The sequence below is a fragment of the Sciurus carolinensis genome, chromosome 4, assembly GCF_902686445.1.
Source record: "Sciurus carolinensis chromosome 4, mSciCar1.2, whole genome shotgun sequence".
In the NCBI taxonomy this organism is placed as follows: Eukaryota; Metazoa; Chordata; class Mammalia; order Rodentia; family Sciuridae; genus Sciurus; species Sciurus carolinensis.
The window spans coordinates 38,705,300-38,812,739 of NC_062216.1; the positions used below are offsets into that span (position 1 = coordinate 38,705,300).

A 107,440-nucleotide genomic window follows, 5' to 3' on the forward strand; every position below is an offset into this window, starting at 1 on the left:
AAGTGTTCAACATCTCTAGTAATTAGAGAAATGCAAATTTAAAACAACTCTAAGATTTTATCTTACTCTAATTACAATGACTATTATCAAGAACACAAACAATAATAGATGTTGGTATGGATGTGGGGGAAAAGACACACTTTTACACTATTGCTGGTGGAGCTGCACATTGCTGCAGCCAATCTGGAAAGCAGTATGGAGAATCCTCAGAAAACTTGGAATGGAACCACCTTTCACTAGTTATCCCACTCCTCGGTTTATACCCAAAGGACTTAAAATCAGCATACTACAGTAACACAACCACATCAGTGTTCATCGCAGCTCAATTCACAATGCCTAGATTGTGGAACCAACCTAGATGCCCTTTGATTGATGAATGGATAAAGAAACCATGGTATATATGCACAATGGAATATTATTCAGCCATAAAGAAGAATAATATTATGGCATTTGCAAATAAATAGATGGAATTGGAGAATATTATGATAAGTAAAATAAGTCAATCACAAAAAACAAAGGCTGAATGTTTTCCCTGATAAGTGGAGAATGATATATAATGGAGGTGGGAGTTTAGGGAGAGAGAAGAATGGGGGAACTTTAGATTATGTAGAAGGAAATGAGAGGGAGGGGTGTATGAAAAATGGAATAAGACAGACATCGTTACCTTATGTACATGTATGATTACATGAATGGTATGAATCTACATTGTGCACAACCATAGAAATGAAATGACGTACCCCATTTGTATACAATGAATCAAAATGCAGTCTGTAAAAAATTTAAAAATAAATAATTTTAAAAATATTTATTGAAAGACATTCACTATTCAATCATATGGAAAAATCTAATCTATATAAGGAAACATAAGGCATAAGAGATAGGTGTGGAAGGATATGGAGGAAATGTGTTTGATTTATCTAATGATATCTATCATGCCACTCCAAATTATTTTTTAGTTGAAACAACACGATCGTTCATGTGCTTTTCTGAAATTTTGGCAGGACTTATTGAGGACAGTTTATTTCTGTTCCATTTGACATTATCTGGAGTAACTCAACTGGTGTAGAGGTGAAGTTCTATTCTCAATATGACTTGCTCATATTTCTAGCAAATTGATGCTAGTTCCCTTCTGGGCACTCAGCTGAAACTGTAGCTAGAACCTCCGTTCTTCCCCACCTACCTGTTGCATAGGCTAAGCTGGGCTTCTCATTGCATGGTAACTGAGTTCCCAAAAGAATATATATTAGGAGAAAGTGTTCAAAGAAGATGAATCCCAATGTATAAGTGCTTATCAGGCCTTGGTAATCATGGTTGGCAGTTTTAACTTCATGCTTTCTAATCCCCTATTGACCCAAACTAGTTACATGACCAAGCCCAAAGTCAGTGTAGAAGACCCTGTAATGGTTGAATACTGAAAAGGAGCATGATTCTTTGGGACCTTAAGCAACAATCTACCACAGAAGGATGACTAGAGAGTTATAATATAAAGAAGATACCTGGTTCTGCCTTCAAAGACCTTATGGAGATAAAATCTTGAAGACTAGTAATTTTATTGCACATCTCAATGGGTAGATGTGGGTGACAATCATTTACTCAGCATAGTTCTTTATGGTATTGCTTTATAGAGGTTATAACTGAAAATTAGAAAAGTGTGATCAAGAGCCCAGTAACTACAAGATGGTTGAGTGAAGTCTGGACCAGAAGAGAACAATTTGCTCCAAGATGAAAACTTATTTCTGTTTTGTCAATTCTGTAATCAATTCAAGTCAGTGACAAATTCCAACTTTCTGAAACAGTTTTATAACTTGTTTGCATAAAAGCCATTGTGGTAACTAGTGTTAGGTCCTTAGGCAAATCACTCACCTCTGTAGGTTTCATTTTCCTCATTTCTCAAAGCACATTGAATTACACGTCCTCTAAAGTTCCTCCCGCTTGTGATATTTCACTGTTTAACAATCTGGTTATAATGTCATTGCACATCAGTAATAAAAGAGTGTGAGTTCATTCCTTGGCACGCACATTCCTTTAACTAATTGGAATCACTACAGTCAAATTGAGAAATGAAATAGTGAGTCTAAACTTTCTCTAGACACACCTATTTGATCCCTAACAGGTACTGACTAAAAAAGTTAACTGGAATGAGTGAGGGACTGGCTCTTGGCGTTGTGACAGCCAGTTCCTTCTCTGTTGGGAAACTTGGTTTCCTGTTTGATCAAGAGGTTGAATTCTGCCTTGCTTCATTCACAGGTCTGCAAAAAAAAGAGAAAGCAGGATAAGCGTTGGGAAAGTGCTTAGCTTCCATCAAGGATTAAAGTTTCTTTTTCCATGCGTCTTACCACACTGCTCAGATCTGACAGCTTTGCAACAGTCCGCAGAAAGTAGAATTCACTGTCAGTTTAAGACCGTATTCCTTAACTTCTGAAATTCCAGCCCCGCCCACAGTAAGCCCGAGTTCCCATCCTTTCAACTTTCTCCATTGTTAAATCCGTGATCATTTCAATGAAATCCAGGAGAGCATACCGAAAAGTTTTTAAATGAGACATTTTTAGACAGCACTTTAAAACACTGCACTGAGAGTGTCCTGGTTGTCCCTCGCCCCCACCTGGCCCTTTCCACTACGTTTGCTCTCCTTTGAATGCACCAAATACAAACGCCTTATTTATTTTTTTTTTAAACTTCAGTTTCACTTTCGAGATTGCAGTAAACTCACCACGCACATTTCCCTGATGAAAAAGGTCCGTATGTGAACAAATGAAAAACAAGGAAGGGGCAGCCGTCATCAAAGGGAAGGTACATATTTTAAATTTATATGGGGGGCAGGATATGTAATGCGGAGTAAAGTCAGAATGCACGTTGATTTTAGCACTCATTTGTCTTTCTTTGATCCGGTGCTTGAAATCGTGTCAGAACCATTCAACAAGGAAAATGGAAGAAATGGAATGAGACAGGTATGGCGAGAAACAGCAAAAAATATCTAACTAAGGTGATAGAACATTTTATGCGGCAATATTTTAAAAAAATTCTTTTCTCTATAGAGCTCTGTACCTGGAAATACACATTAGGGAAGCTATGGAAATCATTTTACAACTTTTTTTTTTTAATCACATTTTTTAAAAATTTCACATTCTAGGAGGTTAGAAAACTTTCTCCTTTTCTCAGTTTTGTTGGAAAGGAGACAGGAGCTGACCTTTTTCAATAATGAACTCGAAAGGGAAAGTTCTCTTCAGATATTCCTAGGAGTACATAGATGACTTTCACCTAATGAAGGCAAACGGAGAAAAATGAGAGTTGGAAAGATGTTCAGATGTGTGGAAAGATCAGAAATTAGCATCAGCAACTGTGGGGTACTCCGGTGAAAATAGAGGCAGCCTTCAGTGTATTAAAGTTTCAGCAATTCCAACTTTACAGTTGTGACTATGTGCTGGTATGTGTCTTCCTACAGGTACCTGTGTATCAGCTTAGAAAAAAAAATATTGCAAGGTTTACAAACCATACTGTACAAACTAACCTGTAAATAGTGGTTAACTCCAGGTATTGTGGCTCTAGACTCCATATCCTAACCATCATGCAATACTATCAGCTATCAAAATGAAAAGTAATTTTATGCACCTTAAAAAACTTTCCAAAATTGTAAGGCATTGTGAAATCTTTTTCTTTCTTTCCTTCATTTTCTTGTTTCTGTTGGGTCTCATTCAATAGCAACTAGTTCTTCACTCTGATTTCATCCTTAAGTGTATTTTTGTTTGTTTTATTAAAGCATGTGCTACAATAATTTTTCCTATAGGTTACATGGGTATAGTTCTATTTTTTGTTGTCGTTGTTGTTGTTTTATTTTTAATTTTTGGTACCGAGTATTGAATTCAGGGATACTTAACCACTGAGGCACATCCCCTTGGCTGAGTTTCTCAGGGCCTCACTAAATTGGTAAGGCTGGCTTCAAACTCGTGATCCTCCTGAGTTGCTGGGATTGCAGGTGTGCGCCTCTGTGCCTGGCAGGTTATATGGTTATAAACTTACTGACTCTTTGCAGAGCTGAAAATATCACTTCCCTTTCTTTAATTGTTCAGCTGGTCATGAGATTTTAGGTTCAATTTTCAACATTTTGAAAATTTATTTGTATTGTTTTCTAGTGGTTTGTGTTACTAATGAAGAGTTTTATACCAATCCAGGATCTCTTTCCTTTGGGAGTAATTGGTTGTATCTCTCCATTTAGGACTTTGTGTGTGTGTGTGTGTGAATGGTCACCATCCTGAAATTTCACAAGGTTCTTTCCATGTATTTTCATGCATCCTGCTTATCACTTGGTAAGTGTTTCCCTTCAAATGAAGTGTGCTTTCAAATCAGGGAATGTATTTATCATCCAGAGACATGCTTTGTAAATGCAGTAGTCCTTCTAGGTAATTCTGATCTCTATCTACAGCTGGTTCAGAGGAATAAATGTCCCTTGAACAAGGAGAAGAATACTCTGCAAGGCTGTACCTCTGAGTTGATAGGTAGAAGCAGGAAGTCCTTATGGTACTAGGAGAGGTGAGGTTGGGAAGAATCTCAGGTGAGAGGTCCAACACTTCCAGAATGTGTCCTTTCAGCCCCATATTCTTGATGCACCTGACCAATCTGGTAACTGCATCCTTTCTACCCAGGGTTATAATGTTCTTCTTAACCTCTGGATATAAAAATGGTATACAGTTTTAAATATTTAGTATTATAAAGTATTATAAAGACTGAAAGGCTGGAATATTAGTTTATAAAAGCTATTTATTTTCCCTGAGGACTAAATTAAAATATCAGTAAAATTTAAAGTATATTAGTATAACTCTTAAATACTCAGATTAGTTCTATTTTCCTAGAATTAGTCACTGAGATTATTTTATTCTCTGAAATTTACCTAGAATTATTCTTGTGTCATAATTTTTAGGTCTTATAGGAAATCAATTTAAATATTATTACCACTGATTCATTTCACACTCTGAGGATGAATTCCATTTTTTAAAAAATATCCCAAAGTGGAACTAGGTTGCTGATCATACCAGACAACACTACATTGGGTACACATTCCAGCAAAATAAAATGTAACTCTGTGTGGAGATAAGAGTGGTTTTCTCCAGCTGATTAAATTACCATTGGAAAGCTATTTATTTAACATGTACTTGTTTATACAAAAACAACTATGTTCTCAGGCATTCTTGTAGGAACAGGAAACTCTATGTGGAATAAAAGTAACCATGGTCTCTACTATACCATTACATTCTAGTGAGGAGGAATGATTAACAAGTAAATAATATTTACTCATCAGCCACGGGATGAAAGAAATGATCTGATGAAAGAAAAGCAAAATGAGAGGATTTTAACTTCAGATTTCAAGATTTACTATAAAATTATAGGAGCCAGGTACTGGGCATGCCTGTAGTCCCAGAGACTCTGAGGTTGCAGCAGGAGGTTCATGAGTTCAAAGCCAGCCTCAGCAACTTAGCCAGGCTATGCTTCTCAGCGAGACCCTATTTCAAAATAAAATATAAAAAAGGGCTTGGGGATATGACTCAGTGTTTAAGTGCCCTGAATTCACTTTCCAAAATAAAAAAATATATATATAGTCACCAAAACATTGTGTAAAAACTGACAAAGGTAGTGGAAGAGAGTAGATAGACAACCCAGGAATAGACGTACACTGAGTGTCTGGTTTTTAGGAAAGGCACAGAAGCAGGAGCAAGAAGGAAAAGTCTTTTGAAAACTATATTCTAACTGGATATACACATGAAAAACCTGACTCCTGCTTCACACCACACATGAACATTAATTTGTGAGAAATCATAGACTTTCACATGAAAGTTCAAACCATAATTTTTTTAAAGGAGAATATTTTAAAAGTTCTGGAGCAGGCAAAGTTACTTAAGACACGGAAAACAATACAAAGAAAAGAAAAAATGTTTAATTAGACTTCATTCTAATTGAGAAGATATTCACAAAATGAGTAAGCAAACCACAAACTGGAAGAAAATGTTCATGAAATATGAATCTGACAAAGGACTGATACCCAGATATATAAAAAAGATTTGATAACAATACTAAAAAATAAACAACCTAATTAATAAAGGAACAAAATATTTGAACTTACAATGGTATATATGGACAATAAGCACATAGGAATTTTTAGATGTGGTCAGTCAGCAGGAAAATGCAAATTAAAATTACAATTACCTACAGATACATACTCACCAGGAAGATAAAATGAAAGGAGTAATTGTACCAAACATTGATACCAATTGGCCCAGACATCCAAATTCCAAGTATTTATCTGAAAGAAGTAGAACACATGTCTAGGAAGATTTGTACAGGACTATTTGTGACAAATTTATTCATAATGGTGAGAAATTTTAAGCAATCCAGGCGTCTTGTGACATAAACATGGATAAGGTATGCTACTCAATTAAAAAAGAAAGAAAAAAGCTATAGTACTCCCTCCTTACCTGTGATTTCTCTTTCTGTAGTTGTCATTACCCATGGTCAGTTGTAGTCTGAAAATACTAAATGCAAAATTGCAGAAATAAATAATTTGAAGATTTTAAACTGTGCACCATTCTGAGTAGCATGATGCAATCTCATGCCGCCTCACTCAGTACCATCTCAGACATGAATCATCACTCCATCCTATGTGTCCATGGTGTATAGGCTACTCACCCGTTATCACTTAATACTTGTCTTGGTTCTCAGATTTCCTGTCACAGTACCACAATGCTTATGTTCAGGTAAGCTTTATTTTACTTAATAATGATATCAAAATGCAAGAAAAGGAATGTCGACAATTTTATTTAAAAATTTATCAAATGTCCTCAGCTTACCACATTGTTGTCTTTATGAAGTTGTCTTTAGGAAGCAATGCACATTCAGTAGAAACTGTATTTAATTTTGAATTTGATTTTGCCTGGGCTAGCAATATGTAATACAATAATCTACAGCTCCCAGTCAGCCACATAATCATGATAGTAAACAATCAATATTCTATAGGATACTGTGTTGCTAAGTTATGACGTTTAGTAGACTAGGTGTATTAAGTGTGCTTTTTCCTTAATAGGATTTTCAACTTACAATGGGTTGATGTAATCCCATTGTGAGTTAAGGAGCATCTGTTTGTTGTTATAATTGTTCTATTTTATTGTTAATTATTGTTGTTAGTCTTTCACAGTGCCAAATGTACAAATTATGCTTTATTATAGGTTTGTATGTATAGGAAAAACATGATATATAGAGAGTTTGATATTATCTGTGGTATCACATGACCACTGGGGGTCTTGGAATATATCCCACTGATAAGGGAGGACTACTTACAGAAATACTAAATGTGAATAAAATTCAAAATTAATATGCTAAATGAAATGAGACTTATGAAAGAGAATGAATATGATGTGTGGAAGACACACCAAACTAATGTAGTAAGGAGAAGAGCAGTGCTTAACTCCGGGAAAGTAGGAGTGGGAACAAAAATGAAATAAAAGGGATGGGAAAACTCTGTAGGGTTTGCACTGCACAGGTGTGTGCATTTGTCAGAACTCAGAGATGTACACTGAAGATGTATTTCATTAAATGTGAATTCTACATCTAAAGAAAGGCTTTATAAACAAGAAACACTGTAGGTAAGAATGTACATTCTGGTGAAGTAATGATGGATAAGTAGATATATGATAACACAAGCACGGTCACTATAAAGTTATGGTGCTATATATTTTAATTTTAAAACGTTGGAGAAATTGATTTTGGTAGATGCATACAATGAACAGAAGAATTAACTGTGGTATATATATAGCAATGAGAATGGACAAATGCTTTTATTATGGAAATTTCTATACGTTTTTTAAAGAATTAATACTGCCCAAAAATATACCAAGAGAGAAACAGAGTATAGTTGGTTGAGTGCAAAAAAGGGAACCCTGTGCCTCTTAGCAGGTGACCCCTGAATGATCAAGGCAACATGCTAATATATATATATACCCTTGTAAATAATGAATTCTACAGAATGATGTCTACATACTATATTTTTCTTAGACATACATGCCTATGATAAAGTTTAATATATAATTTAGACACAGTAAGAGACTAATCAAAATAATAAGAAAATAGAACAATTATAACACTACACTGTAATAAAAGTGATGTTAGTGTGTTCTGTCTCTCTAAAACATCTTAATTCCTCATTCCTCATTGCACTATAATAATATTTTTATATCATGGTTTACCACAAGTAACTGAAACTTCAGAGAGTGAAACTGTGGCTAAGGAAGGATGAGTATAAGGCACAAGTTGATTAATATATACTACACAGTGACTAAACCTTTGTATAGGAAATAACAAAGTGCTAGCTTTGGGAAAGGAGGAGGTGATGACTGGAAGGGGTCATGAGGAGGATTTTCCAGTGTCATAATCCTTTATTTCTTGAACCCAGTCACCACATGGACATGCTCATTCTGTGAAAATTCAGCAGGTTGTTAAATTTGTGATTAGTGCACTGTTCTGTATGTACTTAAATATAATTGCTAAAATCTAAAAACAAAAAACAAAAAAACAATGTAGGTCCCAGTATGCAAAAACTGAGTTCATGTCTGGGAACATAAAACAAAAAGAAAAAAGAAAGGAAATATAAAATTTACCCTTGGAGAGGGTTACGCAGGAGGGCCATTGTCTACCTAAACATAGTTCCTAAGAAGAGGATATAGAAAAAGTAGGAAAGGAAATGATTCAAGTAATAATGTAAATTATGGAAGCTTAAGGAAAACTTGAACCTTCAGATTGAAAATACTGTAGAGCTTATAGCTACATTTTAAAGGAAAGACAGAGCTTGAAATATCTTTGTGAAATTTTACATTACTGAGGACAAAGAAAAGACAGTCAAATATTTTTAAAATGAAACAGAGAAGAAAATGAGATGTCCTTCATATTAAGGAAGGAAAATCAGATGGATATCAGACTTCTTACCACCCTGGACAATGGATGGCGATGAAATAATGCTTTTATAATTGTGCATCAAAAGTACTTAAATTTCAAATAGGCTGCACATCAAAATCATTGAAGACAAAAGGAACAAAAGAAAGACATAAAGAACGTAGGGGGTGGTGGTAAAAGAACTTCTCAAGGAGATACTCTAGTCAGAATAAAAATATTTCAAGAGAAAATATACTTAAATCCATAAGACAGTAGCATCAACCCAAGAGTACAGTACAGTAGATTCTGTGATGATAGTTGTGCAGCAAGCTATATGTATCCATCCAACCATCTGTCCACCTATCCACCCATCCATCCATCTGCCCACCCACCCCTCCAACCACCCATCCATGCATCCAGTCATTCACCCACCCACCCAACCCGTTCATACATTTACCTATTTATCCAAACTGATGATTCAGCATATGATTAAGAGGGTAGATGATCTTGGTACCGTGAAAATGAAGCCTCATATAATTCTTACTTTAACAAGAATTAAACAGGGGGAACGATAAACTTTAAGGAAGTCATGGTTCAAACAGCAAACCAAACAAGACATCATTCTGAAGAATTGGTTAGTTATAAGGGGAAATAATCCATGTTGCCTTCATCATTACAGGGTTACCTGCTAAGAGGCACAGGGTTACATCTTTTGCACTCAACTCACTGTACTCTTCTATACTCCTGTTATATTTATGGGCATTATTAATTCCTTAAAAACTGTATTGAATACAAAGATCCCATAAATTAAAATCTTACTTCCTTTCGTTTCTATGTGTAAAGCTGTGATTGGCAATTTAGACTCCTCAAAGCACCCATTTAGAACATCAAATGGGACTTGTTTCATTTATAAGAATCACTAATAAAAAATATCAAAGTAGCTTATGTAATGTTTCATAAGAAATATTATTTATTCATTATATAAATATTATCATTAAAACTCCCAGAATCCTTTGGCTTTTGTCAATGATATACTAGCAAATGCTGAGTGACCCATGGATACCCCACAATTCAGGACTTTCTTTTCATTCTTTAAAATAAAATTGAAAGCAGACCAATTTGAAAGGACATGGATCTCCTTGTAGGAAGATTGTTGGAAGTCATTCAGGGAGGATGCTGGTTGAGGCTCAGCCTGTGAAGGGAGTCATGGGCTGGCTCCTCCCCCAAACCAAGGTTGAGTTAATAAGAAGCTTCTGGAATCGTTTTCACCATTCTTTGAAGTTCTTTGAATTTCAGTGATTTGACCCCACTGGTGTCCTCTACTATTGCCTTCTTGTTTAGTGGTTAGTTGTGAAAAATCTCATGATACACATTGTCATTTTCATAGGCTTTCTTTATAAAGTGACAAATTTATCAAATAGAACATAGTTATATTATGCATTTATGGATGGTGAGATTATCATACTGATTAATAGTATTAGAAATCCATTAAAAGCAGCTTTATGCCAAGTACTATAAAGCTATCGTACCTCTTTTAATCCTCCCAACTGTTTATGAAGAGCTCCTCTCTTTAAAGACAAGGAAACTAAGGCCTGAGAAATAAATTAATTTACCAAAGTCACAAAGCAGAGGCCCCAGGAACAGAATGCTGTTGATGTAACTCCAGGATCTCTCCTCTTAACCACTATGTTTCTCTAAGTTTTACTGAATCTACAATAATTAAATACTTGTAAATGACATTTGTGATCTTTAGGTTTTCCAAATCAGTCTAGACTAAGAATTGCATGCTTAGTCATACTTTCAGGATAAAATGCTAACATTTCTTATGGTGACAATGCCAAGCAATGGTATAGTTGACAGTTTTAGGAAATATAAGCATGGAAGAAGTGTGGCAAAAACACAAGAAGGTACATTGCTCGTATCACAAAACAAGGTTCCAGGAGATTCTGTGTAAAGTTGGGTTGATGAAGAAATAAAATTTTAGGTGTACTCTTTAAAATCACAAATATAAAATAGAGTAAATAAAATTCAAAACAAAAGAAAAGTTGTAAAGAGAATTAGAGACTAGTGTAATTAAATTTCTTAGTAGGAAGAAAGTGCTTAATGAAAGTCAGTAAAAACATCTATGTCCATTATGTCCTATGAGCCTAGAGGACATTATGTTAAGTGAAATAAGTCAGACACAGGAAAACAAATGCCATATGTTCTCACTTACATGTCAAAAAGAAAGCTGTTGATCTCATGGAATTATAGAACACTGGTTGCCAGAGGCTGGAAAGGGTAGGAGTGGTAGGGGGAGAGAGGATGGTTACCCAGTAACTTCTGACTTTCTCTACAGCACAGTAGGATAATGGTGGTGACAATAAAGTAGTTGCATGTTTCAAAATAGTTTGTAAGAAGGATTTTTAATGTCCTTGACACAAAGAAATTATAAATGTTTGAGGTGATGGATATGCCAGTTACTCTGATCTGAGCATCCCACATCATGTGCCTATATTGAAAAATCACACTTGTACCCCATAGATAGGTACAATTATTTTGTGTCATTAAATAATTTTTAAAAGAAATTTTAACTAAAGTTGGCTTGTTTTAATTTTACATAGAGTCTTCAAAATTATAAATGATGCAATAGATTAAATAAAATAAACAATAACTAAAGAAAAATGGTGAACAGAATAAGGACATAGTGTGATTATGTTCTTTATTTTTCTAGTGAGAAGTAAATGCTTAAAGTCAACGAAGATAAAAGAATAAGTTTATGAAGGTGACCATGAGAATTTAAAATAGAAACTGTCAAGAGAGGTTACCTTGGAAGATTGCAACTGGGTGGAGGTAAAGGACATGAAAGGAGTTTATATGTTTCTCTTTTTCATCTTTCTGTGTATTTGAATTATTTTCATGTAATGTACTACTTGTGTAAAATATAGCATAAAAGTTGTAGGTAAATAACATCATACATGGTCATGTTTTAGTTGTATTTTACAAGGACTACACAATGCATGTTAAAGTATGTATTAATAAGGATGTCCATTGTTTTTTTATATTTCTTTCATTGGGCAGAACCATGAGACTGCATTTACCTTATCATATTTACTTCTTTTGGGGACTATGGCCTCATTGGATTCTGTATACACTCCTCACCAACAAATGCACTGTGAGACATGAAGAAGCTGACTGCAGTCATCTAAAGTTGGACTGAAATACCTGACGGATCATCCCAACAAACATAACCACTGAATCTTTCCCATAACAACTCAGAAGATTGCCCCCTGCCAATTTTACAAGATATAGCCAACCTTGCAATCTTGGATGGAGGATTTAATTCCATTTCAAAACTGGAGCCAGAATTGTGCCAAAATCTCCCTTTCCTGAAAATTTTGAACCTCCAAACAATGACGCTATCTCACCCTTTCTGATACAACCTTGGCCTTCTGCTTGAATTTGACGGAGCTCCATCTAATGTCAACTCAATCCAGAAAATTCAAAACAACCCTTTTTAAAAACCAGAAGGTAAGGTGAAAATGACCATTTCCATCTCAGAATGTGAAATTATGTTGTCGATGTTAAGTTTTCAAGTCACTTATTCATGACCTAAGTGTCAAGATAAGAGTAAGAAATATGGTCTACCCCAGTTGGAACTGGGGGGACTCATACACAGACAGACCATTGTGTTTGAAACTGTTTTCAAAATTATAGTCAAATCAGTTTCAACTCTTAATTTTAAAGAAATCTTCCTCTTTTGCTTACTCCCTCTAAAAATAGGACTTAGATACAAGAAGTAGGAGTCATCAAACAGGAAAGAGACATCAGATTGCCCCATGAGGATCGTGAAAAATAAATTCACAAGCTGATGACTTAGTGTGAGAGATAGTGAAAAAAAGTTGAGTCCCAAATTCTGACTTAAATAAGCTAACAAGTTGATATAATGATAAAACACATGATTCAACTAAAATTACCTACTCTTGATTTAAGAAATCTCCTCAAAGGATTACATTTCCAATAGCCTCCACTTCTTTCTTTTCAGTACTTTGTTTAAATTTTAAATCTGTGAACAATATGTGCTTTATCTATAATTCTGAAGCAATTTTTAAGTGTTCTCTAAACCAAAGTCATTTTCTAGTCTTTTTGTTTTCCTTCATTTTATGACCTTATAAAAAATGGAGTATAGTACCTCCTTAGAGGCCAAGAGTAACATACAAATTTAACTATGCTGAGAAACCTTAATCAATTGATTTGTTGACCAGCTATTCTAAATCTTTCTTGTGCCTCCTTAGATTTTCTTGAGGATGAATGTCTTCGGACACAAATACTTCAAAATCTGATTTGAGAAAATTATTGACAAAAATGTTATTTTTCTTTTTAAAATATTTATAAAGTCTTATTCTCTTTGATGGGAATTATTAGATTCTTTCTTTATCTTTTACCTGAGTTTGAAGTTAACATGTTCAAAAGTAACATGGAGTGATAAAACACCCCACAATTCTGACAAAAGAAACTTAACATTTCTGTGCTAGTTATGATCCCAAATTTGTGTAACTACAAATCTTTCTCAATACAAAATCTTTCTAGAATTTCATGGATGGCAAAGTTTTACTCATGTTTCTTAAAGTAGATGTTACTCTTTTTTCTGTTACTTATTTTCAAAGCTAATGCTTAAGACTACATATTCGGTAAGTCACATGGATATTCCTTGCATCATAAATACTTATTATAAATGAGTAAATAAGCTATGATTTTTTTCTATAATACATAAATAAACTTAAATCCTTTTATTTTGGTAAGAGAAATAAAGTGATTCTACAGGAAGAAACTAACTCCTTGCCACAAGTTGTTTTTAATCACCACCAAGGTGATTTATATGCCTATTATTGGTTCCCTACAGAAAAATAGGTGACATTTTGATATTGATATATTTCTGAGACTTAAATTTAGAGGAGCTATTTTTGAAAGTGAGACTCTAACATATATATTGTTTTTCTTTTACTCTCAGAATTTGATCAAATTAGACCTGTCCCATAATGGTTTATCATCTACAAAATTAGGAACCCAACTCCAACTGGAAAATCTCCAAGAGCTTCTATTATCAAATAATAAAATCCATGCACTAAGAAGTGAAGAACTTGATTTCCTTGGCAATTCTTCTTTACAAAAATTAGAGTTGTCATCAAATCAAATTAAAGAGGTAAGAAGTAAGGTAGTTATTTTGTATTCTACCTTTTAGTGAGTATCATCCCTACTGTGTCCACAGTTAAAAAACTAAAGAAACCCAGCAGGGAAAAATTGTGTAACGTTTACAATATCTTCCAGAAATGCTGCACACTTATTGCTTGGAGCCACTGATACTATCGCCAAGACAAGAGTTTTGGTAGTATTTAGGAGATAAATGGCACTGCATTAAAATCCCTGTGTCCTTAGAGGTCAATTCTTTGACCTTGGGAAACTTACTAGTCTTATTTTCCTTACCTTTAAAATGGAAGAATACTCTCTATCTCACAACATCTCTGAAAGAATTAAAATAGGATAATGACTAAGAGTACAGGTCTTAGAGTTGAGCTAGCTGGTCCTCTATGTAGACTTTAATCTTTTAGTAGTGTAATGGAGGCAAGTTATTCAAGTTTTCTCTACTTCAGTCTCCTGGTTTTCAAGCTGGTATAAAAATAAAGGTACTTCATAGGACCATGTAGTAAAGAACTTAGTACAGTGACTGTTGTATAGTAAATGCTCAAAAAATGATAGCTTGTACTATGTTGTTATAAAGACCATTTAATGTAGTATGTCTAGTTAACTATCTTCAGTTGAACTATTTTCATACACAGATATGTCTATATTTTACATATGTTTTATACTTTTGCAGAGTAAGGAAGATTGGAAGCCCTTAACTAAAACAGCTCTTAAAAGCTATATTATTTTTCATATGAAAAGACCTTTCAAAATTATCCTGAGGTGACAAGGAAATATTTTTTGAGCAAGCAACTCATTTTATTCTTTAAACAGCATAATTTTTGGATTAAAAATTTATTGTCATTATCACATACAATATGTAAATAATGAGCAATAAAGAGGAAGGCTAATAAAAATCACTCAAATCTACAATCAGAAACAAGCACTTAGCATTTGGGTATACTCATAATTATTGAATAATTACAAGAAAAACAGCAATAACTAAAATTTACCCAATATCTAACATAGTGCCAAGCATATGACAAATTTTTTTTGATATTTTATGTATAATAATCTTTTAATCAACTTACTCTGATGGTCTTTTTTCATAAGAGTAAATTCAGATGTAGAAGGGAAAAGTGACATACCTAGGGTCTTCCAGGACCCATATAATTACAGAGCACAGTTTCTGGCTGTGTGACCAGAGCCCATATTCTTATTAACTGTGCTACATTGCCTCTTGAGGGTGAAAATGCTTCTAACTTTTTAAAGTTAGTGTCATTTCATATACATCTCCCATGCAATTAGGAATTATTCAAAAATTTAATTTTAGTGGTGGCAAAATAATGCTACCATGTAGCTGTATCCTATTAATTTAATAATTCCTGCTTTGCATTCTAACTCCAATTATTTTCAAGGAAACATGCTTTCTTTCACATTTTTTTTTTTTTTGCTCTCTTTTTCCATCACCCAAACATCTCACAAATAACATATTAGAAATCAGAACTCTCTTGCTCCCCTGGTGGGTTTAACTGTCAGGGACTGGATACAGTCCTCTCTGGATTCCTTGTCTCCCTCCTTCTCCTCTCATGGTCCAGCACTGAGTCCCAGAACAGCCAAGGTTTCTGAGAGGGACATGAGAGCAGGAGGAAGGGAGACACGGTATAGTAAAATAAAGTCAGGAGAAAACCTGGGTAGAATTACAAAAAGATAGCTGGAACCCAGCCGTCAGAAGGGAAAGTGTCTGTTACTATTTCAGGATAAAAGCCATCCATTTTTTCCTTCCATGATGTTCACGACAAGCTGTCACCAAGATGAAGCCAGGATCTGCCCCAGTGGTGACTTCACAGATAGAACATTCATTACAGTTATATCAGTGTGATAAATAAAAGTACTACGAAGTCTCAAATAGGAGATCTGGGATAGCACCCTGAAGAAGCAGCATCTAAACTGAGCTCTGAAAACCAAAGAGAAATAGCCAGTGGCCAGGGTAGTTCAGGGGCTGGAACAGGTAGATGCTATAGGCACAGAGTAAGGAAAAAACTATGGATCCAGGGGATGAAGAGAGAGGCCCTGGCCAGGGAATGTAGTGAAAGGGGAAGGAAGACCAAATCAAGAACTGCACTGAAGTTTTCCAAGGGTCATTCAAAGCCTATTATATTTTGGTTATTAACTTTTTTCCCCCTCCATATTTAGTTCTCTCCAGGTTGTTTTCATGCAATTGGAAAACTGTTTGGCCTCTTTTTGAACAATGTCCAACGGGCTCCAGTCTCACAGAAAAGCTGTGTTTAGAATTATCAAGCACCAGTATCCAGAATCTCTCTTTGAGTAACACCCAGCTGTACAGAACCAGCAACACGACTTTCTCTGGACTCAGACGGACAAATCTCACCATGCTCGATCTTTCCCGCAACAACTTAAATGTGATCGGTAACAATTCCTTTGTTTGGCTTCCACATCTGAAATATTTCTTCCTGGAGTATAATAATATACAGCATTTGTCTTCTTACTCCTTTATGGACTTTCCAATGTGAGATACCTGAATTTGAAGAGATCCTTTAACAAACAAGGTATTTCCCTTGCTTCACTTCCCCAGATTGATGACTTTTCCTTTCAGTGGCTAGAATGTTTGGAGTTCCTTACCATGGAAGATAACAATCTTCCCGGCATCAAAAACAATATGTTCACGGGATTGGTAAATCTGAAATACTTAATTCTATCCAACTCGTTCACAAGTTTGCAGACCCTAACAAATGAAACATTTTTATCACTTGCTCATTCTCCTTTACTCTTATTCAACTTAACCAAAAACAAATCTCAAAAATCGAGAGTGGTGCGTTCTCTTGGTTGGGCCACCTAAAGGTGCTTGACCTGGGCCTTAATGAAATTGGGCAAGAACTCACAGGCCAAGAATGGAGAGGTCTAGAAAATATTTATGAAATCTACCTTTCCTACAACAAATACCTACAATTGACTAGCAACTCCTTTGCGTTGGTTCCGAGCCTTCGTCAACTCATGCTTCGGAGGGTAGCCCTGAAAAATCTGGACAGCTCCCCTTCGCCTTTCAGCCCTCTTCATAACTTGACCATTCTGGATCTAAGCAACAACAATATAGCCAATATAAACGACGAACTGTTGAAGGGTCTTGAGAGACTAGAAATTCTGGATTTGCAGCATAACAATTTAGCACGATTGTGGAAACATGCAAACCCTGGTGGTCCTGTCATTTTCTGAAGGGTCTTTCTCACCTCCACATCCTGAACTTAGAGTCTAATGGCTTTGACGAAATCCCAGTCAAGGTGTTCAAGGACTTATTCGAACTCAAAAGCATCAATTTAGGACTGAATAATTTAAATGTACTTCCACCCTCTGTCTTTGATGACCAGGTGTCTCTCAAGTCCCTGAACCTTCAGAAGAACCTCATAACATCAGTTGAAAAGAATGTGTTTGGGCCAGTTTTTAAGAACCTGAGTAACTTAGATATGAGCTTTAACCCATTTGATTGTACCTGTGAAAGTATTGCCTGGTTTGTTAATTGGATTAATCAGACCCATACTAACATCTCTGAGCTATCAAGTCATTACCTCTGCAACACTCCACCTCAATATCGTGGATTCCCAGTGATGCTTTTTGATACGTCATCATGCAAAGATAGTGCTCCCTTTCAACTCCTGTTCATGATCAATACCAGCTTGATATTGATTTTTACCTTTATTGTACTGCTCATCCAATTTGAGGGTTGGAGGATATCATTTTATTGGAATGTTTCAGTACACCGAGTTCTTGGTTTCAAGGAAATAGATGGACAAGCAGAGAAGTTTGAATATACAGCATATATAATTCATGCCCATAAAGATAGAGATTGGGTCTGGGAACACTTCTCCTTGATGGAAGAAAAAGACCAATCTCTCAAATTTTGTCTGGAAGAAAGGGACTTTGAGGCAGGTGTCCTTGGACTTGAAGCAATTGTTAATAGTGTCAAAAGGAGCAGAAAAATTATTTTTGTTATAACGCAGCATCTATTAAAAGATCCATTATGCAAAAGGTAGGTGAACATTGTGAAATTTTAAATATGCATCTGTTTTTCAGTTAAACTTCCCAATATTACTACTCTTAGCTAAAAAAATTTTGAAAATAAAACTGAAAATTCTGATTTTTAGTGGCAGATTGAAGCAGATTCCACAAAGAATTTTGATTGTTGAAGTTTTGGCTATTAGAATCTGTATAATGATTATTGACTTGTTTATTATTTATTTATTTATTTATTTATTTATTTATTTATTTATTTATTTATTTATTTATTTTACATAGATTCAAGGTGCACCATGCAGTTCAGCAAGCAATTGAACAAAATCTGGATTCAATTATATTGATTTTTCTTGAGGAGATCCCAGATTATAAACTAAATCACGCACTCTGTTTGCGAAGAGGAATGTTTAAATCTCACTGCATCTTGAACTGGCCAGTTCAGAAAGAACGGATAAATGCCTTCCATCATAAATTGCAAGTAGCACTTGGATCCCGAAATTCAGTGCATTAAATTTATTTAGAGACTAAATTATCTAAGGGATAGTTTTTCAATTTAAAAAGGATCATGGTAAATTTAAGTTTTACTTGAAAGTAATCTGGTTTTCATATGTACGGGTAATGGTGTTACATTTCAGTTCTAGCTCCTCCATGGAAATGTATTTCCCGGTTTCAGGTCTTATGTTGACAACTGATTGATCTAACCCAAATAAATATCTAATAAGAACCTTCCCTACAAACCAATGCATAGTTGATCATTGAGACCCATCACAACTTGAAGTCATTTAAAAATAATCCTCATTTTTAGAAAGTTAAAGTTACATGCGATTTTGGAATAATTATTGTTGGATGTACTTTGAAAGATATTTGCTCTAATGGACATCAGGCTATTTCAGTTGCAGAGGTGTGAAAGTTTAGAAGAGCTTAGTTATATTGTTTTTTCAGTTCAACTTTGTATTTTAGTATCCCCCTGTTGCTTTGTTCAATGTGAAAAACCCTTTTAATTTGCATAGCAGGGGCAGAAATCCTTTTCAATTGAGTTTGGGTTATTCATGAAATAAATATTGCAAGAAATAGTTGCTTATATTTTCCCAATACTTTGTTTCTGCTCCAGGAGAGTAGAAACAATACTACTACTTAAAATATTGTAGAAAGGTTTACTCCCTAAAGGTTAGTCAGTAAGTAGATTGACCTTGTGGAAACGAAAATTCTCTTCCCTGGTCACAGGCTCAAGAGATGGTACTGGTCAAATCGTTTGGTTCTGCTGGGATTCTTTGATTCCCAATCTTAAAAATTATGATGATAAACAAGAAGTTAAGTGATGATGAGCATGATATAATATATTTACATGGGATGTTTTATTGTACCATAAGATAATATGCTATATGTAAGTTAGTCCCTAACTATCTATAAAGAGTATTATTTTGTTTTATTTTTGTTTCATGATAAAACAAAAACTCTAGGCTTGTTTTACAAATAAGAGTCCAATTGTTAGAAATAGATGTGAAAAGTGTTTTGGAATATTCATAGTTCTGGTTATTCAAATATAGGAAAGAATTGAAGTTAAAATGCTACTTTCTGCACTTGAAGTGCTCATTTGTCTGTTGAATTTAGGAAGCATATGAGCTATCACATTTTAATTTGAATACTTTAGTATTCTCATGGCTAAATTCATATGAACTTGGAATAAATAAGATCCATATTACCACTGGTTCTGAGAGTGTGCACTGTGAGCATATGGAGGAATGATTTTTACTTTCACATTATTTGCCAGCCTAACACTCAGACACTTGTTTTATAGCATTTTAGATAAGATTTGTTTTTAACTGATATAATCCTGTTTTATTTTGACATCATAAGATCAAAATTACAATTCCTTGTTTTCTTGATACACTTTGTATGTTATCTACCAAAATTCATAATTCTCCATTAAAATATTTCTAAATAAATTATTTGTTGATTTGTGAAGAGCAGGGCAGGAAATAATTTTGCTTTATATTTTGTGTACTTCAAGTACAGTTGATCAAATGGCACAACTTAAATTGACTTCAAATGCAATTTTTTATAAAGTTGCTTTAATATTTAAAAGGTTAAGATATCCAAAGAATGACTTGTTTAAATGAATACAGATAAAACTAACAAAAGGTGTAAACCTGACTTGTATTTGGCCCACACAGGAAGCAACGTTTCTAAACTTCTCTAGGATGCCTTTTATAATTGTTCTCCGGGGGAGTCCTTGTCCCCTGGGTTCAAGACAAGGGGATTGCAGAAAAAGATGTTTATTGACCTTCTGTTTACTTGCCACAAGTGACTTGCCTTGTTTGAAGAATCCAGGGTGCCACCATGTAATCTGATTACTCCAAGGCCTTCCTATTTTTTCCTGTGTAAAAGGAAACCGAACTGGGTCAGCCTTGAGTTTAAAATAAATCTCAGTATTTAAATTTTACCTAAAAATGATACCTTTCAGATTGTGATAAATCGTTGTAAAAGGAACACCACAATAAATGATGGTAACCATTAGAATGTAAAGATACTTCGAACCAAGGTGTACTTCTGGCAATGTATAGGGACAAAACAGATTGGTGGTTGAGTGGGCCTGGGCACAGGTATGATGAGTGACTGTACTAGGCTCAAGAGATCTTTTTAGGGTAATAAAATTGTTCTCAAATTGAAATGTTCTCAAATTGGAATGATGGTACAACTATGTAAGTTACTGAAAATCATTGAAGTGTACAGTACAAATAAGTGGTCTTAGGGCATGCGGATTATATATTTATAAAGCTCTTAGAAATAGTGTTCACTGAGCAGCTGCATGTGCCTAGCCCTTTTGTATAAAATGATGAGTTAAGTTGCAGAAAATGGGACGGAGGAATTAGGTTAGGAAGTGATTATCCATGGTGGACGTGGATAGCGAATGTTCCATAGAATAGAGGCAGTTCCCTCAAAGGTGGATGGGAATTTGAAGAAAGGCAGAGAGATAGCACAATAAGTAGTAAGAGGGAAGGTAGGGAGGGAGATGTGAACTGGGTATTGGGAGTCGGGATGCTGAAGAGGATGAAGCCATGCTGAGGAAAGCATCACAGAGGCATTTAAGTTGAATGAATTGAGGTATTCTGGAGTTGTGACTTTATGAGTCACAATTGGTAAAACTAGGCATTATAATAATATTCCCTCCTGGAATCTATGACTTAGATTTAGTCAAGTAATAACTAGTTGTACAGAGGAATAGAGCTTATAATTTCTTATCCAACCTGCCAGACTTACTCTCATGTAACAAAGGGATTTTGAAGCACTTAACTGTTTTCCATAAATATATACACTCCCACACCACACAACGTTTTAGTCAATGATGAACTATGTATATACAATAGTTCTGTAATAGTCTATTGCCTAGTGATGTCATAGCCATCTCAGTTTGCATGAACATACCCTATGATGTTTGTGAGACAACAAAATTGCCTGATGACAGATTTCTCAGAACATACCCCCATCATACTGAATCCATGGCTGCACATCTGTGCTGAGGTAATAAGGCATGGCAGTCAACCAATCATTAGTTCCTAAATACAGTAGGTGATCTATAAGCCACTCTTAGCTCTTAGAACCTTCTAACCTTGATTCATCTTCCTGTTTAAGGAAGATTCTGGTTCTGTTATGTGATTTCCCCCCACCAGTGTAACAAACCATCCTCTGTGTGCATTAGACAGGAGCGTTTCTTTTCTTTTCTGGTTTTTTTTTTTTTTTTTTTTTTTTTTGGTACCAGGGATTAACCCTAGGGACACTTAACCACTGAACCACATCCCCAGCCCTTTTTTTTTGAGACAGAGTCTCAGTGAATTGCTTAGAGCCTCATTAAGTTGCTGAGGTTAGCTTTGAACTTCTGATCCTTCTGCCTCAGCCTTGCAAATTGCAGGGATTATAGGCATGTGCCACCATGCCACGCTTAAGCTTTTCAAAAATGGACATTTTCCAGTGTTGTGTGAGAATTTCTGGGCACTCAGTATTAACTTTTTTTAGCTCTCTTTTATCTTAGGTAAGTGCCCCAGAAAATAGACTCTGGGATGGAGATTTGCATGCAGCAGATTTGAGAGATGTGATCTGATTTATAGGGAGTAAAATAAGCTGCATCATGAAAAGGGTGGACCGTGGTGCAACTGCAATTTGCACTGGAGGCCTCAGTCCACCCTGCAGGGAGCCCAGGAGTTGGAGGAGACCTGAGTTGGTGCAAATCTAGGCAAAAGAGCTGGTCTCTCTCTCCCATCACAGTACAGGCAGCCCCAAGGAGGAAGTGTGACTGTGATCAAGACTATGGTCAGAAGAAATTCTAAAGGAGGAACCCCACTGTGAACCCTCAAAGGCTAACACATGTGCAGCTGGAGAAACAGGTGCCTGGATCCTGAGCGGGGATGTCCGTGTGTCACTCCAAGCGCACTTACCTTCTAAGTCATTTAAGAATTAAAATGTACAGCACTCAATCGGCTTCTCTGGGCACTTCAGCAAACTTCCAACCTTTTGAATTTTTTTTTAATGAAATCTTTTCCAGAAATTCTGGAGGAGAAATGAGTTCATAGGTGCAAGAGCTCTCTCTCTCTCTCTCTCTCTCTCTTTGTAAATAGGGCTATTCTAACAGGGCTAATGTCCCCTAGACATAGGCAACCAAGAAACACATCTGTAGTTCAACCAGTTTTATTTCACTCATTGTAGTGAGTGGGGAGACACTCTGGGGTATCTCAGTAAGAGAAAATCTAGTTGGGCTTGGGATGGGTAATTTCAGGAACAGGAAATTAGGACATGGATATAGTCAAAGTTGCTAGAGAAATTACAATCCCTTAGCCAAGTGAAGAGTGCTTATGGTTTTGGAAGGCAGCTCAGTGACCTTCAAAATCACGAAGTGATCATGCTTTAACTTTACATGGTAGGGTCATCTTGTCTTGGGTTGGTATTCTGTGAGGGTGTTTATGTCCAGTAGGAGAATAACATAACCTATCTATTGGCTTGCTTCTGACGGTCAAGATGCACATAAGCAGTTCGCATCATCAGGAAGCAGAGAGAGAGCCCCCACTCTCCAGATACAAAATATATACCCCAAAGCCACATCCCAATTCCAATCTCCTCCAGTCACACCCTACCACTTCAATTAATCCCATCAGGGATCAATTCACTGATTGGGTTAAGACTCTTACAACCAATCATTTCTTCTCTGAACCTTCCTGCAGTGTCTCACATGTGAGTTTTTTGGGGACACCTCTCATCCAAACCATAACACAAACCATAACAACCATCTACAGTCTTCCATGGGTTCAGAGCTTGCACCATACATTTGGATTTTGAGCTTCCGAAACTGTGAGCTAAATATCTTTCTTAAAAATTTAGCTCATTTCAGGTATCTTATTATGGTAATGAAAAGTTAACTCATCTTTATGTGCTTAGAAGAAATACAAACACTGAGGGAAAACCCCCAACATGTATGTATATTGCTGTTATTATTTTCTTTTATAAGCCTCTTGCCAAAATTCCATATGATATGACATGGATAGTGTCATCCATAAATATGGTGATTGAGCTGGAGATGGCCTATCACTACTTCTTCAATGAGAGCATTTGAAATGGTCAAGAAAGGCTCTCTTCTGTTATATTTATAGAGCATGAGGGGAACTATAAGTGGGTAGTTGCCCTTTTAACATGATAATAATGGCTACTCAACCATGGCAGATGCTGCCAATCACCCATCCAACAAACACCCCACTTGTCCCTCTTTCTTGGTTTGTGCATGCCTAATTTTGTTCAAGTAACATCAGGATCAGAAGTAGAGCCCTTCTCTCACACTGGGGTAAGAGCAATGATTATAAGGCATGATAATAATGTTTCCCTTTGTTGATAATTAGTTTATGGATGGACTTTTGATCTAGCTCTGGAAGTCAAGTCAGCTTGAGAAGCTTCTGCAGTGTATTTTGTTCTTTAATGATGAGAAGAGAGAGTGAATGAAATTTCTTCTTGCCTTTCAGCATAGTAGGAAAAGATTGTTGGTACCATAACACCCTAAAAAATGTGTGAGCAAAAAAGAAAAGATCTTGTCTCTGATAACATTGGTAATTCATTGCATAAATCCCAGAAACAATGAATTGTGGGCTTCCTGCTCCGTGAGCTACATAAGCATCTTGGCTGCTCAAACTCGAGTTAGTGAGGAGTTTCTCTGTTACAGGCAGATAAATGCACCAGAACTGCTCATTATTCTGGTCCTCTGCCCTTTCTTTCCTCTGCACTGAATCAGCTGTGACACCCAGTAGATATATTCAGGGTCTATTAATAATCTCTGTGATCCAATACTGCTTTTTGATGAGCTTTAAATTGTTCTTCCTGTTATTATTTTAATACTTTTCCCCTTATAGAATCCAGAGCTTTTAATCAAATATCAAGCAAATTTACCTAAGACTTTATAGAAGTTTTCAATTTTTTTTTCTATTTCTCATGAAAAAGAAGTAGTAAGATCCATTTATTGAAAACATTCGAATTGTACAAAAATTTATTTATTTATTTATTTATTTGGTACCAGGGATTAAACCCAGGAGCACTCAACCAGTGAGTCAAATCCCCAGCCCATTTTATTATTTTATTTTGAGACAGGGTCTCCCAAAGTTGCTTAGGGCCTCACTAAGTTACTGAGGCTAGCTTTGAACTTGTGGTCCTCCTGCCTCAGCCTCCAGAGTCACTGGAAGTAGAGCCACATGCACCATCATGTCCGGTGTAAAATGAAAAAATTTAGAAATAAATGTAGCTATAATTTCCTTTTTTCCAAATCTTTCTCTAGTTTTTTAATGTAATCTAGTGTTACATAAAGTAAAATTAACTTATACTGAGAGCTTGCTATGTGCTGGGCTCTGCTCCAATGAGCTCACATGTGTAAGCAACAATTCTTACAAGGTGTCATTATTTATGTTAGGTCCTATTTTATCCCTGAATTAAGTAGAGAAACCTAAGGAACAAAAAGAAGCCTTGGTAATGACAGAAACCAAATCCGAACTTAGGCATTCTAGCCCCAGAGTCTATCATACTGTAATGCCTTCCTGTGGTGCTCAGTAAATATTAAGTCCACACATGTCTCTCATTGTTGAGAAATTTAAAATTTTTTATCATCGAACTTCACAGTATTTTTCTTTGTAGTTTCTGGTCTTCGTGTCATACTATGTGAGGAGATGTTACTTTATAAACAGATGAATTATTCTGGTTATCTGTTGTAACTTTCAGGTTTTCAAAACATAACATTTCTTCACAGTAATGTGGTCGTAACTCCTAATACTTTCTCAATCATGCATCCAAGCATTGTTATGCACATCAGTAAAAAAAAAAATCAATTTCTTAACCAATATAAGCAGAAGAATTTTATCAGATGAAACACTCCTTTGGCATTTCTAATATTCTGTCTAAAATAAACCCTGTCATGGGTAGATAAAATGATTTCCTGTTTACTCTCATTTTATTATTCTTGAAATATTGACTCAAGCCACACCATCCTGGCGCATCACCTAAGGCTCACTAAGAGAATGACGTGCTCTGGTAATTAATGGAGAAGCCTGGTAGCATCTAATGTCTGGCTGAAAGACTGTTGATTGATGAACAATGGGCATAAAAGACCTACCATCTTGTTAAGAATTGTTTAGTATGTTTGCAATTGTAGGTCATTTTCAAAGGAAGGACCTTCAAACAAAAGGATCAATCATTCCTTCATGTCCCTTTTCACCAGCCTGGCTGTTCAGAAAGCCACAACCACTACATTATCCAACAGTAGTACTCCCCACCTCCTCCTCTGTCACCAACTCCTGTTTATAATTTCTGTCATTCTTCCTATAGATTTGACATATAAAATTATGACTATCATTTTCAATTGTAGCCAGGTTTTTAGGGCAAATGTACCCACCGAAGACTTTCATAGAAGTATCAGCAAAATACTATGATTCTAAAATGCCATCCAAATTAATATCTCACTAGTCTGGTTCCTCTCATAACAAATTGCCACAAACTGGTTGAATTAACACAAGAGATTTATTCTCCCTCAGTTCTGGAAACTGGAAGTCCTAAATTAGGTGTCTGCAGGATCATGCTCCCTCTGAAACCTGCAAGGTAGGATTCTGATCTGTCTCCTCTAGCTTCTGAAGGTGGCCATCCATCTGGTGTGTTCCTTGGTTTACAGCTGCATAGTCCCAGTCTCTGCCTCTCTCCTCACATTCTCACTGTGTGTCTCTGTTCAAATTTCCCTCATCTGAGGAGTACACAGGTCATATTGAATCAGGGGCCCTCCTAACAACCTCATCTTAACTTGATTACACTAGTCACCCCCAATTCAGGTTCACTTTCTAGGTTTCAGGTGCCGGTGTTGACCACAATCCAAAAATATGATTATACTGCAACGAGAAATTAAGATATTTCTGGAGATAAAACAAAGAATCAATCATTCACATAACACTTACTGCAGTATATTGTTATAATGCTCTAGTCTACTATTGCTACTATTGTTGCTAATCTCTTCCTGTGCCTGTTATAAATTTTCATTGGTATATATAGGGGTTGGTACTATCCACAGATTCAGACATTCACTAGAAGTTTTGGAATGTATTCCCCATGAATAAGGGAAATTTGTGCATCTCTACAGTCTTTATATCCAAATAAGGTCACATTCATACAAATTGAGAGTTAGGACTTCAACACATCCTTCTCAAAGACACAGTTTCACCCATAACAGATAGGATACATGCAAACATACGTTAAAAGATACTTTAAACGATGGGATCTCTTAAGAGCACACAGCTTTTGTATTGCTTTATTTATTAATAGTAATCATGTCTGCAGAAGGGAAGTGATTAATAAAGCACAGAAATACCTACCATCAGATAGGTGGGTGTATGTACCTCTATTTTTGCAGAGTGGCTCTTCCTTTTAGCCAGAGCATGATTGGATGATTGGTGCTTATGGCTAATGCTCCTCACATGTGAACCATATGACAACCCCCTTGCATGGATCCCAGGCTCACCTAAAAATCACTGAAACGAATTTGGTCTTAACAGGCATTCCCCACCTAAGGAAAGAGCAGAAGATATAACACTGTGAATCCGTGTTTTATGACTCAGGTTAGTGGAGTTCCATTTATCCTGAGAAGCTTAGCTGGGTCAGGTTTCTGAGCCTGAAAAATCAAGAATCCTGAGATGTGCCAGTAAACTATGCTGCCTCCAAGAGAAACGGAATGAGCTGAACCAGACTTTGCTCAGCAATGGCCCTCCCTCACTGCCTGATCCTTCAAATTGCAGTACATATGTTCTGAATCAGTCAGGCTAAGATTAGTCGATTAGACTCTGAAAACCCGACTTCAGAAATGATCTCCACTTGCATCGAGAGTGTCCTAATACCAAGGATTTAATTGTCTTATGAATCAGAATCAAAATTCTTGTGATATAAACTACAACAACAAAAAACCGGAAACAACTTTTCAATCAATCCTGAAGTGTTGTCTGGAAAAGGTCCAATGCTTCCATGAAGTTCCACACTTTGGACACTACCTGGTGAGTTGCTACAGAAGAGGAACTCTGAGACATGGAACATGCTGTTGGGTCAACCCCAGGCTTGCACTGGAACAGAGGTGGCACAGCTTCCACGTGTGACCCTGACACCTCTACCTCTGGTTTCTCTTGCTGCTCTTGTGTGTGTCTGCTACTTATTTTCTCTTTCCCTTATTTTGATTCTTCACTGTATGCTTCACATGCTGACAACTGCAGACCCTTGACTTTTCCAACATCTGATTATGAGCTGAACCCCTTGCTATGTCTCTTATTTCTCTTATACACACAATCTCTCTGCTTTCTCCAAGCTAATAGTGACTGTGGTGATTGCCACCAACTGTATTTGTTTTCTGGGATGCTCACCTGACACTTCACATATGACAGGAAGCTGATTGTCCCATGCTCAGGGAAGAGCACATCTCCTTCTTTGCCTCTCAGTGCTGAATACAATCTCGAGGAAGAAAAGTGACTAGAACATGTTTGTTGGTGGTGATTGGAGGCAGAAAAGCGATCACAGCAGGATGTCGATATCATATGCAGGAAAGTAGTCAGCTGTCTGCAAGAGAACGCAAAGTTTGGCATTGCCATGGAAATACACATGGCTCAGAATCCAATGTGATAACTTTTTTAAGATGAAAGCATATAGTCGTGAATGACGATATGTTTGTTTATTCACTATCAGATTTACTCATCTCCTTTTCCTTGCCCCAGGCCAGAAAATATATCTCCTGAGATAAAAACAGAATCCTCTGAAATCAATGGATAAACTCTGTCAATGCCTGTTTTAAACTTTGCTCAGTTCTGTCCCTGCAGTGCTGCAGATGTTTACACTTGTACACTCTACCCTTCACAAACTTTCCCTTGTATTAAGTAAAATGCAATTCATTCCATTTAAGAGCTCTTACCTTTCCTGTCTTTGTAGTTTGTATCCAGCCAGTCTGATTAGTTAGAGTTCTCAAATATTTAAGCTATACACTCTCTTGGTCTACTCTAATAGGTGTTTGAACATAGACATGGATTTTGCTAATTCAACTCTTTTATTTGCAATTTTATTTCCAAGTTCTTGGGTAAAGCACCTCCCTGTTGTTCCCATAAGGCATCTTTAGTGACATACTATGAACATGACCGTCAACGGGATGGGAGCAGTGGGCACTGCCTTTCAAGTTTACTCTCCTGAATACATCATTTTACCCACCTGCACATCAGAGACCTGACTCTGACAAAATCACGTTTGCTTGTCTAACTGAATGAATTCCAGAACCTTTTGGAACCAGGATTGTGTTTCCTGGGGCTGCATTCCGCTTCCTATTTCTCACCCTGATCCTGGTGAATCTGGTGAAGTTAAGAGTGATGGAGAAATTTGAGACTGTTCCTTTAAGGCATGAACCAAGGAGGGGAGCCAGTGTTTCCATTGTAGACACTGCCCAGCTACAGTCCCGGGGCCCAATTAGCAGTGAGCTAAGCAAGGTTTTTGTTTAGCTTAGCAACGGTCTGCGGTCTCTGGGGGCGGTCGGGGTGTCTCCAAGCAAGCCAAAGCCGCTTCTGCACGCTAAACCGCGGTGCTGTTGGCAGCAGCAGCGCGACCCTTCCTTGGGTTCCTGGACCCCTGACCCTCTCCTGGCACAGAGGCAGAGAAGGCATTGCTCTGCGCCGAGGGTGGCTGACCTCCCGCTGCCGCTCCTGCAGCTCAGTCCTCTGTGAGTGGATCAGGCTGTGCTCCAAGGTCTATCCCAATCCCAAACCTGAGGAGTTGGGCGTCCAAAGGCTTCCTGGAGGTGGAGGGAGAACCAGACGCCACCAGGACTACACTGTGTCCGGGATCCTCACTCGCCCCAGGGCCACCTCGTCCTGATCTCTGCGGGCGGCGGTGGATGGAGCCCCGCAGCACGGCTCCTGGTGTTCTTGAGATTCTGGAAGCAGCGAGGACATTTCCAAGGTCAAGGCATGAAGGTTGCTGTGTTGGACCTTGGGTCTCTCTTTGCCAAAATCTTCAAGACTTCGACGGCATCCCCCGAGGTCCCCTCGCTGGTCTCCTCCTCCGGCCACTCGGGAGGCGCTGCTGCCTCGGGATCAGCGGGCTCTGGCGCGGGCACCTGGCTTAGCACCACCCCGACCCTAACCCTCTTACCCTCGCTAGCTCCAGACTCTTCCTCCGCCTCGCGTGGCGCGCCCACCACGCTACACCCTCTGCTCACCGCCTCCTACCCCAGGGTCTCCGCCACCAGTCGTGCGGCAGAAGCCGTGGGGTCCCCCTTCTCATTACCCGGTAGCCCAAGAACACCCAAAGTCCAGCCTCTGCTCCTGCCCCACTCCGGCGGCGGCTACAGTGCCACCAGCTCCCCCGCCCACCTGGTGGCTCTGGCGCAGCCACCCCCTGGCTCTGGAGGGGTCTGGGCTGCTCTGCCCTCTGTCGCGGGCCCGGCCAGCAGCAGCGGAGGTATAGTCGCGAGTCCACAAAACCCTCGCCAGCCTGGCCGCGGAGAGCGAGAGCCCAGCGCTTGGATCGCCTCTGGGCCTGGCCCCAAAACACTGGTCCTCACCTTGCCGGACATCGGTGAGGAGTGGACCTCAGACAGCGACTCGGAGGACATCATCGGAGAAGGGTGAGTAGCTGCAAACTCCAGGTGTGACTTTCTTTGGTTGGGACCACCCACCCACCCACATACCGGCCCCCACCTGCCAGACCTACCATCCTAGGCTCACTTCAGAAAATGCGCTTTTTGCAATAACTTCCGCGAACTCCCCTGGGCGTCCTCCTTGCTTTTCAGCAACTTTCTTGAAGTGAATCCTCTGCTGTTTTCCAGCAGAGGAAGACTGAAGGAAAGGAAGAAGTCTGTTTCTCTTCTGCCCGTATGGAGAAGCGTGCATACTCGAATTATTTGTCTGATCTACCGAAGGACTTTAAAGGAGACTTAAAGTCTCTTTCTTTGCCACAGAATATAGCAGATGTGCAAATTGCTTAATAGGAAACCTTGGCAGCAACAATTTGATTTTAAGAAACGATGAAACACTCTTCCTCTCTACTTTCTAAGGATCAGCCCCAACCCTAATCCCGGGTGGGATGGGTTTCCTTCACGTAACATCTAGTTAATTTACATGTGTATCACATCATCTGACTTAAGCAGGGACTTGTTATGCTCAGGGTACTTGGTTTACATATCCCTTAGAGGTCTTGAGTTCTTGACACTGTGTCTTGAGTTACTGCAAAAAGTCGACTAACTCTATGGGAAAAATTTCACTGTGAAAAACACACACATATGCACACACACCACCTTTCCCTAAAAGAGCGGTAATGAATATGTTATTCTTACAACATGTGTAGTTTAGAATGAAGGTGAATTTAAATTTTTTTTTTTTTTTTACATAGGGTAATGATGTTTATTATATTTTTCCCCTCCCCCCCCACCCCTCCCACCCCTCCCACCCCTCCCACCCCTCTTTTCCCTCTACACAGTCCTTCTTTCCTTCATTCTTACTGCTCTCCTTAGCCTAATTCTAAACCTAACCCTAAACCTAATGCTAGCCCCTCCCACCCCCCATTATATGTCCTCATCCGCTTATCAGCGAGATCATTCGTCCTTTAGTTTTTTGAGATTGGCTTATCTCACTTAGCATGATATTCTCCAATTTCGACCATTTGCCTACAAATGCCATAATTTTATCATTCTTCATTGCGGAGTAATATTCCATTGTATAAATATGCCACAGTTTCTTTATCCATTCATCAACTGAAGGGCATCTAGGTTGGTTCCACAATCTGGCTATGGTGAATTGAGCAGCAATGAACATTGATGTGGCTGTATCTCTGTAGTATGCTGATTTTAAGTCCTTTGGGTATAGGCCAAGGAGTGGGATAGCTGGGTCAAATGGTGTTTCCATTCCAAGCTTTCTGAGGAATCTCCACACTGCTTTCCAGAGTGGTTGCACTAATTTGCAACCCCACCAGCAATGTATGAGTGTTCCTTTTTCACCACATCCTCGCCAACACCTATTGTTGCTTGTATTCTTGATAATCGCCATTCTAATTGGGGTGAGATGAAATCTTAGGGTAGTTTTGATTTGCATTTCCCTTATTACTAGGGATGTTGAACATTTTTTCATATATCTGGTGATTACTTGTACATCTTCTTCTGTGAAGTGTCTGTTCATTTCCTTAGCCCATTTGTCGATTGGATTATTTGTATTCTTCGTGTAGAGTTTTTTGAGTTCTTTATAGATTCTGGAAATTAGCGCTCTATCTGAGGTATAGTTGGCAAAGATATTCTCCCACTCTGTAGGCTCTCTCTTCACATTTCTGATAGTTTCCTTTGCTGAGAGAAAGCTTTTTAGTTTGAATCTATCCCAGTTGTTGATTCTTGCTTTTATTTCTTGTGCTATGGGAGTCCTGTTAAGGAAATCTGATCCTGAGCCAACAAGTTGAAGATTTGGACCTACTTTTTCTTCTATAAGATGCAGGGTCTCTGGTCTGATTCCGAGGTCCTTGATCCATTTTGAGTTGAGTTTTGTGTAGGGTGAGAGATAGGGGTTTAGTTTCATTCTATTGCATATAGTTTTCCAGTTTTCCCAGCACCATTTGTTGAAGAGGCTATCTTTTCTCCATTGCATATTGTTGGAACCTTTGTCTAGTATGAGAAAATTGTATTTATTTGGGTTTGTGTCCATGTCCTCTATTCTGTACCATTGATCTACCTGTCTATTTTGGTACCAATACCATGCCGTTTTTGTTACTATTGCTTTGTAGTAGAGTTGAAGATCTGGTATTGCAATACCCCCTGCTTCGCTCTTGCTACTGAGGATTGCTTTAGCTATTCTAGGTTTTTTATTCTTCCAGATGAATTTCATAATTGCTTGCTCTATTTCTGCGAGGTACATCATTGGGATTTTAATTGGAATTGCATTGAATCTGTATAGAACTTTAGGTAGTTTAGCCATTTTGACGATATTAATTCTGCCTATCCAGGAACATGGGAGATCTTTCCATCTTCTAAGGTTTTCTTGAATTTCTTTCTTTAGTGTTCTGTAGTTCTCATTGTAGAGGTCTTTCACCTCTTTTGTGAGATTGATTCCCAAGTATTTTATTTTTTTCGATGCTATTGTGAATGGGGTAGTTTTCCTAATTTCTCTTTCTGAAGATTCATCACTTATGTATAAAAATGCATTGGATTTATGGGCATTGATCTTGTAACCTGCTACTTTACTGAATTCACTTCTGAGTTCTAAAAGTTTTCTGGTGGAATTTCCAGGTTCCTCTAAATATAGAATCATGTCATCAGCGAACAGGGATAGTTTGAGTTCTTCTTTTCCTATTCGTATCCCTTTAATTTCTTTGGTTTGTCTGATTGCTCTGGCTAGAGTCTCAAGGACGATGTTGAATAGAAGCGGTGAAAGAGGGCATCCCTGCCTTGTTCCAGTTTTTAGGGGGAACGCTTTCAGTTTTTCACCATTTAGAATGATATTAGCCATGGGCTTAGCGTAGATGGCCTTTATAATGTTTAGGAATGTTCCCATTACCCCAATTTTTTCTAGTGTTTTGAGCATGAAGGGATGCTGTATTTTATCAAATGCTTTTTCTGCATCTATTGAAATAATCATGTGATTCTTAACTTTAAGTCTGTTGATATGGTGAATGACATTTATTGATTTCCAAATGTTGAACCAACCTTGCATCCCTGGGATAAAACCCACTTGATCGTGGTGCACTATCTTTTTAATATATATTTGTATGCGATTTGCTAAAATTTTGTTGAGAATTTTTGCATCGATGTTCATTAAGGATATTGGTCTGAAATTTTCTTTCCTTGATGTGTCTCTGTCTGGTTTAGGTATCAGGGTGATATTGGCTTCATAGAACGAGTTTGGTAGGGTTCCCTCCTCTTCTATTTCATGGAATAGTTTGAGGAGTATTGGAATGAGCTCTTCTTTAAAGGTTTTGTAGAACTCGGCTGAGAACCCATCTGGTCCTGGACTTTTCTTTGTTGGTAGGCTTTTGATGACCTCTTCTATTTCATTGCTTGAAATTGGTTTATTTAAGTTGTGTATGTCCTCCTCGTTCAGTTTAGGTAGTTCATATGTCTCTAGAAATTTGTTGATGTCTTCAAGGTTTTCTGTTTTGTTGGAGTATAGATTTTCGAAATAGCTTCTAATTATGTTTTGTATTTCACTCGTGTCTGTTGTGATGTTTCCTTGTTCATTCCGAATTTTAGTAATTTGAGTTTTCTCCCTCTTTCTCTTTGTTAGTGTGGCTAAGGGTTTATCAATTTTATTTATTTTTTCAAAGAACCAACTATTTATTTTATTAATTTTTCCGATTGTTTCTTTTGTTTCGATTTCGTTGATTTCGGCTCTGATTTTAACTATTTCCTGTCTTCTACTACTTTTGGTATTGGTCTGCTCTTCTTTTTCTAGTGCTTTGAGCTGTAGTGTTAACTCGTTTATTTGTTGATTTCTACTTCTTTTTTTGAATGCACCCCATGAAATAAATCTTCCTCTAAGTACTGCTTTCATAGTGTCCCAGCAATTTAGACTTAACGGACATATATAGAATATACCATCCAACAAAGAATGAATACACTTTCTTCTCAGCAGCACATGGATCCTTCTCTAAAATAGACCATATTTTATGCCACAAAGCTACTGTTAGTAAATACAAGAAGATAGAGATACTACCTTGTACTCTATCAGATCATAATGGATTGAAATTAGAAATAAATGACAGAATAAAAAACAGAAACTTCTCCAATACCTGGAGACTAAATAATACACTATTATATGATGAATGGATAACAGAAGACATCAGGAGGGAAATAAAAAAATTCTTAGAAGTAAACGAGAACAAAGACACATCATATCAAAATCTCTGGGAATTTAAATTTTTAATGAGCAGAACATATAGCTAGCTAATCTTAAATGGGTACAGACTTTTTCATCTTTCTGAATGCTACGAAGGAATAGTGAAATAGACTAAGAAACATCAGAGGAGCCCATTCACAGCTGAAGGTTTCTGCATTGAGATCCTGCGGGAAGAAAGGCAGGTTTAGTAGCACACCCGACTCCCGCCAAAAAACAAAACAAAACACCCAAACAACATGTTCTGACTGGAGGACCTTAGTTTTAAGACCGACTCATTTCATTCACAATTTAAATAATTACAATTTCACAAAACAACATGACATTCATTATAAAGCTAAAACAGGCAGCTAAATATTATGAAGTTATTTCCTTTCATTTAAAATGATGTATTATGAAATGTGTTTATCAACTTCTATTTTCCCTGAGGAAAATTAATTGCATTTGGAAAACTGGCTAGAGTACTTATGCCTAAAGAATTAGACCATTGTTATCAGCAGCTGGTCCTTAACATTTATGCAATTAAAGATTCATGAGTAAACAGATCTACACACTGACCTTATACTCTGGTCTCAGTGCTTTTAACAAATAAGGCCCAGACTATGCAGCCTGATTAGCAAAAGCAGTGGAGATGGTTTCAATTCTTGAGCATATTAGCCCACATTTGTATTGCCTAGTACTTTATAATAGATATTTTTTGAATAGCACTGTATTTGGCATTGTTTACAGAGGGACAATTCTGTATTAATAAACTCACCCAATTTCACTAAAGGTTAATAAATTGAATTTTAAATGATTGCCTTGAGAAATATGCACGTGTTTGCAAGAATTTCCTGATAAGGCATTTTTCACGTACTACTGTCTATAATAGTAGATAAAGGCATGAAGGCATGGACAGAGACAGAACAGCAGACAAGCCCCGCCCCCCACATTCATTTTTCTTTTTAAATACATAATTTATATATATTAGTGATGATGATGATTATATATACATATATATATCTATATATATATATCATGCATGGTAGGCAAGGGCTCTAACACCAAGCTGTATCCCAAGCCCACGCTCCATTTTTTTCTTAATCACTAAAGTGTAGAAAGGAACAAAAGGAAGGAAAAAAGTACTGAGGCAATTGCTCCTTTTTTATTACAGACCTTTTGTACTTGAAAGTATTTTTTTTCCCTCCTGGATTTATGCGGTGGCTTTTTATAGCAATGAATTAGTAAACGTGATAAGACAACAAATATAAATTGTCTTCCTGCTAGTTCATCTGTCAATTAGCATATAAGTGCTGCTCTTAGCCTGCCTGATTAATGTTAAATTCAACAACCTGGAGACATGGAAAGAGAAAGATGGTTAATGTACAAGTAGGAAGGAAAAAATATAGCATGACTGGGAGGTTGTGAATACATGCAAAAGAAATGGAAACATATCCATCAGGATTATAGATCTAATTTTAAAACTATAGCCTTCAATAATGGAAAATCCTCATTCACAATTTATCTATATATGTAAATATATATAATGCATATGTATATGCATATATATATGCGTTTTACTTTTGACCTGACCCTGTACTTACCTTTGTTATAACTAAAAGTAGCAAAAGTAATCTAAGTAGAAATATATACAAACTCTCTTGCAATTCAGAGTCTCCTCCCCCAACACACCTTGAAGTGGATTAGCACTTGGGTTTTGTCCTTTGACCCAGGGATTTAATAAATGAATGGCCTGTGGAATAGATGCTTACCCTATTCCTTCACAGACATACTGGCTGCTACATCTGAACCAGGGGAGACAATATCGAGTTTTCTTTCTTTACCTCACAGTCTTGCACCCCTAGATAAGTGATTCAACTCTTTCTACCCTCACCTTCACCTTGGGATACATTTCCTGTGTACATTGTTCTGCATTTACCCTGTTTTTCAGTATTCCTCATCCCTGTTCACTGCCTGTTTTGTACCTCTAGTTCAAACCACACAATTACCACATTTTAAAGATCCTATTCATTTGTTTTGCAAATAAAAGAATCCTAGAGGTTAATAGGAAAGTAGGTGGATTGAGGTAATAAGTAGGTGGGCAGTAGGAAAGCAGGTGAGCAGATCAATAATTGACACATGAATGTTGGTAGGTTGTAAATTTCATGTCTCACAAAGTATTCTTAAGTCGTTGCCATCAGCGTGTACTAATTTCTGAGTTCCATTGTTGAAGTCATGTTAGCATGGAAATATTGGAGTGACTGTATGAAGGGTTTGTCAACTCAGCTGGCAATAAAATCACCGGAGTAACTTGTACCTCCGTCTATCCATCACTGAGGCAGCCTAAGATCTGAGTGGAGCCTACAAACTAGAGATCAGTCAAATTGGATTCCAATCTCAAACCTTTGCTCTCTAGTAATTCTGGACAAGTTATTCATTCTTTCCAAGCTATAATTTTTCTTCCTTGATAAAATGGGAGTGATAATAGTTGCTGAAGAGTATTTATTATTAATATGTTTATTAATACTATATTTTAATAATATTATTAATTGAAATAACATTAATTGGTTAACACATGGAGAAGTATTATTTTTCAAAAAAACTTTTCAATGATGACTAAGGAACAATTGTTCAAGGAACAATTACCTCATTTTTGGGACCAAAATGAACTTTGAACACATGTTTTATTAAATAAAATATTCCAGGTAAAGAAAAGAATGAGATATAAAAATGATTCATTTATAGTATCATGTGACTGTAATAAATGACATCTTTTAGTTCAATAACTTTGGAGAACAGAAACAAATTATATTGCATGATAATCTTTCTTTATTATTTTGTCTGCAATTCTCATAAAAGATAAAGGTTAATTCCATTAGCATTACCACTGAGTGCTGTGTAACGCCAAGAAAGAAATGTATTTGCTATATTTGATATGTCCCAAGGTCATAAAAACAATAATTATGATGTGGAATGTGAATCCTTAAAGAGTTGTATAATGGTAACAATTCTATTATGTTAACATAATTTTTAGAGCATAACTTGAAGTCATACTGAAGTTGATTTAAATTCCACTTTATTATTTTTCTTAGAATCCTAATTATGTATTCACATTAGGCACCTTACATAACCTCTTTAAATAACATTTTCTCAGTTATAAAATGGAAATTAATAGTAATATTCAAACAGATATTTTAAAGACTAAAAGATATAATATATATAGAATTCTCTGGTGATTGGCATACAAGCACTCAATAAAAAGTTATTGTTATTATTTTATAGTATTCATTATTATAAATATATTTTTATTTTTTACCCACTTTTGTATGGTTTATTGCTATGATCTGCAGTGAAGATTAATGTGTTATTTTTCAAACATTAATGGTCATCCATCTAAGAGACATACAGAACTTGACTTTTTGAGTAACCAGAGTAAAAACTGGAAATGCATCTTACCATCAAAGAGTAGGGAAAAATTGATGAATGAACCAGGAGAGGTTTCAGAACATACAAATAAGAGAGAAGATGCTCACAGATTGAGTTATAGGGAAAGGGAAGGTGTCAGAGACTTGATTTCTAAAGAATGGGTAGAATTGGGGTACTTACATTGGGGGTTTGGGAGGACATTCTAGGAGACTAAAACTGAGCAAAAGCATGGAGGCACAAAACTACATGGCATGTGAAGAGTGTAATTTGTTAGGAACTAGCTTTTGGGAAAGGATTAACCAGGGGAAGGCTGGAATAACTATGGAATATGTTTAGGCAGGAAGTGGCCTATGTAAGGCTGAGCATTAAAATGATTAATTTCATGCATAGGGAGATACTGAGAGTCTCAATAAATTGTGTGAGAGGTGAGAGTGAGATGCAGAGGGACTTAGGGATGAAGGTAATTAAAAGAAAGATATTGGAATGACAAGTATCATACCTTAACAACACATTGGGAAGGATGAAGAAAACAAGACAAAGTTTTGTATGTCTGGAAGGAAACTGTTGATAAGGTGAGAAGCCAAGAAGTGGGTTGTCAAGTAGATGAGGAATTCACTTGGATATACTCTTGAGTTGAAGTCTTAGGAAAACATCTAAGATAGACATAGAAAATATCTTAGGATAGACATGGACTGACTTGCATGATGGATCTTAGGAGAAAGATGAGGACTGGAAATATGGATAGCTCTCCATCTGTTAGTAGTGAATGCACACAGCAAGCATAAATTACCTAACAAATTACATTACATACAATGCAAGAAACTTAGTGTTCTGTATTTTTAAAAAATTTTTTACTTGTTCTAATTAGTTGTACATGACACTAGAATACATTTATTTTTGATGCCAAGTATTTTAAGATCCTTTCAAATAAGAGGTGTCTCCTCTCTCTTGCTAGACCAGTGTTGCTCCATGTGGGCTCCAACTGTTAGCAATCACTAATTGTTACCTTCTACCTTTCCATGGAAAGTACAGAAAGTAAGGATAAGCATTTAGAAACTTTTACAGAGTAACTTTATTTCTATTGACTCCAATAATGAAATGTTAATATTCATATGTGTGTATCTTTTCCCATCTTATTAGTTTATTTATTTATTTATTAATAGTAAACTTATTTACTATTAATTTATTTTTATTATGTTTTAAAGTATTTATCCAGAATGAATGGAAACTTTAAAAAAAAAATTGGTTGGACATTGCAGACGATTTGAAAAGCCTCTTTACTAGATACTTTTTGATCAAATTGATCAAGAGATTTCAGTACAAGAGGAAAAAAAAAACCCACATGATTATTATATTTTACTCTCCATTTAATATAGGAATAAAGAACATTAACATTATAGGGTAAACAAATAGTTTCCTTTGATGAAAGATGAGGTTTTTCTAAGTTGCTCAAATGTTATGGAGTTGATGCTTAGTTCACAATGACTTTGAGAACTAGGGCTGTCGGAATACAGCCTGTGGCCAAGGATCCACTGTTACAAAGGAGGGACTTTCTGATGCAAACTGCTTTTATCAGAGTTGACCTGGTAAGTCAGTGGCAGTGGCTGTGTAATATCTCATTACAATTGTTGCAGTTCATTATCAACCTCAGTGGCAGTTTTTCTCATAAAGCATAACCTACAGACAGAGGACCTTTGACAAGGAACTTTATGCATATGGCGAGCTCTCTTCTGTGCTTGTCAGTCTATAGTTCATCTTTGGGAAGTGTCCCTGGCTTACAACTAATAGATGGTTGCAATTTATTAATCTGTTTGAATTCCATGGGAAAGAATCATGTCACAGTGAGGTCAGTGGTCTCATGCCACATGAGAGAATTTTCCCATAGTTTAATTTCTATTTGAAACTTAGATTCTGCCAAAGTGTCCAGAATTAAATTCAGCTAACCTAGATTTGAACCTCTTTCTGATGGTTACAACATTGTGTCTACAACATTTGGTGATAGTGAAAGAGCCCACTTGTTCTTTGATGGCTTGTCCTTTCTGAATACTGAAATGACCATAATCTCTTCTTGTCCTTCTTCTTTATGACCCAGGTCTCCTGGGCCCTTCATGTTAGTGGCCTCTGTCCCTTACTCCTTGATATTCCTAGGAGTCCCTGGAGTAAGCCTGCTGCTGTCTCTATTTTTCGAAGTAAAAATTAAAAAATACTTTTGGCTTTCTCATTATGGGCAGAGAAAAGGGAAAATGAAAACACTAGGGGAAAAAATACCAGTTTTCCCAGTTCATGAATGGTTTACCACATCCTTCACATACAGAGTACACTCTTCCTTCCCTCCTAGGGACATATTTGCTTCGTTTAACAACAGCCAAACCACACAACATTTGTGAATATGCATAATTTTACAATCCATAGCTGACAATTTCTCTACATACCGGAACATTTTATGATCTTACAAATAGTATTATAGATAACGTATTTAATAGCACATGATTCATTAAATAGTGTGTATTTATTTGTGAGGTAAATGAATAAACACTATTCATTAAATAAACACTATTCATTAAAATAACAATGAAGGCACCATGTTTTATGAAGCACAGAAAATAGATAAAGGCTTTACAATGATTAAATATCATGGAACTTGGAAAAGAAGTTGATGGTCTTCGGCAATGACAAGAAAAATAGTTCAGGAAACTTTCTCTACTTTTGTTTAGTAAACTGATTATTGTGGCTAAGTTGAACTAAATAAAATGTTCCTTTCATATCTACATTCTTCTTAGAATGAAGGTCTTCTTGCATTCATAACCATAAATTTTGAAATTATATTCAAATAATGTAGCTCTATGTAATGTTTATAATGAAAATGAGGATGGACTTCACCTTGGGAACTCATGATTTGCATCAGTCTTTTAATATGAATGATATTTCAGAGAATGTCACTAGTCACAAAATGTTAATAAAGGTTTTATTTTCAAATGAAATATTTAATTCAAATTCCTAAGATCTAATAGTGCAAAGTCATAGAAATCTTCCATGTATATGCAAGACTCTTCATAATCTAGGTGAAGTTAGAGGTCTGCACCGAACAAAATAATGCAAACACAGAAATTTCATTGCTAGATTAATGAATGAAAAGAAATCCTAGGAAATTGTAACTTTAGTATATGAAATATATTTTAAAGAAGCAGGTGATATATTCTCAAGAAAAGATCTACTTCAGTTAGAACTTTACTTTATGTATTAGTGTTAATATTTTTGTAAGCATATTTACTGATTGATATGAGCATTGCTCAAATAAGTACTATTCTACAAGCATTTGGAATACATATTTCATTTTTTGTTAAGGCACCAAATGCTGCACACATGTTTTTTAGACATTATAACAAATCTCTAAAATATATGCACAAGCTAAGACATTTTTTTCCATTTTACAGGTGAAGAAACTAAGACTCAGAAAAGATAATAAATTATCTAATTCTACACAGTTACTAATGAAAAACATAAGATTTAATTCCAGGCAGTCAGTCTGTATTATCCACACATACACGTAACCAAGGGTTTTCAATGGATTGTTTAAGATAGTAATTAGGATCAAAATCTGCTTCTAAAGTAATTTTCCCGAAAAAGAAAAAAATTAACTCTAAGGAATTCTACTCTTTCCAATTGAAAAAAAATTAAAAATAAAAAAATCATGTTAGTAATTAATCTAAAAGTATCTTCCTTAAAATAATGTTTCTATTAGTACTAATAAGGAAACAAATGCCTAATAAAAAGTTATGACTTTGTAAAAATAAAACATTCAGTCAATCCACTTCTAATTCATCAGAAAATTATGCTTCTTATGAATTATTTTGTGTATATTTAATGCCAAATCAAATATTTTATTCATTCTAGTAAAGCAGATAATGAGCAAGCATTGTCTTACTAGGAAAAAATGGGGAAGCAATTAGATATGGCACCTGTAGGGAAGGCTATCCCTGTGCATTAGCATTTTCTTAATTAGAGGTTTCACTTAAAGGTTTAGAAGAAGCCTTATAATTAAATATTGATAACTGTAATCCTTGCCAGGTACTAATACTCATGTTTACTAATGAATGTTTCTTTCACATAATATTTATCATTTTAGATCTTGTTGGACAGTTGATGTCTAAACTAAAGGACATAATTTTGAAGCTCTGAAAAATAAGTTTTTTTAATTTTAAAATTTATTAAAGTGACAATTTTAAAATTAGCCATTAATTAAAAAATCACAGGACCCTATAAAGATGTAAAAGAAATATTGATTGCCTTTATCTTAACTTTGAAAGGACACTCAAGGCTTATTTTTGGCAACATGTGGTTATTAGTTTATATAGTTTGCTCTCATACTTGCAAATCTTGCCTGTATCTTTATGAAATGGGTTAATGAAAAGAGATGTGCTAATTAATGTTGGGAGACCAGTTCTCCATGGACTTTTTGTAGTCCTGCGCATTCTCTGGGATGTGCCCAAAATGCAGGTTCTTGACTCTTTAGGGATCATTTCTCAGGGTTACATTTTAAATGATCACCCTTCAGAGATGAGGGACAAATTGTAGGCTGGGCATTAGCTGCTGCAGAAGAATGATTGCCCATACCCAGTGTTTGTTGTAAAATAATCAGCAGTTCATGTTGGTATCTCCTTCCTTCCTTCCTTCCTTCCTTCCTTCCTTCCTTCCTTCCTTCCTTCCTTCCTTCCTTCCTTCCTTCCTAGTTGTGGATGGACACAATACCTTTATTTTGTTTATTCACTTTTATGTGGTGCTGAGGTTCGAACCCAGTGTTTCACACATGCTAGGCAAGCACTCTACCACTGAACTACAAACCACCCCATCTGGTATCTTCTAGAACCAAATGCTCACCCCTGTGGGGAACTGGATTCAGGGAAAGAACACAAGTTCTACATTTTGGCTACTACTTTTCTCCTAAGTAATTAAACCTTTCATCTCTGATCCAGGACTCTAATGTTTCTTCAAGTAATCTACAAAATCATGACACAGTGTTTTAGTTAGCTTTTGTGTTGCTGTAACCAAAATATCAGACAAGAACGACCTAGAGAAGGAAAAGTTTATTTAGGACTCATGGTTTCAGAGGTCTTTGTCTGCCAATGGCCAAATCCATGGCTCTGGGCCCAAGGTAGGGTAGCACATCATGGAGGAAGGGCCCAGTGCAGGAAAGCTGATCTCCTCATTGCTCATTGGAAACAAGGAAGGGGAGAGAGAGAGAGAGAGAGAGAGAGAGAGAGAGAGAGAGAGAGAGAGAGAGAGAGAGGAGAAGGGTTGCAGGAAGAACAACCCTTCTAGGGCACACACCCAGTAGTGACCCACCTTCTCCTGCTATGCCCCACCTGCCTACAGTTACCACCCAGTCAGTCCATTCAAACTAGGGTGGACTGATTAGTTTACAGCTCTCATAATCCAATCACTCACCTCTGAATATTCCTGCATTAACAAACTTTTGGGGAACATCTCCTATCCAATGATAACATTCCACCCTTGGTCCCCAAAAGCAAATGCCTATCTCACATTGAGCCCCGTACTGTTAGTGGTACTGATTGAAGTGCATTTGGGCTTTCTGTTAGCCTGGCTCATTCACAGCCAACAGCTTTCCTCAGCAGACTGTCCATGTTACTAGCATCTCTTAACTCCTGGGGTGTCCATTCCAGCTTTGGCTTCACCTTCACAGCTTCCCACATTGTCTTCTCAGAGGCCGCCTCCAGGAAATCCAACTCTGCTACACTTTGCCTGACCTCCCATGCCTTCTTTTAAATTTTTTGTGAAACACCCCATGACCCTTTAACTCCAGTATCCTGCACTCCTGCAGAATGAGCACCACACGGATGGTGTCAAGGTCTGCCACCAGATTGAGCAGTACCTGGGACCCCTGGTGTCATGGCTACAGTGACCTCTGAGTGCCTGTGTGGGTTCAACATGGTGAAATAACTTCCTAGATCTCCCTTTGTGAGCACAACACCCCAATGATCTCAAAGAAAATTTCCCTTCTATATCTTTGAGCCTGCAACAAATATGGTCTTGCAAATTCCCAACATGCCCTCAAGCCATCTTTCTTGTTGTATGTGCAAAGTACTTAGCATCTTTTTGGGGCTATGATTTCTTTAACAAGCACAACTTTCTTGGCCCCAGCTTTACATGCACTTTTCTGGCCAAACTGCAAATATTTTAAAAAATCCTTTAGCTCTGTTTTCTGCTCCCAATTCTCACAGTAAACCTGGCTTAAAGCTAATAGCAATATCATGCCATGCTGTGCTGCCTTGGTATTTCCTCTGCCAGATTAATTCATCCATCACTTTTAAATTCAACCTCACATGAAATCTCGGGACATAGGCAAAATATATCCAAGTTCTTTGCTAGAATATAACAGGAGTAACTTTTAGTCCAATTCCCAATAGAGTCCTCATTTCCCTTTGAAACCTCATGAGCACAATCCACATTCCTATTGGCATTCTGGTCTTCTGAATTCCCACCAGAATCACCATTTAAGTTCCACTACAACATTCTAAAGCTTTTCCAACTTGTATTTGCAAACTTTCCCAAATTTCTCCTGCAGGAAATTTCCAAAAGCTTCTGAAGAACCACATGATCAGGTGAGTCCTAGTAGTGACCCCACTTCTGGCTACCGATTTCTTATTTAGTTAGCTTTTGCATCACTATGACCTAAATACCAGACAAGAACTAGAGGAGACAAAGTTTTGGGGGAGGGGGCTCAATCTTCCACACTCCATAAAATTTGAACTATCTAAAATTTCATGGAACTAGAAGGAGATATATACTCACATACTGAGAAACTTGGTAGTAGCTAATCACTTTGTTATCTGCACCCCCTACCCCCAAACTTGGGCATCCATGGTCAGAAAAGGACAGAATTATGATAAAATTTCTAGATACATTTAAATCATGATTTTGTGAGTAGGAAGTTCAACTATTGTATATTCCTCCAGACTGGAGGCAAAGGGTGGTTAGTTTTCAACATTTTAGCCTTTCCATAGGACACAGTATAGTGATGGATTCATGATAATATAGGTCTATGACAATTATAAATCTTTACTGGTGGCATCTCACCATCTTTCAGTATTTTTTTTCTGTAAACAATAATGGCATTTTGGACTTGCTATTTTGTGACATATGTTTGTCACCCCCTATCTTGAACCATATCCTTCTCACTGAAAGAATACAATGCTAAGTGAAATACCTGCATCCACCTCTGAGGCCCTCTTGACAGTGGGTCTTACAGAGGGAAGCAGCTCAGGCAGTTTCTCAAACACAGCAATGATGCTACTTCTCTGTAGCTGATCAGAGCCAGCTTGGAAACCTGAGGAAGACACTCAATCCATTAGCTGGCCAGCAAGTGGGAAGCTCTGCCCAAGAAAGATTGTAAGTGTAATGAGGTATGTTTCTCGTGAGGATTTTGCATGGGAGGTGGAAGGCAATCAGTAGGCACCGTCCTCTGAGGGCTGTTGTCATGTGTAAATGAGATCAATCACATAAGGTACTTAGAGGAATGTCTGGGTGAAGTATAGAGGCTTAATATATGTTAGGTAATGGATATTAATATTATTAATAGTTGAAGCTGAAGGACACTTCGAGAGAAGGTAAAGAACAGATGCCATGAGATATATGCACCATGAAAAATCAAAAGCTTGGATGTGGAGGCCAAAAAGAAATATTGGGTGAAGGATGAGATGTGAAGGGAGTGACATGAAAGAGCTGAGTCACATGATCATGACTCCTTCACTGTGCTCCAAAGGGTCATACAGTCAGGAGGGTGGGATGATGCCCTAGGGGTTGCCTGGAAGGTTCATTGACTGTCACGCTATAAAAATTCCAGTCCTCAGGAGTCTTCTCTCTTGTATTTCTCTTTGGGGTGGCTTTTCCCTGTGGGATCAGGACTCTTATTTTTAATATTCCTATTTTAATAATTCCAACAACATGAAATCTTTTCATCCTACCATCTCAACTTCCTAGTTGAGATTATTCATTATGAAGGGTAATGTGAGGAGGCTCAGTCCTTGTAACCAAAAAGGACAAATGAATCCACTTTCCCTTCCAAACTTTTATCTTCACAAGTTCCCCTTTCCTTCCTGGAAGGGTGGAATCTATCCATTCTCCAAGTTTCTCTGACATATAGAAGCATGATTGTTGGGAGAAATCCTAGTTCTTGGCTGGCAGCAGTGAATGTCTCAAGTGTGTAGGGAAAACTTGCAGGGAGGAGCATTCTGCTTCGGCTACCTAGGAAAGTGAACAACTGCCCCAAGTTGACTCAGTATTACCAAAAGAACCCGTATAGGAACTGGTGGTCTGATCCCCCATGGCACATTGTGATTGGGCAAGAAACCTATAAAATGTATGACTGTTCCCGCAATAAACGAGTTTGCAGGCTGCTCGCCACAAGTCTGCTTCCACCCAACTCCCGGAGTCTGAGGTCTTGACTCTGCGTCCTTATCTGCGTCTGAGCTAGCCTGGCACAAACTATACATGATGTTTAATTTTATGTGTTAACTTGACTGGGCTAAGGAATGCCCAGACAACCTGCAAAACATTATTTGGGGGTGTGTCTCTAAGACACTTTCCAGAGGATATTAACACTTGAATCAGTGGACTGAGGAAGAAGATATTCCCTCAGCAGTGTTTGAAGGAATCATTCGGTCCATGGAGGTCCTGAATAGAAGAGAAATGAAGAAATTCTCTTACTTCTGAGGCTCAGTTGTTGCTCCCTCCTGCCCTCAGACAGTGGGACTCCTGGTCCTTTGTCTTCAGCTTCTAGAACTTACATCAGCAACACCCCAACTCTTCACTTCTGAATTCTCAGGCCCTTGGCTTTGGACTAGGATTTACACCATCAACTCCCCTAGTTCTCAGGCCTAAAAACTCAAACTGAATTGCACCACTGGCTTTCCTGGTTCATCAGCTTGCAGATGGCAGATTGTGGGGCTTCTCAGCCTCCGTAACCATGTGAGTAGATTCCCATAATAAATGTCTTCTTATTTATATCTGTGTATCTCCAATTGGCTCCATTTCTGAGGAACTGCAACTAATGCCAAGGGGATGAAGGAAGTCTTGCTCTTTATGAATGTGCAATATGTATCACAATTCTGTGGTGATTTTGAGCTAACTTTCCACTTTAGAACTACTGAAGAGGCTTATTGAGGAACAGAGTAGAATTTCATTATGGCAAAGTTGTTAGGTATGTCAACTACAAGAGTTGATTATAGTTGTTACTGTAATTGCTAGGACAGTTATTTCAGAGGCAAAACCTGTAGTTTGTGTGATTTTGTGAGAATCCTCCCTTGCAATAAGGCAGAAGCGTGCTGTTGTTGATTGTAGTAGCCGACAGGAGCCAATGATACGTCTCTTTCCAGCTCCACACTTCGTGGCATAGCTTGGATAGGTTGAAATCAGCCATGCAGGGAGTACTGACACCCTGCAAGTCCTCTAACACCTCAAGTCAGGGCTTTTGTCTCTTCCAGCAAGTTGGTTTAGCAACTTCCTGCTGCTAATGAGTATAAAACATGTTTGCTTTCAAAGTCATCCTGGATGTGACGGGTAGATTGAAACTAAGAGATATTTTTAAAAGAGCCTTTGAGGTTACTGAAAATGGTTCTGTTGTATGAACACTCAAAAGAGATGTTTGAGAGCTTGTACCCAGAAGCCTCACAGTTGGAGTGTGGGTACCAGGTCTATGCTTAGTGACTTTGAATATTTGTTTGTTTCTCTCTCCTACAACATTCATTAGAGGATGGAATTTGCATTCAATGTTTAAGGTTTCATGAGCATTTGTTTTGCTGCAGTTATACCCCTGAATCTCCACGCAAACAAGGATAAAACGACTGTAAATGAAAAGGATAGTCTTAAAATATTCTGTCACCTAATGCAAATCATTGACAAAATTAGCCCTAGTTTTTGGGGGTGGGGATCACACCTCATGATTAAGTGAAAGTTAAGGACCATGATTTTAGGTGATACATGGGTGAGAAGAAATTGTGTTCTGCAGCAGGAGTCATTGCAATTTTCTGTCTTTAAGAGTCAATTTTAAACCTTCTCAGTCCTTGATAAAAGAGCTAATTTTATAGCTAAGTGCAGTAAAAAAAAATAAACCAAACAAAATAATAGAAACTTCTGTGAAACACAAGTTAGCACACAATACTTTTTGTTTTCCTTCTTATAATTAGGATCACATATTTTTATCTTTATTAAGATTAAGGACTTAGCTGTGCATGTACAAACCCTTTACTAATACCCTGATTTTTAAAACCTTTATATATTTGAATATTTCAACATTGTCCTTTGTAAGTACTAGATAATTGATTGCAGATTAAATTCAGAGAGGATTACATATATTACTTTTGACAGACTGTACTAAGGGCCCTAGCAATCTCAGGTCATATTAATCCAATCAAGTATTAAGAAGATTTACAACTGACTTTCAGGTCCTGTGAGGTTGGTGTATTTCCAATTCACCTTAATTCCTGGGTGTGCTTCTAAATTTATTGTTTGGCTTTTCTAGTTGCTCTAGCTGGTGACTGGTCTAAACCAATCTAGTCTATCATTGCTGAAAGTAGAACTGAGGGAATTTTTATACTGAGATAAGGCACAGCAGAGGAGGGAAATCGCCATTCCTCTTCCAAGGGAATCTTCATGAAACAGTTTCCTAATGATTTAATGTCATTAAATTTTTTGTAGAGTTGCATCCTGCTTTATGATCCATGTGGGCAAAAATAGAGGCTTCCAATAGGGACAGTAAGTATGTGAATTAGAAGTATATTGGAGCACACACACACATACACACAAACACACACAAACCCATAGAGCTAAGCTCAACATGTATTAACTAAATGAAAAATTGAAGTACATTAAATAATAAAGACAAACATTCTAATCTTAAACAAACTGAATTTAATATTGACCTGGGATTCACAAAAATCAGGAGCTCTGGACCACAAAAGATACATTTCCATTAAGCACAGTTCAGTCCTTGACTGTAATAAAGAAATAAAGTTGGAGTAGTTTTTATGATATCAGATCAAGTAGTTCTGTTTCTCCACTCTGTGTATATACAAAGAAGTCCCGTGAGTACTTAAGAGAGTTGGCAACCTTCTGCAAGTCAATATAAGGGCCCTCGCCAAGATCCAAATGGACTGGCACCTAGATCTGGACTTCCCAGGCTCCAGAACTATGAGAAATAAGTGTCTGTTTTTAAAGTCACCCAGTTTGTGTGATATTTTGTTACAGCAACCTGAGCTAAGACAATAGTCTTTCAATAAATGGTGCAGAATCACCTATATATCCTTCAAGAATTTAAAAAAATGTGATCACCTGTCTTACCACATATATACAACAATCTCAAGTGGGTTATATTTCTAAATAGGAAAGGTGAAACAAAAAAAAAACTTCAAGAAGAAAATTTAGGAGACGATCATGGCTTGGGCAGGTAACAAGACAATATAATTAATAACCCCCAAATGAAATATTTTAAAATTACACTCTATTAAAATTAAGAACTTCTGTTAATCAAAAGAGAAAAATTATAAAAAATATTTGATTATCCCCATCAAGATTTGCAAGGCCAGCTGACCCTGTAATTATAATTCATTGCTGGAAATAAAGGTTTTTAGAATTTTATTTTGAGTTGAATTTAGTTTCCATTCTGCTTTTATCTATTTTATCTATGAAAGGCCGGAAGACAGAAATAGTAGCTGATTAAGACTTAGAAAACCAGATAAATTTGTCATCTCTATATCAGAGTCTAATTAATCTTAATCATCAGGCAAGTTATCTTGATACAATACTATATTCCAATTTATGCTATTTTTAATAAAAGACAAATCTTTAAAGATGTATTATCTATTTTTATAAATTAAGCCATCTGTGTTGAAAAACACTTGTGCAAAATCAGAAATTCCTAAACTTCATTGAACTTAAGTTGTTATTGAATAAAAAACTCGCTATTATTTTACAGTCGACTACAAAATAAATGTGCAAATTATTATACAATGCTTTTATCATTTAGAATTTTAATTTTATTCAGATTGTGAGACCTCTTTTAGATTTAATCAGCCTTTTACAAATCATAAGTTATCTGTATGCCAATATAAAAGAGAGACTATAGGGTAGGTAAATTCTTAAAAGTTGTCAACATTCAAAGACTCTTATGAAGCCCTTTCCTGCATTGTATTGTAGAGGCCTTTGTCTTTCCAAACAATATTTTCTGTGCTGTTGACACAGGTGAAGCCACATTTTAATAAGAACAAAGGGCTCTTGATGCTCCTAAGTTGACTTTGCAGTTATGTGGAGCCGGGGTGTTTGACCTACCTATGGAGAGTGAATGAAGCCGTCTGCTTCAACATCTCCTACCCTTCCTAGAGCAGTATGGATAAAGGCTAGAACGGGCTCAGGCAGTGTCCCTGTATTTCCTTCAAAGCAACTGACACTTACCTGGAAGATAGGAGGTAAATTTCTTAAGTTGCAATGTATACACATAACATAAAATTTACCCTCTAACCACTGTTTAGCACATAATTCAGTGGCATTAAGTACATTCAGTGTTGTGCAATCATCACTACTATATAGCTCCAGAACATTTTTTGTCATTCCTAACAGAAACTCTATTCCCATTACCTATTCCTCCCTCTCCTAGTCCTTCCACCATTATGCTTTTTGTGCTTATGCATTTTATTGCTCTAGGTATCTTATATAAGTGAAACCATAGAATATTTGTCCATTTGTGTCAAGCTTATTTCACTTAGCATTGTTTTTAAGGTTCATTCTATTGTAGTGTGAGTAGAATTTTCACTCCTTTTAAAATCGGAACAATATCCCTTTGCATATAATTATTTCATTTTGTTTATCCATTCATCCGTTGATGGACATTTAGATGATTTCTCTCTTTTAGATGTTGGGAATAAAGCTGCTCTGAGGACTGGTATACAACCATCTCTTTAAGTCCCTGTTTTCAATCATTTTGAATATATGCCCAGAAATGAGATTGCTGTATCATACAGTGATCTATGTTTCGGTGTTTGAGGAGCTGCCAAAAGTGTTTCCATAGTAACTGCACCATTTGACAATCCCACCAGGAATGTGCAGGTGTCCAATTTATCTACAACCTTGCCAACACTTGTTCTTTTCTTTCTTTGGGAATAGTCACTCTAATGCTTGTGAAGCAGAGGTATGATCTTTATGTTTCAATACAAATACTCCATGATTGCTGCTTAACTAACCCCTATTGTTAGCAGCTAGGCAGATACTTTGGGGAACAATCACCTATGCTTGCTGGGAGTCTGGGGGCAACTGCTGCCTCTTCATAGTTGGATTTGCTGCTGTTTAAGACAAGGGTCTGCAGAAGAACTTACAAGAAACCATCTACGAAATCATGGAGTCACTCTGACTCACTTTCTTTAGGTGATCTGGAGTAAACTTTACTCATGATAACACTAAATTCTTCACCCTGCTGCCATTCCTGTCCACTGGTGTATTTTTTTTTCAAACATGTAATATATGACCTGCTCAAGAATGTGCTGATCTCTACATGTATTGAGGAGTTTTTCCTACATGAATATATAGAAGTTTCCTCGATGAAAATCCTTTGCTTTCTCTGTTCCGAGCAACACTGATTTAAGAATTATTCCCAGTGCTCTCCTTACTTGCTGCAAGTAATGCATCTTTCCTCTCTCTTTTATGTCCCAGTTGTGCTTATGGACTTTGCATTCAACAAGAGGCAAACCCGTTGCACCCCATTATGTTATGAGATGCTATTGATGATAGACACGTCTCAAACTCAAAGATCAGGATGTGAAAAATCCTGATCTTTATTTTCTACTTCTGCAAGTTCTTTAGGCTGGCATCTCCCTGGGCCTAAAATAGAAATCAAGTTGTATGTAAAGCATCTCCATGCCTGGCGCTGTGCTAAGTAGAGGAAGAGTAGGCTCTTGCTTTTCATGGGGGCATGAGCCAAACAGCAAAAGTGTAGTCACCCTGAGAGTGTTTGGCAATCCAAGTTCTTCTTTCAGCTTTGGTCAACTGAGCATCCTGGGGCATGAAGAAGAGGAACCCTGTGTTCTCCTGACTTTTAATCAGTCCCAGGTTTTTCCTAGGTACCCAGCATTGCTGGAGAATTGGACTGTCTTCTCTGTTTGGAAAGAATGGCCTTTGGTTAGTGTTCCTGCCCAAAGATAGAATGGACTTTATTCATGAGGACAGTAGCAAGTTGTAAGAGAAAGCCTGCCTGACTGCTTCCTGTGCTGGCAGTTTGCAGGAGCTCTCGGTCCTTGTCCCTGGTCTGCACTGAGTTAGCTGTGGGCCTCCCTTTCCTCCTCTGCATAATGAAGGCTTTGATTAGCTCCTGTACTCCTTCTCATATTGATTAAATGTCCACTAGGTGCTGAGGTTGGAGGATAGGGCTCCATATGACAAAATAATTGGACTCGAGTAGTTTAGGGGCAGGGGGAAGGTGTGGGTGGGAATGGGGTAGAAAGAATGGTAAAGCAGATAAATTGGAGCTGTGGTTCTCAGGGTGCCATGCTGGGCCAGCAGTAGCAGCAGCCCTTGGTACTGTGAGAAATTCAAATTATCACCCCAGAATTGCTAAAAAAGAAACTCTAGGGTTAGGCCCAGCAATTTATATTTTGATGAGCACACAACAGGTTGGGGTGCATGTTAGAATTTGAATATCACTGAATTCAACTGTAATATGACAAGCAAAATGCAGAGTGGACAGAAGACAGTGACCACTGGCCTTTCTCTTTCTGAACTTGGATTTGTTTACTTTAGACTTAGCAATAAAGAGAAAACTTCTATCTCCCAATTCTTGTATTCTGAAAGTGTTTGTGTGATTGTGATATCTTTTAAAAGGTTTTGACGTTAAATAATAAATTTATGAAGACGTCGTGTGGCAGTGTTTCATAAGTATGAACAGTGCTACAGATAACACAGTTGATTTTCATTATTCTCAATAGTTAGATTTTATAAAGTCACAGCAAACACATAAATGGTGAATACTGAACTATTGCTACCAGGCAAAAGAGAGAGTTAGGTTCCTGTGAGCCTCTAGTCTCAACATTTTCTTGTCTACTTTGTGTTTGTGTCTAAAGATAAATTATGTAACATAGATGGTTGATTTACTGTGATATTTAATAGCACTATAATTCACGACTGAATGAAAATCATCTCACACGCATGTTTCCTCAACAAGACACATCATAGTCTTCCTATGCTCAGGAACACTAATAGCACTTAAGCATAGCACGTGGGACCAACTTAAGCAGTGAATCCTCCAACATCTCATTGAATAGACCCCTTGGACTGACTACTTGTTTACAGAATGAGACCTGAAACAAGAATGCAGGCTCACTTTCTTCTATTTCAGTTGGGAGTCCATGCTTCAGGAAACAAATTTTTCATCATGCTGCAAATGAGCACGAAAGAACCCAAGTACTGATTTGGGAGTTACAAGTAAATTTTAACAAGTAGGGAAATCCACAACTCGTGAAGGAGAGAATAATAAGATGAAAGATATTTTAATATTTCATTTACACAATAGGAAACCCTATTTGCACTAGGGATCTAGCAATTACTACAAAGTCTTTTTTTTCTGATCTACTATTTAAAAGAAGAAAGCAAACGATAAAAAACATTTTAGTAAAATGTATCCATCTCGATGTGATAGTTTGGGAGGTTGAATTCTTCACAGAATATATCTGAGTAGTTTTCATTTTGAAAGACAGATGAATTCTTTATAAAGATGTAAATCAATTGTATTATTTCTTTTCTTCACTTTCTACTGATAAAAGTATAGCAGAGTAAATTTTGGAAAGTAGGAAAAAATTATTGGATACTAAGGAATGTAATTGAACCCATTTATTCAATGTATTATGTTGAAACATGAAATTTCTGTTTGTCTAGTCCAAAACAGTAAAACACTGACTATTGCAGGTGGTTCTGCCTAATTATTATTGTTCTTTTTTTTAAATTTATTTTTATTGTAAACAAATGGGATACATCTTGTCTCTCTGTTTATACATGAAATACAGGCATACCATTTGTGTAATCATACATTTACCTAGGGTAATAGTTTTTGATTCATTCTGTTATTTTTTTTCTACCCCCCACCCCTCCCACCCCTCTTTTCCCTCTATACAGTCCCTCCTTCCTCCATTCTTGCCCCCTCGACCCCCCACATTATGTGTCATCATCTGCTTATCAGCGAGATCATTCGCCCTTTGGTTTTTTGAGATTGGCTTATCTCACTTAGCACGATATTCTCCAATTTCAACCATTTGCCTGCAAATGCCATAATTTTATTATTCTTTATGGCTGAGTAATATTCCATTGTGTATATATACCACAGTTTCTTTATCCATTCATCAATTGAAGGGCATCTAGGTTGGTTCCACAATCTGGTTATTGTGAATTGAGCTGCTATGAACATTGATGTGGCTGTATCTCTGTAGCTGCTGATTTTAAGTCCTTTAGGTATAGGCCGAGGAGTGGGATAGCTGGGTCAAGCAGTGGTTCCATTCCAAGTTTTCTAAGGAATCTCCACACTGCTTTCCAGAGAAGCTGCACTAATTTACAGCCCCACCAGCAATGTATGAGTGTACCTTTTTCCCCACATCCTTGCCAACACCTATTGTTGCTTGTATTCTTGATAATTATTATTGTTCCTATTTCAGCATTTACTTTTAAAATTTGGGGTTCCAGAAGTTAGGCATTTTATATTTAATAATATATTAATTATCTTTCTGTGATTTTAGATAAGCTTGCAAACCTCATAGATTACCTAGGACTAAACTTCTTATATTCTTCATAATAAAAAAGTCTTATAATTTTTCATGTGCTCTCTTTTCAAAGATAACTTTCTTATCAATTTAAAAACTCTATATTCTTAGCTAAATATAGTGAACTTACTGTGTCCATGTCAGTTATACAAGGCTTTTGAGGTGTGCCTCACATAGACTGAGGTATGTGTTGAATAAACCATGTTATCAACAGCCTAATTTAGAGTATTGACCCTGCCTGTCTGGCAACTTCTCTATGCATTAGTTTTCTAATTTGCAGAATAGCACTAACAGTAGTACCTCCTGTGAGCAATTATCAAACTAATATACTAATTTTTCTCAAGTGTTTCAAATACAGCCTAGCATGTGGCATGAATTCAGGAAAATGTTAGTAAATGTTATAATATAATATTTGATAGATTTAAAATACAAAGAAAATATAATGAAAAGAGCTTTAACGGAAATTAGCAAATTGGATTTGAGATTAGATTTCGTAAGGTAAACTTTTGAAGTCAGTCTGGATCTATCTGGATAAAACTGCTCATCTCTGGCAATTTGCCTGATATTTTTTACCTGTTTTACTAAACAGAAGAGCAATCACCTTTCAGGATGGCTGGGGCTTAGAAGGATATGAGACTTCTAGATATTTGTCTGCCAAAGCAAAAGTATTTCACCCACCTGTGGTGAGTCTACTATCATGACACTTTCCATTAGCTATGCCTGCAATATCTTTCCACTGCATAGTGATTTCTTTTTTTAAAAAAATTGTTTTAATTAGTTGTACATGACAGCAGAATGCATTATAATACATCATACACATAAATGGAGTATAGTTTCTCATTTTTCTGGTTATACATGATGTAGAATCCCACCAGTCATGTAGTCACATATGCAATAATGATTTCTGATCTAAATAAGATTCTCCATCTTTTCTGGAATGAAAATTCAGCGAATCCTATCTTGCCAAAAAGATATGTGATATTAACATCTGAGCAGTTTTTTTTAGACGAAAGAAGGAAAATCGTGACATCTAGTGGCTTTAGGGCAATATTGCAGCAAACATTTCAAATCCAAAGTTAATCTAGCTTGTAGTTGCATCTTGCTTTACATAAACTATTCCTAGCAACATTTCATCTAAGAAAAATTATGTGCCTATTTAGTATCACATAACTTATTGGAATTTCCTGGAATCATTTAAAAATAATGTCCTTATAGATTTCAGCATTAAGATTATTATTTTTTAAGTTTCTCTGTACCTGTTGAAACATAGATGACCTTGGATCTCAGAGAACAGATAGAACAGGTTAGGACACTTTATTCAACGTAATTATTAAAAAGTATATTGTAGAACTAGGCATGTGTAGTACTTAGACTTGAATACTTGGCCTTAAAAATATATTTTGCCCCAGTTAATTCACTCTATTTTCTACAGTTTATGAAAATGAGTTAAAGGAATTTTATTATCTCAGGCTAGAGTCTAGCAACCTGGTCCTGATATAGTTATGTCACTCCAAAATTGAAACAAGTACATATTAATAAACCAAACCGCAAGAATGCTCCCTGTTTTGTGGAAAATTGACTGGGTTGTGTGACACAAAGCATCTATTTGCAGATGGAGAGGCAGGACTTAAAACGATCTAAATCTTTGGTGAGGACAATAAGGCCTAGAGTTCTTCTAACAAATTATACATTTATCATATCTGGGGCTTCCTTCTTTTAATCCTTACTCGCCCGCCCACCCCAATCTATACATCCTCTGGTGGGGAGAAGGAATTGGTGAAATCTTTCTAGAGTTCTCTTTCTCTTGTGAATTAAAATTCTATTTCGAAGAAGCAAGGCAGGAAACACCCATCTGGACAGACCCTTGGACTGAGAGAGACCCCGGGGAAGGGGTGGGAAGGCCAGAACGCTGCGTGCTGGAGGTCCGGAGAGCGCGAAGCGGCGGGCCCCCAAAGGTCAAAGCGTTGGTCAGTGGGTAGTGAAATCCGGCCTGTGTCGGGGAGAAGGGGCCATCGCGAGCCTTTCCGGAGGTCCCTGGGAGAGGCGCACGCGGACAGAGGGCAGGAGACGGCGAATCGGGACGGGAAGTGCGCACCAGGATTAGGAGGGAGAGAAGTGGACCCTAGTCCAGCTTGGCCCGGCCCGACCGGGCAAGAGCGCAGCTGCAGAGGGAGGAGACGGGAGGGCGTGCGCGGAGAGCTCAGGAGGCGTCTCCCGGCCGTCCTGGAATCTGGCCTTTGCTGGTCCCAAGGATCTGGAGAGGGCAGGAGTGCTTGGCGCCCGCCCCGCAGCAGCCGCGCCCATGGGCTGCGCAGATCGGGTCCCGAGCGCCCCGAGCCGTGCTGCTGAAGGCCGGCGGCCCCCGAGAGTGACCCGGCTACGTGTGCAGGGCTAAGCCGGGCGAGGGAGCGCAGGGCTGGGCCGGCGGGGAGCCGAGGCCCCGCGGGTGCGGGGGCGCGCCGCCGCCGGCTGCTTGTACGGGGCGCGAGGAGCGTGCCAAGGCCCAGGGGCGCGCAGGCCTCGGGGCGCGGGGCCCGGCCCGGGGGACGCGAGCCAAGACCTTGGACTGATTGTAATTGGGTAAGTGTTCATCTGCGAGAGGAGGTGGAATGAATGCCTCGTCGTGTCCTGATTTTGTACGAAGTGCGTGATTTTCTTTTTCTTTTTTTTTTTTGACTTTGCAAAACCGGAGTCTATCTGGTCTGTATTTTCCAGCATCCATTCATGAAATCGTGACGCTCTGACATCATCGGGCCTTCGCAAGTGAACTTGATCGCTTGCTCTGAGAAGCATTTCTAGCGTCTGAGGTGACTTCTCCATTTGGTCCCCAGATCTCTGATTGCTTCTTGGACTTGTCTTAGGATGCGTGGGTTTTTGTGTCGGAGGAGCAGCTTCGTGATGATAACCCTTGAGGGGCCTGCCTGAGATTGCCACATATAGTCCAGAAAAACAACCTGCTTTTTAACCAGCAACAGAACTTATTTCAGATACTCCTGTCAAAAGCACGACTTTTCGAAAACTGAGATCACTGCTTAACATTTGAATTTCTACAGGACAATGTGGCATAAGTTTGTGGGCTATCAAGAAGCAAACTAAAAGTAAAAATAGATGATTAATCATTTACCTGACAGCTGGAATTGCAGTGACTTCTGGAGATTGGTTCTCAGCCTTCACTCTGATGTAACAACAAATTAATGCAATACAGTGACTGCACTTAAGTCCACCCTGAGGGAACCTACGTCCTGCACCCAAATTAAATGCACTGACAAGCAAGAGTTTATTATCTCTAAAATTTAAGCGATAGAGAAAGGGACAAGCATAATTGTCACTTTTTTATGTACAATGTAATATAACTTTATTAGATATTCCACATTTAAGTTTTAAAACACTTATCAGCTAGAATGCATCCTGTAAGTTTGTATACTTTCTAAGACTATATAGAATATACAGATGATAGTTTGCAGGGGATTAAAAAGTGTTCAACGTTATGCATGGACTAGCAGTTCAATGCTTGGTTGGAGCACAGAGAAACCTGATGGCCAAAATATAATACAAAAAAGGGAAGACTTATTATGAGTTGTGTTTTGAATTCACATGTTAGTAATTTGTGGTTCCGGGAGAGACATGCATGTCAGTATCCTGCATGTTTATCCTAGCTACTTTCCTATCTTCTTGGTGACCTTTGGCAGTCATTAAGCTGTGGGTTCAAATAAATTCCTCTTCACCAGTTTCTTCCACATTTTGTGGTCAAATTTGTATGTTATTGCCCTAAGCTCTGAAGTTCAAGAATTTGGATAGAAAGACGCGAGGAGTGGAAGAGGAGGAAAAGGTTGCAGAAATGAAGTGGAATTAGTGTTTTAATAGAAACCCCTGTGCTCAATGCAGAGCTTCCCATTTCCCTGCCCTGCTTCCTCCACACTTCACGCCCTCCACTACTTTCAAGTAAGCAGGACTTCTGGTTTTAGAAAGGACTTGGTGTCACCTGAAGAGAGAAATTAGCTTCTCCATTTTGAAATCATTTTTTTCTTCTTAGTTTGAAAAGACCCTCTTTCCCCCACCAAAAAGAATGAATTTTCTAGAGGAAGAAGTTATTCTTCATTAAAAACAAAACAAATTAGCATGCTTCCAGCAAGTAAATTTTTGCTTCCAGGTTGCACAAAAGGCAGATGAGCTATGAGCAAGAATAGTGGTGGAGCCAAAGCTCATATAATTCTGTTATTCTCTGTTATGAAAGTCATTTGGGAGGTGGAGATAAGCTCTTTCGAGAAGAGCTGTGACTTTTTATCCTCTCTCGAAAACTTTAATGTTCTCCAGAAATGTCCTGAATGTCCTGAATTTGGAGAATGTTTTAATGTCTGGTCACAACATGATCTTTTGTGGTAAGCATGAACCTTCAGAGTATAATTACAGGTAAAAGGTGTTCTGTGTTTGAGGGACTCATTTAGTCTTTGCTTATTGATTCTTTCAATAAACATAGAAAGCATTTCTTGTGTGACAAGCATTATTTAAGATGCTACAGATAAAAAGATGAATAATGTATCAAGTTCACAATTTTTAAAAATGTCAAAAGAGATCTATTTAATACAAAATGCTAAGGAAGGCACAAAGAAACAGCAAAAACTGTCATAGGTACATGCATAGAATAGCAAAGAATATGGTGTAACTAGAGTTCAGTGCTATCCATAGCTTCCGGCATCCACAGGAAGTCTTGGCCCTTTATCCTAGAATGAGGGAAGGATGTCTGTATTGTCACTGTTTTACGGATGTGGATACTGTCCAGGAGAAGGCAAGTGTCTTACTCAGTGTCAGTGGAGAACAAATTCTAATCCACTGCTATAAAGATATCATGAAAGGACAATGTTTTAGTTAATTCAGCACACTGAATTTTAAAATTGCTTCTCAGTAACACATTAGCTCATGTATGAATATATCTCTGATGTCTTTTGTTTTTAGTTAATTTTTAGTCAGCTATTTTGTAGGTATTTTTTATGTTTAACAAAAAAGTTATTGAGTCACAATGTAAATGATAAGTAACTGATGGTTTTAAAACAACTGAAAGAGCTAAAGCAAAAGCAGTTTATTAAAGCATGAAAACTTGTCTTATATTCTTTTCCCTGGTACCCTTATTTTAGCATCTTTATCTTCTCATTGTACTTACAATATATAATCAGTAGGGAGAGAGAAAAAAACCATAGAATTCTGTTATTCTCTATTGTACAAAACATATCTATAAAAGGCAGGGGTTCTTACTAATTTCTATTTATAGTTTTAATGTTTTTACAGTTCCCTTTTGTTTTGAGTATGATAGATATATAAGTAAGGGTGATATTTATTTCAAGTATACTAAAATTAAAATGTTGAAAATTCAGTACCATTTTACTTATTTATTTAATTTTGTTTTTTGTGGTGCTGGGGATCAAACCTAGGACCTTGTGTATTCTAGACCCGGAATTACCCCCAACCCCAAAATTAGGTACCATTTTAATTGAAAGCAAAAATAAACTTATAAAATATGTGCACACTGAAGTGGTGTTTTTGTTGGAAATATTGAAAGTGGAAGTTCTTCGCCTAATTTATTATCATATCTTAAGTTAATGTATGTTTTATTCATATGGGAGGACATGATTTCTACTCTAAGAATAAAAGTAGTTGACTATTAAACATCAGGAAGATATTTTGACTAGAGGGAAGTGAATGTTTTAAGAGGTTCATTGAAAGAGCATTTTAATGATTAGCCCAAACTGTGCTACAGTTAGGTTTAACAGCTTATTTAAAATTTAGATTTTCTTTTGTTACAGTTCTCCATTAAATTTAATATTTTCAAACTCTCTAAAACTCAGAATATACACTAAAAAAACAATGCTAAAGTAAAGTAGGTTTTTGTGGTTTCTAGCCATTCAAAAGAATCTGATCTATTTCAGAATTAATATGGGATTTGATTTTTATTGGTATCTCCAGTTGGGTTTTGCAAGAGTAAGGGGACCTGGTCAAGGGGCAACCTGAAAGTCAGCCCTTGTTTCACCACTTGCAAGTCTTACACCTTGGAGTAAAGACATGTCTGAAATATTGACAACTGTTTTGGGTCACTTTTCTCTGGTTAAGTGTCCAAAAGTTGTTATTATTCCACGTCACCTAAAGATGCATACAGATTATTGGCCACCTTGATTCTAAGAAACATTAACAAGGCAAGGTCCTAGGCCTTAGTTTCTTAAGGATGAATGTTGTATGTACACACACATGTGTTTAGGGGACACAGAAGGAGGAGAAGAACAATCTTATACAAAAGGAATTTTGTAAGTTTTAATGAATATTATTTAATGAATGCATTATTACATTAGGGTGACTTCTCATGTTTCCTTTTGTTTTTCAGAAGAGGACTGTCAGAAAGTTCTAGAAAGCATAGTTTTGCTGTGAAAAGCAAAGATCCTTTACCTCCACATTTTACAAGAAATGTGCAGAAAGCCATTGATAAATATACCTGGTAAGCATTCACCTGTTAAATACTGCTGATTACAACATCAGAAAATTCCTACAACAAATCAGTGATTGGCCATCTTGAGTCTTTTAAATTAAAATGTAGTTTTATTTTTAACCTAATGGAAATGATACATGGCAAAAATATTTTTAAAGTAGTGCACTCTGTTTAAGTGTTTTTCTGTTGCTTATGTTCATTCCAGCAGTGAATCCTCATCATCATTTTCATCCCGCGGAAGCTGCACACCCACAAGAGCCCACGAGTCATGGTCAGGGTCTTCAACCCGGAGTTCTACCACTGGCCTGTCTACAGAGAGGAGCTCAGTGTATTCTTGGAGAGATGATGTATGTCTCAGAATATTTTTGATAATACTGTGATTATAAGTTATGTGAAGAATTGCTTTCTTAGGTTCAAAAAAATCTCTACCATTTATGGTTATATCCATCTATATACATATATGTATGTATAAAAGTATGTACATGTTACCATATTACATGCAAAAATTTTGAAGTACCAGAATATAGAAAAAAAAATCACTCATAATCTTATAGTCCAGAGTCTGAACTGTTGATAATTTTGTTTTTCTCACCCTCCCACGCTCTCCCCATTATGTTCCATATAACTCCTTCTACAGTATCTATGGCTGGAAATTCAGAATAAAATTCTGACAATTAGGAACTCAACTAAGAGAACAAGTTGGGAAAGTAAAAACCGTGAAGCATCTCCATGATTAGAGGATCTCTCCCCAGTACTCTGGACCAGATGTTTTACTTTCATCTTCTAACCCTAAGGGGAGACATTAATTTTAACTCTACTTGGTTCTTTGTGGGAGTGGGCCTCTCAGCTGGGTGAGCTTTAGCTACAACTCCAACTTTGCTAAGAACTTTGCAGGCTTCACAGTCTCCTGCCTCCTTATCCCTGCAGTGTCTCTGGGCATCCTGGGGCACAGCTCTGTAAAACCCACGTGATTTGGCAAAGCCTTTCTATAGCACCCTGGGTATCCACCTTCTTGTTTGGTGTGTTTTTCTTTACTTTCTTTAAGAGCATTTTTTCACTCCTCACAGTGCATCTGAATACCTATTATATAGTTAGTTAGCAGCAAGTCTCAGAGAGGTGGGTGATCACAGGACCTGGGAGGGATCTGGAAGGGAGTCAGCTCATCACTAAGAGGACTTTTTCAGACGTGACTCCCTCACTTATGATCCCCTCTTGCCCGTCTGCTTGCCCATGCACTGCAAACCCGCTCAAGTCCTTTTTCCTTGCGGGCATATCCCTGAAAAGACTGAGAACCCTTGCTTTATCATGTCCAGATTCTGGGATTCTTTCAGTACAGATTTTCATGAAATTATCCAGCAAGAATCTTATGACTTCTATTTATAGAATTTAAATAACTCTAGCTGGGTGTGGAGGCAAAGGCCTGTGATCTCCACAGTTCCAGAGGCTGTGGCAGGAGGATCATGAGTTCAAGGCCAACCTCAGCAGCTTAGAAAAGTACTAAGTAACTCAGTGAGACCCTGTCTTTAAATTTAAATATATATGTTATATGGACTGGGGATGTGACTCAGTGGTTAAGTACTGCTGGGTTTAATCTCTGGTACAAAAAAAAAAAAGTACTTCAGAACTTACAATCCCTTTAATTTTAATATAAAAATTTTAGTTACTTTTTGATAGAAAATATTTACAAAAGCAAAAAAAAAATGCAAAAGGAAGAGAAACAAAAGCGAGCCTTCTCCCATGCCCTAGCTACTCAGTCCCCTCCTAGGACACAAATGATTATTATTAGTTTTTCTCTTATTTGCACTTTAAAAGAAATAATAAGAAATAATTCAGTTCCGTTGTAATCTGGGAATCTAGTTTGTTGTCAGTCTGAGAGAAGAACTGACGAACAATGTATGTCAAGGCTGGGTGTCTTGCCCTGGAGGCTGCCTGGGCAGGGTTTCTCCCAGTCGTAGTCATGTCTATATCAGGAGTGTAACGTTCTGCTCATTGACTGATAGACTGTTAGCTTCCAACAGAGACCATCTACGATTGCTAAGGGGCTTTCTCAAGGACAGTTCACTGCAGCTGCGGCTCAAGAAACTGTTAAGGCCAGACAGGAGAAATTAATATGCTGATTTCACCCTGATAACCACATCTCTTAGGACAACTAAGGATTTTTTTTTGTTTTTCTACTTTATTGATGAAAACAAGGTTAATAGCCCTTTCTTCAAAAGTAATTTCTTTTTTCCAAGGTATCATTAGAAGAAAAAAATAGCCTGTATTTTGCAACTGTGCTTAAGCATATCAGGGTGAACTATGTGAGGGACCTAGGTCTGTGTACATTTGTGTGTGTGTGTGTGTGTGTGTGTGTGTGTGTGTATACAAGCATGCATGTGCATATATGAGGGTGTGTGGAGGTCTGTGTCTCCATTTGATGTCTTTGTCAATATGTGTACCTACACCTCTATCCATGTCTATGTAAAATCTCAAGGCTCAAAACACATGAGAGAAGTTATCTCTTTAATAGTTCAGGAATCTGAGACTCAGGATGAGATGTAATTGATTAGAAAAGTCAAAATCAACTGCAAAGCCTACATTCTTGTTACCTAATTATACTCCCTCCTATATATTAGATTTGAAAAATGTTGAAGTATCATTGATTGTGAAGGCTATGTTTCTATGGCTCTTAGGATTCTAACGAAATGGGCTTTTTCTGTTTCAGGAGTTTGACAAAGCCAATGCACAGAAAGTGCAGCAGTTGTTTTGGGAGGTCGAGGAAATGCTATTTGAGGGGAAAGTAAGCCCTCGGACCCAGAATCTAGTGGCTGAGTGTGGTGAGTGGGCAAGAAGATCCCTCCATCTGAGGTAGGCATATCCTCCATAGAAATTCTCTGGAATGGGTTTTTGAACTAACCACTCCTGATCTGGGTCTATACAATCAATACATTAGAACTGAAAGCACTTGCTCAATCAAAATACCTATCAAGAGCACAGTCTTTTACTGACAGATGCATCTTTTGTTATTGTGCCTGAGGAGATACTGAGACCCAACAATATTCAAGTGCCTCTTAATTTGTGAGAAGCAAATCTAACTCATTCAGAGAAAGGCATCAAATCTGCAACAAGTGCAAGATTGTTAGCTATGCTCTTTGTCCTTCACATTCACCATATATGAGCAGACAGCTGTCATCACTGAGAACAACCAGAGGGTTCCCATAGGCAGAGTAATTATTTGCAGAATGACTTGATAGGTGAACCTTTCTATCTCATCATTGTCCCGGATGTAAACAGGGGCATTATCTTTTTTAATACCAAAGATGGAGAATATAGATTGGGTCTGAAGGGAAACTTTGCTTCCTGTCTTTCAGCCCACCTACTTAGGGGAAAGTCCATCTCAGTTATCCCAAGTTCCTCCACATTACATCTGGGAAGAATGAATTAGAATATGCACATGAATTTTCTGGTTAGCTTGACTAGGGAACTTTAGGAAAAAACCCAAGTAATGTTTTTAATCTTTCTTTTCAATCCTTTCTGAATCCCTGTCTTAAAACATATAATGTGTCCATTAGATGTCAGTTATTTGTGTGTGCTTTTCTGGGGATGGCTCACTTACCAAAAATTCAGGAGCTCAAACTTGATCCTCTCACTGCTCTTTTACATTGTTAAGATAAAAATGAGGGAGGGAAAGTGGAAAAAGAAAAGATTTCTGGGTGTATAAGCTTAGTGCATATACGTGTATGGTTTTATTTATTAGGTAAATGTTAGTTAACACATAGAGGGAGTTTCACTGTACCCTGCCTTGCCTTACATGTCCAAATCTGATATGCATTATCTCTAAGCCACTTATCAGTCCTTTGAGGCAAATGAGATAGGTGGCCTAGAGAGCCAGCACACTGTCTCAGAATCTTAACCTATGACCGCAACAGACCTTCTCGCCTTCCTAAAGCTCAGGCTTCTTCTGAGACACCATGATGCTTCTTATGTGCCAATACATACTATATCATGTCACATCCATGCCTTCAGAAACATTAATGCATCCTACCTTTATAATCACAAAGCATATTTATCATCGTCTGGTCAATTTTCTTTCCTTTGCAGAGTATTAGGAAGACAGCTCATCCTGCCAACTGACGAAGGGTTCCAACACTTCCAGGGAAACATGCCTAGTTCTGCTGGCCACAAACTCTTACCTGAAGCCCCAGAATGTGGCAGCAACATCAGGCAGTATGTTGATATGCGTTACTTCCGAAAAGTGTTTGTTACTGTATTTCAGTTATCCTTTTTTATGTTTAACTCATCCATGAGCCTTGGCTCCATGAAATATTCAAATTTAGATTTCAATGAAGGACAGGTGCAGAGAATATTTTCACAAGATGCTTCTAACCTAAATTTATTATGTGTACATATAAAATACCAACACATGCACACAGAAGTTACCTTCAACTTTTATTCCAAAGGCACTTGTGAAAGTCAGGCTAAATGCAAAATCAAAAACTGCCTCATTGTGATGGATTCAGAGCCTTAAGCAGAAGAAGTAAAGCCTTATCCTGTTTTCTTTGGCTTACAAAAAGTTTCTTTTTTTTTTTTTCCTTTTCTTTTCTTTTGGGGTGAGGTACTAGAGATTGAACCTAGGGCCTCATGCATTCTAGGATGGGGCTCTACCATTGAGCTGACCTCCCCTGACTCCCCTGCCCTTTTCATTTTTATTTTGAGACAAAGTGGCTGAAATTTGCTGCAGCTAGCCATAAGCTTGCTATCCTCCAGCCTCAGCCTCCTTAATAGCTAGGATTACAGCTGTGTACCACCTTTCTTGATTTACAGTTTTCAGTAAATATCTTTATGCCATTTACACCTATTTGGAACTGAACTGTGGCATCCTTGCATTACAGCAAAGAGGATACAGACATACAAAATGATTTAGCCTTTTAAGAAGCCCTTACATTTTTTTTTAACAATGCTTGGGTTAAAATGCTTTCAATGATCAGTTTTTGCAAAAGTTATACTTAATAATTTTTAAATTTGAGCTTCTGTACTTTATGGCTACTTTAAAGATTCACCATGATTGTGCAAGCATTACATTCTTGTTGTTATACAAAACCCCACATAGGATCTGTTCTTTTCCCATAGGTTGTGCATCTCTGGTTCTCAAATAGTCCCAGCAACATTCTCAGCTTCTGCCCTGCCAGTCCCTGAAAGCTCAGGGACTGCTCACATAACAGCATGTCCATCCCTGGAAGAAGAGGTTTACGATGTGGATGGAAAGATGGAAGAATATTTTGCTTTTGACCAAAAAGAGGAGTAAATAGAATTTTGTTTGACATTGACCTCATAATATAATAGTTTGGCATTTATTTTTATTACATGCTCATTTTGTCTTATCAGATAGATTTCTATTCTTATCAGAAAGATTTCTATTCTTTTGAGAATAATTTTCTCCCCAAAGAGTTTCGATTCCTAGAGGGAAGTATATGTCTAGAGCAGTGCTTCCCTGCCTTCTTGACAGCATGGCACAGAGAGCAAACAAGAGCCATGTGCAGCATGCTAGTGAAAGTGGACAAGGCTACCAGGACTCTCATGTCCAGGGACTCTAGGTTCCTTACAAAGGGCAAAGGAGAAGTTCTAGTCTCTGCACTAAATGCATATTTTGTTTTTTTTAAGCTACAAGTGTTGTAGGATAGCAGTTGCCTCATATTGAAAACTGATAGATTCAAAAGGAACCAGTTGCTAAAATAAATCTTAACAAATTAAGAAGATTGAAATATCAAGTATCAATAATAGGAGGAAAACTAGAAAATTCCCCAAGATGTAGAAACTAAACAGTAGACTTTTGAACAAATGATGGGTCCAAAGAAGAAATCAAAGGGGAAAAAAAGAAAATATCTTGAGACAAATGAAAATGGAAATAATCCATACCAAAATTTAACGTGGTAACAAAGCAGTTCTAAGAGGAAAGTGTATAGCGATAGACGCCTACATTTAAAAATAAAGAAAGATCTCAAGTAAGCACATTAACTTTATACCAGAGGGAGAGAATGAAGAACAGAGTAAAGGAAGGAAATAACAGAAATTAGTGGAGAAATAAATGAAACCAAGACTAGAAAAAAGCAACAGAACAGACCCATGAAATGAAGAGTTGTTTTTTATTGTTTCTCTTGGTTTTTATCCCCTAGCTTTATTGAGGTATCATTGACAAAAATTGTATATTTAAAAAAGAAAACTGTGCTGTTTAAAAAGAATGTTACATTTATTTTTATATGTGTAAATATGTATATGCATGCATGTCAGATGATAGATAGGATTACTTTAGGATGGATAAAGAGAGAGAGGTTGAGAGAGAGAGAGTATGAGTTACTTTAACTTTAACCGTGGATACTTTCAGTGATTACCCTGGGTTTTCATTCTTAGTGGTGATGAACATCTTGAACGAAAACCAGCTCACTGTGGCAGGAAGTGGCGTAAGAACGGACTTCCTCCTGTTTCCCCTCATGACTGTATCAGAGATGCTGTGGCGGCAGAGGTGTTTGATCGTGTCTGGACATATGTGGTAGAAATATTAGAAGAACTGATCAGAAAGACCTGGGCAGCTACACTCAAAGGTACTTATTTGCAGAATTTGGCCTCCTGAAAAGACAGTGACCCCTGTTCCTGGATTTGTGCTCCCTGCCCCAGTTTGGCCACTCCTGGGACAGGACTGGGGTGAGAAAAGAGGTGGCTTTCTGCCTTTCCTCACAGGTGATCTTTAATCACTTCCAAAGGACATTGTTGTTTTTAGAGTTATAAAAACAATACTTTGTACTCTGGGGGAAAAAAACTCAAAAAATGCACAGAAAGAATCACATTATTTTTTATTGGGGTTAAAGAAAACTCAACTACTCTCTAATAAAGGGATTTTTGCTTTTAATTATTGATAATATTTATAAAGTAAAATGTGAACATAGCAAAGGTAATAATCACTTCGTTTACCTTCACTTCAACTTATAAAATGCTCTTTAAAGCACCTAAGATGGAGCAGAAAGAAATCATAGAAATATTGACAGTTAGGCTGGGGAGATAGCTCAGTCGGTAGAGTGCTTACCTTGTAAGCATAAGGCCCTGGGTTCAATCCCCAGCACCAAAAAAAAAAAAAAGAAAAGAAAAGAAATATTGACAGTGGACGTTAATGACTAGATGACTAGTTTTATGTACTTGATACCATAAGGCAATAACCATATTAGTTCTATTACTATTCTTTTTCCAGCCAAAAAGATTAGCCAGGCTGTTATAAAATTCTGAGAATCTTTTTGACTCCACTGTATTATCTCTGCTTTACCACAAATCTCTGGTATGTTAACCAATTGGTCCATGGGGTCTCTGCTCTCTTCTGTATTGCTCTTTAATCAATGGCCATAACTTAGACTTGTGGTAACTCAAGAAGAGATATTCTCTTTGCAGAGAATTTTATTTGTGTCAGGTAATCTGATGTTACTCATGATACTGATTTTTCTGTTGACACAGGAGGACAAAAACAGAAACAAAAGTTGAAAGTAACTGAAAATAGACTCCCACAGGTCCTCTTCTCCCGGCTTAGCACCGAAGTGGCCAGCGTCCCCCCATCCAGGGGTTCTGAAACTCGAAGCTTGCCCCTGGCTTCTCATCCGAATCCACCCCAGGTAGGTGCATTTACATTCAATCTCTCTTTCGTTTCTTCAGTTTTCACCGTAGTTTGTCAAGAACACCATTCTATTGAATTCGATTATCAAGATATTTGAGTGCAAACAAGATTAAAATGCAATGTGGTTATTTCATGATGTTTAATAGCATCACCACATTCTTTGTTGGACACTGCTTTGAGATGTGCGACTATTTTCAATATTTTTGGAGAGGGAAAGAAAGCTTTCCCCTAAGTTTCTAGCCAGTTTGAAAGTTGTAAATGGCCTCTTTGCCTTCCACCAAAGTGACAAAAGATTTAAATGAGTACAGATTGGGTTCATTAAACAGTGCTTGTATTAGGTGTACCATGCTAGTTGTTTGGAGAAGATATGTAAATGGATAAAACTGAGACCCCGACCTAGAGAAACAGATGAATTACATTCTGTGAGGAATGTGCAGAAAAGTCATTGAAAGAGAATCGAGGAGAGACTGATTCATCCCGATTAGAGGATGGGGTTGATGCTTGACATCAGAGGGGAAATCTGAGCAGAAACCTCAAAAAATGAGTAGGACTTTTGCGTGTAAGAATTTTAGGTGGGCCACTTCAGGTCAGGCAAAGGCATGGGTGCATAAAGATAGATGGGTTTAAGCCAGAGAAAAAAAATATGGGGGCTTTGGAATCAGAGGTCTGGACTGAGTATTATTTTGAACATGTTAACTTTCTGAACTTTAATGTACTTACCTGAGTAATGAGGAGAATACTATGTTGTCTAAAATACCATTGTGAGGACCAAATTCTAGAAAGATGTGAGAACTTTGAATGAACAATATGTAATCATATGTAACCACACAACACCCTGTCCTTGCATTTCATCTTCATTCAAAGCTGTAGTAGCAGATGAGGCTGGAAAGGATAGGCCTGTTCATAGGAGATCTTGGATATGTTACGGAATTTGGACTTCATGTTTCACATAACCCTTCTTATGTGGGAGACCAGAGAAAAAGGATCAGACAGGATTCCTGGTCTTGATCTATGTGCCATTTATAGTTCAGTTGGAAGCCATACTGAGTGTATGCTTGCATACACACACACACACACACACACACACAAACGAAGAGGCAATATCATTGATAGTAGTGCAAGTGAGAGTGTGAGCTTTGCTTGTAGAAACCAAGTTCAGATCCTGATGACATCATTTATTAGCATTAGGATCTCAAATCAGTCATTTTCTCTCAAAACTTCAGCTTCAGTATCTGTATTACCTGTGCAGAATTAAAGGAGAATTAAAGGAGATATGACATTATTACAGTGTGTAGCATCAAGTAGGCACTCCATAACTGTTAGCTTTTATTATGATCAGATGCTAATTACCTATATCTTACAACTGATACGCTTTAGATCATAAGTGCTGTAGGGTTTAGAGGGAAAATATACCTTTCACAAATTAGAGTAAGACATAATCTAAGTGATAGTAAGATTTGTTAAACTAAAAAAGAAAAAAAAAAAAAGAGAGACACTTAACATAGGAACAAATAAACGGAATGCCCGTGTAAGACTGAAAGGACTTGGCCTGGAACAGGGCTTGTGATTTGGGCAGCAGTGAGTTAAACAATATCTAAGCCTCACGGGCTTAAATTTTGCTTTCTGGCGTAAGGGCTTTACAATAAGCTTCTTTGCTTTTCACTGTTTGAAAGAAACTTTTGTCGGAGTTTCTGTCTGGTTATTTTATTTTTTGTTTGTTTTTTTTTAAACTGCTCTGATAAGTTCAATATAGTATTTCTCATTTTGTTTAATATGCAGTATAAAATATGGTCCCTTGATTAAATTTTTTTCAAATTAGTTTGTGCCATTTGTTTTCTGAAGATTTCTGACAGGCATCAATAATTGGAGGGCTGGGGTTATAGCTCAGTGGTAGAGCGCTTGCCTAGCATGTGTGAGGCACTGGGTTCAAGTCCAGAACCATATATAAATGAATGAAATAAAAGTACATCGACAACTGAAAATAGAATTAAAAAAATAATTGAGATATTGTTTTACCCTTTTTAAATTTATTTAAAAAAAAAAAAAACCACCTTTTCTCAGATTCATCGCTTCTCCAACAATTTCTACAGTGATTTGAATGGTGTGATGACGATTCAAGCCAAACCGCTCCAGCAGAGGCCCACGTATTTTGCAGATAGAACACAGTACGTATCAGGAAGAGTTGCCCAACCACTTCCCTATGGTGGAAATGCTTGATCAGGAAGACTGCAGGGACATGGGACAGTGAAAATCCCATTTAATCGTATGCTCTAGATGTGCCCAAGCACATACCAGGGGTAGTACAGCCAGAGTAACAAACGGTTCTTCTGACATCAACCACAAAAGAGTTACTATTGCATATTAAGTCAGGAAAGAAGAGAAAAGCACAGTGCACCTATGAATTCCTAAGCTTGTGGTCTTTGCTACCATTTGATTACAAACAATGAAAAATTACATTTCTTTTTCTTTTTTTCACCTGTGAATGATTGTTCATTGGTGTAGAAATGGAAACAATAGTCTGTCCATTCATTCAACAAATACCCCACGGAGTATGTTCTGGGTACCAGGCACTGTTGTGCACAGCATGGAGGAACGTAGCAAGAGTTGTGTTCCGTCTTCGCACAGCACTACCATCCCAGCAGCTAACTGGACTTTCCTCCCGCAGGAATGAACAAGAGGACAAATCATCTGGCGTGGGTGCCAGTGGTCTGTCCTCTGCAAAGCTCCGCCTAGCCAGAATCTCAGATCCTCGTGGATTACAGACTCCGGCCAGGAAAACACCAGTGCACCGGAGGCTGCCTTCCCTTACTTCAGATTCACAGAGACTAAAAACCCCCAATGTGTATAGTGATGAAATTCTTAGGGGAACAAAACTGTAAGTCTTATTTCTTTCATAGTAAACTAAAGGTTACATAGGATAGAGACATTATCAATTGGGTTTGATGGATTATTCTCTATCAGATTTTATGGAGATGCTTTTCTTATGAGTTCATTTATTCGAGTATTCAACACTAATTTTGTTCTAATAGTGGTATGTAACTGTATTCTAGAATGACAGGTCAGTGTACCGGTAGCACAGGCAGCTAGGTGAAATGAAACACTGATGGTGGGGTGATCTTGGATGATGTTCAGTGGTCTCATCTGTAAAACTAAAAATTAATTAGTGCTTTTAAATTACATAATTAATAAGTTTTATGGGGAGGTTTAAATAAGATAATGTATAGTCATGTTCTGCATAATACTTCAGTGAACTCCAGAACAATTATATGATGGTGGTCCCGTAAGATTGCCTAGTGACATCATGGCTGTGTTTGTGTAGGTACACTCTAATGTTTGAAATTGCCTAAGAACACATTTCTCAGAAAGTGTCTGCAACATTAAGCCACACATGGATGTACATAAAATGCTTTAAAAGGGACACATGGTGTGGTGGTATGTGCCTGTAGTCCCAGCTATTCAGGAGGTTGAAGCAGGAGGATTGTATCAGCCTGGGCAACATAGCCAGACCCCATTTCAAAGTCAATTAATTAATTAATTGAATAAAAAAGATATTCACCTATCTATTTTTATTTGTCTTTAAACAAGTGTTTCACCCTACATAGGAGTTTCAAAAATGGTTTTGACCTTAGGAATTAACATCAAAATAATTTCCTAATTGTAAAGTTGTTTGTCTCTTGCTTTATGTGAGGATTCCCAAGGAGCCTTCCATCTAACTTACTCAAGGCCAACCGATAGTTATGTGAATAATTGCAGCTAGTATTTATTGATTACTGTCTTAGTCGTCAGCACTAGATTGATGGATTGCATTTATTTCATTTTATTGTCTTAGTTATTCCTCATTGCAAACCTTTCCAGTTGGTATTCTTACTATCCCAAATCTAAGATGAAGAAAGAGACTGAAAGATGTTGAATAACTTGCTTTGGATCATCACTGCACCAGGAAGGCAGAGCTGAGGACAGTCACGGTGCTCTTGGTTTTGGAGTCCACCCCCTGGGCCCTGGGCCATAGGCTTTCCACTACAAAGGAATGAGCTTTAGAGGGGCTGAGCTGAAGTCCCCTGCAGGAGCTGGAGGGGTGAGCAGCGGCCAACTATTAGTCACTGGACTCTCAACTATAATTCAGAGTACCATTTGCAGCTTTATGATAGACCACATTTCTTTTTTTTAAATTGTAAACAAATAGGGTACAACTTATTTCTCTGGTTGTACATGAAGTAGAGGCTTACCATTTGTGTAATCATACATTTACATAGGGTAATGGTGTTTGATTCATTCTGTTATTTTTCCCTCCCCTCCACCCCTCTCACCCCTCTTTTCCCTCTATACAGTTCCTCCTTCCTCCATTCTTGCCTCCCTCCCACCCCCATTATGTGTCATCATCTGCTTATCAGTGAGATCATTCACCCTTTGGTTTTTTGAGATTGACCTATCTTACTTAGCATGATATTCTCCAATTTCATCCATTTGCCTGCAAATGCCATAATTTTATTATTCTTTATAGCTGAGTAATATTCCATTGTGTATATATATATATACACCATATATATATATACCACATATATATATGTGGTATATATATATATACCACTGTGTATATATATATACCACAGTTTTTTTATCCATTCATCAATTGAAGGGCATCTAGGTTGGTTCCACAATCTGGCTATTGTGAATTGAGCAGCTATGAACATTGATGTGACTATATCTCTCTAGTATGCTGATTTTAAGTCCTTTGGGTATAGGCCAAGGAGTGGGATAGCTGGGTCAAATGGTGGTTCCATTCCAAGTTTTCTAAGGAATCTCCACACTGCTTTCCAGAGCAGCTGCACTAATTTGCAGCCCCACCTATTGTTGTTTGTATTCTTGATAATCGCCATTTTAATTGGGGTGAGATGGAATCTTAGGGTGGTTTTGATTTGCATTTCTCTTATTCCACATTTCTTTTACAACTGTTATATATCAGCCTTCAGGACAGATTCCTGGTGGTATTTGGATCTGTTCTGTTCATGCTTTCAAGTCATCTCTGCTTCCTTCCTTGTCAGTGTGGCCACCTCCCACACTTTCTTCAGCCCATGCCCATGTCAATAGCATGGACCATTCTCTCCTCTTCTTCCAGTCCACCAGGGCTCCACTATCAAACTTTCTTCAAAAACCATTCCTAATTCCAACTGAAATATATCTAGACACCTCCAATTGTACATTCCTTCCATGTTTTGGACCCTCTTTCCATAGACCAGAACTTTTTTATAGCCCCCCCCCCCCAATTATTATCCATGCTAAACAGACCTTTTAGACTGTTTTCCCTAATTGCTCCCAATTCTGGGAATTCAAATACAACAGATAATCTGTATGTATAGCAACGCTTGCTTTATGCAAAAGAGTAAAATTATTTGCCTTCTTTTGGCTGTGCCTATTTCCTATTAGTTCTCTTCCCTTCTTTGATTCTAGGCAAACTTACCTTCCTCTGCCTCACAAACACACCAACCATGCATCCTTTTATTTCCATGATGTGCTTATGGTCTGTCCTCTACAATTTTTTTTTTTTTTTTTTTTTTTTTTTTTGGTGGTCCTGGGATTAAAACTGAGGGCTATGTTTTGCCACTCAGGCACTCCCACTGAGCTATAACCCCTGCCCTTGACTTTCACTTTTATGAAATAACTTTTTTTTCTCTAAATATCAAAGTACCAAACACCCTGGAACATGATAACCCTGTCAAAAATATGAATAGAAATCAAAAATCACTGAAATACAGAAATGACAGCTGTTGGTAAACTTTCTATCAACTTTGTCTGGGATTATATTTTTTTCTTTCCTTTCCATTGTCTCTTTCCTAACACTGTCTTACTATTATGTAATGTAGCACTTTTTTACATTCATTTTACACTTAACATTATATCACTCATATTTCTCTTGGCACATATTTTTAAAAGCATGATTTGAATGACTACTCATCATGTGGGTATCTTGTAATTTATTAAGTATTTCCCTATCTGTGAAATTTTTTTTCTATATTTTCATTTTGATGATGTGCAGTGGACATCATTTTATATCAGTCTCAAAAAGGATATCCTTAAATAGTGTCCTAGTGATAAAGTGCTGGAAGAAAAATGGAAAGGTCAGAGGTTAATTTTTAGGTTCCTGAAATATTTTGCCAAAGTACTTCCTGAAATGGTTGTACAAATTTATAGTCTCACTGGTGATATAGGTCTCCTTCCCTGTAGTCTCTAAAATTGAGGGCTTCCATATACTTTTAAAAAACTTGTTAGTTTTATATGTTAAAAAGTGTCCTATTATAACTTTAATAACTTTATTATTAATGAATAAGCAAATTTGAATCTGTTTCTAGAATGTCTTATCTATTCTTGTGCAAAAACCAATTTAATTTTTGAATGTTGTTATCTGATAGGGACAGTCTCCTGTTATTCCTTTTCTTTTACTAAAATTTATTCACCCCTTCAAACAAATAATCTTCACAATCAAAGTGTCAAATTCAAAACAGAACATAACACATTGGGCATGATAGCATTCAATCTATTAAGAATGTAGGAAAACTGAAATCTTCACAATATTTAGTATTCCCACCAGAGAATGTCTTTTTACCTCTAACTTTGTATCATCTTTTTATGACTCCACATAAAATTTGTAGTCTTCCTCATCTAGGCCCTGTGCATTGATAATTAATTGTGTCCCTTGTTGGTTATGCTTTTTCTTAAATATCTATAGGACTTACATTCAGAATCACACACCAGAGCTCTTCATTCTATACTGTTTCATTGCTCTCTGGTTACTTTGTTTTTAGTAAAGCTGGTCACAGGGAAGAGCTAGATCTTCAATTTCTTCTATGTTCTGTACAGTTCCCAGTGTGGCTGAGCACTTGAGAAATTCAGATACAGCCATTGTTAAACAGGACAACGTGACTGGAGCTGCTGACAATATGACTGGAACTGCTGGTCCCTGCCTCACCTCTGTCTTCCTGAAGCATGGCTTGTTTCCTTGAACATTGCCTTTGGAAGACAGATTGTGATTGGCAGCTCAGATTGGTGCTTCCTGCTAGGGCCTGACCCTTCTCTCTGCACCTGGGTGTTCAGTTGCATGTTGTTGTGTTCACAGGCAAACTGGCATAGACCACGTGTCTTCCCTGCCAGTTCAAACCTCCTGGAGCAGGTTGCCCCCAATAGGCTCAGAGGCTGGGGAGCAGATCACAGCTGTTTCCGGATCCCGCTCTATTTCCGTAAGACAGATTTCATTATAAGTGCAACCATTTTAGATAATGTGTTGGAAAGCAAGTAAACCAAAATAATCCTGGTACTTCCAGGAGAAGTCAGAACATAAGAGAATGCTCTGCTTGGCAACATTCAAAATGTCTTTACAGTTCACTTCCAGAACATAAATGGCTCATGAGACTTTAGAGGGAGATGATATAAAAAATTTGTCTTGAGCTAAAACAGAAATTCCAGGTGTCAAGGAAATATCTGATGTCAGGTGACTATCGTGAAGAAAAGAGCATAGAGTTAGGTCCAGAGACAGGCAGAGCCGTGTCTCCATCCTGCAGTGCAAACCCACTGTCTCCCTGAACCTTAGTGTTTTCATCTATAATAGCAATTTCCTGTTTCAAGGAATTGTTGGAAGGATTAGATGAACTCATGCATTTTAAACGTATGATATAACGACTGGCATCAATTAAGAGCTCACTAAATTATTACCCGTCATTTTTATCAGCTCTCATTTTTGCAGCTAACCTTTGCCATACTTATTGCAATACAGAGGCAATGTCTTCACTCAAGCTCAGTTCAGCCATGCTCCTGGTAGTACGGAAAACCAGGTTTCCCCCAGATTTACAATGATCCACTCATTTCACTCTGAAACAAGTAATTTGTGTCTTTTGTATAAAACATGGAAGGACACCTGTCACAGGAGCATGAGGCAGAAGGAGAGAAAAAAACTAAGGTAGGGTTTTCTCTTGCTTCTTTCTGCCACCTTGAGCAGAGCAATAGAACCTATTCCCAGGAGACAAGAGTGGCAAAGTTTTAATGTGTAACCTCAGAATGAAATAATAAAAGAAGGCAAATGCAGAATTACATTTCTAGTATAACAGAATGTTAAAAATTTTGTGGGGTTAAGGTTTTTGCTACCTATTTACCTGTTATGGCACTACCTTTTCTTACGGGGGGGCTTGATACTGTAATTTTGTAATTAAAAAATTTAGATATTTAGTAGTCTTTGTATTTGGCAAATTTAAATAAGTGTTTCCAAGTAAGTAGCTCAATGAGTAAATAAGTGACTGTTTGAAGCATCTATGGATTTTCTTTTGTCTTTCTAAGGAATTTAAACTTTCCATTTGCATTTATATTAAACAAGGACATATTATTCTTTATTCAGTACAGGGGAAGGTATCCCCAAAACCGCGTGTTAAGTGCAATGCCTGATGGCATAGAAAGATCCCCTCTCCGAGAAAGAACCATTACCCTGGATCAGCTTTCAAGGCCCAACACGACCCATACATTCCGGGTAGGTCTGCTGTTAACTATAACTTTGATTAAAACAACAACAACAAAAAATCTTTTTTGAAAAATAAAGCTCATCCCTCATTTTATTTTCCTCTCAACAGTCGGATACACCTCGAAAAGGCTTATTGACACCGATGGAATTTTCTGGTCACACATGGACAGGTCAAAGTATTTTGACAGGTCAGCATTTTCTACATATAAAGACAATAATGTAATTTGCAAAACTCTGTAAGTTTCAGAAAATGAAATTGAAAGTTATCTACCTTGATAGGCCTATTTTGATCACATAGAAGAAAATAGCAAGTGTCTGTGATCTATGACTCTAACTCAAAACTCCATCAAGAGAAAACCTGCACATAACAGCACCAGCCACCCTGCTGCTGGGCGGAAAACTGGGGTCTCATGCTCACAAAAGAAGGAAAATCCTGTCTTCAGAAAGGTTACTCTCTCTCTCTCTCTCTCTGTGCTATCAAGTTTTCATGCTTTTCTTCTAAATGAAACCCTTCTCCTAGATTCTCTTTGAAAATCTAATGGTAACAGTGCTTGAGAAAATGAACACAGGTTTGCAAATTATTTTCTACCATAAAGCATTACAGATATTTTCTGAGCCTAGTATGTTTTTGATGAATAAAATTATAGTTTGAATGCAGGCCAGTGATACTTTGATTTTCAAACTCATACCAACATTTCCTTTTTCCCACAAAAGAAGCACAGGTCATTCCAGCTGTGTTGCTCTGGAATCTGATGCTGGGTTTCCACCCTGGCTCTATCCAGACAAGCTGTGCAGTCCTAAGAAAGTCCCACCCTCTCTGAGCCTTAGTTTCTTATTTTATAACAGATTATATGGATAAAATAGTTATTGGAAAAAATCCATGAAAAGATGCCAGCCATATACGGCTTACTCAGAAATTTTAAGCCATTTATATTATAAATAATCTGAAGTGTCAAGGATAATGTAATATCTTAAGTGAAATTTGTAATATCATTCTAAACATAAGATAGAGAAATTTTAAGCAATATATAACAGATTTATCACGGTTAATATGAGCCTTTCTATAGTTTTATAGCAGAGTGATGTTAGGGGTTCTTTAGCCTTTAAAGTTTTACACTTATGCTAATAGCTGTAGGCAGCTGTGGCTTTTGTTGCTTTCTAAGTTCCCTAGAAGTATTACCCATCATTCTTAGTGACATTAAGATTCCTGTAAATGGCAACTGTTCTACATTATAAGGTATTGCTTTTAACATAATTGTAGATGTTGAGGGAAAGTAGGTATTGAATTTGTTTGTTAATCAGTGACAAATGGGGCTGGGGAGATAGTTCAGTTGATAGAGTGCTTGCCTTGCAAGCACAAGGCCCTGGGTTCAATTCCCCAGCACCACCACCAAAAAAAAAAAAATCAGTGACAAATGTACCTGTGCCAAGTTCTGATCTAAAGGCAGGGATTCACAATATCAAGGATGGGGCTGGGGATGGGGCTGGGGATGGGGCTGGGGATGGGGCTGGGGATGGTGCTCAGTAGCAGAGTACTTGCCCACCATGTTTTAGGCCTTGGGCTTGATCTCCAGCATCATACACACACATATACAAAGTAAACAAACAAGCACACACAAAAAAAATATTAAGAATGCTTTGATGTGTGCTTCAAGAAGCTTTCAGTCTAGTGGGGAAGATGGAAAGGGCCGTGAGAGGTGATCAGGACCACTGAGCTCAGTCTTCAGGCAGTAGCGTGAGCAGAGGGTCTTCCCAGAGGAGATGAACATCACATGAAAGCTGTCAGCTGAGATTCTGTGGATGACCGGTAGTGGTGGTGTAGAAAGAAGGAACCGAGGGAATTTTGAGGAACTCAGATCTGGAGTATTGCCTGCAGCACAAGTGAACATGTCTAATAGGTTGTTTGGATGCACAAAAAAATGAAAGGAGGTGAGAGAGCTGGGCTCTGAATCTCTTTCAAATCTGCACTCCTAATCTTTCACCAAATACCAAGTCAATGTCTTCTCTTATCAATAACTTTAAGATAACATTGATGGTCAGAGATCTTTTTTATTTCTGTAGGAGCAACGAGGGGTACATAAGGGTTTCTAAGGGTTTATAACATGGCCTCCTTGTTCACTTTGCTTCCAAGTCAAGAAGCACCAGGAGCAATTAACTTATCTTTCCATTTATACTCTGGCAGAAAAATATATGCATGTATTAATGACCCTTCCTTTTTCTCAGGACTCCAAATGGCAGTCTTTGTGTATGACAACTGCCTGGTTGGTGGAAGAGGAGACATTAAAATATGTATTTTTTTTCTTTTTAAAAAGTATCATCTCCATGGAAGGTACAAAACAATTCTCTTGAGAGGCTGAACTTTTAACATTCTCATGAGAATGACCTTTTGGTTTGTGTTTCAGGTTCACAATATCTGCCTAAATCTTTTCAGAGGACAACTGTGACTTCAAGAAAGAGGTTCCAAGTGGCATCTTGATATTACTTCACCAGACCTGTGGACTCACTGGAGCATCCAAAGCCTCAGCATGCCATTTTTCACTTGAAAAGTAGAAAAACAAGTATTATATTATTTATCTGTTTATCTGACAGTCTGCCGTGTTAGACTACCTGAGTGAAATGCAAATAAATAAGTAATTTCATTTTGAACACTTTGCATTCTAAAGAGAATTAAAGTCAGAGTCACTAATCTTCTTTACTGGGAGCATTCCTGAAGTTCTTCAGGCTTTGCTCAGAGATCTAATACGTGTCTAAATTCCCTCACTCAGTCAGTTATGCACACAGCAAGTGTGTGCCTGAGTGTGCGCATGTATGCGCACTCTAATAATATATGGGCGTGTTACCTAGGTCTATGCCATTTTGTAACTTTGTACCTTGATTTTTTTAAAATCTCATTCTCTTAATAATTCCATCAAAATCCTAATCACTAATAGATCTAACTTCCTTCTTAAAAAAAATAGTAAAGTGGTATTTGAGACAATCAGTCCCATTTGGAAAAGATTCCAATTATTCTAGTCATTGTGCCGACTTTCTTACATCTGTTTAAAAGTCTTGAGCTTCTTTGAGAAATGTCAGTGGGTAATTTTAAGCCAGTTGTTTGCTACTAGTTTTTATTTCAAAGTCAGGCATTACATTTGATTTGAAAGTCCTCGTATTTATAGATTTTTAAAGCTGAATACAAACATAATTAAAACCTGTTGAATACGGCCTCATCCTTACTATTTCAACCAGAGTATCCATGCCCTAGAGGGAAGGCTTTATAGCAGCATTTTCCTTACATACCACAATCTGATCTTTGCTCTAATGTCACCTCTGCAATGAAGTCCTCACCCAGCCCATTTGCTTAAAGCAGCGGCTCCCTTCACCCTCTGTCTTCTTGCCCTGTTTTATTTTTCTCAGCGTGTTTTCCCATCTGGCAGTACTGTAGAAAATGGAGTGGAGAACGGAAAGGAGAAATATCAATTGGAAGCAAAGCTGATTTATAGTGATTTAAGTCCTTGTGTTCATCTCAGATCAGCATAATTTTTTCTCTGCTATCAGATAATAATACCTTATCAATCTAATTTTCACTAATCAAAGTTAAACTTTATACATAAACACATGTGTATCATATAAATGTGTGATAAATTTATATTCAGGCATTTCTGGCTCTAAGGAGTGGGGATTATTCTCTATTTAGAGATGTTCAGAAAGTAAAAAGCATCCTGAGACTAGAATTAGTGTATGTGCTTTTTGGTTTTTATTTTTGTTATCACAGAAAAATAAAACAAAAATAGCCCCAGAGTCTTGCCTGAAATTTGATGATTTCTCCATTATATGCTCCACTCCATTTTCATAGCCAGGGAATAGGTTAGGGAGTGGAAATGAGAAGGATGATTATATATTTACCTCTTTTGGGGTGGCTAATATAGGGACCTCAACTCCCTAACTCCAGGGAATATTCCTAATGCTTAGTGTCCCACACCAAGAAGACCAACGCATTTTAAGAATTTTCTAAATTACTCAATCTTAGCTATGGAAACTTTTAAGAGAAAACACCAGTCTCCGTTCAGCCGTTCTTTAGCTTGAGTAATTTCTAGATGGGTGAGTGGTCTGGAGCCCCTGTTTGCAGACTCCCTTGTTGCTCTCTGGTCCACCAGAGCTTCTAGAAGAGCTGTCCATTCTTCTCTCTCACAACCATTCAGGCAATTGTATATTAATCTCTAGACACTTCCAACTGCTTCCCTATTCAGACATCTTAAAGCGGGGGTGGTGGACAGGCAGTCTACACTAACCAAAAGTTCAGGCAACCAAGATAAATTCTTTTTTCTTAGAGAACCACTGAGTCTCTTTATTATTTTTATAATGGCAAAATATACTTTGAAAAATAGAACTGAATACAATGATAGTGAATTTTAGCTTCTAAACATTTTGATTACAAGATTAAGTTCTGTTAGAGATTACATAAGGACTTGGTTCACTTATTAATTCTAAAAGTGCTGTTTCCATAGTAATTTTTTTTACACTTGTGTAAAAGATATTTTATTTATAGATTAAATGAGATTTAGAGGTTAGTACCTGATCCTTATATCAAGGATCGTGCTTTTTAAACTAATAAGATAAAAATTAGCGCAGCATTTTCACAATGACCTATTTTGATAAAAGAATATCTTAGAATTTTTCTGCTAAAAATTGAAAAGAGACAAATTTAATTATTTCTGAGATCACCTGAAACCAAAGAAGGAATGGAAAATATTTTAAATAATCTAGGCAAATCTAAAATATCACAGAAAACTGTTAGATTTTATAAAGTTAATATAAAAGGAAGCATCCATATTATTATTGTGAACTTGAGTGGAATTTCTATACCTATTGAGATGTACATTTCTATATATAAATCATTTCAGTATATTTTTTGTTTTCATTGTTTTCTTATGACTACTGATCATTGTTCAGGATTTTTAATTCTTTAACTTTTAATAAAATATCAAAGTGTTGAAAGTTTTCAAAAATTCATTGCATTTATAAAAGCACCTTTACATTCTCCATTTTTATAGAATTTATAAACCTATCTACTTCGCAGTTTTTAATACACGGGCATTCATTCAATCATTTCTAACTACATATCAAGCCTTTCCCGGTGAATTAAAAACATATCAACATACATGAAAGTATACTTCATTTATAAATACTCCACTGTAATCTCTGTTTCAGAAGATGACATTTCTACTGATAATCATCATGGATTTATCATTTCATAAAATACTAAGTCCTTTCTTCGTGTAAAACATTCTCAGCATTGAACTGAACAAAACAAAGTTTCTGCTCTAAAAGAATTTAGATTCTAGTGAAGGAGATATGCTATAAACAAATGTATAGAAACATACTATAAGGTCAATTAGCAATAAATGCTATGGAAAAACAAAACAAGGCCAGGTGACCGAGTACCCCTTTAGCTGACATCTTCAGATTTCTACAGCTGGGGTTTGGAGATGAGGTGTAGACTGGAGATATAAATTTGGGAATTGTTGCATGTCTAGGTGCTCCTAGACTTGGAGTTACTTCCTGATAAACCCATCATAAACTGGAAATATCATAAGTCAAAAATGCATTTAATATGCCTAACCTATCAAACAATATAGCTTAGTCCAGCCTGTCTTAAATATTCTGAGAATACTTACATTAGCCTAGAGTTGGGAAAAATTATCTAACACAAAGCCTCATTTATAAGAAAGTATCAACCATCTCATGTAATTTATTGACTACTTGCATCTAAAACAACTGGCAGTGCACAAGCTATTCATACATTGATTGTTTACTCCCATGATTGCATCGCTACCTGGGTGCAGTAGCTTGCCACTGCTCAGCATCGCCAGAAGATTCCATAGCATATTGCCTGCCTAAGAAATGTTCAAAATGTAAAATTCCAAGTCTCTTTTCTTCTGAATGGGGATTGCTTTTGCATCACTGTATAGTTGAAAAAAAAAAAAATCAGTCCAACCATCCTAAGTCAGGAATTGTCTATGTAGTCCATAGGTTTTATTAGGTATGAAATGGATGAGGTAACATAGTGAGAGAAGGAAAGTGCGGAAGGAGAAACAGTTCCGAGGCTTAAGCATTTAAAAATCTGCAGGTCTAGGGTGTGAAGTAAACCCAGCAAAGTACACTGAGAAAGAACGACTGGTGAGGGGAAATAAAAATCAAGATAATATGGAATCCTCAGAGTCAAATGGGTAGAAAAGTGTTCCAAAGAAGGGACAAGACCTCCAATTTGTTGAATGCTGCTGTTAAGTCAATTCAGATAAATGAGGAATTGAAGGACAGACAGATTTAGCCACATGGAAGATGTCGATGGCTGCTATGGTTTGTAGTCCCCCAAATTGCTTGTATTGGAAACCTAATCCCTAAAGTCATGTGTTAAGTCTATTTAGAAGTGGAACCTTTGGGAGGTAATTAGGATTAGATGAGGTCATGACAGCGGGGGCCCTGTGGTGCAGTTAGTGGCTTTATAAGGAAAAAAGGTTTGAGCTACCACACTTACCTTGTCTTGTCATGTGATGCCCTGTGCCTCCTCAGGATTCTGCAGAATCCCCACCATCAAGTAGGCCCTCACCAGATGTAGCCTCTCAAACTTGAACTTCCAACCTCTGAAACCATTAAATAAACCTTTTTTTCTTTTTTTTTTTTAACACCCAATTGTATACTTCATTTATTTATTTTTATGTGGTGCTGAGGATCAAACCCAGTGCCTCACAGGTACTAGGAAGCTTTCTACCACTGATCCACAACCCAGGTCAAACCTTTATTCTTTATTAATTACCTGGTCTATGGTATTTGGTTATAGTAAGAGAAAATGGGCTAAGACAATGACAGTTAAAGAAAACTGATCTTTCTACTGAGAACCATAAAAATTGTAATGAACAAAAAACAGATATTTGGAGGTACACATGAAGGTAATATGAGAAAGAAAATTGGTAAATTGGAAAAATATATTGAGGTTAATGGTATTTTTTCCTTTCCATTGCTGTGATTGAACCCAGGGCCTCCTCACTCATGCTACGCAAGAGCTGTACTGTTTGACCAAATGGCTGGGCACCATAGTCAAATTGACATCTAAGAATTAGCTATTACAATGGGCAAGACCTCCTCAAAGAAGCTACAAAACATTTCTGGAAGAAACTAAAGAAGAGCCAAATAAATTATCACCTTCAAGAATTGGAAGACTTAATATTGGAAAATGTCAATTCTCTTCATATTGATTTCATACTAAATTCAATTGGATATTCAAATTTTTTTAATAACAGAGACCTCACTAACACACACACACACACACACACACACACACACATTATAGATGGTTCTCATATCTAAACACAAAAGGTAAAATTATGAAGTTTCTAGAAAGTAACATAAGATATTTTATTTTTTAACCTTGTGGTAGGCAAAGATTTTCTAAACAGGACAGAAAGTGTAAACAGGACAGAAATTGTTAACTGCAATGGAAAGATCAATAAACTGTACTTCATTAAAATTTAAAAGCACTCCAAGGACATAATTAAGAAAGTATTAAGGCAAAACAGAAGAAACTTGTAGTGTATATCTGGTAAAAACTTGTAATCAAAGGATGTGTAAGTACAAAGGACTTGTATTTTACACAGACGTACATAACAATTGTTAATTATACATATATATATATATATATATATATATATATATATATATATAACTCTTTCAAAGCTCCAAAAAATTTATACAATTCCATTGCTGAACACAGACAAATGATTTAATAGGCACTTTTAAAAATGGCCAATAATCTCATGAAAAGATGCTCACCATTTCAAGTCATTAAGACGATGCATGTTAAAATCTCAATGTCATACCACTATGCCACCTAATAGAATAGCTTTTTTTTAAAAAAAAAAAAAAAAAAAAGACACTATCAAAAGTTATCAAGTACACAAAACAGCTGGAACTAATTGAAGATTGCTAATGTAAATTGGTATGTTGGAAAACTGGCAGTTAATATAGTAAATGTTCTATATACCTTATCACCTAGTATTTTTACTCCTAGGCATATATTCAATAGAAATACATACAAATGTAAATCAAAAAACATCTAAAAGAGTGATCGTACATAATTATTTATAACATAGGAAACTTGGAAACAACTGAAACACCCATTGGCAGTAAAATGATTAATAAATTATGACATTTTCAAACAACAGGATAATATACAGTTGTGAAAAATAAGGTAAAATTCTGTGCTCAGTAGTACAGATTCATCTCATAGATATAATGTTGTGTTTAAGAAGCCAAACACAGAAGAGTTCATTAGTGATTCCATATTCTGTAATACAGTCTGGGTGATGGCTACAGGAAGTGATGATTTTTATTCATAAAATTGTACATTTAGATATCACTCACTCTATTTGATCTTAGTATCTGTTACTCAAACATTGATGACAAAGTTCTCTGCTACTTTTATGACTGATCTATATAAGTATGCAGATAATGTAGTGCTATACTCAGCCAGGAATTTATTTTGTAATCTAAATTAAATATCTTTTTCATATCAGGAATCATTTCAAGTGACAGAAAATTTAGAAAATGAAAGTATTAACATTTACAAAGCCTTTCCGTAGTTTATAATGTCTTCTGGCCCATGACTTTAACCTTCAAAGGCACTGATTGTAAGCAAGGAAGACTATCAAAGACTTGGTCCAAAGATCTTCCAAGTGGCACGAGCATCCTTTAATACAGAAGGGCAATGAGGAGAGAGCTTCCTCCTCAGTCAGCTTAGCTCGTGAAGCCAACAGTCTGCTCGCAGTGAGCCTTCTTAGGTACAATGCTGTATACTCTGTTGTCACAAGGCTGTCCTGTGAGAAGGTTATTTCCAGGCACTTCTTTCTGGCTATCTGGTTTGAAATTTTGCTATCCTGGAGCAGGATGAGAAGATTCCTTATCTGCTAATAAGGAAAATACAGAAAGATGACTAAGGGACAAAGCTCTTATTTTATTGTCCCTTTCCCCCCAAATCTCCAGTACCCCTGTTCCTCACCTCTATAAATGGTCTTTAAAATAAAGATAATAGTTCTAAGCCTGGCAGTCCAGGTCTCTCTGGGTTTGCTCCACCCTACCTATGCACATTGCCTCCCACTACTCACTGTGAATGACCAAGGAGGGACTCTGATGACCTCAGACTCTTCACACCGTCCTTGCTTTGGAGGCTTTCTTTGCCCATGTCCTTGTATGCTGCTGCCTGGTGTGCCCCCACTTCTCCCTTTACTAAGGGCACAAGGTATATGGTACAGCCTCGTTATGTCCATAGAGATGATCACAGAGTCAGATAGATATTTTCTACTTTTATAGATGTAATTCACCTTATAGCTCTGTCTCAATCTTTCACAGAGGAAGAAACTTAAGATACTAGTTGAGATATACTTAAAGACATTAAATATAAATAAATACTTTTTTCAGTGCTGGGGATCCAGGGCCTTGCACATGCTAAACCATGTCCATCACTGTCCATCACTGAGCTATGCCTCAGTCCAGTGCATTTAGTTTTTAAAGATGTCTTAAAGCAATTAGAAATGTAGAAGTGAATAAACTAAAAGTGTAAGTTCCCTTTCTCCATTCTCACTCCATAGAGTTGATCAGTGCTTTTCTTTCCAATCATCAACTTAACTGTAAAGAAAGAAACGTTTTCTCCCTGAGAGGTCTTACATCATATATTCTGGTTTTTTTTTTTTTTTTTTTTTTGGCTTTGATCCGTTTTTGCACTTAATATTTCATGAACCTCTTTCTATATATCAGCACCTACAGAGGAGCTAAAAAATTTTTATCAGAGCAGAAGCCTTTTCTGACTCACATCAACGAGAACCTGAGGAGGCTATGGATAACCTTTACAATAACTACAAGAAAACTAACATAATTGAGCAAAGTCGGAGTCCAGAACGTTTTCAAAATTTCACCTTCCTTGGCACTTAGTGCTTAGGGTCTTGTTACTAGGATAGGCCTCACTTAGCCCCTCGGTAACAAGTATCAGGCCTGGAAAAGGCAATCAGTCAGGACACGGCACCTCTGCAAGCAGGAGAGAGAGAAACTGGAGCCAGCGGTCACAGCCCTAGGTAGAAGTAGAGCATCCTTATGTTTTCTGTTTCCTGCCTCGGGCTGGGTCTTAGTTCCCTTTTGAGTATGCTCCTTAGCAGTTGTTCCCTTTCAATTTCTCCTCTCTCCTTGTCTCTAACCCCCACCTCTTCCCCATACCTTCACCAGTCATCCTCTCTTCTTTCCCCTTCCCCTCAGGCTCTGGCTTATCCTTGCTCTGGAGAATATTTTGGCACATATCTGGATCACCACCTCATTTAGCTTTCCAGTGTCTCAGTCAGCTGACACAAACTGACAGGTCGTTCCCGAGACTGTGTCCCTGAGACTCTCTAGATCAAAGTAAGGTAGCTGCTCTGAATGACCCCGATGCAGAAGCCAGGGTTGCCCCTCCTCCCGGGGCAGCCAGTCCCACAGCAACGCAGTAGCGCTGCGGGTTGTGCAAGAAGAGCGAGCTTAAAGCTCCAGAGACTGAGTTTCAACCCGGATGTGTCTTTGTTTCAGTTTTGAAACAGACTGCTAGAAAGAACCGAAATCCCTCCAACGCTCAGCAGCGGGGTCACCTCATCCCAAACTCAGCCCACGCTGGCTAGCCCCAGGGCGCGCGGGTGGAGCGATTGATGTGCGTCCTGAAGTCCCCTCCATCCCGAGGCTGTCCTAGATGTTCTCCTGTGGCCCTACGTGTCCTCACCTACATTCAAAACTCCCCAGACTCAGCTCGCACCAAGAAGACCGGTGTGCGTTACTAGGTTCCTGCAGCCCCGGTAACAACCCCCGCGGCGCTTTCTCTTTCCGCCTGGGAGGCTGGAAACCTTGTCCCTAGGACCCCGGGTGGCCGCTGCTGTGCTTCCGGGCGGCTGGGCCGGCCCAGTCTGGGCCGCAGGAGGAGGAAGCCAGCCGGCCCGGGGCTGCTCTTCCCTCTCCGCATCCCCGCCGCCCCCGCCTCCGCCTCCCAAGTCGGGAACCCCGCCTAGTCCAGCGCCGTGAACTTGAACTCTGGACTAGACCTCGCCGGCCGCCCCGGCGGCCCCCAGCGCGGACTCGCCATCCCCATCGCTAATCCCGGGCGAAAAGGGACGCTGCGGAGATGGTCGGGCTCTGGCTGGGGCTGGTCGGGCAGAAGCTGCTGCTCTGGGGCGCGGCGAGCGCCGTCTCCCTGGCGGGCGCCACCCTCATCCTCAACCTCCTTCAGATGGTGGCCAGTTACGCGAGGAAATGGCAGCAGATGAGGCCCATCCCGACCGTCGCCCGCGCCTACCCCTTGGTGGGACACGCGCTGTTGATGAAGCCGGACGGGAGAGGTAAGTAAAGGATCGCGCCCTGGCGGCTCGCACCTTGCTCCACCTGCACCCTGACTAGCAGGGGCCCCTGCTGGAGCCAGATGTGGGGACCACACTTCCCCTCAACCCGCCTTCGACCTGGGGCGCTGGAAGCTAGGAGAAGGAAGAATCACCCTCTGGAGGATGAATTCTCAATGCAATCCAGACTTTGACTCCTGCCAAAATTTGTTCACGCCCCCGCCCCCCTCCACGATGAACTTTTTATGTGTAGCTCAGAATGCAGTATTTCCAAACTCATGTCCTTCTGCTTTTTCTCTTCTCTTCTTCCCACCTCAGCTGCTCAGATCCCCAAACCCTGTACATTCTTCTGTCTTGGCTTGTTAAAGCCTTAAGGGTGGAAACTCCCCTGGAACCTGGTAAATACTTAAGTGCCACTCTCCCCTCTCTCCCACTTTGGAAAACAATAGACTGCAGATTCACTTGAGACTTACCCCCCCCCACCACTCCCGCCCAGACATCATATGACTTGACCACTACATACTTTCGTTCCTTCTTGACCTTCACATTTAATAAGGAGGTTTCATAATAGCAGTTAATAAGCTGCGCTAGCAGGGCCTTTAGGCATATTTATATGACAAGCCTTATTTATTAAAGAGTGAATTGTTTTTTTACTGAAATAATCCTTTAAAAATGATAGACATGCTTTGTTAATGGGAAAAGAAATCACTTTAAGTTATAAAGCTCTCAAAAAGTACCTGGTATTTACAATCGCCCATTAGGGACTTAGCATTAGATTTTAGCACTTAATTTTAATGGGTATACAAGTTAGGATACCCAGAGCTGAAAAAGATTTATCCAAAATGACATTTTTTTAAATGGACCCAGCCAGAATCCAGTTCCTCCTCAGATTAATTATTAATAATTGTTTTACAGACTGAGCATTGACTTCAAAGCTTGAAGAATTACTTAATTTTCACTTCAGAGTCACCAAATAAAAATAATGACGTCATTTCAACTTCACAGAAATAAGATAAGGCCTTATGGGAGAGTGTTTACCAAAATACTTTCTGGCAGAAGAAAACAAAAAAACTTTGTACTAATCAAATATCAAAGTGACTAATATTACAAGTAATTCAACAAGTATGTTTAGATATATGAAAATCACGTTGACAGAAATCATCTTGGCTAATATTAAAAGCAGAGCTAACCTCTCCTGTATCCTGAGGCTTTATGGTATTAAAAATAATCACATAACCTTGGTGCCAACCGTAATTGCCAAAGTTATAAACCCAAATATTGAAATCCCCAAAGATCAAAATCCCTAAATTCTAAAATTCCTCAAATCACAGTCCTCAAAGATTAAAATCCCAAATGTTGAAATCCTGAAAGTAAAAAATCTGAAAACCAAAATTCTCATTGAAAAAAAGTCTACTTAAGAGGGGTAGAAAGTTGAATTCTGGAGAGGGTTTTAAACAGGATAGTGCCATCATGTTAGATCAATGCATACCTGGAAACCTGGTGACGCATTATTTTGGAGGTGTGTGTGTGTTGAGGGGTATCTTCAAAGAAGATTGGTTTGTAAATCCGAGTGGACCAGGTGGGGAAGATTCACTCTCAACGTGATCAAGTACTATCCAATCCATCATGGCCTCGGAGGGAACAAATCCAGAAGGCTAACTGGTCTCTCTCTCTCTCAGAGCTACGATAGAATTTTCTTCTGCTCCCTTGGATGTCAGAACTCCAGCCTCCCCCACCTTTGAACTGCAGAATTTAGGGCAGCATCCATTTCTCCACCCACGCCCCCCACCCATGCTAATTTTCTAGGCTGTGCCTTACGTCTTCATGTCATTTCCAATACTGGAGGCATAAAATGCATAGTCTCTCAGAGAGTTCTACATCATGTTATGCATTTTGTGCACATTTGACTTGACAAAAGTGTGTTACTACTATGTGTATAAACATGTATCTTTGTAAAAACATTGAAGCATCCTCGATAAGTGAAGAGATGTCTTTTTTATAATTGGCTTCTGTGAAAGAAAACATTTCTCAAGGTCTCAATTCTTTGGCCACTGTATATGTGGTGACCATCATCCTTGGGGTGTTTGATCCCTCTCATCACAAGACTTACATGGTCCATCTTGGTATTTTAGATACTAGCACTCAGGGCTGGGGATGTATCCGTGGTAGAGAACTTGTCTTGCATGGACACAAAACACAAAAACAAAAACAAAATTGTAGATATAGCAGTTGTAAAGCTAGGTGTACACAGTTATAAACCATAGTGATATGTGTTTATGGATTTCATTTTTTGACATATTTCATTATGATTACAGTTCATTTGCTTATAGTTGTTAATATACACATGTGACTATTATTATTTTGTTGCTAATTATGAAAATATGTTATTTTTGCTTATTTTATTGTGAAAAGTGACCTCTGAAGAATTGCACCCTTTTTTTATATATTTCTCAAATTAAAATTCCCCTTTAAAAATATAAATAAAATGTAAATAAATGTCTTCTAAATAATATCTAAAATGCTTTCCCAGAATTATATTTTCAGGATTTTAGACACTAGTGACGTCAGGTTTCAGGAATTTTGATCTTTTGGGATTTCATTGTATGGGATTATGTCTTTGGAGCTTATGGCCCAAAGCTAGACCATACTTTCCAATTTACTAGGAAGTGATCCCCTTAAGAGATCTTATGTTTTGGGGAGGATTCCAAGAATTAAATGCATAAGACCAGTTTTAAGATAAATTGTGAGTTGATTATAATATTGGAAGGAATTGTCCTTGGAGTGACTTTCTGGGTTAAGAGACTGACAATATACTGCTGTTCACAAAGGGAATTTTTATTTCATCGAGTGTTGGATTTTGGGCATCAAGAAAACTGTTGCTCAACTTTCAGCTTTGTAACCAAGCTACTTTAAGAAGTTGTTTAAAACTCTCTATTAGAGGAGTTGTATTTATTTATTTATTTAATTTTACTTGTAAAAGTAACTACATTACAGAGTTGTTTTAAGGACTGAATTTAATGCGCGCAAACTTTCTAGGTTACCACCTAGAACTTGTTTAGAGCAAATTCTTTAATTACCAAATATTTACTGAAGTCCTGCTTTTCATCCAGGATAGAACTCAGCAAACCTGGGGATATGAGACTATTCTAAAATACAGTTCCTGTTCTAAATAACACTGTCTCTTATACAAGAGTTTACGCTTCTCATTCTGTAGCCAGTGTTGGAATTCTGGCCCTGGTAACCTCACCTTGAAGAATACACGTCTTCTAGTTGACCTCTAAACTCTCATTTCTTGCTTTCCCAGTCCCTTGTGTCAATGCCTGCCTTTTGAAGCTGCACCTGGCTGTTGAACCTGACATCTTCAAGCCACAGATTCAAACTTCCCTGTCCCTTCTGTCAGACCAGACCAAGACAGGCAGTATAATAGCATGAAGCAGGATGTTTTGACACTGGGGATTTGACCCAGCCCTTTCCACAGCAATATCAACAATTATATTATCCAAGAGATATTTCAAAGCAGTGTGGTATAATGGTTAAGACCTCAAGTTCTGAAGTCTTGGTACAAAGCCAGGTTCCACCAGTTACTAGCTCTGTGACATTGAGCAATGATTTTTTAAAAGTGCACCTTTTGGCACATCACAAATGATTATCCTAGAAGAGCTAACATCATTATATTATCTGCTGTAGCAAATATTATTTCAAATAATTTTAGACCTACGGAAAATCTGTGAAAATAGTGCATAGAGTTCTTGTCTGCCCTCTTTTTGGCTTCCTTTAATGGTATCATATTACATAACTAGTGCATTTATCAAAATTAGTATATGTATGATACTATTAGCAAAATTCTTGTCTTGATTGAATTTAAAATCAAATATTTTTCTCTCAGAATTTTTTCAGCAGATAATTCAGTATACTGAAGAATACCGTCACCTGCCACTGCTGAAGCTGTGGATTGGCCCAGTGCCGATGGTGGCGCTTTATAATGCTGAAAATGTGGAGGTGGGTGTGTGGTAGATAAAACAGACATTTCACTGTATATTTGATAGTGTGGAAATGTCATAAGAATAAATGTGATAAATGTATCCTTAAATTTTGTTTAACTGAGTATAAAGAGTGATGTATCTGTGCACTTTTGTTATCAGGTCTCAATATATTTGATCTTCTTTTTTAGAAAGTGTGCAGAAAGCTAGAGTTTTTTTTTTTTTTTTTTTGTGATCATTAAACTTCTTTAAAGAGAGTGACAGTATTTATTTTCTTAAGTATTCTTAGCATGTTGCAAATGCTTTTTTAATTAAATTAATGAATCTTGTGATATTTTCAGCCTTGATAAGTAATCTATGGACATGATTACTTTTTTTTTTTTTTTTTTATTTATTTATTTATTTTTTTTTACGTTTACATAGGGTAATGATGTTTATTATATTTTTCCCCTCCCCCCCACCCCTCCCACCCCTCCCACCCCTCCCACCCCTCTTTTCCCTCTACACAGTCCTTCTTTCCTTCATTCTTACTGCTCTCCTTGGCCTAACTCTAAACCTAACCCTAAACCTAATGCTAGCCCCTCCCACCCCCCATTATATGTCCTCATCCGCTTATCAGCGAGATCATTCGCCCTTTAGTTTTTTGAGATTGGCTTATCTCACTTAGCATGATATTCTCCAATTTCGACCATTTGCCTACAAATGCCATAATTTTATCATTCTTCATTGCGGAGTAATATTCCATTGTATAAATATGCCACAGTTTCTTTATCCATTCATCAACTGAAGGACATCTAGGTTGGTTCCACAATCTGGCTATGGTGAATTGAGCAGCAATGAACATTGATGTGGCTGTATCTCTGTAGTATGCTGATTTTAAGTCCCACGATCAAGTGGGTTTTATCCCAGGGATGCAAGGTTGGTTCAACATTCGGAAATCAATAAATGTCATTCACCATATCAACAGACTTAAAGTTAAGAATCACATGATTATTTCAATAGATGCAGAAAAAGCATTTGATAAAATACAGCATCCCTTCATGCTCAAAACACTAGAAAAAATTGGGGTAATGGGAACATTCCTAAACATTATAAAGACCATCTACGCTAAGCCCATGGCTAATATCATTCTAAATGGTGAAAAACTGAAAGCGTTCCCCCTAAAAACTGGAACAAGGCAGGGATGCCCTCTTTCACCGCTTCTATTCAACATCGTCCTTGAGACTCTAGCCAGAGCAATCAGACAAACCAAAGAAATTAAAGGGATACGAATAGGAAAAGAAGAACTCAAACTATCCCTGTTCGCTGATGACATGATTCTATATTTAGAGGAACCTGGAAATTCCACCAGAAAACTTTTAGAACTCATAAGTGAATTCAGTAAAGTAGCAGGTTACAAGATCAATGCTCATAAATCCAATGCATTTTTATACATAAGTGATGAATCTTCAGAAAGAGAAATTAGGAAAACTACTCCATTCACAATAGCATCGAAAAAAATAAAATACTTGGGAATCAATCTCACAAAAGAGGTGAAAGACCTCTACAATGAGAACTACAGAACACTAAAGAAAGAAATTCAAGAAAACCTTAGAAGATGGAAAGATCTCCCATGTTCCTGGATAGGCAGAATTAATATCGTTAAAATGGCTATACTACCTAAAGTTCTATACAGATTCAATGCAATTCCAATTAAAATCCCAATGATGTACCTCGCAGAAATAGAGCAAGCAATTATGAAATTCATCTGGAAGAATAAAAAACCTAGAATAGCTAAAGCAATCCTCAGTAGCAAGAGCGAAGCAGGGGGTATTGCAATACCAGATCTTCAACTCTACTACAAAGCGATAGTAACAAAAACGGCATGGTATTGGTACCAAAATAGACAGGTAGATCAATGGTACAGAATAGAGGACATGGACACAAACCCAAATAAATACAATTTTCTCATACTAGACAAAGGTTCCAACAATATGCAATGGAGAAAAGATAGCCTCTTCAACAAATGGTGCTGGGAAAGCTAGAGTTTTTAAGAACCATAAATAATTCTTACACAAGTTAGCATTTGCCATCCAACAGACACAGCTGTAATACTCCAGAATATATGACTAATAAAATGTGGGTGTTTCCCTCAAGTTGCTCAGAGTTCATATCATATCAGTGTCAACCGTTTTATTCCACAGATATTTATAGTGTTATGGTTTGTTCATGCTATTTCAATTAGTCCTCAGAAAGTTTGTATTCCTTCTGCTTATTATTTCCACTGAGAAAACGGTCTTGTGGAATGAAGACAGAATAATTTGGGTCAAGGGGTAAAAATGGGATAAGCAGATTTTCTCTTCATAGAACAAAATTAAAAATAGAATTTTCTCGGGACTGTGCTAGGACAAGTCTTTCTTAGTTATTGTGGTCATGTTTGAATTTCTCACATACTCCACTCCAGAATTCCATGGGTTTGGTGTAAAGAGATTTTTCCAGAATAGAGTACTGGAGCAAGAGACCTGAGAGCATTCTGTGTTTGATCCTAGACACTCATGTTCAAAATTCTAATTAGATTTCTTAGAGGCACAGAAATGAAAATGAAGATAGGAAAAGTAGTTGTGGTCATCAGGTATTCCTATAATTGCAGTTATTTTGATGCCCATATACCTCTCAAGTACTTTTTTCTCTTCCTAAGGTAATTTTAACTTGTTCAAAGCAAATTGACAAATCTTATATGTACAAATTCCTAGAGCCATGGCTTGGTCTTGGACTTCTTACAAGGTAGGTCATTATAAATTTGTAAAGTTATCTGGTAGAAATAGTTGCTTCTATGTGTGAATTGTTATTTCAGTAATTGACACAAGTTTTTGTTTGTTTGTTTTTCAGGTTTTTTTAGGGCAGTTGTTTTTGTTTTGTTTGTTTTTCTGTAGCAAGACTGTTCTCAGAAAGGGAGAGAGGCTGGAAGGAAAGACCCAGCTAACAGTGGGCCCTTGAGAGGATGCGATCTCCAGTAGTAATATTCCATGGTGGCTATCACCAGTGGATGAATCAGGAGGTCCTAATGTTAGAGTGGAGCATGGCAGAAGAAATCTTGAAAAGCCAGTGGCAAAGGCAGGGAGCCCCAGAGAAGAATCTGGAGCTCAGTGACCTTGACCTTGAACTGGCATCCAGAAATAGGAGTTCTGTTTCTGACTCCATCCTCTGCAAGCTGGCTTAGCAAGAGAAAGTCCCTTGTAGGGGCTTTGGAGAATTCAAACACAGTAGAAATCAAGATAGACCCATGGAGCATGTGGAAAATGGAAAACTAAGATATTGGTGGGGGAAGAAAAGGGAATTCTTAATTTTAGAATCTCAGAACTTAGAAATGGAGGAAAATCATTAAATATTTCTATTTTACTAATGATAAAGCAACTATTAGTATTGTAAAACAATGAACCACATATCTGTATTTTCTAACTACATGATTATTATATATTTCTGTCATTTATTCTGACCAAAGCATTTGAGAATCTGTAGATGAAGCTGTTTCAGAATTTTGTTGACTTGACTATCTTCATACTCTACTTGTTTTGGATGTTACGTCTCTCTTATTTTTAACCATGTATTATATTTCTAGTACTGGAAACAAATGGCGCTCCCGAAGAAAAATGTTAACACCCACTTTCCATTTTACAATTCTGGAAGATTTCTTAGATATCATGAATGAGCAAGCGAATATATTGGTTAATAAACTTGAGAAACATGTTAACCAAGAAGCATTTAACTGCTTTTTTTACATCACTCTTTGTGCCTTAGATATAATCTGTGGTAAGTCTGACTGATTTGTATTTAAAGTTATAATGTAAAGATAAAACTGAGCAAATAGAAAATAACATTCTATTGAGAAAGTAAATGAGGGGATTGAAAAGGATATGGATTCCAGGGTGGTGCTACTGATAAATCAACTGCCAAAAAGGGAACAGCCGCTCCTGAGGCAGTGAGGCAGAGCAGTCGCAGAGCCAAATTGCCAGGAAGGCCAAAAGGAAAGAAGAACAGGAAGAGGAAGTAGGAGAAGCAGATGATACAGGAAGAGGAAGTAGGAGAAGCAGATGATACAGGAAGAGAGTAGAGAAGCAGATGATACAGGAAGAAGAAGTAGAGAAGCAGATGATACAGGAAGAGCAAACGAAGAAGAATGATTCTGAAATGCAGAAGAACAGAACAGGATTTTTTTTTTCTTTATAGTGTCTGCTATTGCAAAATAAACCCAAAATGTGTATATGAGCTGAATGTTTGCTTCTCACCCATATTTTATAGAAACAGCTATGGGGAAGAATATTGGTGCTCAAAGCAATGGTGATTCTGAGTATGTCCGTGCAGTCTACAGGTAAGTGCAATTCTTTCAATTATTTTTTAAATTATTATTGATTTGGGGTTTAAAATTATTGCTAGTAATTTCTGTCTCACTTCTTCTTTATTGTTTCAAAATGAGATGTTAAGCTAAAAATTAGCCTCATCATTTAAGCTTGTATTTTAGCATAGAGGAATGGTTATATAAATCTTGGCACATCTGAATTATGCTGTAATTTAAAATGATTACTTCTAATATATTGAGATTACATTATGAGGTACATTATAATTTACATTACAATGGTTACACTATGATACTAAGTGATAAATGATAGAAACAATTTTCGTAGTATGACAGCCACTACCACAAAATAATTATTCATAGAAAAAAAAATAAAAACAAAAAAAAAGAAGCAGCAGAACCTACACCAAAGTGTCAGCGATGGTTACCCTTGTTCTGTGTATGGGCTTTTCTTTCATATTGCATTTGGGTTTGGGTGTTATTTTCCTTTCCCATATTTTCTGTCCTGAATAGTTACTGCTTTTGTAATTGGGGCCAACTATTTTACTTTAAAATTGCTTACAATATTTTACTTACTAAGAGGCAAGGTCAGGAATTGACTGGGTGTATCCTGTCTTGAAGTCAACTGCTCATTTCACTCTTTTTAACAAATATTTATTAAATATCTAAATCTGCCAGTCAATGCACAAAATTCTAACTGGTTTTCTGCTGTTCACAGAACAGCATAGCATCAGAGACAGACATCGAACCAATTAACATAAACTAACAGATTGTAATACTTGCTTAGGAAAAAAACATCAAGCTGATATTTGAGAGGAAAAAGGAATGAGTTCATCAGACTGACCACAGAAGACCTCTCTGAAGGACTGGTATCTAAGCCCATCCTGAAGGAGTAGAGCATGGAGGACTTCTTATGCTTTATCACTGGAAAGGAGAGAGCTGCTTGGGACAGCCATATAGCAGTTATTGAATGAGCATTCTCTTATAGAAGAGGCAGCCATTTTTGTTACTCTGGAGGTCTGATCTAGTGAATGGTGGGCCTTAAATAGAAGCAGACTTCATCTCGACCTTTAGTACCAAAGCCCCAGCTGATGTGAGAAAGTTAGGAACACATCCTGGAGAAACAAAAGCAGAGACCACAGATCATCCACAAGGGTGTTTGGTAGTGGATTCCTCATTCATCTTTAAAATCCATTTTTTAAAAATTTCGTTGCTCACGTAACAGCCCCATTCCTTCGTTGCTTAGCATTAAGCATGACGTTCTTAGTAGCCTCAATGACTAGTCAGCATCACTCCCGGGTACTGCCTCTACCAAGACCAGGCACCAAGTAGGTGCTCAATAAACAGACATTTCTGGTATAAGAGATAGTTTTTATCCTGTTTATAGGATGAGTGACATGATACATCGGAGAATGAAGATGCCCTGGCTTTGGCTTGATCTTTGGTACTTTCTGTTTAAAGAAGGATGGGAACACAAAAGAGGCCTTAAGATCCTACACACTTTTACCAACAATGTAAGTCATTTGTTTTAATGTGGTAAAATGCACATAACATAAAATTCACCATTATGACCCTTGTAAATATGTAATTTGGTGGCATCAAGGGCATTCACAATGTCATGCAGCCATCACCACTATCCATTTCCAGAACATTTTAAGTCCATGATTTTTATCTTTTATTAGTATAACCAGCATCGGACCATGGAACCTGAGTCCCACAAAATAAAAGTCAAATTGAACAGTAATGGGAAAAAGTGTTCAGTATGATTACATTTAAATTATACAAATGTAATACTAGTTAAATTGCATTTAAATAATATGAATACTAATACTAATTAAGTACTTGCTAAGTACTGAACACAATACCAAAGGTTGAATCTAGACCAATGAAGAAGGCATGCATGACCTCTATCATAACAGGTTATCTGGTGGGGCAGGAAAAATATAACAAATAACTACAAAACATGATGTGGGCAACAACAAACAGGATATTGTGTAAAAGCATAAAGAGGCAAAGATTTTACAGAAATGTCTTCTGGAAAATGTTTGGAGTAGGTGATAGTTTTCAAAGATAAAAGGCATTTAAGGCAGTGCATACTTTAATTTTGGGAAAAAAATTAAAATTAGGTCGTACTATTTTGTCTTCAATTGAAAAAAAACAGCAGAAGAAAGGAATTTTGTTTTGGATAGGATATCAGTCTTTGTGTCACAGAAGTGTTTAGGAGAATCAATATTTAATTGAAAACAAAAATTCAAATTTGAATGTACTAAAAAAAGTAACAATTTCAATATTTTCTTCCTTTGCTGTAAATTTTGGTTAAATTAAATTAGAATTGCTTCCTTATGCTGAGGAAAGCCCTGCCACCAGTAGGTCAAATTATTATTAATAAGTCAATAGATGTTAAATGAGTGAACTGTTGCTCTCAGTTGGCCACGATATAATCGCCTGGTAGTATAATAGTAAACAGGTTGTATTTTATAATTATACTTTTCCTTAAATTTCATGCATTAATATCAATATCAATAATTAACGAATCCTTGACTGGATGGACAATATCATATATATGTGCTATGGTATGTTTGTGTGTATATATAAATTGCATCTGAGACCTAGGCTATGAGTTCCACAAAAAATATTTGGTGGTATTTTGCCCTTATGAAGTAAAGGACAAATCTCATTCAAGTCATTTAGGGGCAGGTTTGTTCAATTTCCTGATTGGGAAATGAAAGTTCAAATGTGTAATGAAATTCAGCATGTGAACTTTAATTCTTTCATTCATTCAACAAATGTCTAACGAGCATTCTTAAAATGCCAGAAAGTGTTCTGGAGTTTGGAAAGGTATCAGTGAACAAAGACAAATGTGCTACCACACGAACAGTGGTGTTTGAGTTGGAGGAGGAGTCTGAACAGTTAGTATGATATGATGCCAGGTGGTAAGTGAATTGGAGAAAAATAAAGGAAGGTTGGGAAAACAGAGTGGTAGGGATGGGGTAGCAGTGAAGGGGGAAGTCTCTCTGGTAGTGTGACAGAGAGCAGAGACAGGAGAGAAGGGAAAGAGCCAGTCTTGTGGGCATACAAAGAAAGAACATTCCAGGCATAAGGAGTAGCAAGCTTGCAGGGTGAATTGCCTAATCAACCTGCTGTTACTTTTCTCCAACTCATGTAATTAAGAGTGATCTATAATTAGTCTATTATGTAATTATTGCATGTTCTCTGCCACTTAAACTTTTTCTCATTAGCTTATTCAAGTTCTAGGGTACGTCCCATGTTAGGTATTCCCTAACTTCCCATGTCTAGGTATTCCCATGTTAGAAAGATTAGAAAAATAGCACTTGAAAATTATGAATTTGTCTGACATTAAATTTGTTCTTAATGGTTTCAACCCAACTATGCCCAAATGTTAGCAAGAGGCCTTATTGTATTTTCATAAGAACCTAAGTTGTCATCAAAATGGAAATAAACAGGAAAGTTTTTTAAAAATTAAGTTAGAAGAGGCTAGCATATTTTCGTAGAAAAATGTGTCATTAGACCTTAGCAAAGTCCAAACTAAAGCCTGTGACTGTCATTTAAATTATATAGGTCATTGCTGAACGGACCAAGAAAATGAAGGAAGTCGGAGACTGTAGAGGTGCTGATGGGGGCCCTGTCCCTTCCAAAAATAAACGCAAGGCTTTTCTTGACTTGCTTTTAAGTGTGACTGATGACGAAGGGAGCAAGCTAAGTCAGGAAGATATTCGAGAAGAAGTTGACACCTTCATGTTTGAGGTACTTTATATCCTCAGGTTATTTTCAGGTATCATTAACATTCCAGAACTCAGGGTATAGCTCTTGCCTAAGCATGTACTAGGCCCTAGGTTCATCCCCAGCATGGCAGAAACAAACAACAAATAAATTCCAGTTATTTTCAGAGTCTTTCGAATAATTTTAACAGGTAAGTCAATGTTAAAATAATTCCATGTAATCAGAAAGATTACTTTATCATCAGAAGTGACAGAATTGAAGAACCTCATTGAGTACCAGGCCAACTTCCTTATTCAGAACAAGCTTTATGTCATGGTGGAGACCATAGTAGACACATTCTTTACTTAAGAAAAGTTAAGGTTTATCAGACTTTCCCAAGAAGAAGAGCCACACGAAATTGTTTTCAGTTCTCCATATTACTTCATGCTTCCAAATCCACAAGTCCATTTCCTCACTACCTCCTTTTAAAGTTCTAACAAATAAGCACTTAGCTACTTCAATGGCTGCTAAGCCAGAGGGCAGTAAGGCTCCTCCAATGGAGATCTGACCAGTTTGCCATGCTAAAGGGGTTTCTGGTCTTTGTATATTTTTAAACAGTTCTTTTCACAAAATAGTTTAAAATGTTTTATTAAAAGTTACAAAGAGTAAAACTTTCCATGTGTGGATTGCAATAAAGATAAACAATTTTTTTTAATGGTACTACTCTCCAAAGGGAGGACAGTAGAATGCATCCAAGTTTTCAGTGACTTACTGTGTGCTAAGCATTGTGCTGGCTGCTCTGTTACAGGCATCTGGATATAATGCCAATGCTCATGCATTCTTTTTAACAATTTGATTTTATTTATTTTATTTTTAATTGACAACTAATAATTGCATATATTTATTGGGCACAATGCAATGATGTTTGGATGCATGTTTACATTGCGGCATGATCAAACCAGGTTAAAGGCTCCATCACCTCACTTGCTTATCATTTCTTTGTCATAAGAATAATTAAAATTCACTCTTTCAGCAATTTTGAACTACACAATCCATTGTTAACTGTGATCACCAAGCTGTACTACAGATCACCAGAAGTTGTTTCTCCTGACTAACCGAGACTTTCTGTCCTTTGATCAACATCTCTCCTTTCCCCTTTCACCTCTCCCCAGCCAGCCTGGAGTCACCAACCTTCTAGTCTCTACCTCCATGACCCTAAACCAACTAGTTTAGGTTCTCACATATGAATGAAATCATGTAATATTTGTCATTCTGTCCTGGCCTATTTAATTTAGCATAATATCTTCTAGATTCATCCATATTGCCACAAATGGCAGAATTTCTTTGTTTTCTAAAAACTGAAGAGTATTCCAGTTAATGGGCACTTCGGTTGTATAGAATATAGATTCAATGTGATTCCTATAAACATCCCAGTGACATTTTCCAAATAAATAAAATACCGAGTCCTAAAATTCTCATGGAATCCCAAAAGACCCTAAAAGACTAAAGTGATCTTGAACAAAAAGAACAAAGCTGGAAATATAATACTACCTGATTTCAAAATATACCACAACACCAAAACAGCACGATACTGGCATTAAAAAGATTTTAAGTCCAGGGGAACAGAATGGAGAACCCAGAAATAAATCCATGTATTTATAACCAGCTGATTTTTTACCAAATGCCAGGAATTCACAATGGGGAGAGTTTCAATAAATGGTGATGGGAAAACTAAAGATCCATATACAGAAAAATTAAAATGGACCCTTATCTCACCCCTTATAGAAGAATTAACTCAAAATGGATTAAGGATGCAAATGTAATTTGTGAAATTAAAATTCCTGGGAGAAAAACAGTGGGAAAGCTAGTGATTTCTTAGAGATGATCCCTATAATCACAAAAACAAAAATAGACAGATGGGATTGGGTCAGGCATTCTTTTAGTAAAAGTCCACCACACAATTGAAGAAAGCTGTGTTCAGGATTCAGAGAACTGAGTTCTAGTTCTACCCTATGCTGATTAGTCAAGTGAAATGATTTCAATCCTTCCTGATCACAATTTCTCTATGTGCTAAAGAGAGAAATGAACTGAATTGTGTTTTTAAACTTCTTCTTCTTTTTTTTTTTTTTGAGTGAACTTTATTGAAAAGAAAACTATAGCAGAAGGTGGACATCTAAATTAACTGAAAAGGAGAAAAGGAAACTAGGTGTGTGGACTCTGGGGCCATATCCCAGTTTTAACTTGTATTAGTGTGGCCTTGGTACCTGGCCTAACCCCTCTATGCCTTGGTATTTCTTATTGGAATAACACAGGCCTAATGGAGGAGCTCTGATGATTAGATTTTGGAAAGTGTTCCAAGTGCCTTGCCTGGCACATAGGAAGCGTGCAGCAGATATTGACTGTCATTATCTAATGTTGAAGTAGAGAAGCTTCCATCTCCACCCTGCCCATATTTTCTCACATACATGTGCGCGCACACACACGTACACATATGCAAACAACCAGCCTAATGATCTCTTTCTTTTAGCTTGAACATTCTTCAAAATTCTGATTCTTTTCTTCTTTGCATTGAGTCGGAGGCACACGATGTATAATATTGTAACTCCCTCCATGAAAGGGATGCAGTGGAATTTTATTTAGCAATAAAGAATAAAATTATGTCATTGTTAGGAAAATGGATGAACATTAAGTTAAATGAAGTAAACCAGACTTAGAAAGTCAAAGGCTATATGTTTTCTCTCACATTTTCTTTAGAAAGAAAAAAGGGAGAGGGGAAGAGCTAATCTCATGACAATAAATGGAGAACAGTAGAATAGAGAAAGAGGACTGGAGGGAAGGAGTTGGGAAGGGAAATGTGAAGTACTGGAGAACTAAATTCATCAAATTGTGTTATGTACATGTACAAATATGGAACAAAAAATCCCACTATTTTGCATAATTATATGCATCAATAAAAATTAAACAAATCTAAAATTTTGGTGATATGTCATTCTTTGGTTAGGGCATAGAAAGACAAAGACATTATTTGTTAAAATATTCTTCTAAGCCCTTATTCAGGCTTCAGGCAACTCACATGGGAAGAAATAAAAATATTAGATGAGACTTTAGCTGCATGCCCCCAAATAATTGAAAATGCTATAAATGATTTTTTTTTAAAAAAGGAAACCTCTGCATGAGTTGTGTGGTTTTAACATGAAATATATTTTTTTCTGAGTTCAGCATTTTAATACATTTTCCTTTTTGTTGTTTTTTGTTTGTTTTGTTTTGTTTTTGTATCAGGGATTGAATGGAGGGGTGCTTAACCACTGAACCATATCTCTGGCCCTTGTCCTTGGGCAGGGGGATTACAGAAGTGCACCACCATGCCCAACTTTCCCACCATTTTTTAATATATACTTTACAAATAAAAAATGTATATATTTATAGTAGACAACATGATATTTTGATGTACATGAATGTTGTGAAATGATTACCACAACCAAGCTAATTAAAATAACCATCATCTCACACCATTATCATTTGAGTGTGGGGAGTGGCAAGATCTACTGTCTAGCAAATTTTATATGTACAATGCAATGCTATTAATTATAGTCACAGTATATTAGGTCCCCCAATTATTCATCCTGCAAATTGAAACTTTGTACCCTTTGGCCAACATCATCTCATTCTTTCCACTCCCCAGACCCTGAAAACCACCATTCTCATTGCTTCATTGACTTCTACTCTTTTTATATTCCATGTGAAAGATAACCATATAATTCAGATAATCATATAATTTTTGTACTTCATTCTCTTGATGCATTGTGCCTCAGTCTATTTTGTGTTGCTAACGCTGAGATCTCATGACAGTTGATCTGGCAACCTTGGCTGATATGTGATTAATGATGTATAATTCATACAGCATGGATATGCTGGACAAAGGGAGATTCGCATCCCAGGTGGGTCAAAGTGGGATGATGTGAAGTTTCATTACATTACTCACAACAGCACGCAAGTTAAAGCTTATGAATTGTTTATTTCTAGAATCCTCCATTTAATATTTTTGGACTGAAGTTGACCAGGGTTAACTGAAACCACAGAAAGCAAAACTATGCATAATGGAGGCTACCTTCACAACCTTGTCTCTTGTAACATTTTTTGATTTAACTCTATTTTGTCTGATAAAGAATGACAACCTCTTCTCTCTTTTGGTTGCCATTTAAGTGTAATATTTTCCATCCCTTCATTTCCAGGCTATGTATTTCATTATACCTAAAGTTAGTCTCTGGTATACATTATATAATTGGATCTTGCTTTTTTAAAAAATCTATTCAGTCACTCTACATCTTTTGATATGGAATTTAATCCATTTTCATTTAATGTAATGAATGATATGTAACAACTTAGTACTGCCCATTTTATTTGTTTTTTTTGTTTTGTATTTCCTTTGTTTCTTTATCCTTCTTTGTGATTTTGATTTTTTTTTATACTGCTATGCTTTGATTCTTATCTTTCATGGATCTATTAAAGTTTTTTTCATGTTTATCTTATAGGTATAATCTTCTATTTTAGGCTGATAACAGTTTAACTTCTGTATACATACACTCTACATTTTAAATTGTTACTCTCACATTTTATGCTGTTCATATCATATATATATATGCATATATATGTAGTAACCATTACCAAATTATTATAACTATTGTTATTTCTAATATTTGGTCTTTTAGCTTTTATACTAGAGTTAAAATTTATTTTTACACAACCACTATAGTAGTTCAGTATTCTGAATTTGGCCATATTCTTAGCTTTCTACTGAGTTTTATTCAATCATATGTTTTTATTTTCTTAGAGTCCTTTTGTTTCAACTTGTGAACTCCCTTTAGCATATTTGCAAGGCAAGTTGAGTGATAATAACTTCCATTTGGAAAAATCTTTATCTCACCTTTGAAAGTTAGCTTTGCTGATAATATTCTTATTTGGCAGGGATTTTTTTCCTTTCAGTACAGATGCTCCTGACTTAAGATGGGATGTGTCACAATTAACTCATCATCATAAATTGTAAAAATCACAAGCCAAAATTGTATCCAATACACCTAACCTACCAAACATCACTGCTTAACTACATGATACATTGTAGATTGTTGGTTGTTTACCCTGGTGATCTCATAACTACTGCTCAGCATCACAAGGGATTATTATACCTCATATTTCTAACTTGAGAAAAGTTCAAGGTTCAATATTGGAAGCATAGTTTCTACTTAATGTATAACAATTTTTCACTATTGTGAAAAAAGGAAAAAAGATGTAAGTTGAACTATCATAAATTGATGACTGTTTGTACTTTGAATATATCATATCGTTCTCTTCTGACGTGGGAGATTTCTGCTAAGAATTCCCCAGATAGTTTACAGAGATATCTTTGTATGTGTCAAGTTGTGTGTCTTGCTGCTTTCAACATTCTCTTTGTCTTTGACTTTTAATAATTTGATTATAATGTGTATTTGGTGCACATGTCTTTATATTTAATCTATTTGGATTTCTTGGGATTCATGGACCTGGATATTCCTTCTTCACATTTGAGATTTTATTTTCATTATTTCTTTAAATAAGCATTCTACCACTTTTTCTTTCTCTGCTCCTTCTGGGACTCTTAGAATGTATACAAATTTTCTCGATTGTTTTTTATAAGTCCTTTAGGCCTTCTTCATTCTGTAGTAGACATATTTTTCTTTTGGTTCCTCTGGCTAATTTCAAAGGAACTGTCTCAGAGTTTGCTGATTCTTTCTTTGTTGCACTCCATCTTGGTGTCTGCACATTTGAAGAAGTGAGCATCTATTTTAGATTTTACAAATTCACTTTAGCAAAGAAAGCCGTTAATCCATAACTCATACAGAGATTCTGGGCGGGCTTTCTGATAGGCTTCTTAGGCAGGCTTGCTACTCAAGTCAGGAAGGCTAGCCTGGTGCCTGGGTCTGCAGGAGTGGGTCTAGATCTTAGGTCCACAGAGGCTAGCCTGGGACCATTGGGGTGGGCCTGGTCACTGTGTCCATAAGAGCATGACTAGGTACCAGGCTTAGTGGGGCTGCCAGGATCCTGTGTTTAAGGACTGACTTGAGGGCTGACCTGACTCTGGGATGAGTCTTGAACCTGAGACTTCAATTGACTTTGAGGTCAAGCTTTGACCAGATCCCTGGGTCCATCGGGATGGATCTGTGTCCGAGTCCACAGGGGTCCTACGGGGTCCACTGGAGTGGGCCTGGCAGCTGGGTCTACTGGGACTGGTCTGGGAACTGAGTTCATGGGGAAGCTCTGGTGCTGGGATGGGTCTAAAGCCTGGGTCTTCAGGGGTTTGCTTGGAGTCTGGAGTCATGGGGACAGGCTTGGAGCTGGGGTAGGCCTGAAGTCTAGGTCTGTGGGGGTCATGTTGGTGTCTGGAGCCCCAGGGTCTTCCTAGTCTGAGATAAGGCTGGGGCTGCTAGGTCCCTGTGTTGGCCTAGAGGTTAGGTTTGCAGGTGCCTGTCTAGATCCTGGGTCTGCAGTGGCTGCCCTGGTCCTGGGATTTACTAGAACAAGCTTGGTGCTAGAATCTGTGGGTATACGCCTTATTATCTTTCCTTCATTCAGAGGACTGTCCTTCCCACACTTTCCTTTTTGTCGTTTCTGTCGTTCAACCAGATTCTTTAACCTCTCATCTAGATTCCTTAGCTCTTGGGAAGGTATTTTCATGCTTGGGTTGTTCAAA

General features: G+C 37.4%; 3 protein-coding genes across 5 annotated transcripts; all 3 read left to right on the forward strand.

Annotated features, from left to right (window-relative positions):
- The first annotated feature begins 2,854 nt into the window (after positions 1 to 2,854).
- On the forward strand, positions 2,855 to 20,706 carry Tlr3 (toll like receptor 3). The gene is given in 13 exon segments (XM_053743400.1): positions 2,855 to 2,948; positions 4,214 to 4,304; positions 11,624 to 11,742; positions 11,971 to 12,205; positions 12,207 to 12,317; positions 12,319 to 12,420; positions 13,901 to 14,092; positions 16,267 to 16,327; positions 16,330 to 16,578; positions 16,581 to 16,883; positions 16,886 to 17,293; positions 17,296 to 18,115; positions 18,382 to 20,706. Coding segments are annotated over 10 exon segments (2,706 nt in total). The 5' UTR covers positions 2,855 to 2,948; positions 4,214 to 4,304; positions 11,624 to 11,742; positions 11,971 to 11,974; the 3' UTR covers positions 18,611 to 20,706.
- Positions 20,707 to 29,213: 8,507 nt separating this feature from the next.
- Positions 29,214 to 82,278, forward strand: Fam149a (family with sequence similarity 149 member A). 3 transcript variants are annotated; one of them, XM_047548594.1, is made up of 14 exons: positions 29,220 to 30,247; positions 61,071 to 61,181; positions 61,378 to 61,519; positions 63,877 to 64,019; positions 65,253 to 65,378; positions 66,282 to 66,452; positions 67,560 to 67,750; positions 68,649 to 68,803; positions 70,867 to 70,970; positions 71,471 to 71,680; positions 75,917 to 76,037; positions 77,186 to 77,314; positions 77,415 to 77,493; positions 79,708 to 82,278. In XM_047548594.1, the coding sequence occupies exons 1-14, from the start codon at positions 29,589 to 29,591 to the stop codon at positions 79,779 to 79,781; spliced, it is 2,415 nt and encodes an 804-aa protein (XP_047404550.1). In that variant the 5' UTR covers positions 29,220 to 29,588; the 3' UTR covers positions 79,782 to 82,278. The 3 variants fall into 3 exon arrangements, with proteins under 3 accessions (XP_047404551.1, XP_047404550.1, XP_047404552.1); XM_047548596.1 differs by lacking the exon at positions 29,220 to 30,247 and adding an exon at positions 57,102 to 57,280; XM_047548595.1 differs by lacking the exon at positions 66,282 to 66,452 and having other exon boundaries at positions 29,214 to 30,247.
- Positions 82,279 to 87,849: 5,571 nt separating this feature from the next.
- Positions 87,850 to 101,546, forward strand: LOC124982271 (cytochrome P450 4V2). Its single transcript, XM_047548597.1, has 7 exons — positions 87,850 to 88,686; positions 92,570 to 92,682; positions 95,341 to 95,426; positions 96,262 to 96,452; positions 96,942 to 97,011; positions 98,384 to 98,510; positions 100,576 to 101,546. The coding sequence occupies exons 1-7, from the start codon at positions 88,473 to 88,475 to the stop codon at positions 100,819 to 100,821; spliced, it is 1,047 nt and encodes a 348-aa protein (XP_047404553.1). The 5' UTR covers positions 87,850 to 88,472; the 3' UTR covers positions 100,822 to 101,546.
- The last annotated feature ends 5,894 nt before the right edge of the window (positions 101,547 to 107,440 follow it).

Coding starts and splice junctions, on each gene's coding strand:
- Fam149a (XM_047548594.1), top strand. CDS start 29,589: ATGAAGGTTGCTGTGTTGGACCTTGGGTCTCTCTTTGCCAAAATCTTC. Junction 61,520..63,876: donor TGTATTCTTGGAGAGATGAT/GTATGTCTCAGA, acceptor TTTCTGTTTCAG/GAGTTTGACAAAGCCAATGC. Junction 68,804..70,866: donor CTCATCCGAATCCACCCCAG/GTAGGTGCATTT, acceptor ACCTTTTCTCAG/ATTCATCGCTTCTCCAACAA.
- LOC124982271 (XM_047548597.1), top strand. CDS start 88,473: ATGGTCGGGCTCTGGCTGGGGCTGGTCGGGCAGAAGCTGCTGCTCTGG. Junction 88,687..92,569: donor GATGAAGCCGGACGGGAGAG/GTAAGTAAAGGA, acceptor TTTTTCTCTCAG/AATTTTTTCAGCAGATAATT. Junction 98,511..100,575: donor TACACACTTTTACCAACAAT/GTAAGTCATTTG, acceptor TAAATTATATAG/GTCATTGCTGAACGGACCAA.